We start from the raw sequence: 144,179 nt of genomic DNA on the forward strand, positions 1-144,179 counted from the left end.
TCTTTCAGCATAGTGGCAGTTCCAGAAGCAGCTCAGATTCAGACTGAAGAACTTTCACCCCAGCATGAGTACAGTTCTTCAGGAACTCTCATCAATCAAAAATATTTTAAAATTCTTCCATCCTTTTTACTGTATATTCTTATGTCCATGAATCATAAAACATGCAAGTTAGCTTATCCCAACTTGGTGAGCTCTAAATGTGTTGAACTTCAACGTAATTTATCCATCCAGCAGAGCTTTTGAATTAAAGCCAACATCTAGATTCACTATTGTGAAGAAGCCTGATATGATATATTGTTAAATTCATAACAATTCCTGGAAGAAATACTAATGAAAAATATTTTTGTATCAGCTATTCGATTTATCATTTACAGATAGTAGAATTATTGAGAGATTGTCATTTAGTCCAAAGGTGTAGACTAGATGTCCAAGTCTAAAAATTTACACAACTAAATAAAGTGGCAGTAGCAAAATATTTCCATATTTTTCTCATAATATCAATGAAATACATTCGTATAGTAACCAGTAACTGAGCTGCACTTGAGGGAAGAATTATACAAGAGCAAAGACTGTAGTATACTATTTTGTGTCAATTAAAAAAAAGGCTTTGAATTTAATAGGAAATTATGAATTAGAACTTATATTGCATAAACATTCGCTTTATATTCTTGTTTGATTATTAATTCTAATAATTAAAGAAATAATAAAACAAGCATATACAGTAAAAGAGTTATATTGCTTTTTCCAACTCTAAATTGCTATAAAATGAATGACATTAATATTAGGATATTGTGAAAAAAGTTTTTATTCATCAGGAGTGCAATTTTGGCTCAAGTTATTCCAGAAACAGTATATCAGGAATACATTGACATTGGGTATTCATTGCTTATCAATTAGTATGGCTTTGCACAGTGGCCCTTGGGATAGTTCACACTATATTTCAGAGAAAGTATAATCTATGATTTATGAAAGAGATTATTAGCAATTAGAAATAAAACCAAATATATATTTTCACTAGAAGATTGAAAGTATAAGGAAGGCTCTGTGGTGTGGAACAAAAAAAAAACCTCAAACAAACCACAAATTATTTGGAGTAGAAGTGTGCAAACCAGTAAAATGTTCTCCATGTTAATAGGGCAGAATTCTAAATTACAACCATGTTTGTAAAACCATGTTTTGGGTTTCATATGTTCATAATTTATGGAATTTTTATAGTTATCATCTTTGTTATGTAACACTTCAATTACCCTTCCCCCCCATCTCTTTAAATACGTAGTCATGCTTTCTTTCAATTTTACATGTACATTTGCAGGCTTTAAAAAAATTGGCTGTTATGCAATTTCCTTGATTGGGGAAAGCAATTTGATAGAACTATTTATTCTAATGAAGACCTAATAAAAGCAGAATGCTCAAATACAGTTCCAATAGACTCCTTTATGCACATAGTAGTACACTTTAAATTGGGATTTAGTTCAATAGTGCTTACCACGATTATTGTGAAAAATAAAATAAAAATGTTCTACTAAGTCAAGTCAGGGACATTCCAGATGTATACATGGAACATTGAAAGCTGATGGCACTTGGCTTCAATTAAATGTAGCAGGAAATCCAGAAGAGAATCCAGCAGAATTTCTTTACATTATAATGACATCCATTTTTAGTGAGACTCCTTCCTTGGGAGTAGAACAAAACTGGCACAGGAAGACTGGATGGCATATCTTATCAGTACAAGTAATCCTCCACTTATAATCAATCCATTAGTTACGACAGACCACCCCAAAATGACTTACGACCCAGTTTCAAAGTTCAGTCTCACCCCCTTCCCTGGTGCTTGACAACCAGTGTGCACTTATGGCTATTTGTAGTAATCTGCAATTTACATTTTTGCCAGAAATGGACTTTACTTCCAGTTTCCAACAAAAACTGCCTCATGGAGAACAAAGAGTTTGCTTAAAGACCATGGCAGTCACTTTATGACAGCTGTATTCACTTAATGGCTGCCATAAAAGGTAGTAAAAATGGGTGGATCATATAGTGAGTTGCTTTACAACCATGACTTGCCAGGCTCAATTACAGTCATAAATTGATGACTACCTGATTGGCAGGGGGTGTCAAACTCAATTTTATTGAGGGCCACAGCAAGATTGGGTTTGACTCGGAGGGCTGGGTGGGGGTGGCCATGGTAGGAATAGCCTTGGTGGGTGTGACACGGAGCTGCACCTCTATAGACATGGTTTTATAAACTTATAAAAATAGGGAGGCATACATTTCTGTGATTTTGTTTTTTAAATATGTACTTGACCTACTTGATCACTTTATGAGAGAGAGAGAAATCAGATCAAAAAACTGACTCCATAGGAAGACTAGAACTATAAATTGGCATAGGCCATGGTAGCAGAATATGCATACCTGAAAGGTAAAATATTTTACTTTTCCTCCCTTTTATAACCTTCTGAGACAGGACGGCTTACTGGACAACTCTGGAGGCCCTATTTTGGGCCTGGAAGACCCCCTGGAGCACTCTGAAGGCCAAAAGTGGTTGCTGGGGGCACCCCCCACCTACACCCAATTTTTGCTAGCAGACACACTGCAAGCCAGTCCTTTGTTATTTCCAGACTTGCCCCACAGGCCAGATAGAAGAACCCCCTGGGCTGGATTCAGTCTGTGGGCCTTGAGTTTGACACCCCTGCTGTATAGGAACAAAGCTTCTTTTCCTAGATCTTTCTAAGATGAAATAGCTACAGATATCTTTGTGAAGTCCATTTATTACATGCATCATCATACAGGAGGGAACATCCAATGTTGCAACCCTGTAGCAAGTACATGGAAAGAAAGCAAGGACGACTAGATGTTTACAAACGGAATAGACCAAGTGCAAGATTGAGCACTGATAAAAAAAAAATTTCCTGTTATTATTTCAACTGCAAAGTATCTCCTTGAAAAAAGAGGAAATGTTAGCATCACCATCAAGGCACAATGGAATTACCCGTCTACCAGTAAATAGATGAGTAGGAAATAATGAGAGAGGAGGTAAGATGGATCCTTGGGGCAACTGGAGATGATAGTTCTTTATGCTTTATGTTGAATGCAGGGTTCCTCTATTCAGCACCAAAAGTATTACAATATAAAGATCTTAAACAATGTTTTAAAGCGTGAAAAATGATACTGTGGTGTTCTGTAGCTTCCTATTATTTTGTTTTTAATTAGCACCATAAACATTTGAAATGAGCCTACCAGTTTTGAATATAAAAATAAATTCCCTTGAAAATTTGTGCCTGCTACCTTCTGGCAGCATACTTTAGTTAAAAAAACATGTAACAATATAGAAGTTTAAAAGCTTTGTCGTCTACCTCACAATTAACAGATCCACTTAACAAATCTATCAAAGAAGTCAGGCTGGGAGAGACTTAGGTAGTCCTTCTCCCGGAAAATGGCTGACCGGTCTCCTAGACTGATTTTTAGCAGGACATCCATGTCCACATCACTGCCTACAGCCACAGCTGTGGGCATAACATTCTGCTTCTTCATGGAATCAATTGCCTCTTCCAGGTTTTTGTTGCTTGTGATGCCATCTGTAATGAAGACAAAGGACAGCTCCGCATTACGCCGAGCCGCCTTCTGCCTGTTTTGTGTGTTGATGACAAGGTTGTTGACAGCGTATATGATGGCAGACCCAATATTGGAAGAGGAGTCCAAATATTTGATCTCAGCTAAACGATCTGTGATGTGAGTCATATTATATGTCAATGGGAAAACTATGTCATGTTCATCCTCATTTCCATATTGTAGCAGGGCAATGCGCGCATTCATATCGTCACTGTCACTTCTGGCCAGGGTAAGACGCTCAGCCACTGCTTCTATGAAACCATGGGCCCTGCGAAAGTTCTGGCTGCCAATTCTTTCAGAACCATCCAGGAGGAAGACAATGTCAACTGGACGCTGTGTGCACTGGGCAACAGAAAGCTCTATGAGTAGGGAAAGAAAACAAAACAATTAGGACTCTAGAATACATAACTCAAAAAGATCGGGAAAGGATTTCATTCGATTCTGAGATTCTAAGACTTGAGATCAGGTGGGGGAATGCTTGCTCTTTTCTCATCTTCTCCCCCCTATAACATAAACTCATTTCTGTAGCACCATAGGGACACTGAGACTTTAAACTCTGAGAATGGCAGTGTTTAAAAATCAATTGCTGTGTGGAGTGGAAATTCATGCAACCAAAAAGAAAAGTACAAACTGTTCTAGCTGGGAGAACGCAGATGGACAAACGGAAGTGAGCCAGGACTTCAGAAAGCTAACAGCTTGAATGCTAACAGGTTGCCAAATGCGGCACTTCACAATTCGCGCATCTCAGCTAACTGGCAACAGCTGAGCCCTGTTTGACAGCTCTTTATATATATCGGCTGTCAAACAGGTAACCAATCAGGAACGAGGACAGCACCCCTAGTAAACGGACCAGAGGGAAAACTATAGAACATAGCACTCCTTGACACCTAGAATATGCATGCGTAATCTTCCAAGTAGCCTGGGTGGCGCCGGACCCACTCTGATCTTCTCAGTGCGTCTCCGGCCGCCATAGTGGGAAGTGCACTCCCCGTGGCTGGTGAATCCGCCAATCTGGTCTCCGTCGACGCTGTGGAAGTCAGCAACGCTGGAATATCACTGGGAAGAACAGGTAAGTTTATGGTTGGTGTTTCTATAGTTCTATTGGACCACTTGGGGGAAAGAGACCGAGACTGTGGACTATGTTCCCCAGTCTCGGCTGGAGTTGACTGCGTATCTGGCAGGCGCTCTTGCTGATCTACCATGTTGGGGGATATTTGTCTAGCCCTTAACTGATTGATATGGCATTTCCATACCCTGCTGTCCCCTATCTCTACCAGATAAGAGCACGGTCCTATTATCTGTCTGACTATGCCCGGTAACCATAATGGGTGGCCAGAGTAATTCCTGGCATACACTGGTGTGCCCACCGTAAACCCCCTGAGCTGACTATGTGAGTCCAAAGGCCTTACAGGGGCATATTCGGGATGAAGCCTATCTAACGTAATCCTAATGCACCGACCAATTAACACCTCTGCCGGGCTTTTGTTGGTTGTGGTACATGGAGTGGCATGCTGCCACAATAAGTATTTGTCAATGTCCTCCTGCCAGTTGATGGGACTGAACCTCGCTAGCGCCTCTTTTGCCGTTTGGACTGCATGTGCCACCAAGCCATTAGCAGCGGGATTGAAAGGGGCTACAAATGTGTGGCGTATCCCTAACCGGGCAAAGAAATTGGCCAGTATGGCAGCAGTAAACTGTGGCCCATTGTCAGATACGACCAGATCTGGTAACCCATGGGTAGCAAATACCCAACTTAACACTCGGATTATCGCTGAGGCTGTGGTTGCAGACATTAAACACACTTCTACCCATTTTGAAAATGCATCAACAATTACAAGAAAAGTCTGGCCCTTAAAAGGGCCCGCTAAATCCATATGTACCCTGGACCACAGAGCCCTCGGTTGTTCCCAATTCTGGACCAGGGCCATGGGACAAGCTGGCTGGGATTCCTGGCACTGGGTGCAGCCAGAAACCCACCGCATAATGTCTTGGTCCATGCCCGACCATCAGGCATAGCTCCGGCCCAGTGACTTCATCTGGACTATGTCCAGGTAAAGGACTATGCCCTCGTAAAGCGTGTTAAGTACAGAGTCTTGAAGGGAGGTCGGAATGACCACTCTGCTCCCCCACAGGAGGCAACCTTGCTGGGAAGACAGTTCGTGTTGTTGGGTAGCAAATGGCCACAATTCGGCGCTGAGTGGGCCTGATGGCCAACCCCTTTCGGTCCACTCCAGAACCTTAGAGAATAGCTTGTCACGGCCCGTGTGCTTAGCCACATCAGCTGCGGTGATCGGCAGCTGCATGTCATCAATCAGCAAAACCGTGGAGGCTGGCACTGGGTCTTCCACTGCAATCGGTAACGGGCATCTGCTCAACGCATCCGTGTGGCTAATGTGCTTTCCCGGCCTGTAATACAAGGTATAGTTATATGCCGCCAGGAACACAGTCCATATGGAGAACCGGGGAGACAGAATTTGAGGCGTTTGTCGGTCTCCCGCGATGATGCCCAACAGCAGTTTGTGGTCAGTCACTAAGTGGAAATGACGGCCGTAAATATAGGAGTGAAAACATTTCACTCCTGCCACTATAGCCAACGCTTCTTGATCGAGCTGGCTATAGTTCCTTTCTGGCGAAGACAGGGTGCGAGAGAAAAACGCAACCGGAGCCTCAAGTCCTGATGGCAAACAGTGACTTAGGACTGCGCCGACCCATCACATGCCAACACTAAAGGAAGAGACTCATCGCATTGCAGGAGAACACTTTTGGACATGAGGAACTTCTGAGTTTTAAAAGCCTCAGCTTCTTTCACCCCCCCCCCCCCTGGCCACTTCGCCGATCTATCTAGCAATTGGTGGAGGGGTTCCATCAATGAAGCCTTGTGCGGTAGGAAAATGTTATAAAAGTTCAAAAGTCTTAGGAAAATTTGTAGTTCAGCTTTGGTGGTCGGTGTTGGGGCTTGATGAATAGCTTGTACCTTGTCAGGCAGGGCTAGGATGAATTCCTCTTGCATCAATCAAAAATCCCAGAAATTCGACCTGTGGCACTGCAATCTGGCACTTGGTTGTTTTAAGCTTCAACCCCATGTCTCGGAACCAGTGAAGGATGATAAGGAGGTGGGCCAGTAGATCGGGTAGGAAACGTGCCGAAACCAGGATGTCGTCAAAATAAGGGACGACGCCCGGTATTCCCTGCAATAGCCTTTCCATTAAATTTTGGAAAAATCAAGTTGCACTTGAACGCACCTCTATGCGTGACAATAGTCTGGGCTTCAGCAGTTGCTTCATCCATAGGCAACTGCTGATATGCCTGAGCTAGGTCTAATTTAGTGAAGATTGTCTCCTGCTGCCCCAGAGAATGCAGCAGGTGCTGCACCACGGGCACCAGATATGCGCTCTGCTGCAAGGCCCTATTCAAAGTGCATTTAAAATCAGCGCATATGCGCACAGACCCATTACTTTTAATTAGGGTCACAATAGGCATGATCAATGGGTTCTAACACCCCTTGGGCCAGTAATTTATCAATCTCCGCCTCTACTTTAGGCTTTAACGTGAAAGGCACCCTGTGCGGCTTAAGCCGCCACGGCAGGATCTGCGGATCTAAGTTGAAAGAAATTGGTGTACCTGTATACCTTTCCAACCCTTCCCCGAAAACTTCAGGGAATTCCTTAATCAGCATGTCTAAATATGGGGTACACTGTATCTGGTAAATTCCCGTTATTCTCAACCCCGGGGCCTCGAACCATTCCAGCCCTAACAGATTTGGCCAGGGACCTTTCACTACAATTAGCGGTAACTTCTTGCAAAATTGCTTAAACTGTACCTTACAAAAATATTTTCCTAAAACCGGAATGTAATTTCCTTGGAAATCCCTTAGAGGCATGGTTTCAATCTTGACTGAAGTAAACTAGGCACGAGCCTTTTAGCAAGAGATTATGGAGACAGCTGATCCTGTGTCTACCTCCATAGGGCAGGACCACCCTTCTAATTTGATCATGATAAAAATCTTTCCCCTCAGGCTATGGGTAATTTGGCCAACTTCAGTCTCTTCCCTGTCCTCATGGACAGCGAAACAGGACTCCCTTTTCCTAAATGTTGGGCCCCTGCCGAGTTTGGATGGCTTCTTATAATACTGACTACTGCAGAGTGAGTTGCCCTCTAACGCGCTAGCGCAGGGTGCAGCCACCCTGCAGGCCTTGGCTAAATGGCCCCACTTCCCACAACGGAGGCAGACTGTATTTTTAAAACGGCACTCCGCTCTATTGTGTCTACCTCCACACCTAGGGCAATTACTGGGAGTAATAGGGGGCTTACCCTGCCAACCTCTGGCCCGCTCCGCCTTCAACCGGTGGACTTTATCGTCCTTGGTAGTCAACTCATCATTGGTGATATTTTCAAGTGGTTTTCCTGTGGTTTGAGGTTTGGAAAATCTTTGAATTTCCTCCGTTGAGCTCGTTGACAGTTCCATCGCTCTGGCCTCATCTAGAGCCATCTGTAAATCTAGTTCAGGCTCTAACACCCCTGACAATCTGGTCCATAAGGACATCATCTAAATCCCTGAAGTTACAATGTAGAGCAGTGGCCCATAATGCAGCCACATACTCGTTAATTGTCTCTCCCTCACGCTGGCTCCTTCTGTAAAAAGCATGCCGGCGCGCCATGTAGGAAGGTGTTGGGGTGTAATGATTCCTTAGTTTCGCCATTAACATATCCCATGACACAGTGTGAATGGACTGCGGAGCCACTAGCGTACCTGCAACATTAAACATCTCAGTGCCACACAAATTAAGGAAACACGACTTTTTTCGCTGTTCTGATAGATCGGTATAATCGTTGGCTTCTAAAAAGCATTTAAATCGGGAAATATATGAGTCCCAAATTTCTGTGGCCCCGTTAAAAATGGCTAATGTATTCATTGAAGCCATTCTGAGGTAATGTTTTCTCGCTTCGTCAACTAATCAGAGGCAGTCTTCGTAGTGAATGTGACATGCTCGACCTCTCCTCGAGTGATTCCCCTGAGGGAATTCAGCTCTTGTGACTCAGCTCGTAGATTAGTGACTTTTATCAGCTCTGCCTGGGCTCCGCCTCAGCATCCCATCCTCGTCGCCAATGTTCTAGCTGGGAGAACGCGGGTGGACAAACGGAGGCGAGCCAGGACTTCAGAAAGCTAACAGCTTGAATGCTAACAGGTTGCCAAATGCAGCACTTCACAATTCGCGCATCTCAGCTAACTGGCAACAGCTGAGCCCTGTTTGACAGCTCTTTATATATACCAGCTGTCAAACAGGTAACCAATCAGGAATGAGGACAGTGCCCTCTAGTCAACGGACGAGAGGGAAAATTATAGAACATAGCACGAAAAAGTTGTATATTTAAAAAATTGAATGTCTTTGCTGGGCCATATGCCCTTAGCCCCTTAGTAGTTAGGGTTTTAACTGAAGAACATTTTGACCAGTATATTTGTTTGAAAAGTTGGTATTATTATGGCATGGAATATATAAAACAATCCAAGTGGTAAAAATGGTTAATTTTGATTAATTTTGTGGTGTGCTGCATTTATTTTAAAAAGCACTTAAAATAGAGGAGGCAGGAAGACAGATGTAAATACCATTCAGCCATTAGCTTCTTCACCAAAAACTCTGAACTCCCCTGGGTTTAAAGAGCAAAACATAGGAAAGGGGCATTGTTTATGAGGATGGTGACTATATTTTCCAAATTCTTTAGTGCAATGAATTTGAGGAACTTTGCAAGTTTCTCAAATTCTCAAATAAGAAAGGGGTGTATTGGGAAAGCACTACAGATAGGCCTTGTTTGCTGACTGTTTGCAGTTACAATGGTAATGAAAAAGTAATCTTGAGACCAAGTCTCACATTTATGATCATAAATGTGGTGGTACAGATCCGTAAAGCAGAGCAAAACTGAAGGAAGATCATAAGCATAGTCAGAGTTTCACTTAGTGACTACTTCAGTTAATGTGTTGCTGGTCCCAATTGTGGTTGCTAAACAAGAGTTATATTTACTTGGAATAATGCCTAAACCTAGCTAGATTTTTGTTTGAAAACTTATATTAAAGTTACAATAAATAATACTCTATTAGCCAAGATTTGCACTTTTTATTAAGATTTCATCTCTTTTGCTTTCACATATGAAAGCACATTGCACATATTGCTATTGGCATGATTAGCAAAAATGACAATAACAAAAACAGAAAACATATTATAAACCATTTTATGGAGAATAAAACTTTTACTGGCTAAATAAATTAGTTACAAACTTTTACCCAAAATAAAGCATTTTTGTACACTAATGTCTCCTTGGGAAGAGCACTGTAAAAAGTCCCTAAATCTTTCATTTGTTTTCTGTTACGTCACAACTAAAACAGATTTACACAGGGGATAGGGAGCTTTGTTGAGGTTCCTTACCACTGGCCATGAATTGCCAAAAATTGTTTCAAATTATTTCTAAGGTCATGTAAGAGTGTGACTGAAGCCTATGTTAGTGGAAGTAAACAGAATAAAACCAATGCATAACTCTACACACAATATGACGGTGATCAGGCAAGTTCCTGAGCATGAAAACTAGTTTCTGAGTGGAATTTTCTTCAGATTGAGCCAGTTTATAAGGAGGGTATCAACATTTAACCAATTGATGTAAACGATGGACAAACATTTACAAATTAATTAGATTATGTACTTCTCCCATTTTTTCCAATTATTACTATTTCTATGAATGCCAGGAAACATTATCAGGCATAGTCTGTACCAGCAAATTTATGCCAAAAGAGAGGTTCTATTATTTTTGTATATTTTGTTGTTCAACTGCCTGTGCCAAGTCTTTCTTTAAAGTCACTTTTGGCCTCCTTACCCATTACTCCGTGGCATTATTGCACATGTTGATTTGTAGCCTTTTTTGTTTTGGCCTGCTGGCTGAGTCAGATGTTATTTGAAAAATGCAGGTCCAGAGGTAAAAGGGAAAGCCTGTAACACATCTATCTCTAGGCTTTCCTCCAAAATAACTGTGAATTCATATTCTTTTCCTTGTATGTTTTGGTCCACTCACACAGATTTCTTAAAAGTTGTCACCTGTATTTTTAAGACTAGCAAGCAATAATAAATGCTATTAGCATAACATAAAATGTTAAAAGAAGAAGGATAACTGGGAGATAATAAGAAACTGAACAAATAAAAAACAGAGAAAGATTGAATTAATATAGATTTCTTTTTAGCTTCACCATCCTACAGTTCATGCCTTGAAACTAGAATCCAATCAATTTCAATTATCTTCGCTATGGTCTTTGACAACTCCAGACTATAAATAAGGTCATTATATTAGTACATGTTCTGGTGGACCACCACTTAATTACGAGCCAGAGTGTACAATTAAATAATAAAATAGCTTGTCTCTTGGGATTGTGAATGCTCTATCACTGGAGGTTTTCAAGAATAGACTGGACAACTGTTTAACTGCTTTTGTGTAAAGTTCCTGCCTTCAGCAGGATGTTGGACTAGAAGACCTTCGAGGTCCTTTCCAGCCCTATGATTCTATGTACCTTACACAATTGCTGAAGGCTGTGAGAGTTTTCTGAGTATATGCCATATGGGAACGGTCTTCTGAAGTGAGAAAGAAAACTCCAGAGCCAGAGGTTTAACGTAATATCTCTCAGTCTCTGAGTTAATCTACAATATATGGCAGGTGTCAGCAGCCATATAGACTGCCTCCAGCATATTATTGGAGGCCCTATATTTCTGGAATTTCTCAGAAAGGCAGTGAATCTTCAGTAGCTTCAGGTTTGGCGTGAAACTGCTTGGTATTTAATATAATTTTTTTAAAAAAATTGGGTCCCTAGCCTTACTTATTCTTAGCACAATTTTTTAACATGCTTAGAATAACTGCAGATAGTGACGTATGACCAGAATTAAGGTCATAAGTCATGGCGGTTGTTAAGCGAGGCTGTCGATCCTGATCTTCCCTTGCAGTCATTAAGTAACCACATGGATCATTGCCTGGAGTATGGGGTGCACTGCAGCACCTCCCAGCTTACACATTGCCTGCCCAAATTCTTTCAGGGATTCTCTCACCGCAAGGGAGCCTTTGCATAGTTTCCATTCCTGCTGGGTCACACACACTTTTGGGCCTCTTCCCCTCCATCATGCCTCACTCCACTTATTTTTTCCAAAAATTACCTTTGGGAAAGAGAAGCACCTGATCTGCTACATCCCCTTCCTATATAGAGTTGCATGGTGCTGTCCAGAAGCAGGTGCCATTTTGGTTGCCACTGCAATTATTGGGTCATTTGTGGATACTCCCAAAATGATATCTGCTTCTGAGGACCATCTGGATAAGAGGAAGGCCGAAGAGACCCAAAGGTTGCTTGACACAATTCAGCAAAGTATGGAAAGCATTGTATGGGATTACCTACTAAATTATCTACCAAAGCTCTTGGATGTAAAAGAAAGAGTCAGACAGATAGGCATTTACAGGTAATTAGTTGACAAAAGAATGGACACAAGATATTCACCAATTCTTAAAAAGCAGTTAGGGTTAGACATATGATGGTCATGTCATGGTTTCAGTAGAGAAAGAGACAAACATTGAACACTTAGAAACATTCCATATAGCAACTTAATTGTAAACATTGTGTTCTAAATACTATTTGGGAAGTCAAAGAGCAGAATGTTGTCACTCTTCTTAATCTGGATTTTTCAGAGTAAGGATGTTGAATGTTTTCTGGAGGGGAGCCACCATTGGTCTGGATTCCAAATATAGCAAGCATTTCATATACCATATTAATTAAAATATAGGTTGCCCTTGCTTGACTTTGGTAATTGGGACTGTTTTACATTTACAACCACATCATTTAGTGATGGTAATTGGGACTGGCAATTCCATTATTAAGTAATGTGGTTGTTAAGCATGACATCACATGTCTGTGCCAACATCTGATGGCAGTTGCAACTGTCCCAATTGCTGTTGAGCCAAATCCTGCACAGTTGCTTGATTGTCACTTGATTGTCATTTGCAATCTCCTGTCAGCTTTCCCATTGACTTTGCTTGTTGGAAACTGACAGTGAAGGTCACAAATGGAGAACTCATGGCTATGGGATGTTGTGACATCATAATTGTGAACCAGTTACCAAGTACCTGAATCACAATCATGTGGCTGTGGGAAACACTGTAATGGTCGTAACTATAAGAATCTGTTGTAAATCCCCTTTGCGGTCATTCAATGAGGACAACCTCTAAAAATTAATTTCTTTACTCTCTGGCCATCTCTTTAATGCTTCCCCTGTTTCTTACCAGTTGATAACAATCTCTTGGGATTGACAAGAAGATTTTTGCAGGTGTGTGTGTGTGTGTGTGTACACCATGTTCTTAAGAGTCTCTGCTTTAGCAAATATGCCAATCTTTCAGCCCAGACAGGTTTTAAGGTAAGGAATTAAAGGATTACACTCTCCTGCCTTCTGTGTGTTTTTTTCCTGGAGATGCAGTGGCTGGAAACATTTTTTGGCCAGGGGCAGGGCCAGGGCACTGGTTATTTAAGTAAAGCTGCATGTAAGCCTTAGCCACACCACAGCAGACATTTGAGAACATTCCTATTCTAAAAGCTTCTTTGTTATAATCTGGAATTAATAAAAAGTAAAGGAGAAATCCTTCAGCTAAAAGGGCGGTCCTTTTAAATATCTTTGAGTTCTGTAGGCCAAACCATAAATTTATTTTTGTCTTAGAGGCAAAATAATCATTTCAGCAAAGTCCTATTACAGTCTCTGGATCCCCCACAATTTCTCTGTGCACCATTTTAAAAGTATCAATGAACAAGTCCATCCACTCCTGCCGCTCATGTCCAGTGGCAAACTTGGCTTTTTCGGCGGTATAGGCCAAGGTGGCCACCAGTTGGGTATACATGCTGGGGTCCTGGATCTCCCTCGTGGAGTTCAGGAACTGGGCGATCATAGGTTTGGTGCTGGGCAAAGTTATCTCGACCTCCACAGGGCGGAAAGTAACTGCGTACCTCCCATCTGCAAGTGAGTGTCAAAAGAATATTTTCAGGGCTATGCTCTGATTTCAGATCCTGCTGGCTTTATATACTGATAATGGTGCTGAATTGCTGGCCAGTGAATTTGGTAGTGAATATGGTAGAGCCTAGACAATACCTTCCCCAGAGCCCCGTATGCTATAGTTTGTCAGGGCCATAAAAAGTCCTTTTATATCTTCCAAGGCATTTTAAAATAACCTTAGTGCTTTTAAAACTTCATATTGTTTATTCTGTTGCTGGTTTTAATCTGATCTTATGTGCTGCAGTTATGATTTCTTTGAGATAATGCAATTATTGGGACATTTAAAAGTTAATAAGCAAAAATAAACATTTTAAAGCAGCCAAAATTTCTACTACTATTTAAACATGAGCACTACATATAGATATTTAGCCAGAAATCCAAATAGCAGTAATGTTAGTCTGTCAAGCACAGACAATGAAGGATGTTCCTTAAATATTATCAAAAGAGTGGTGGAATTTTGTGGATCACAGTAAATGGACTCTAGCCCACCAGCACCCATGTCACAGGTAGGCAACAAGGTGCCTATTGGTGTCAGGCTGCCTATAAGACCCTTTAAGAGACCAGCAGACCCTGAATTTATAGTAAGTTCCAGAAAGTTCAGGTTCAATTCAGCTTGATTTGATTTTTATCATGAATATGTTAATATTGATTTGTTGTTACGTGTCTTTTTAGTTATTGTATATTACAGAGTGTAAATGTTTATGACAGGCATTAATATGATGAGTAAACAAGGCTGAAAATGTGGTTATTTGATCAGTCTAATATATTTGTCTCCTGCCCAGGCTGCTTTCTACTGAACCCATACTTGATTTTGCTCTACAGTGCTGAATCCCTTGATCCAGATGTGGAGCACCTTATGCTTCTCAATTGATGCCCCATCAGTCTTTTCTATTCATTACAAAGAGACGAGGAACTATCCTGCCATTTGGTTAGGACCAGAACGATGGCGACAGCATAAGAGGGAAGCGAACAGACAGAGAAGCAGTTAAAATCGGATCTTGTTACTATTGCTGACAACCCAAAGAGGAGAGCAACGCGAAACTGGCAGAGACGGTGAGCTGGAAAGAAGAAGGCGCCAGGAGGGAGGCTGTTTTTGCAGTTCAATTTTGCCGAAAAGAAATGGAGCAGAGATGCTGAGATGCTGAGTTGGAAGGGACAGCCGGAATAAGCTAAAGGAATTAACCACAGTGAGAACGAAAACCCAACATGGACAACAGGAGTGGAAAATAATATTTGCCGAAAAGATTTGAAAAGTTCAAAGAAGAGATTGTTTAACAGTCAGGTTGGTATACTGAGTTCCTTTTCCCCCCGCTCACTCTTCCTTCTGCTGCTTTGTTGAACTTATTGAGTACTTGATATTTATTTGCCTCAGAGCTTGGAACAGTGCCAGAGATGATAGATAGAGGACTGTCTTGGAAAGAGAACTTTGCTTCATGGATACTAACAGTGACACTGGGGAGAGGGTGACACCTAGTGGACTGTAAATCCGAACCGTGAAGTCTGACGCAAGAAAACCATTGGTGACATAAGCTGATACATATATATACATAGAGAGACTAATTACTAGAATTAAATACTCGTATAAGTGATAAAATTGAGAGACATTTATTGGTATAATAGTGTGATATATAAATCTATGATATATATTAATTAAAGACCAAAAATCAAATAATCAAAAGGATAGTATACTACATAGGAATGTTTAGGTATTGAAATGTGATATTAAGGAAAGTTAATTATTGTTGAATATTGAAATATACAACTATTTATATCATTGATATTACTGATAAAGTAGAAGTAAAGGTAAAATCTATATGCAATTGTGGGCAAGGATAAATAGGGGGATAAAAAAATGGCAACTTCAGTAAAATTAGTGAAAAAATTATACCCAATGTGATCTCAGCAACATCCCCCCTCCTCAAATCAAATCAAATAACAATTGAGAGTGCGTTGTGGTTGGAGAAAGATGAAAAGATGGCAGAAACAGTGGGACCAGCTCCAACGATGCAGAGTATGCAATCAATGCTCCAGATGATACAAGAGACATTGGTGAAAAGCCAAGAAGTGACAACTACTAATCATGAAGAAACAAAGAAGAATCATGAAGAAATGAAAAATGAAATGGGAGAATTGAAAGGAACTATCAAGAATGTAGATGATAAAATTGAAAAGATACAGAATGCCTTAGCAATCAATGAACAGAAAATCCAGTGTATGGAAGAAAAAATAGAACAATCAGACCATAAGATGGGAAAAATGGAATTGGAATATAAACAACTTAATAAAGAATTAGAACTATCAATAATCCGATTTGAAAATGAAAGAGCTGCATTCTACCTAAGATTCCAAAACATACCAGAAGAGAAGGAGGAAGACCTGAAAGGAAAAGTGATTAAAATCCTCACTGAATCTCTTCAAGAAAAAAGAACAAGAGTTGAGAGGAGACATTGATGAAGCTTATAGGGTGCATACTAATTATGCCAGAAGACATAGACTCCTGAAAGAAGTGCATGTAAGATTTGCTAAAAAAACAACGAGAGATGAAGTGTACAAAAAAACCAGAGAAGAGACTACAGGGAAAAGAGTTGATCATGCTCAAACAGATTCCATGAAGAATTCGGGAACAACGTAGGCAGTACCAATTTTTAACAAACCAGATAAATAAAAACAGAATAATGTACAGATGGTTGGTACCAGAAGGGGTTCTAGTATCTTGGCAAGGAAAAAGATATAAGATAGAGAATATAGAAGATGCACAGAAATTCTATGAAGAATACTGCAAGAGGGAAATAGAACAAAGAAGCAAAGAGGAAATAGAAAGTAGAGGTCAAGAGGAAGAAACATCAGAACATAATGAAAGAAACAGGAGAGAAGAACAGAGGCAAGAAAGAGAGAGAGCAGAGAAGGAACGTGCGAGAGGGAAAAGTCAGATACAAACTACAAGTAAAAAACAACAACCCCAGTTAAAGATGGATCAAGAAATAACAATTATCTCGATAAACTTGAATGGACTAAATGCACCAAAAAAAAAAAAAAGAGCCTAGATGTTTAATAAAATAAGAAGGTTAAGAATGGTGAAATCAATTCAGGACGATAGCTGGCATATAGACTGCAGAACGAAAGAGAAAAAAGGAAATGATATGAAACTATATGGGTTTGTGGAAATATCATCCCCAAGAAAATATAAATTAAGATTTGAAAGAGACGCCTATAACAATAGAAAAAGAAAGGGAGGGAAGAAGGAAGGAGAGGAGAGGAGGAAGGAAGTAGAGAAGGGAGGGAAGAAGGAAGGGAAAGGAGAGGAGGGTGGAAGGGAGAGAAGGAGAAGGAGAGATAGTAGGAAAGGAAGAGGAAGAGTGGAGGAGAGGTAAGGGAAGAAGAAAGAGGTAAGGAGAGGTGGGTAGAAGGGAGAGAAAGAGAAGGAGAGAAGGGAGGAAGGGAGAGAAAGAGAAGAAAAGAGGGTAGGAAGGGAAAGAGAGAGGGTAAGAGTAGGGGAGAGGTAAGGGAAGAAAGAAGTAGAAGGAGAGAAGGAAGGAAAGAAGTAGAAAGGAAGGGAGATAGAAAAGAAAAGAAAGAAAATAACAGGGGCTAGGGATGGTAAACAAAACAATCCAAACTGTACCTTATAACCTTTTAAATGGAATAACAATAGTATAAGAATGGCAAAGAAAAAGAATAACCACGTGAATGTATACCTATAATTATATGTAGGAGAATAAATGACAGTAAGAATATATAGCACAATATAGGTAAACAATATTTGGTTATAAATAGCTAAGTATAAATAAATATAGAATTGTACATAAAAATGGATAATGAATAAGGAGATCATGAATGCAAGATAGATACGTATAGAAGGGAAAACACTAACTGCAAAGAAACTGATACGGAACTGTTGTATGATATATGATGGAACTTATTGTTCCTATGTTGTCTTAAGTCATGTGTTTGTTTTTGTTGATGTTTTTATGTGTTTAAAATAAAAAATTATAAAAAATAAAAAAAGAGATGGAGAGCCAGTACTTTAGGACTAAGCTTACTACAATATGTACAATATGAAGACATGAAGGAAATTTGTGTTCTCTTATGGTCTTTGAAACAATTACTCTTGAACAAAGAAAAATAGCAAAGGAGCAATATTAATGATTTATGGTGTATTATTAAAGATTTCTGGCATACAAATTCCAACTTTGAATATTTAGGGAAATGGGAGCTAACAAAACGTACAGCAAAGTCAATGAAAGGTGGAACATTTTCAGAGGCAGCAATGCTAAGATTAGTCTCTGGAAAGATTAGGACAAATTCACTGGAATTCAGACAATAATGATATCATATCCCATTTTAAAGCAATAATTATAAGGGCAGTAATCAGGCATTGTTGAAGAGATAATGCAAAACTGGAACAATATCAGGTTGCATTGCCTGAGAATCCAATAACGTTGAAAATGTATTTTGAGCAGATACATAAGGTCTATACCATCTAACAAGACCAGAATTTGGAGGAGAATGTGAAAACAAAGTCATGGTCAGATTTATACGAAAAATACCCAGAATGGAAGTACAGTAAGAGACTTGTATCCCAGCTTTAAACTGGGACTATCAAAATTGATTTGATTGAGGGCTGCATCAGGGTTGTATTTCACCTCAGGGGGCTGGGTTGGCATGGCTGGGGTAGGGTGGCCAGAGCCACCCTACCCCAGCCATGGCCACTCAACATCACTTGTCAGGGGCACCTGTGATGGCCCGGGCGGAGCTGGGGGGATCAATTGTCTTCAGCTAGGAAAGCGAGACCAGGGAGATTGCTAAGCCCTTGTCCTCCAGAGGAGCCTTACTGTCCCTTTCAGGCCATGTGGAGAACCCCCGGAAGAGGATGCAGGCTGTCCAGAGCCTTAGGCAGCAGAGGGCAACACCCAGCCTGGCCCTCAAGCTCCGAGGACACCAGGACCCCACAGCCCAGCCCCACTTCCCTGAGGGGATGCCTGCCTGCATTTACCTTCTCCTCCTGCTGCTCTTCTCTCTCTCCTTGGCCAGGTTGTTCATAGTGTGTGCAGGAGGGCAAAGTGTGTGGGTCAGAGGGAGGCCAACTTCCTCTTCATACAAGGAGACTAGGCTTTGTAACCAAAGCATCCTTGGTGATAGGGTAGGAGACTACCAGGAGAGAAGGAGACAAGAGGATGGCAAAAGGGCAGCAGGGCTGCTGGTGGCCAAGTGCTAAGGCAGGACCTTCCTTCCTTTCTTCCTCCCTTCTTTTTCCTTCCCTCTTTCTTCTCCTTCCTTCCTGCCTCCCTCCCTTCCTTCCGAATGCAACCCCTCAAGCTCTGGTTTTTCTGGCAGAGGGCTGCAGGAGGCCATCACGGTCCAAAATGGAGCCTGGGAGGCCATGCGCGCCCCGCCCCCCAAGCTCCATTTTCTCTGGCAGAAGTACTTCTCTATTTCCAGGGTGGTCCTGTGGGCCAGATCTAAGCATTTCATGGGCCAGATCCAGCCCACGGGCTTTGAGTTTGACATCCCTGTCACGGAACATAAACTGCAGGATAGTAAGCAGAATAACTGTTTTAACTTGATTTTGGAAAAAATCACTGCTAAACACTGGAAAGCAATTCAAAGACATTTGTTCTAAACAGTGATATACAATTTGTGAGTGAAATTGGATTATCATTTTGAAGGGAAGATTTAAAGAGGTTGTACATCACTTCAGTATTAATATCTTTTTATTTAATTATTTGAAGTCTTGATTATTTTTATTCTAATTTGTTGATAGCTGTGTAATTTTTATATATACATATATATATATATATATATATATATATATATATATATATATATATATATATATATATATATATATATATATATATATATATGAATGATAGATAGATAGATAAGAAACTATTTTACCAAACTTAAAAAAGAACCAAATCACATACATTTGAGAGAAGCTATGCAATTTCTAAATCAACACTCGGAGGTTTCTTCCATATTAATGTTGTTGAGAAAGAGAGACAGAGGAAGAATGACATTGAAATAGAGACTCCTGTGCTGTTACCCAGCAGTGGAAAGGTGAACTCAATCAAGGTATCCTGCTGAGTGGATCTCACAGGGCATTAATTAATTAGGAGGCAATTTTTCGAGGAATGGAAGGATGGATGGATGGTCAGATGGATGGATGTAGCAAGTTAAAACTGAATTCACATTAGAAATGCTTCAAATAAAGAGATCAATCAAAACTTTTCATACATATGGTAGCATTCTCTCTAACACACACAATTTACAAATTGGGAGCCCTTATGATTTAGAAAAGATAAATGGCAACATTTTACCAATATAGATTAGTGTGTCACCTATCTGGAAAGAATAGATTTAAGTCACCCATGCACTAGCGATATCCAAGTCAGAATCTGTAGCTTTTGCATGAAGGCATCATAGAGATATTGCTGGGAATTAGAAAGTTACTCATATGATACATACATTGCCAAGTTGCAATGGTTAACAATGTATCTCTGAATACAAATTATAATGCATTTTTCACTTAGAAGTAATGAATGCTTCAGTTGAATTGATAGCCTCAGCATTACAGCTGCATCACTTTACTACCTGCAGTGGAGGTACTTCTGTTTCTGACAGCAGTCAGAATGGTGAGTTGTGAGAGAAAGAGCCTTTTCTGCACATTTCTACAACATAATACCAATTGAAGTTATTAAGCCCCATCATTATCCTCATCCCTTAGGAGCTGCATTTTATGGAACAGCAAGTATTAAGTTGAAATGATATTTTATTATTAATTACTTTTACTGATTGTAGTATTTAATGTTTCTATATTTTACTTTATAAGCCATTTTGGACTTTCTATCTTGGAAGATGACATGTTTATGTAAACTAATTTAGCTAATCACGTAGTAAGACAAAAGAAGATGGCATATTTCATGTACCAACAAGGGAGAAATGAAGAACCTAATGTAAAAGTTATTGAGGAAATTCCTGAAATATCAGAAATTTGTCCTCAACTTTAGATCCCAGAGTTACTTTATATGCATTGATCAAGAGTTCAGTTTCTGCATTAGGGTTACTGATTAGAATTGTCAGCATTAGGATTTAACCAGTTTTAAATGTGTCAAAACATAAACCAGCATTTGATCACTGATGATTAATGGCAAGTGCACTTCCCCAAGTGCTTCTATTAAGACCTTTGCTTTCTTATGGTTAGTCTCTGCGCCAAGATTAGGTTGCTATTCTCAAAAGGGGCCTGTCAGAAGAGGTTTTTATGCTTTGAGAAACTAGTGTTTGAGAAAACGGGATATTTACAACATATCCGTAAAGCAGAATAGCTATAATACAAGAATGTACCTACCTGCAGAATTAAACATTAAGAAGGAATAACATTTAGAAATGATGTAAAATATGAGTTAGAACACCTATTCTTTGTTTAGCTCAGAATTATTTTACATACTACAGTTAAATTGGAGTAGAAGGGGAAAGAGGATCATAGTTCAAATCATTTTTGTTTTACCTGTTTGGCAGGGCAGTTCAGGGCAGACAATCTGAGGATCTGAAAAAAGAGTAAAAAAATACTTGATGGACATCATTCAGATCACATTTAGCTTACAACTACAACAGTATGCTATGTATACATATCAACAATTAGGCAGGATATTGAAAATATTAAGTTTTAAACTAGTGCAACAAAGAGAAGCTAATTAATCCTTTTTTCTTGGGCCATTTATGGTTCAAAATGATCTTCCATGGAGGGATAATGACATGTCAGCCTAGGAACCTTTCCCCCTTTGGCATGAAAGTGAAACAAAGGGACTAAGAGAATACTCCATTGTTAACAACAAACCAATTGAACCTCATTTTCATTAAGGATGATAGCCTAATCGTGTAGAATTGGTATTCAGACTCACTCTAAGATTGGCAATGACTACATTGAGCAATCTTTGAAAACTGTCCTTTAAGACTTTACTAGTGGGTACAAAATATGGTGAGTCTGTGCTTTGTGCTGCACAGGCCTTCTTAATTAAACTGCATTAGCAAATGCAGTTTTCTTCATAGTGAACTATGAATGCAGTTGGGTATGAACATTATCTTATTGAAACAATGCAATTTTCTCCCACACAAACTATGATTTAAACTTTCAGTCAATATTTGAAAGCGAAAGCCTCAGTGCTGGACCAGAGCAATCCCTACTGGCCATTCCTTCCAATTCTGAATTGGATTCTGAATATCACTAGAGCAGTGATGGCGAACGTTTTTTGGCTCGCGTGCCAAAAGCGGGGGGAGCGCAGGGAGGTTGTGCGAGGGTGTGCCACACCCATAATACAAGGCATGCATGTGTGCATGACCAGCGCTCCTCCCATTTTTTACATGCTCTTTTCACTTTCCCCAGGCTACAGAGGCTTTATAGGAGCCTGGGGAGGGTGAAAACAGCCCCCCCGGAGGCCCTCCGGAAGCTCCTGAAGCCTCCAGAGGGCAAAAAATGACCCTATGAGCAAACTGGAAGTCCTGGTTTGTCCATAAGGCCATTTGTAGTCCTCCAGAGCTTTCAGGGAAGCCTCCAGAAGGCCCCTGAAGGCTCCGGAGGGCCAAAATCAGCCCTACGAGCAAACCAGGTCTGTTCCTGAATAGAGCAGGTTTTTTGTCCTCCGGAAGCTTCAGGGAGGCGTTTTTTACCCTTCCCAGGCCTCTGGAGCCTGGGGGGGTGGGTGAAAAATGGCTTCAAAAAAAAAAAAGGCTGAAGTCAGCTGGCCAGCTGACAGGGCAACGTCTCACATGCCCTGACAAATGGCTCTGCGTGCCACCTGTGGCATGCGTGCCATAAGTTCGCCATCCAAGTAGTAGCCCTTGCTACTTTTTAAAATGGAGATGCCATGAACATAATACTTAGCCCAAATATATGAAAACTACAACATGCCATATTACTTTCTTGCAATTAGCTTTAGCGAAGCTTGCATTGACTGACCTGGACAGAGTTCAATCTCTATTTTGTCAAGGAACTCTTCAGCCACTAAATCAGTGAATACTTTCATTCTTTGGACTCTGCCTTGGTCATTACAAGCAATTGCTTTCAGAGTCTCCGATTCTTCATCTACATTGAACATGTCTCCAATCCCAATGGCATTGACCACAACATTTCCATCACAGAGGGCTTGTAAGTTTGAATCATTATCTCGAGGGTCATGACGTCCATCAGTCACCACCACAGCAAACACTCGGGCTTTATCTCTCCGGCTTTCTTTGATGAGTGTTTCATAGGCAAACTGAAGTGCAGAGGGAGTCCAGGTGCCCCCTGCAATCCATTCCAATTTTTTCACTGCTTCTTTGAAACTAGAGAGTGAGTCAATGCGCTTATCATTGAGCTGGATGGCTTCAAAGGTTCCCTTATGACTGTACTGTACCACTCCAACACGGGCACCTGCCAGGAAAATAAGCTCAGTTATAATTCCTAGATTTTGATATTCTATTTCCCCTTCATCACAGTGATCTCTAACCCCCAGCCTGTTTGAATGCAGATTCACATACGTACTGGGCCAATGATTTGAAATCATTTTTAGAGACCATTAATACAGTTACTGTAAAATAATGCTCAGAAAAAGTATCATTTTTCATCTTTAGGGAAAGGGATGGTTCCCAAGTCAAATAACAATTGACACTGACATAATCTCATATCTCATATGGCGACCACAAAGACATCAGTTGCCATTGATATTGCCCTCTAGAACAGACCTAAAAGGACATTTTGGATCTTCTTTGTATTGATGACACCACTGGAAGCTCTTCTATTGTATCATCCTTCCCTTAAGAGCAGCACTAAGTAGAAAACCAACTACTCCAATGAAGTTTCCAATGCACATAGAGGTTGATCAGAAAGGTCTGTGGATATGTTAGAGAAAACTGAGTCCAAATACAGATTTTTCTATATATCTTTTTTTAAAATTAGACCAGTGTGGAATACTGGTGGGACAAGATAGCAAATATTTGTAATAGTGACATGGGTCAGATATTGCTTCCTATGTTGCAATTAATTAGCGAGTAAAAAAGTATATGTCATCATACACGTATCGGAGATCATTGCAGCTATGGAGAATATTCAGCTGTAAGAAGAAATCGTCAGTTACTGACCTGTCTCAGATTTTGGATCTTTGGCAATGGACCCTAGCCTGCTCACCACATTGATAACAAAATTTTTCTCCAGGGAAAAGTTGGTGTAGCCGATACTCTCTGAACTGTCTATGACGAAGACAATGTCCAATGGACCACACCGCTTCTCACAATCTATGAAAAAGGAAGACAAAATAGTAACGAGTACCACCATAAAATGAGTCCAGAACTATAACAACAATGCACTGCAAATAACTGAGAAGTATTTTAAAGTATGGAGCCTCCTGAAGCCTATTTGAATACTGCACATGTGAACAAACCAGGAGCTAACATTTTGAGTGGTTGCTAAACTAGCTTTCCCCAACCTGGTATTCTCTAAATATGTTGTCCTGTTCCCCCTAGTCCCCCCAGTCAACATGGCTAATAAGAATGGTGAGAGATAGTGATGCAAGGGCACTAGAATACAAAATGCAGAAAGTCAGGCAATACCATAGATTATCCAGGCCATGTGTCCCCAGGCAAAGCTGTGCTTCTAAACTGTCCCTTCCAACATAGTCTAAAGCTTGGCATTTGGAAGCTTAAGCTCCTGGTACAGCTAAATGCTGGATCGCATTAATTAAGTAGCTTGGTCAGTCATTGTTAGTTCAGAGTGAATAATGATGTCAGTTCAGATCCCAGAAAAAAAAGTAAAAGTATATTCTTTCACTTCCAAATGCATCCTTTCTAAGTTAATGGCCAATAATTTTAAAGTAACAACAAAACAAATAAATAATATCCTTCTGGGTTATTTCCTACATTAGGCACATATCCATGGAACTGTGACTATTTCTGCCTATTTGCAATGAATTAAAAACAAATCTACTGCTTAGAGTCATCTACAGATCTGCAAATTCTTTTGATGTAAGGGCTATTAGTCCTATCCTAAACTGTCAAAAATTAGCCTAGCCATTAAATAACTGAAGAACACTATTATATGATGGCAACTTTCCCCTATCAAAATGGTATAATTTCTCCCTTCTCAGAGAACCCTTCTGCTCTAAATGAAGATCATGCAAAGACTCTCAACAAACCACAGCAGCCACAGGTCTCTCTGATGTAGGTCATCACATCGCAGTCCTATCAATGACAACAACAGCAATTATTATGCATGCAAGAGATACATGGACATCAGCAGATTATTATAAATATTATACTGTAATGTGCATTCCAATGTTCCATTATTGTAAGACTATAAGTCCACAAATATCTGCCTATCTTCAACAAAACATGATAAGAGAGTACATGCATTAAGATGTATATCAAACAAAATCAGCTTCTGATTATAATTTATATTATGCCAAATAGTGTGAAGCAGCATTTGCTGTGCTTTTTCATAGCTCACAACAAATTATCACTGATACAATAAAGGCAGCAAAGTGACCAAAGTGAGCATGCAGTATAAAAAATGTTCTTGACTTACAGTTAGGCCAGGATCTCCAGGAGGACCAGGATCACCCTAGAAAAGAAGATGATGGAATCCACCTTTCAGAGATTTCAGGATGTAAGAAAAATAATATATCCACTTGCAATATATTTTAATATTCACTAGCTTTTGGAAATATAAGTGTTGCTTTAAATAAGTAGAATTAAGGCAGGAGAGCATAGAAAATGTATCATGGCATGTATAAAAATTCATCATTCAGAGGCTTAAGAATGATTGTGAATGATGTCACAGTTTTGCTGATAAGTAACTTAGGAAAAGGTTTATTTGCTTTGAACACGAACATGCGGTTTAAGCATAAATCTATTTCTGTGTATACATAGCAAACAGATAGATTTAAAAGTCTCACTGATTTGATTATTTTTTATACAAAGGCCTGAATGAGAGACAGTAGCAGATATGAGAGTAATGAGATGGTTTTGATTGAGGGACTGAATGTGTTTTGGTAGAGGCAAAAATAGTTGTTGGGAATAAATTAGATATAAATAGGAACAGAGCAATAGAAATATGACAAAATGTCAGAGTGCTTCTGATGCAACTTTGTGTTCAAAGGACAAGGAAATGGGGGAGGGGGGCTCAGCATACAAATTCTTCTCCTTGAAATCCTGAGGTAAGCACTAAATAAAAGGGGAAAGGACATCTCTACCTGGTCTGCTTTTTTTTTACAGCCTACAGTAAGTAATGGATGTTACTTGCAGTGCTGGCAGCACCATTACCAACCTCTCTGCAGACATAAAGTAAATGGACTGCTGTCAGAGCTTAGAAAGTGACATACTTTCTTCCCATCTTAGGGACAAAGGCACATTACTGGGGATATCAAGGTAGTCATTTCTTTTGCCTCCTGCTTCTCTGGTTTGGGATTGCTCAAATGCCTCACCCCAAGGGAAGGGAGCCATGCACAACTGATGCACAACTATAATACCTCGGGTCCAGGTTCACCATCTGTTCCTCTGGATCCAGGCGGACCTGGAAGGCCAACACCTCCCTAGAGAGACAGAGGAATGCAGTTAAAGGAGTGAATGAAGAAGGTTTTACTGAAGAATACAGAAAATGAATGACAGCTCTTTGGATACAGATTATATTGTTTCAAAGAGGGTTTAAAGGGGATTTATAACTCTCTGGGTATATAATTATTTCTCTCTCTGCCACTCCCCCCTCATTCTCTCTCTCACACATACACATCATTTGCAGTGTTTTTAAAAACCCTTGTAAGATCATTTCAGCCCTAAGCAGAAATGGAGCCAAGAGGCAAACAGTTCCCAACCAGTACAACATTTAAATTAGGTTTCTAATCTATAATTCATTAAAGAATTCTGAGAAAATCCAACAGGCTTCAAATATTATAACCATTGCAGGAAACATACATAGTACCCCAGTAAAATTTGCAACTGTATTTTAACCAAAGGCCTGAGAAATCTGGAACCACAAGCTCTCTGGTGTTTAAATCTCCTTGTCATAAGTATATGATATACATATTATCTACATACAATACAATAATTATAAGGGTATATTCAATTATATATGAGATATAAGGGATGTTCTAATTCTTAAGATTACGTGGGCAACAGTATAATTTAAAGCCTAGGAGAGAAGCCTGTAAGTTTATAAAAGATATGAGTTTACTATTATGAAATATCAGCTTATCATTAGCTAAACCCATGATAAGCCAAAGAGCAGTGGAAGAGCACACAGCAAATGCTTTTTAAATCAGAATATTAAATTAGTCTTCAAATGGTGAAAGTTATTAAACAGTTTAGAGAATGTAAGATCAAGAGTCTACTTACATCATCACCTGGATCTCCTTTTTTCCCTTTAAGTCCTTTTGGTCCAAGGTCACCTCTTGCACCCTGTCTCAAAAATGGTATAAAGAAGAGTTTGTTTTGTATTTTCCTCTACAGCTCACTATTTTCTTCTCAATACCTCATTTTCCTCTATTATTCCTTCAGAAAGAGGGTTCTGCCTGATTCAGTTAAGGGCTTAAGCTAAATGGAAATAAAAAGAAGTTTGTGAGAAGAACATCTCAGCAGGAGGTGGTTGCTGAAAGGTGAAGTCCACACCTCTTAAAGTTGCTGGGCAGAGAAATACTGGTATTAATCTTGTGGCTTGAGTTGCTACTGGCAACTCAAGAGACCCCAGAGCAATTCCACTATGGACGCTACCTATACCTTCCTCCTGCCAGTTCTCATAGCTGCTTCTGGGATCAGTTCCTCAACAAATGAAGGAAAATAACATGACATCACCTAATGTCCAATTTATTAGCAAAAGCAAGTACATAAGTGTACAATACCTCTGGGCCTGGATGACCCTTTTCACCTTTGTCACCCTAGAAAGAGAGAAAAGTGTCCCAGTTTTCATTTTGTCTTGCCATAGATTTGTTCAAATATAAGAAAGTATAGCATAAAATTTCATATGGTGATCAATAAATTAAATCATTAGATTAGTTAACAGAGAAATGAAGAATGAGAGTAATAAAATCTGATGAACAATATTTCAAAAAACTGAATCCATCACAACATATTAAATCATAGTTAATAATCATTGAATAAGACACAATTTGCTTGGTTCACATAACATACAATGTACCTATTATGGCTAAATATGGTCTGTCGATGTTTTCTCTGTCAATGGACATTGAATTGAATGTATATGGCTTAAACATTCAAAAATATATTCTGTACCTCACAATAAAAGTTTAAAGTATACAGTATGCTAGTTGTATATAAAACATTTTCTTAATTGCTCTTTCATTTAAGTATTAATTTTTTTGCATTTTTTAAAATGGATCTGCATTTAAAATAATCTGTTGCAAAGATAATTCTTTCATCTACTTGTAAAGGAAAATCATTGTAAAACTGCTTAATTAGAAAATTATTTTCTGTTGTATGTTTTTAATCAATGCTTTGCTATATTTTTCACATCATTTCTTTCACTTATCCATGACGTGAGCAAAAGAGATGGGAAAAGGAGATTAATTTCTTTAGAAAATATTGGAAGGCAGCGGGGGAGGGGTGGCTCTGTTTATTTTAGTAAATGTTAAAAGAAGGATAAGGCCTCTCTTGTGTTTTTATCTTTTACAATAAATATGCACACAAGGATATTGTTTTTACAGCTTTAAATTTGGCAGCATTTCCTGAAACTGTCAGAAAACCGTGCTCCTGCATGTTTGCAGGAACATTCTAAGAAGTTCAAAAGAGGAGGATGTAAATGTAAATGACTCTGCCTTTCCAAAGAGAGAGATTTTTGGTTCCTAAACCAGCGAGGAAACCGCTGTTCTTGGAAGGATTAAAAATATAAGTAGGTGAATAAAAGACAGAGAAGAGACTTTCTCATGGATTTTTCCACAAATGAACTTTTCTAATAGTGCTTCTGCTTTGTTCTGGGAAGCTCTTTATGTTAAGAATTAATATAAATATACCACACCATAAAAACATACCCGGGCTCCCCTGGGACCAGGTGCACTTAATCCAGGTCTTCCCCTATCACCCTATGATTAAAACAAGAAAATAAAGATACAATTCAAACATTTCATATAAAAGATTCCAGAAGTTTGCTTCTGACTAATTTGAATGACAATTGAGCTTAGCTCTTATTATTTATATATTACAATTAATTGTATACCACCAAGTTTAATGACTCTGGCAGATTACATAGATTTAATTATATTGCAACATGCATAATATCACCAATTCCATAAAATTAACTCCAAGCTTTCTTTTATAATCTGGAAGAAAGTTAGTACCAAATTTTTTATACTTGGTATACAACACCCTCAATAATTTCCACGATAAAGAAAACATACAATAATAGACAATTGAAATGCCTGGAAACAGAAGAAAAAATTACCAAAAGTGGTAGACACATTTTAAAAAAATCAAAAGTACTGGAAAGATATGCATGGTACAATGCAGAAAACTTAAATTCAAAATGAAATAACAACCTTCTTACTAGGTATAATCTCAAAAAAACCTCAATAAGAAATATAAAATCTAATCAACTTTATGTTTATCAACATTAATATTTTAGAAATCATAGTTAATGTTGATTTAAACTTTTTTACAACTAAATCTGTTCATGACCGCCATTAAAAAATAATTTCCTGACCTTTGTCTGTGTGTGTGTGTGTGTGCGCGTGCGTGCCCTGGACAAGTCCCTGCAGGTTTCTTGGCAAGGTTTTTGAGAAGTGGTTTGCTATTGCCATTGCTTCTCATTCCGAAGGCTAGGAGAGAGTGACTACCCCAAAGCTCTCAGATGACTTCATGCCTAAGACAGTACTGGAATTCACAGTCTCTTGTTTCTATCCTCAATCATTATATCAAACTGACTTTCCTTTTTAAGTTTAATAGGTCTTTAACAGTGGTGGGTTTCAAAAATTGTTCGAACCTACTCTGTGGGTGTGGCCTCCTTTGTGGGAGTGGCTTGCCGCCCATGTGACCGATATGAAATTATGAATTAGTACTTAGGTCGGTCCAAGTAGCTATTCAGAAACTCTGGCATTGAAGCATGCAAGTCTTAAAACTGTCAAGTTACAAGATCCTTGCACCCCTAACCCTTTAGAAAAAAAAACTAGGGGTCTTCAAACCTGACAGCTTTAAGACTTGTGGACTTCAACTCCCAGAATTAATCCTCCAGTCACGTTGGCTCAGGAACTCTGGCATTGAAGCATGCAAGTCTTAAAGCTGTCAAGTTACAAGATCCTTGCACCCCTAACCCTTTAGCAGTGGTGGGTTTCAAAATTTTTTGGAACCTCTTCTGTAGATGTGGCCTGCTTTTCGGGTCCACTGGTGGAACCTCTTCTAACCGGTCCGGTAGATTTGACGAACCAGTTCTACCGAATAGGTGCAAACTGGTAGGAACCCATTTCTGGCTTTTAATGAGCAAGCAGTATAGAAGAACCCAATTCAGTTGGCAAGAAACACCGACTGAAAGATAATGAACAATTTATTAAAAATGCTATGAATCTGAATGTTCAAGAAAGACATGGTGAATGACAAAACATCCCCTCTGTCTTGAACATGGGCTTAAAACAAGGCTGTCTTAGCTGATTAAATCAAGTTGATATTACAAAACAAACAAGAGCAAACCTAAGTCTGTTCCTGGTAGCTACAGGCCTTACCTTGGGTCCTTTAGGCCCCATATCGCCCCTTTCACCTTCTCTCCCAGGACCTCCAGGTGAGCCCTGCAAACAGAAAGTGGAGAGAAAACAAAGAGATGGAACATAGAAATGAATGATCAGGTGTAGCATGCTAAAATCTCTGGCTTAATCATTGATCTTTTCTGATTGTTTCAATCCCTTGCTATCTGCATCATTTTTTCTAGTGAAGACTGCATTACTTATTATAATACTATGTAATAATTAAAATTATAATCGAATTATACTCAAATCCTAAGCGAGACAGAAAAATACACATTAACAAAAATTCAAAAAAACACTTTTCCCAAAGTTGAAATGCAGATACAACACATCATTTGAAGTGCTATTAGTGTTTATTCTCTTGGGCTACTAGGGACAATTCTAATAAATAATAAAAGAAGAGTAATAGATTTTGGATCCTCCCAGAGATGTTGTGAACTGGGAAAACAGGGAAAACCGGACAAGTGAAATCTATAGCAAGAAGCAAAGAATAAGGCTTTTAATTTTGACTGAAATAATTTGTACGGGGAAGAAAATGTATTTTTTTTTATTTGCTGTTTGTTGGAACAACACAGGGAGCAAGTTAATAGCTGTATCCTGTAAATATGCTTAGATAAACTTACAGGGTTGCCTTTTTCTCCCAGTGAACCTGGTGAACCACGCTGGCCTGGTGGTCCTTGATCTCCCTGTGAAACAAAATGTGAGATGAACAGTCAGAGCTATCCCATACATCAGATGCACATATAGACTGGGTGAAACCAGGCTTAATACCAGTAACTGTGAGAGGGATCTTGGAGTTTTGGTGGACAGCCAGTTAAATATGAGCTAGCAGTGTGCAGCAGCAGCCATAAAAGTCAATGCAATCCTAAATTGCATTAACAAAGGGATACAATCAAGATCAAGTAAGGTACTAATGCCACCCTATAAAGCCCTAATAAGACCATACCTAGAATACTGGATCCAGTTTTGGTCACCACACTATAAAAAGATGTTGAGACTCTAGAAAGAGTCCAAAGCAATTAAGCAACCGGGAGTGGAAATCATGGGTGGGCCTGTCCACCCGCCCTGGCTCTATGCCGTCCTAGTTAGGCATGTTTTTGAGGCCGGGCTCAGTTGTGGAAGGCACGTGTGCGAGCAAAGCACATGCAACGGAAGGGCAGATACATACTTGGAAGGGGCACTTGCGCTGGCGAAGGGGGTGTACATGCAGCGAATTGGTGGTAACAAAGTGTGAAGTGCATCGCTGGTCATAACAAGTGAAAATGAGCCTATTTATTTATTATATATAGGCAGTCCTTACAACCACAGTCCTTACAACCACAATGGAGCCCCAAATTTTTGTTACTAAGCAAATGAGTTGTGCTCCATTTTACAACCTTTTTTGCCACAGTGAATGTGAAGTGAATCACTGCAATTAAGTGAAACGTAAGTGAATTGCTAAGTCAATCTGGCTTTCCCATTGACTTTGAATGTTGGAAACCAGTTGGGAAGGTTGCAAATTGTGATCTCAGGAATCCGGATCAGTGCAACTGTCATAAATACATGCCAGATGTCAAGTGCTTGAATTTTGATCACATGACCATGGGGATGCTATAATGGTCATAAGTTTAAGACTGATCATAATTTACTCTTTTCAGTACCGCTGTAACTTTGAATGGTCACTAAATTTCATTGCAACAACAAATAAGGAAGAACAATTTCTATTAGATAACGTTGCAGTCTTTAGACTATATTTCCGTAAATACATACTACGAAAGATGTGTTAACAGCTAGCAAAGACTATCAGGATTCTTGATTTTGAGGTTCCTTAATCATATGGAATGCATACCTCACAATGAAGTATATTGTTTCTTTTAATTGTGTTAAAAGATAGTTTCTTTTAAAGCTAACTCTTAAACTGTAAACTACTTAGAGCCTCAAAATTGAAATATTAAACATTAATATTAACCCAGTTGGAAAGGAGACCCAGTGTCAGAAAGTTGTGTGAACAAGGAGGCAAGACATTCAGGGTGAAAGTGAAGAATCCATAGAGGACAATTTTTAGAACACAGAAGTTATCCAGACAATTAAAAATTAAACGTTATCCATAAAATTTTAGAGGACAAAAGTTATTCAGAGAAAGCTCCAGATTTTTGTTTCCCATCAACTCTATTAAATAGTATAATTAATAGTGGATAGTTGTGACTGGACTTCTTGTCTTCTTTCCCCTACCCTACCATCTTTATTTTCTTCTGTCAGGAATTGAGCATCAAAGTTTTTTACATTTAACACAATAAAGTGCCATTTTGCCAGGATATTTTAGTGGTCGCACACATTCTAGTAAACCAATAATATGTAAATATCTATAATAATAGGGAAACCTTTTTCAATCTACTTTTAAAGTAGTGACTAGAGAAGTCTAAATGGGGTGCGGAGTGGCATTGACTGATATTCTATCATACATTTCTTCCTTTCTCTCCAACTTCTCCTGGTAGACCCCTTTGTCCTTCAGAACCAGGATCTCCCTATGAATAAAGAAATAATTCATATTAGTTATTGCTTTCAACTCTATTGTAGCTTACTATGTATAATAACTGAGAGAAAACTCCAGAAAGACATCCATCCACCCATAAATTAAATATTTAAACCTTAATGTAAGGTAAACATTGGGGACCTGGATTAATATTTCGCTACTTTCTTATTGATCTCTAAATCTGTTTATTGCCCTATTTATTGCAACAGGTAATCATAACTAAAAATAGCAATAGCAATAGCACTTAGACATACACCATTTCACAATGCTTTACAGCCTTCTCTAAGTGGTTTACAGAATCTGCATATTGCCCCCAACAATCTGGATCCTTATTTTACCGACCTCGGAAGGATGGAAGGCTGAGTCAACTTTGAGTCAGTGAGACTCAAACTGTCAGCCTCTACTTTGCTTGCTTGCTATTGGCTGCCATAGAAACGGGGAGGGTGGGGGCTTGTGGTATTTGGGGAGGAGAATTGCTGGTACTGGAGAAGTTAGCATGAAGGAAGTTTTGTTCTCACTACCTTCTGCGCATGCTGATGGCTCATGTTTGGCCTTGGTCAAGGTCAACCATCTCTGCATACCAACTGAATGAGGCCTTTTGAAGATGCACCACACATGACCCCTCTGGGAGTTGCAGATTGGATATTGGGTTGGGGTAATTGGGGGGAGGGTCCTGGGTAAACATTTGATATGTTCACGTCCGTGCCTTTTTGACTCAGATCTTGCTTTTCTTTCGCTGCTTTCATTTCATATCCAGTAAGAGTACTTTTATCTCTACTCAAATGGAGTTGGGGGTTTTCTTTCTTGGTTATTGAAGGAGGCACACCTGACACAAACTGCCAAACTGCTGGCAGCCAGCAGTCAGCAGAAGTAGTTTGCAGTACTGCTTTCTAACCACTGCACCACCATGGCTCTTAAAAATAAAGACAAAAGCCTCAAAAGGGCTTACAGACATTTGAGTCAATGGATGTCCTTAAAACTTTCAGAAGATATAATGGGCCTTGTGAAACACAGTGGGCATGGCCAAGTATAAAATGCTAATTTGCCAGGAGGAAAAAGATGCTACCTCTTTCTCCTGTCCCCCATTGGCTTCTCCTTATCTATCCTTTTCTTGTTTTGTGGACCAGCTGCCACTATGCTCCATTTTTATTTTCAAAGAATGCTCACGGAAGTCAGATAATTCTGGAGGCTGGAACTTTGCTTTGCAGAATGTCACTTTCCCAATATTATTTTGTTAAATTTTAAAAGTCAAATCAAGCAGGCAGCTGCCAAGAAATATACTGGTGAACTGACTGAAGTCTATCAGCACCATGTTAAAAACTCCAGCTAAGAAATAAAATTCACCAATGTGTCCTGGAAAATTAATAAAGGCAAAATATCATAAGTAACAGCTCCCTTTATCTTCCTAGAATCACAGTTGGGACACCCAGCAAGGACTGGGAATCAAACAAGTCTCTTTAGGAAGCAAGGAAAAACTTTTCTCATACAACCTTTGGTTCTTTTTTTTAAATAGCTTATTCATTTCCACTAGAAATCTACATGTATCATTCCCTTTCCCAAGATATATTTTTTTAAGCACTAGTGTTGAAAAGGTTTATATCAGTTGTTTTGGATACTTGTTGAATTTACTTTTTCCCCCTTGGATCCTTGGTTTCCAGGTGTTCCTATGTCTCCAGGATCACCACGACGACCCTAAGCAAAACAGAGTAAAATTATTTTTAAAAAATCAAAATTCAAATGTGGATTACTTCACTGAAATGCTAAACAGCTGCACAAAGAGTACCTACTCCATTTTAAGACATGAAGATACTACCAGGAAAGGAAAGACAAATAAAAGCATTTGCTTATTAATGAACTAGAGCAAAATTCAGACCAATGCAACCTTTCAAATTTAAGATTTCTGCACTTAATATATAGCTTTTGGTGGATCAGTTCTCAAAGAGGAAGAAGAAGACAATGTGTTTATTTTAAAATTAAAACAATTCCTATTTGTTTTTTCTGTGCATTTCATCCATTAATATGTGCCAAGAGGAGACATTTTATTAAAATTTAAATATTAAGGCAGAAAACTAAGGATCAGACACTATAGTACATTTTTACATGATTACATTTGAATGTCATAAAAAGAAAGAAATTGGAAACTCCAAATTTTCTATGATTGATACCATGAATTGTTTCACAAGGTATTATATAAAGAAAACTGACCCCCAAAGTCTGGCACCAGCATCTAGATACTACATGCAGCTCTGAAGTATTACCCTTCTGAGTATCTTTTAAGACTTGTAATGCAGGCTGCCTCTGAAAAGCATTAAAAAAAGCAAAGCTAGAAAGCATCAATGGTCTTACAGCTTCTCCTCTTGGTCCCACAAGTCCTTTGCCACCTGTACTTCCCTTGGCACCCGGAAGACCAGGTTCTCCTTTGTATCCTTTTGGTCCCTTTGAAAATAAAATAAAAACAATAGAAACAAAACCTGTTAGAAAAGACTTTTGCACAACAAAAGGTAGTGCTCCAGAGGATTATCTGATTTGATCACACTGACCCACACTTCCAAATGTTCGGTTTTTGCAAAATTGTTTCCTGTCTCTTGTAATACAGATCATTAATTAATTTTCATCTGGATGGAAGGACCACATTTTAAGGGGTCTATCTAGATTTCTTTAACCAGTTGTTTATTTTTCTTTTTAGTCCTGCTAAATGCAGCTCTGAAAACAGCGGGTTAGAAGAAAGTCTCTCCAAGAAAAGCATTGCTGGAAAATGCTTACCTTCAGACCATCTGCCTGCAGATAGTTTCAAGCACAATGTTAGAGAGTTGAATCAATAATGGAGATTGTGAAATTTGTACTGGAGAGAGTGCAAATGTTGCAGTTTGGAAGCACATACTCTCTTAGGTACTTCATTTCAATCATACTTCCAATAAGTAGTTGTCCCCAATACAAATATAAATGAATGTTCCCCTTAACATTTGGGGGTTTACTACAGGAGATAAGTTTAGGTTTAGTTCAGTCTAATCAAGGCTTCTATTTTCCTAACTTTTTACAGTTGCTATAAAAGGAGCATAGATAGATATATCATATCCGTATTTTAAAATCATGTACTGATGCACTACAGTCTGCGAGTGGCTCTGTAGTGCAAAGAATTTAATTATTTCAGAAAAGTCACAATGTTACATACAGAACCTCCGACTTCCCCATTGGGACCAGGTGGGCCATGTTTGCCAGGCCGGCCAGGATCTCCCTGAAACAAGATGTACATAAGTTAGAATTTAATTATAATTGTTACAGTTACAGTTGTTATAGTTATAGTTGTTTTAGTTACATATGCATGCATGCATGCATACACATATACTGGAATCAAAATGAAATTATTTCCAATCAAACATTGCTATGGTCACCGTCACACCCAGCAGAAGGATGTATGTTGAAAACTGAGAAGGAAATTGCAAGTGCGGAGAAAAGGGAAGTTAAGTCAAAAGTTAGATGGAAGAGAAGAGAGAGAGAGGAGCAGAGGGGGCTGGCACGGGACACACCAGATTCAGAGGTCCAGGAGCAGGCAAAGGAGCACCAGATGGGAAGAGATGGTTAGGAAAGGGGCAACTAGCAAGGAACAAATGATTGGAACCTGGACCAGCAGCCAGTGAAACCCAGCAGTAAAAGAGATGCTCCAGCATGACTTGGTCAGAAGGAAGCGAAGATGTAATAAGTAACTCCTACCTAAAATTGATACAGTAAAGGTTAATCCATCTAGCCTGATCTGAGGAAAGTGGCTGGAGCAGCAGTGTACTTTGAAGGGGGCAAAACTGTCTCTAAAAACTAGGCTGAAAGGGAAGCAACTGTAACTTGATCCTCTCAAATAGACAAGGACTGTACAAGTTAGTGGAACTATATTTACCAAAAAGGTAAGGAGGTATGGCAAAGGCAGTGTTATTCTGGAATAAATATGTTTTTCAGAAGAAGGCCTCCCAGGAAAACCTATTCATCCTGGAAGTCATAAATTAGGGGTGGGGAAAAACCTTTTAACTTTACTTTTAAGCTACAAAAGAGAGAACAAAAAGAAGAATTTGCAATTGATCAACCAGAATAGTTTGGTTTATAGTGAGCCCAAATTTTACCAGTCAATGCAATTTTCTCCAAGTCATAATCTATGGCCTGAGACATCCATCATAAAATTAGCAATTATCAACAGAGGAACATAGAGATAGAAGACCACAGAGATAAGAAAAAAATAGAGCAGAATTAGGATTAGGCTAAGAGAGATATACATAAGTATAGAAACAAAATAGGTAATAAGATTCCTCTCCCACTTCAGATTCTGGAAAACTTAATTTTGTGCAATAAAACATTTCCTGATAGGAAAAAAAATGAGCCAAACTTTGTGCCTTGGCTCATGCCACCCTCAAGGAACTCATTAGAGATGTTTAGTGGAAGCCTGTTTTATTTCTCTTGCCTCTTTCCTAAGCAGCCAGAATTACTGAGATGCATCTAAAGCAGCTTTCCCCAATTTCAGGTCATGCAGAGGGCCAGGGGAGTGGAAAAATTGCAGGCTTTGTGCAGCAACATTCAGATCCAGCTTTGCTTACAGTGCAACCCTTTGACTTTAGTAAAAGTGAACCTTTCATTTCAAACATGTGGAGTTGAGGGTACCCTAATCCTAACCCTAAATGCTCAAATCAGGACAAGTCTGACATTAAGATGGATTTGAATTCCCAATTAAACAGTTCACCCATGGGAAAATTAGCAACTGGGAAATGGAAAGAGGCATGCAAGAAAAAATGTTCTCTAATTGGCTCTTAGCTCTCTTCCTATTGATAACAGCATTTTTGTTACCTTACTGTTCAGAATTTCCAGCTCCTTTTACATATTAAAACTCATCATAAGATTTGTTTTAATATAAAGGTAAAATCAATTGAACAGAGCAAACATGTAAGTTACTTTGTGACGCTGCAGAGAAGCTGCCTGTCTTCTCACCAGACTTGCCCTCTGAAGGTGCTCTGCAGTCGAAGAAAAGTATAGAGCTCTTTTAAGAGGCTGCAAAAGGACCATTGGTATTCCCACACTTTGAGAAGCACCTTTTGGAGGTCCATTCCAAATCTCAGCAGAGCCCTAGGATTCCCTGAGTGAAGAGCAACATCCTTTTGTTTTCCTACTTTGTAACCCAAAGTTCTAAAAAATATTTTTTAAACAAATCTCTACCATGTTCATTTCCTTTCACTATCCTTTTTCTAAATTAAATAACTTGAGAAAGTTTTTCAACTGAGAAATTACCCAGATTCATTACTGCCCTTGTTTGAATTTACTCTTCCTGACTCTGTCATGCTGACTTTAGTCTCTGCCAGTATGGAATAGTACAGACCTTTATTCCTTCCTCTCCTGGTAGTCCTTGATCACCAGGTTTTCCTGGGTAGCCATCAGGACCCTTAAAGAAAGAGCGGGGGGTGGGTGGGTGCGGGAGGACTTAGTCAGAAGCTATTTCATTTAGGAAAGTAGAATATAAACAACAGGAAAATGTTCTGTGACTGTAGATATCATAACGGTGAAAACATCTCACAATATTCATCCTGATGCTTATTTTTTTTCCATGCTTTAAATAGATGGCATTTTAGAAATGCATCTGAGGGAATTTAGATAAGATCTAAATGGAATTATTTGGTGGCAGTATAATAGAAAAATATGTAAAAAGTCTCTGCACAGATATTTAGAGGTACTGTAGATTTCATCCTTCTCAGAATTATATGGTGTAAATCTGAATGCTGAGGATGGAATCCAGCGTAGTAGTAAACATGATGGCTTTGCTCACATATCAGTTCTGCCAACAACCCAAACTATGTTAAACCTTTTACTTTCCAAACTAAAACTAGTTCCCGTGTCTTCTGTACAAAAGGTAAGCAAAAGTTTAATACGTTTTATGAACTTTAATGAAATTCAGGGTTTCTATTCAGCATAATGATGTAAATCACATTCTGAACTTAAAAAGAATGCTGAGAACTGGACACATTCATAATAGATCATTATTTTAAAGTAAAAATGGAAAAGATGGTAATATTTGTGAACTTTGAGAAGAACAGACTTAGGACCCAGCAATTGCTAATACTGCCTACCATTCTGCAATTAGTCACATACCAGAGGTGCCGATATGTAATACTTATTGTTGTTATTTTTACACTTATAATCTGCATCATCCTAAACATATCCCAGTCAGCTAATACTAAAGCAAAAAGCAGAAAAATATTATCAAATCATGTCAAAACGAAGTAAGTTGTGCACATTGCCTCTAAAAAGAGAAGACAAGTTTTATCTCACCCATGGATACATACTTGAATTTGCACTGTTATGGTACAAGCAGTTTGACTAATGTTACTAAGTGTGCTGTATACAGATGTGATTGTTGGTAGATGTTAAAGTATTATGATTGAATGATTACAGGCAACTGGAAAGAAGCATAAACTATATATCCATGGTGCATTAAATATTATTGAATACTTTTTCCTAAAGGATTTCTATTGGTTAGTCTTTTTTCCTCTGTCTGCTATTAATTCATTGACTAATTCGCTTGTACACTCTGAAAGCGCTCTTTCAAAACACTTTGCATCACTGTACTTTATTATTCACCTTGAAGAGCTGTACAGAATTTGTTAATAAAAGTCACCTTCTTGTTTCAGGTTTTTATTTGTTTTATTGATAAACAAACCAATGACATTTGTTTAATTTATTTTCAAGGTAAGCTTTTATAAAGTTCTCTCTCTCTCTCTCTCTTTCTCTCCCTCTCTCTCATCTATCTATCTATCATCTATCTATCTATCATCTATCTATCATCTATCTATCTTCGTAGATTTTCATGGGTGTAGGTATGCTGGTCTTATTGTATTCGGGTATTTTCCCGTGTAAGATTGAGATTTTCTTGGCAACGTTTCGGCAAGGTCTCACTCGTCATCTTCAGACTGGTGTTTTCAGCTTAAAGCATGGTCGGAGCTGCCATCTTTCTATAAAACTTGGTGGGGATGTGTGGAGTGCTGGCTTTGTTTCCGTAAGTGGATTGATTGGTTGTGTGGTTGTATTATGATTGGTAGATTGGTGCTGATTGGTGCTGGCTGTGTGTCCGTTGTTGTTTTGTGTTGTAACAGCCTGGGTGGTGGGTGGGGCTTGTTTGTCATGTTTATTCATGTTGTGTGGGTGTTTCTCTATTTTGATAGCTTCCATAATTATTCTCTTGTTGAAGTGTTCAGTTTTGGAGATTAATTTGGTTTCTTCAAAATTAATTTCATGTCCTGTAGCTTTAAGGTACTGGAAAAGGGAGGAAGTTTTTTCTTTTTTTCTGACTGCGTTCTTGTATTCTGCAATGCGTGCATTTATTCTCCTGTTCGTTTGTCCTATGTATGTTGCAGGGCAGATTTTGCATGGTATTTCATAGACTCCTTGGTTTTTTAGCTGGATCTTCTCTTTGGGGTTTCTTAAGATGTTGGCTATTTTTGGGTCAGTGTTGAAGGCTGTCTTGATATTGTGTTTGTGGATAATTTTGCTGATTTTATCTGTAGTGCCTTTGATGTAAGGGAGGAGGGCGATGCCGTTGTCCTGTTCTGCGTCTCGGTTCTTGGGAGGAGTTTCCCTTTGGATTAGGTTAGTAATTGTTTTTCTTTGGAATGTGTTGGAGATTAATACATTTGTGAGAGTGTGTAATTCAGTTTTCAGGTGGTCTTTGTCGGCTAGGCATTTGGTTCTGGAGATGAGGGTCTTGGCTACAGAGTTGATCTGTGCAGGATGGTGATGGGATTGTGCATTTAAGTAGTGGTTGGTGTGTGTTTTTTTCTGGTAGATGGTGTGTCCTAGGGAGCCATTGGGTTTTTTGTAGATTAGGACGTCTTGAAAGGGAAGTTGGTTGTTTGCTTCTATTTCCATAGTGAATTGTATTTTGGGGTGTAGGCTGTTGAGATGTGTGAGGAAGTTGTCCAGTTTTTCTTTCCCCTTGTGGCCAAATCACAAAAGTGTCATCAACATATCTAAGCCAGAGTTTGCGCTGTGTGCGTGTATGTTCCAGCATAACTCTGGAACGCCTCAAGCAATTTCAATCAAACTTGGTACACAGATGACTTACTTTCTGGAAACAAATACTGTGGGAATAACCCCTAACACCCCTCAAGGGCAGGTGTTCTGTTAAGATACAGCCTGTTGTGCCTTAAAATGACTTCTACCATACTGCTGTAAAATGACTTCTACTGTACAGAGCAGTGGAGTTGCCATGGTATCAGCTTCACAGTACTCCACAAGGGGGTTCCCTCTGGTAAGGGGGAAAAATCCAACATTAAAAATTACATTTGGTCCAAACATTTTCAACAAGGCTTTGATTATTTTGAGGACAAATATATGGCCATGATCAATAAAACATTACTGCAACTCAGCCTGCCTGCACCACTGTGAGATTGATACGACATACTTCACACAGATTACATACAAGAAAAGAACTACAACATCAAACAGCTTAGTGCAAATATCATGGACAAGAAGCCACTTCTAAATCAAGATCAGAAAAAAGCATGCCAAATGATCATGGATCAGCTAGCAAAACAACAAGGTGGTATCACTTTCCTTGACGCTTCTGGGGGCACAGGGAAAACATTTGTAACTAATTTAATTGTTGCCGAAATGAGGGCTTTTCCTGTGTAATACAGGATTAGGATAAATAAATATCCAGACAACGCCGGGTTATCAGATAGTCATCCATAAAATTTCCAAGACACTTTGAGTATAATAATCTCCTTTGCATAAATTTTATAAGAGTATGAAAAAAGAGTTGACATAGTTAGAGAAAGCACTCCTACCCTTTCACCTGGGTCACCCTTACAGCCAGGAGGTCCAATCCGCCCCATCTTGCCCTGAAAGCATTAGATATAAAAGGAGAGATTGTGAGGTACATTAAACAGGAGTGGGGTGGAAGAATCTAGTCCAACTCTCTTTGCATGGCAGGAGACCGTATATCAGCATTTCTATTTTTTCATCCTCCCAGGGGTTACATAAGTATAAAACATCTATATTAAATCTTAATTCATTTTAAGAGGGTTTTTTAAAAAAAAAAGTCATTGTAATAGAATTTGTCAGTTGTCCACTGAATGTTAATAGCGTTATCCTGGTAAGCTGCAAAAAGTAAGGCTGAGAAGTTGTCTGAAGCCTGTTTTCCAGGAAATGCCCTACTTTGATTTACAATAGCAGCAAATGATTACAGGCCAAATGCCAAGAGAAGAGCAGTAACTCAAGTCTAAAAAAGTTGTGGGTAATAAGGTGATAACTCATGGGGCTCCACTAATTTTGGATGCATCTCAACTATTCGGGATTAATACACAACATGGCGTTGACAAATTTTCAGACAGATCAAATGACTGTTTCTATAAATTAAATAGTTATTTTCTTCCAATTAAATTAAATGAAATGAGGATGTGGATATTAGGGAACTTCAGGAATGAGACAGAAGAACTTGGCAACAAGCAATGAATTACAAAAAGTTACAAAATGAAAGGGAAAACTAATGATCTGTCTGGGCCACTCTCCTGTTTTAGATTGCTAATTAAAGCTTATATTTAGGGAGCCCATTCTCCTTTAAAAAGGCATTTTATCAATATAAACAAAAGACTAACATTATAGTGCTAAAAACAACACTACCTTTTGTCCATCAGTGCCATTTCTTCCAGCAGCACCACTAGCTCCCTGAAATCAAAGACCAAATGCATTAGAGACAGCTTCTTCCATAAGACCAATAGTGAAATAGTGTCTTAAGTTCCTCTGTCAAACCTTACCTTTCGTCCATCTGTTCCAAACTCTCCCTACAAAGGATGTAAGAAAACAAGATGAATCAAGCCCTGCTTCCTTTAAAAAAAGCAACAACAGAATTATTATATTATCAGAAATAATTTGGGACAGAGTGAAATAATTCTGTGTCACTAAATATTATCCTAGAATAAATGACATGGAAGGTCTTCCCCACTCCTATGCCCACCACAAGACTTCTGTTGCAATGTTAAGTCCTGTCTGGCCAATTGGGTGAAAAAGAATTTTTTTAGGGATAGAAGTTTTACCAAGGTGGCTCACAATAAGGAAGTCACAAATGATAATATAAGTAACATCCCAGCAATTAGCCAGACAATTGTAGGAAGTTATCACCCAGCCGTCTCCCAGAAAAATGAAATACCCTAGGAAATATTGAAAAGGCAGAATATTTCTCTGGATGTGAAAAGGAAGAAACATATTTCAAAAAGACAAAGTAACTCTCCCTGCAGCTTCCTGCCCACACCCACTTTGTCCATGAGCCATTAAAGCATGATCTAGTCCCTTTACATTATAAAGAGTTGTCCCCTTCAGCTCCAGGGGGATGGGATTAAGGTATGATAATATTGGCCCTTTACTCAACTGACCACATGGCATTTGAGAATTCAACCAAACCTGGACTCAGCCTAGAGAGTTGCCCCTGCATGGCCCCATGTGAGTCTGACAACCAATCAGAATACATTTCTTGCACAGGAGCAGGAGGCAGATAGGTGGGGCCAAACAGATTATAAAAAGACCTGCAAACCACTCCCTCAGCCCTTCTTCTTCTTCACCCAACACCTGGAAGCATGGGATCACCTTTTCCCCCAAGACTTCAAGCCATGCGGTCCTGTCCACCATTAAAACATCTTTCTAAGCAGCCTCCATGCCTCCAGTGTCTTTTTCCCCACTTGGAGCCGAACCCAGGAGGACATATTAAAGACACAATATTAAAAACACAATATTAAAAGCAAAACACAACTGCAGTTTAAGAGCATTTCAGTAAAGCACAGGACCATTGCTTATTGGGTAGTGAGTAGGACTGAACATGGGGGACACGGTGGCTCAGTGGCTAAGATGAGATAAGCTTGTCAATTAGAAAGGTCGGCAGTTCAGTGGTTCGAATCCCTAGTGCCGTGTAATGGAGTGAGCTCCTGTTACTTGTCCCAGCTTCTGCCAATCTAGCAGTTTGAAAGCATTTAAAAATGCAAGTAGAAAAACAGAAACCACCTTTGGTGGGAAGGTAATAGCGTTCTGTGTGCCTTCGGCGTTCAGTCATGCCGGCCACATGACCACAGAGACATCTTTGGACAGCACTGGCTCTTCGGCTTTGAAATGGAAGTGAGCACCGTCCCCTAGAGTTGGGAACGACTAGCACATACGTATGTGCGAGGGGAACTTTTATCTTTTACCTTTAGGATAGAACACTTCCAATATGAAAACCAAAAGTGCTTCAGGCATATGGGGGGATCTTCAGAGCACCTCTTTGCCACTGCTTCAGTAGCTACTTCTTTTCCTAGGAGCTCCATAGCTGAGTAACAGCTCAACCCAGAAAAAGCTGCTTTGGGTTGAAAGAGCTGTAGAGAATATATTTCTGCTTCCCATCCAAAGCATTGCTCTGTCCTAGTAGCAGAGGTTCCCCTGCATTGCAGGAGCTTGTTTCAGCCCAACCCAGGATTGCAGGTTCTGCATGCAGCCGAAGGCCTTTTGCCTCTATCTCCAGGAAAGGTGACAGGGGACCCATTGCACAGGGCTCTCCTTGAAATGCAGAATTATAATAAATAAAGCATTCCGATTATAAAGCACACTTCCCAAAGTTTTCTGAATGTGTAACACTACCTTACCTTTTCTCCTTTTACACCAGCAATACCCTGGAAAAGAAACAAAAAGTGTTTATGGATATAGTATAGTCTTAGTTCTGATATGCTATTCTGACTAGAGTGAATTGACTTAGATTTGTTAAGTAGTTCATTTAAATAAATACATTTAAGTAAATGATTAGTTTGGAATTTATGCTCCCCCAACATGCCTCAATGTATCTTCTCCCATGTCTTGCCCTCCTGTTTGGTCCCTGGCTTAGATTATACACTTAAGGCTGTTACTGTGGAAGAGTCATGCTTTGCAAGCGATTCCCATCTGATTTCCAGCAGGTTTTCACATTTTCATTTTTTGTTTCAGTGCTCAGAAAATCTTTTCTAATTTCTCTACTGAATTCACACAACTTTTCATTTTCTTTCTATCATTCAGTATTTCAGTTGACGCTTTTTGGGACATAGTTCATGTCTTTCATCAATGCCATTGGGAGGGAAGTTCCCAGTGACGTGCAGTCAGGGGAGGCAGGGCCTCACCACTGTCACGATGAAAAGAAAAATTAAAAGGAAAAAGGCTAAGGTAGTTGCTGCCAGAGTCACAGTGGATGACTCTGCTTAGTGCTTAATTGTTTAAAAAAGCCTCTAAAAAGTGCCCTCTACAGGAGGAGGCGGGAGAACCATGTGCCTCATTTAGTCTATCTTTATGATCACTCGAGCAGAGTTAAGCAAGGGTTAAAAGCCGAAAAATTCCTTATATAAATGAGGCACTTGGTTCTCTCGCCTCCTCCTGTAGAGGGCACTTTTTAAAGAGGCTTTTTTAAACAGTTAAGCAAAGTCATCCATTGGGGACACTGGCAGCAGCTAATCCAGCCTGACCTCAGCAGCTCTTGCCTTTTTCCTTTTATATTTTTACATTTTCATCATGGCAGACAAGAACAGAGTTGAAATCCTCTGTGAAACAGCTGGAAAAGGTATGTGGGTCAGAGGGAGGGGGAGGAATTCAAAATTAATGTAATTTGTAAGTAATTGTATTATTGTAAGTAATTTGTGTGTGTCTGTGTGTGTGTGTGTTTTACCCGCCTCTGCTGGTGTGCAGGCTGGCATTTTTTTTATGTCGGACATAGCAGCAGGGCTTTTGGACATAGCGGCAGGGTGACTTTTGCCTCTAGCGCAGGGCGGCTTTGGTTCCATCCAGCATTGATTCTTTGAAGCTTTCCATAGGTCCTCCATTGGTTCCATCCAGCATTGATTCTTTGAAGCTTTCCATAGGTCCTCTATGCTTTTAAAGTCTTCTGTTGGTCTAAGGAAGTTTTTCCTCTATGGCAGACACAGCGTCGGGGCGTCCAAAAGCCTCTATGGTGGACACAGCGCCGGGGCTTTTGGACAGCCCAAAGCCCTGCCGCTGTGTCTGCCATAGAGGCGGGACGTGGCCTGTCTCTATGGCGGACACAGCGCCGGGGCGTTCAAAGGCTCTATGGCAGACATAGAGGCTGGGGCTTTGGGACGCTCCGCAGGGCAAAAGCTGAAAGAAAGCACCCCGCCGCTTCTGTCTGACATAGAGGCATCCCGCGCCCCACAGCTGGGTCGGACATAGCTGTGGGGCACGGGACGCCTCTATGTCAGACAGAAGTGGTGGGGGGCTTTCTTTTGGCTTTTTCCTGCCCCGCAGGACAGAAGCGGCGGGGCGGTTGCTTTTGGCTTTTGCCCACCCCGCAGGACAGAAGCTGCGGGGCGCTTGCTTTCGGCTTTTGCCCACCCTGCAGGGCAAAAGCCGAAAGAAAGTGCCCCACCGCTTCTGTCTGACATAGAGGTCCCACCTCTATGTCAGACATAGCTGCGGGGCAGGCAAAAGCCGCTTTCTTTCTTTTTGTCTCACCAGTCATAAACCTCATCGCACGTCACTGGAAGTTCCACATCTGGGAACCTAGAGTGGGATGGAGCCCATTAAATGAATCGTGTGATATGCTGGGTGGGAGGTGATTTTATTATATTAATTTATTGGGATTCTTTTATTCTTTTATTGTTTTTAATGTGGTTTTAAATTATGTAAGGCGGCAATATACATTTAATAAATAAATTTAATATACAAATTTAATGAATAAATTTAATATACAAATTTAATGAATACATTTAATATACAAATTTAATGAATACATTTAATATACAAATTTAATGAATACATTTAATATACAAATTTAATGAATACATTTAATAAATAAATTTAAATAAAATAAATCTTTTTCTTCTCACTAAGATGAATTAATTGTTTCTAATTCAGGATTTTTTAGATATTGAACAGTATAAAGGAATGGATATCTCATCAGCCCAGCAACCATTTTCTTGAGTTAAATATCTGTCCTATTTTGAAACTCAAAATAAATTTGGTTTCTGCAGCTTTAATGATTACTGGTTACTACCAAGATCTCTCTCACACACTCCCTCCCTCCCTCTCTCTCTCTCCCTCCCTCCCTCTTCCCTCCCCCTGTCTCTTCCCCTGCCCCGCTCCTTCTCTCCCGCTCTCTGGAAACCTCTTATTTGGTCAAGTTCTAAGTACAAGAACAAATGCTTATAAGTGAGACCCAAAATTATTTACCTTAGGTCCAGGGTGTCCAATTGGACCTTCAATTCCTGGATCACCCTATATGTAAAAAGAAAATGCCATTATTAGTTGACGTAATCTGCAAAATATGTTCATTTACCCTAGGCAGGCAATAATACGTATTGCTTACATTAATTTGAAAAAGGCAATAATTGCATTATGCAATATTATTAATTACACCAATTTTATCAATTTACATTATGGTTGCAATACTATATATATTTACCTGTGAATTTAATATGATTAACATACGGCAGCTACATTTGGAATAGCAATGTATTAGTGATTGTTTCTGCTTCTAGACTGAATAAACATATATGACAAACATATTTTAAAAGAGTTGAAAGAATTGTGTTATAGTTTTTAGATGCATCAATGAATATATTTCTTTTATCCTATCATTGCATTCAACTACATCAAAGGTTTTGTTTATTAGAGGTCAGTGTGGAATGAAAGCAAGCAGCATGAACAAACTATAAAAACTGCTTTCACACATTGTAAAAAAGACTGCTTGGTTCTGGTGTATTGTTAAGCTGTGCTTAACATTAGCAAGTTGGAGAGTCAAATATACACTTTCTCCTCATCTTCCCTTTCCATTCAAAAGTTCTGATTGCCAGAATTATCAACCAATGTATGATAAACTGCATGAGACTGAAGTTTATTCAAGGAAAGTCACATCACATTACAGCATAACATCTGGGTCAAACCTATTCTCCATTTTGGTGAAGGGGCGGGGTTTCGGGAGGCAAAAAAATGCTGCATTCAGTGTATAAGATGGACCCAAATTTTCAGCCTCTTGTTTGATAATAAAGACATACATATCTTCAGTATCCGTACTAACATTGCCCTATATAGGACAGGCATATTTTTGCATTGAGTGGAAATGTTCTGTTAGCGCACACAGACTATAGGCTGACATCAATATAACAACATGTCTATCTCACTATTGAAGTGATTCTGGAAGGCTTACAAAATGATAAACAGAAAATATTAAAAAATTAAAATTCAACAAAGATTAAATAGAGACTAAAAGCCAAGAGGCTATATGACATAGGGTTGTGGATTTTCTCTCTACTCCTTCAGCCACTCTCAGCATAGACCATTCCCAGCAAGGTTTTTAACAACAATGGTATGAATCTTATTTAAAGTACGTATTTAGGTGTGGGAAATCCTAATCTGGAAAGCGCCCTACCCAGTATGGCTAAAATGGGTTTTAATTCTTTGACCCCTAATCAGGATCTAATCTGTATTTAGAAATCTGATGCATTACACTTAAACTTCTATAATTATTAAAGGAAAAAAGGAAAGAGAGAATCTGTATCATGATCTAAAAGAAAAATTAAATGGAAGCTTTTGATTTTCTTTATGAAGGGGATTAGAGCAGCGTGATAAATGAATGTACACAGATTATTTAAATAAGTAAATTCTCATTAAAGAGAGTTGAAAATCCTATGACCAAAATAATATACTGACTGAACATTCTCAAACGAATTCAGATACTGATTATCACAGCCTAATTTTAGAATTAAATGCCATCCAAAAATTGGTGTGTAGGTGAGAGTCTGATTCAATATGACCTTGTGTACTCCATGTTCAAAGAAACAGCAATTGTATAGTACTTATTAGAATTCTCCCTTTTTCCGGTTACTTACTTGTCGTCCTTTTTGCCCAAGAAAGCCTGGAATCCCCATGTTCCCTTTTGCACCCTAAAAGTAAAAAAAGAAAATAATTAATTCAGAGATTTCCCATAAAACAAAAAGCTGAATGAACTCTTACGCTCACACATCATTTCATGGTGCTTGTTGGCTCAGGCTTTTCATATTGCATTCAATGCCGTGCTTCTTGTCCTACCTACAAATCTGGAAGAAATCCCATCCAAATCTAAAAGCTGTTCACTAAGCACTGATTGTATACAAAAGTGTGTGTGTGTGTCTATGTGTAGAAACTAGGAGTGTACTGTATATTATATATATATATATATATATATATATATATATGTATATGTATATGTATATGTATATGTATATGTATATGTATATGTATATGTATATGTATATGTATATGTATATGTATATGTATATGGTATATGGTATATGGTATATGGTATATGGTATATGGTATATGGTATATGGTATATGGTATATGGTATATGGTATATGGTATATGGTATATGGTATATGGTATATTGTATATTGTATATTGTATATTGTATATTGTATATGTATACGTATTGTGTCACAACCCCTGGTATGCCCAAATATGGGAGGGAGCATACTGCTTCCCTTTTCTGTCTATCAGCTCACTCTGGGAGCCATCCAGGCAGAAAACCATTTTTTATGTTGCCCACTACATTTGTGTTGTATATGTGCTTTATTTATTTATTTATTTATTTATTTATTTATTTATTTATTTATTTATGTATGTATGTATGTATGTATGTATGTATCTATCTATCTATCTATCTATCTATCTATCTATCTATCTATCTATGTGTGTGTGTATATGTGTGTGTGTGTGTGTGTGTGTGTGTGTTGTATTTGTGCTGATAAATACCAGGGGTTGTAACTCTAAATACATGTATGTATGTATGTACGTACATACGTATGTATGTATGTATGTATTTGTGTATTTATGTATTTATGTATTTATGTATGTATATATGTATAGGACCCATAATACTAAGGTTCCATGTGCCTGCTGTTATTTTGTAAGTGAGTCCAAAGTTTTCTGGCCAATTTCCTAAGCTTCTTGAAATGTCTCAGCAGATTGATCCTGCAAGAGCATTTCTAATTTTTTATTTTAAAAATGCCAAAGAACATTGATGTCAGCCTTTGGAAGCAAAGTTCAAGGTCACTTGTTCCAGAAAAGAGAATATAGGATTTTAGGCTAGAAAACTTACTTTTGCTTCTTTACATACTTCTCTTTGCAAATATGTAAGAAGCTGAATTGCCAATGAAGTGCTTATATTCTAAATACAGCAAACATGTCTTCAAATACTACAGAACCATGTAGCTGTATAGTTCTCAACTATGCAGATTTATAGGGTATAGACTGCAATTCTCAGTTATGCAACTGTCTAAATCATGAATGTAAACATCTGGTACAATCATAGCAAAAGTTGACTCATCAATTATGGCATTAAGTCTATTGTACTTTGCTCAATAATTTCATGTAAAACTTATGGAACAACATAGACAGTACTACAGAAAGTTGTATATTAGAAGAATGATCATTATATAAATTTGTCTACTAATCCTTTCCCTACAACCCAAAAAGGAAAAATTAATATCGGAAGTAGTAGTATTAAATGAAATATAATCAGGAAAAGTTTATACAGAATCGTACATCTTTGTGTCATATATCAGATTCATAAAAAGGCTGATGTTAAGGGAATATATATTTTAAAAAACCAAATGTATTTTTCTCTGCAATTTTTAGGAAACACAATTCAGGTTAATCTGTATATACATGGTCTAAAGATAAGTGACTGTGCTGAATTATTAATGAAATGTGATTACTGTGTAGACTGAAGCATTACATCACTTCGTTTCCCCAAAGCTACAACCCATGGATGCATGATAGTCACACTTTTGAAATTGAATCTTTGGTATTTTTGAGCCATTAATGTGGGATTTCTGTTGAAAACCTTGTATTGTATAATACACAATCTGTTCTGTCTTCTTACATATTTATTGTCCCCTTTGCCCTTATATCTTTACCTTTTGTCCTTGAAATCCCTTTGGACCACGTGGACCTTGAATTTCAAGGCAGCTCATTTTATAGCACTAAAAGAAAAAGAAAATATAAGTGAAGATTTCATAATGAATTATATGCTTTCTGTCCCTCCTCTTCAATGATATCTTGGAGTTGTGGGGAAAAGTGGGGCAAAGTTATATTTACAAGGAGGACCACCAAGTTTAATCAGCCTCACTAAATAATTCCATAATTCCATAAAAGCATCTTTTCTACTCCCCTTTTATAATATTTCTTGAAGGAAGGCTGTCTAATCCGATGTCATGCACTTGTGAGTCTGGATATGTGAATTGCACATCCTGTTCTAACGATTTTGCAATAGAAAAATAATTCAATTTCTGCATATTTTGTACTCTATCCCTTTGTTAGTATTTCTGAAGACAAATCCATAAAAGAATTAAGCTGGATTGGATAGATTTCTATGACACTTCAAATCAGCGCAGAATTTATTTTCGGAGAAAGAAGTCTCACTGCACCAGAAGGGGTCTTCTTCTAAACCAGTGGTTCTCAACCTTCCTAATGCCGTGACCCTTTAATACAGTTCCTCATGTTGTGATGACCCTCAACCATAAAATTATTTTCATTGCTACTATGTAACTGTAATTTTGCTACTGTTATGAATCGTAATGTAAATATCTGATATGCAGGATGTATTTTTATTGTTATAAATTGAACATAATTAAAGCAGTGATTAATCACAAAAATAATATGTAATTATATATTTTAAAATATTTATTTCTAATTACAAATAAATGAAATTTTGTCTTGAAGCACAGGGATCGGCAATCTTAAACACTCGAAGAGGCATTTGGATCCGTTTCCCACAGAAAAGAAAACACCGGGAGCCACAAAACCTGGGTGGGTGTGGCCAACTCAACATCACCCAGTCACATGACATCCCCCCCCCCCAGACATGCCTACCTAGGTTTCATGGCTCAGTATTTTCTGTGGGAATAGGGTCTCTCTCTCTTTTCTCCCCTCCCTCACATTTCTGTTTTTCTCTATTTTTCCTCTCCCTTTCTCTTCTCCTTTTCTTTCTCTCTTTCCTTCCCTTTCCCTCTTTCTTTTTCTTTCTTTCTCATTGAATACGATAGCAAATCCAAAATAAAATTATTAATTGTGGGAAATTGCTTCTCTGTAATCTTTTCATAGTGAACTCTAAGTTGATAGAAGCTGGCAAGATTATACTAATAGCAATAGGATATATATTTTGATTTCTTTTGAGTTTGACAATATAATACGTTATCCAAAATTATAAATGATCTTATTTTCAGATGCATTTTTTGCCATCTCTGTTATTTTCTTTAAAAAATATCAGATCCAATTTGTGCCTTTTGCAGTTTTCTTGGCAAGAGATTTAGCTTGCCATTGCTTTCATCATAGGTCTGAGAAAGTTAGTTTCTTTCTTTCTTTTTTCTTTTTCTTTCTTTCTTTCTCCTTTCTTTCCCCCTGATTTGTTTTCCTCTCTTTTCTCTCTCTCTCATTCTCTCCCTGCAGCTCTCTTTCATTTATTTCTCCCTCTCCCCCTTCTCCCTCTAATTTGTTTCCATTTTCCCTCTCTCCCATTCTCTCCTTCCAGCTCTCTTTCATTTCTCTCTCTCTCTTTCTCCCCTTTTTTCTTTCATCTCTTTCTTGCACATGCAAGCAAAATACCTTCCTGGGCCAGAATCACAGCAGCAGGGACAGCGACTCCTTCCACTGCCACCACTGAGAAGTGAGTAGCTGGCTGCGCTACGCAGGAGAGCCACGCTGCACAGGAGACTCATTGCCAGACTCAGGTCAGTGTCAGCCGCTGTCCCCTTTGTGTTGGCTCAGGAAAGAGCCGGAGCAGCCATCTCTGGATGCAGAGAGGGAAGAGTTCCAGAGCCCTGCACAAGGAGAGCCCTGTGCAGCACAGGAGAACTGGAGCTCTTCCCTCCCTGCACCCAACCAGCTGCTGCTGCTGCTCCCCATTCCCCTCCTTCCTGGGCCAACATAAAGGGGTCCGCGGCTCACACTGACCTGAGTCTGGCGCTGACGAGTCTCCTGCACAGCGTGGTTCCCCTGCGCTGCATACCCAGTTACTCACCTCATTGTGCAGTGACTCCCTGCTGATTGGGTCAGCAGGGAGCCACAGGAGAGGGGCCAAAGAGGGGCCCTCATGAGCCGCGGTTTGCTGACCACTGTAGCATGGGTAGGAAATCTCAGAGTATGCGCATCCCACATTCCTTTATTTTATTTTATTTTATTTTCCCTGCCTTGTTTTATGCCTCAATGGTACCTCTTGGCTTCTGTAGCTCTGCTCATCAACATTCATCACTCAGAGCAACCTGCTTTCCCAGCGTCCTCTGTGCTGCGCATGTCTCTCTTTTCCCCCTCCTTGCCGCCATTCCGGCTCCTACTTTCCCCCCACCCCCCACTCTCACATATATACACACACACATGCACACTCTGATCTTGGTTGCTCGGCCACCTTCAGCGAGAAGAGCAGCAGAAGCCCCTACTTACTGGCGCAAGGTTTTGTTCTTTCCACCTCCGGCCGCATGCGTGGTGATCCCACCTCACAGACTTCCAACCAGTAACCCCCTCCTCCCCCTCCCACGTCCCCAGTCTGGTCTCCCTTCCCTTCTTCTCTGTTAAGTTTCCAGTTAACAGTCTCCCCCTCAGATCCTGGTGGAACTAAGCAGAGCCGGCTCGGGGGGGGGGGGGAAGCAATGCAGCTCAACTCCAGTGAAGGCATGCGCCCCGTAGGAGCTCCCAGGCAGGAACAGTCGCTGAAAAAGCGCCCGCATGGGAGGCTGGCCAGACTGGCCTGCTGGGAAGCCCATCAGTCTTCTGGCACTTCTCCTTCCGCTGCGTGGGGAACCCGAGCTGCTCCTTCCCTTTGGGCCGACTTCTTGCCAGCCTCTCCACGGGAGGCTCCTCGGCGACCCCTGTGAAAAAGTCATTCGACCCCCAAAGGTGTCGTGACCCACAGGTTGAGAACTGCTGTTCTAAACAGAATGCACAGTTGGCACTGATTCGAAACCTGCAGCTGAGTATAGCTTCCAAAAGTCCCTATTCATAATATTGTTGTATGGACACAAATTGTACACTTACCTTTGCAAAGGCATCATGTTTCTGTCAGGGAATGAACAAAAATAAAAGAAAATTATAAAACTGAAAAAAGAAACCAGCATAGCTCTTTCTTTTGAATCTGTCTGGTTAAGCATGTTCCACCAATATACTCCATGCAAAGTTTGGTTTTTCTCATCCCATTTTAAGGGAGATATGCAGATTTTATGGCTTGTGAGAATTCCTGAATTATCAAACAAAACAGATGGAGTAGGGCTATTTTAGCAATAATGACTGGTATTCTGCTTAACTTTGTTTTTCCTGCTTGATCCTACTTGCGATCAAACCTCAGGCTTCAGATTTTTCATTTTGCCGTTGACATGGAAATCCTAATGCTTTCAAAACTGGATTTTAGAAGCAGACATAATTTTGTGAAAGAAGTCCAAGATTTGATCCTGGACTTTTAGTCTGTGGCAGACTTTGCAGGGCAATACTAAAGGGCTCAAAATACCTGTACAGCGGTGTGCAGAGCATGGGAACAAACAGAGAGAAATTAAAATCCTGGTACAAAGCAGGAGGAAAATATGACATTGCTAGTATTACTTATTCTTGGTGGGATGGGACTTAGGAATGGAAGGTTATGATTTGTTCAAACGAAGCAGATCCAATGAAAGGGAGGATAGAAGTCACATTATTCATAAAGAATTACTATATCTATATGGAAATTTATGACACCAAGGTAAAAATCCTTCTGAAAGCATCTAAGTTAATACTAAGGAGAAAAGAAACAATGATACTGGAACAGGCCAACCCATCAGGCAGAAGCTATAGATAAAATGCCAAACAAATAGCTAAGATGCCCAGGAAACACACTACAGTACTACGATAATTGGGAATGTTATGGGTATAATATACCATACTTAAATTGTAAGTAAGGCACTTACTTAATGTTGACCACAAATTCCTACTTGATAAAATGAACAATGTCACAAGGATGGTCCCACTACCAGATGGTTTTGCAATTGGTTGAACAACTCTCTTCAATTCCTAGTCCTTAATGGGTCTATTTCTATACAAGGGAGGGAGGAATGAGGGAAATAATTCAGTGTTCTGTCTTAGGCCAAGTACTCTTCAACATTTGGAGTACTGTCCAGTTTTGGTCAACATAATGCAAGAAAGAGGCTGAGGATGTGGAAAGAGTACAGAGAACAGCAAGAAAGGTGGTGAGAGGCTTAGGAGCTAAATTTATGAAGAATTTAGAAGAACTGTGTATGATTAGCCTAAATAAGGGAAGGCTAAGGAAAGGCATAATAACAGTGTTTCAATAGTTGAAGGGCTCTCACAGAGAAAAGTTGGTAGATTTGTTCTTTGCAACATCCCAAGGACCAAAGGATGTAAACTTTACAAAGAGAGAGCCAAACTTGAAATAAAGAGGAATTTCCTGCCAGTGAGAACTATTGAGGAGCGGAGTAGCCTGACTTTTAGAACTGCAGGTGTACCATCAAACTAAGGTCGGGCAGCTAATTTTCTGGGATGGTTTGAGGATTCTTGCCCTGGGTAGGAGGTTGGCCTAGAAGACCTCCAGAGTTCCTTCCAATCTTATGTGTTTATGCTTAAATCCTATCAGGTGCTTTTGCTTGATTTGTATTGTTCCCATGATAGACATAATTGGTTGTATCAAATTAAGCATATTCATACATGGTGTTAAGTATAAATTGATTATATTATTTATATTATTTTAACTTTGTACAGGTTTATAGTAATATCTAGTATTATTCCATGACATTTATTTAAATATTAAAAAATGAAATTTTTAGATCTGTGTGAGGCAGGGGTGGGTTCCAGCAGAGACTACTGCCTGTTCGCTCAGGGACGCGGTGTGTGAGCTTATGCTTGATGCATGCTTGCGCACATGCATAGTACAACCTGGGTCTCTGCCCGTTCCAGTGACCCAGGCTGCCAAGCTACTGCCGGTTTGGCCGAACCAGTCCAAACCGGTAGAAACCCACCACTGGTGTGAGGCTAACTATCCCTCTGATAGCGCTCTCGCTCTCTCTCCATCCCCCCTCTAGTGCGAGTGCTGTGAAGAACCTTTCCCTAATTATATGCTTTTATCTTATATTAGAAGGGGGCATCACATCCAGCTATAAAAGGATACAAAGGATAAAAAGATAAATACTAAGGAGTATATGATTGGCTTCTATTCCATAATTTTTAAACAATTGAATACTAGAGTCTGAGAAATGTGATTTCAGTGCAGAAAAGATGCTTTGAACTTTTTCCAATCTATTGATAAGTTCTGGTTCTGGTTCCAATTGAACTGCCCAACTTGGATCACCTTCAATAGGAAGTGAGGTCTCTCTTCATGAAATGTATTTGCAGTAAAATTAATCCACAATATTAGAAATATTCCTAACAGAAAAAGAGGAAAGCCCACATTTTACTCCATTTGGCAGAACCTGGCCACATGACTTAGTTCTCGTAAGAGAACAAAGCTGATGGCCTTAGAAGGCTTCTAAGGTACGACTTTGTAAAGATAGAAAGAACCCATTTTTTAAGCAAAATATTTCCTACAGTGCTTGAGGCAGTAGGTTTATGGGGAAGAAAAGAGAAATGGGAAGACATCAATACACATGGCAACAGTGTAAATCCATATATGATGCTTTCAAGACAGATTAAAAAATCCACTGGAAAAATCTATTGGAAACTAAAGCAACCAAGTGTTCTCTCTCTATACCATTATATGGTGTACATATAAGATTGCTGGAAGTGATGCACAACAATCGGACAATAAATCTTTATTTTGGTCAAAAATCTGCACAATATTCCACCTATTGGTTGCAATCATTTGTAAACAGCCTAGAAACAACAGACACTACTATTAGAATCACAGATCTGGAAAGAACCAGAACGAACATGTTGAAACCATGATAGCCAATGGCTTTCCTTCAACAATTATAAAGATATTTGAAATGCCATTTCTTCTACTTCTGAGAAGTAGGGAGAGCTACCTGCTCATTTTCCTCAAGGAGATTATAGTCAGAGTTTGGAAAAACAAAAGGAATTTTGGGCAGAGTTTATGCACAAAATCTGGGGTGGCCACTTCATTTTTTTTTGGGGGGGGGGATTATCTAAGAACAAAGTCAAGCATCATTTTGAATGCTGGAGCAGGACCTGGAATCCTTCATAGGAAATGCCTCCTTAGAGATCTTTCCAGGTAGCAGGAATAGGAATAATGTCCTTTGGGATTATTCGTGTTCATTTCTTCTCTATAATATTTTGTTTCTAATGATGGCCTGAAATATTTTCATGCAAATTAAGCCAACTAGTGCTTGGTTTTTAGAAAACCACACCATGCAACTCCCACCTTATTAGACAGTCAAGCTACCCAATGATCCAGTAAAACAATGTTCTAACACAATTCTTAGGTATCAATTCTTACCATAACTTGGATGATTTTATCCATGGTCTCAGTATCTTCATCAACACTGCCTTTCTTTAGAGTGGCATAGTTGTTCCTAAAAAGTTCATGTGGAAGGCTGGCAATTTCCTGGAGACCTTGCTCATAGATTTTCTGGCTGGGGGCCACTGCAAAGAGCTTGATCTCTGCATCTCGTGCTCGATCAGCTTGCTGCTTCATCCCTCCACAGGGACTCCCTGTCACATGGCCATCAGTGATCACAATGGCATAATTTGTCCCTTGCGGATTGAGAGGCATCTGAGCTGTCATGTTGGAGAGAGCACAATCTGTGAAAGTGCCCCGACCAATGTAACGGATTTTTGCCAACCTATCATTGAATAGCACCTTGTCTTGGGTTATAGAACTAAAGATTACCACTATATCTGAAAAATGAAGTCCCCCAATTTGCCAATTTATGGATATTTGTTGTTGGTAGACCTCATTGGCCAGCTTATTAACGAATTGAGCAACAAACTTCTTGCTATGGTTCACTAAACTCTCAATAGGGTCAGTCTGAAGGGCAATGCTCTCAGATGTGTCAATGACAAAGTACACCGTGATAGGACACTCAGTTTTATCTGTAAAAAAAGAAAAAGAGAAAGAATGTGGTAAGAAGACTAGATACACACCCATCTAGAGGCTTTTGGGGAATGAAACCCTTGGAGTTTGTGTAGTTTTTCATTCCCATGGTGCAGTAGCTGAGTTAAGGATCAGTTCCTGAATTGACTCTTATAGCTTCATAAAGACATGAGGTATCTCCTGCCCTTTTTCCCAAACCACTTTCCCCCAGAAGAGATTATCATTCTGATCTCCATTACAGGGTAGCATCAATATATAACATATAGAATATTGCATGAGCCTTATTTATTTCCATTTAGAACATGCATCCCTTAAACCAATGTGGCTAATCTAAATTTACAGACAGTGAGTACCATAAATGACAGCTTTGGTCAATATAGTTTCCCAGCCTAACGTAATCACATAAATAAACCTCGGGAATTAACAGAATTATCAGAAACATAGTCATCCTTAAGCAAATATTTACTGTATTTATTAAACCAAAATTCCTAGATGTGATGCCCCCCTTTTTAAGCAGGGATCCACAGTGTCTGAAGCATACTCAAACTGCATTAATATGACATTCAGCCACATCATGATGCAAATCCTGCCCTTTTGCCATTGTATCAAACATGCGATGCACCAATCTCTTATTAAAAACTTCCAGTGTTGGAGTATCCACAACTTCTGAAGACAAGTTGTTCCACTGATTAATTGTTCTAACTGTCAAGAAATTTCTCCTTAGTTCTAAGTTGGTTGTCTCCTTGATTAGTTTCCACCCATTGATTCTTGTCCTGCCTTCAGGTGATTTGGAGAATAGGTTGACCCCGTCTTCCTTATGGCAGCACCTCCAATATTGGAACAATGATATTTTTTTGGTAGTGCTTTTCTGCATTTTCCCCACCTTTTAAAACTGAGAGATAACACAAATGCATAAGCTCCAGCCGAAGTATGTGTATGTGTGTCTGTATGTGTGTGAGTCTGTACCATTTTCACTGGGGTTTTATGGCTGCTGCAGATGACAGTCACAGAATTCTAGAAAAAAATGTAGCTACTTTAAAGAATTAGAGATATATGAGTACACTGTATTATTGATAACACCACTTTGCCTTCAGACTCAAAGTACTGCAGAATCCTAGATATTCAAATATATGATTTTGGACATGGATTGTAATAATAGAACATCTTCACTATAAGATTTTTAATTATTTCTTATATTAAACTTACGTCTTTACATATTTTCAGAAGGAAAAACCACAAAGAAAGAACTAAAGTAAATTGAGAAAGTATGTTTTTTACCTGCACAGGAAGTTCCTTCATCATTTTGAGCATTGAGGGGGACGACAGTTGTGCAGAGCAGAACAGCTAAAAAGGCTTGTGAGAACATCCCCACAATTCTCCCGTCTGCTTCACCTGCTGCTAGAATAGAGTCAGGACAAAAGTTTTAAAAAATTAATTGACTAAGACACAAAGTATTGGATGCTGAGAAAGTGCCCCTTACACAGAGTGAAATTTTTAGTCCACCTAGTCCAGCAGAATTCATATGACAACAAAAGCTGGACAGACAAAAGCTGAATAGAGCTGGAAGGAACCTTGGGATCTTCTAGTTCAACCCCCTGCTCAAGCAGGAGAGACTCCTCAGTAACCTATAAGCTCAGCCACCAGCTCTTTAGATCCATGCTGCTCTCAGCTAGTTAAAGCAGTTAAGGGAGATGTTGTATGAGTGGGTTCTTGCAATGATTAATTCTTCTTTGAAGAAGGGGGTTGTTCTTTACCTCTTGGAGAGGTCGTTTCCCCCTCCTCAAGAAGCCATCACTGGATACCAGCATACTGGACAATTTCATTCAGGATCTAACCTCTCTTTTCAGGGAAAGGTGGTAGGAAAAATGGTTGTGCAACGCTTTAGAGGGCCTTAGAGGAAGCAGATTATCTGGACCCTCTTCAGTCAGGATTCAGATCTGGTTATAAGATGGAAAACACATTGCTCATGCTTTTGGATGACCTCTGGCATGTGTGGGATGGAGATAGTGTAATTTATCTTTGCCTTATTTGACTTCTCAAGCTTTTGACACCTTCAATCACGATGTCCTTCTGGAAGAGCTCAGAGGATTGAGGGTGGGTAGCAGAGTGTTGTGTTGCTTGTCCTTCTTCCTTTGGGGTCTGCTCTAATCAGTGATGTTGGAGAAGAGAGGTCTGGCCCTCAGCCCCTACTATGTAAGGTGCCACAGAGTTCAATCCTTTCTTTTCTCTTTTTTAACATCTACATGAGGGTGGGTGGGTGAACTCATCTGTCATCTTGGGGTAAGGTATTATCAGTACACTGATGATACCCAATTATATATCTCCATCTCTGGTAAATTAAGCAATGATGATGTGGATATCTTATCCCTCTGTCTAGAGAATATGGGAAACAAAAGGCTTCAGATGAACTCTGGCAAGATTGAGTGCCCTTGAATTTTGGAGCCCACAGATTCCTTCTTTGATGCTAGATGGGACTGCACTGCTCCAGACAGAATCAGTGCACAATCTGAGGGTCCTCTTAGACTCATAACTCCTGCTTGATGAGTAAGCGATAGCTATGACTAGGAGGTCTTTCACATAGCTTTGTTTTGCATGGCAGTTTTACCCATTCTTGGATCTACAGCCCTGCTGACAGTCATTCGTGTCCTAGTCACCTCCAAATTGGACTATTGTGATACACTCTACACGGCTTACTCTGAAGAGAGTATCTAGAAACTTCAACTGGTACAGAATGCAGTAGATCAGCAGAGGTTACATCTCTGTTCTGCCAACTGCATGGGCTGCCAGTTTACTTCTGAGTCCAATTCAAGTTACTGGTTTTGACCTTTAAAGTCTTTCATGGCATTGGATCAAGCTATCTGAGAGACCAACTCAGCCTGCCCTACTAGATCTGATAAAGAAGGTATGCTGTTGGGATCAGTTAGAGATCTACATTTGGTGGGTCACAGGAGTCAAGTTTTTTCTGCTGTGGCACCACCTTATGGAATCCCCTTCATTTTAAATCTCCTACCATAGAGATTTTTCTCTTTCCCCCATTCTTGATTGACCTTGTTCCATAAATTTAAATACACTTTTAATGGGAAATCATAATTAAATGAGAAAAGAAACATTCATTGAATGAATATGGAGGAAGGGATGCCTTATTATTAACCTAAAATTTAAATCAGGATATTTATTTCATCAGTCTTGGGAATACCTTGGTTTTAGTGGAAGTTCTCTGGTACAAATCCAGTATGAATGTGGCCTGATGGAAGGACTATTTTATTTATACTTATTTATTTAGTGAACATTTACAAGCTACACATTGCCGAGAGATTTCTGGATGGTGACAGAAATAAAAATATTAACCAAACTACACAAATCCATAAAAAAAGTGGGCCAAGGTTCTAAAAATCCCACCATATCTAATACAACTATATCCATGCCAGAATTCCATCAACACCCTGGCCCTGGTGCCTAGGGGAAGAGACAAGTTTTCACAACCTTCCAGAGTACTAGCATGATTGGGCTATCCGTATCTTACTTAATCCTAAATTAAACTAAGTTTGCTTCTAGTCTATATCTAATAAAATAAATAAAATGAGGATGCCCTCATTCAAAATATGCTTTGCATGAAACATTGGGGTGCACACAAAATGGCTGAATACATAATGGCAGATTTTGTGTGATGACATCATGGTACGGATTTCACCATTTTGGTGTCTCTGGTTTGTTACAGATGCTGAGAAAAAAACGTATAATCACTACAGAGTAGCGTTAGTTCTCTCAACAGCAGTTGGGAGAAGGGAAATTTTCTGTGATATAGCAGATATGGATAGTTGGGCAAAGTATCCAAAGTCCTATATTAAGATGATGCTTTTGTACCTTTTCTGAGAGAGACCACAGCAGAAGTTTAAAGATCTACATTTGTGGGACTCTGTAGGTCTATAAAGGTATTTTTCATCCCAGCTGTCGTGTTTTCAGTGTACAAACAATAACAACGGCACTTAGACTTATACGTATACCACTCCATAGCACTTTACCACACTTTCTAAACAGTTTACAGAGTCAGCATATTGCCCCCAACAATCCGGGTCATACTACCTACACAAAACATGTAAAAGGTTAAATCATGGCAACTGGACCAATATTTATTAAACTGAGATGTCTTGTTACTCATCCAAGTAACATCTTCAGTCAAAATGACAATTTTTGGTTAGGCATAGAGTCAGAGAGTCGTTGGAATGAACTAACTCTTGCAGGGGGCTCTCCCCAAAATGAAATGCAATATGTAAATGTAGACTAAATCATTCAGGCCAAAAGCACGTAAAAGGTTAAATCGTGGCAACTGAACCAAAGTTTATTAAATGTATATGTTCTGTTACTCATCCAAGTAACTTCTTTAGTCAAAATGACCTTTTACATGCTTTTGGTCTGGATGATTGAGTCTACATTTACCTACCTCCACAAAAGTTCTACATGGCAGTGAGAGAATCTGACCTGATTCACTGACATTGTAATATACTCATTGGCATTGGCATGTGTACCATCTCAGCATGCAGGGCTTATTTCCATGAGTAGTATTAAACAAAGTCCCGCCTCCCCAAAGAGCAATGCCCTTTGTATGTTAATGGAGGAATGGCATTGGTTTGGAAGAGCATCCCATCATGCAAGCAATCTCCCTGCTCACACTGAAACACAACCAGGGATTTCCCCAACTCCCCTGTGGCCCCAGCCTCATCAAAAATCAGCCCAATGACTTGCCCCAGACCATCAATGAACTCTGGAGATGAGCAGAACCTTCCAACGGCACAACCCCTGCATCACTGCCCAGGCCGCATCCTGTTTAAGAACAACCTCATAAGGTTGTTTTAAAAGAGGAGTAGATACCCAGGATAGAGGAGGTGGAACCACATATTTTCCAGGAGGCTTAAAAATGCAGTTTTCATCAGTTATTAGGCATTTCACAGGTTGATTAGGCTTCCACCCAGTCAGTTACGTTAAAGAAAAAATAACTTTAGAATCTATATCTGGATTTCTAAAAGCACTGAATGTTCCTGAAGTATTTTATGTAACAAAAATAATGAGGTCATAAATGAGTGTTTACTAAGGTGACCAGATTTTCAGATTGGTAAAGAGGGACACCTTTGACCGGGGGGAGGGCGGCTTGATTAAAAATTTTATATGGAGCAACAAAAATTCTCATACAAAGGAAAAATAGTATTGTAATATTTTTTTTTATTTCAACATAACTACAATTTACAAATATAAATTGTAACTGTTGCCAAACATCAAAATTTTGACCACGTGACCATGAGGATGCTGCAATGGTCGCTAAGTGTGAAAATGGTCGCTAAGTGTGAAAAATGGTCATCAGTCACTTTTTTCAATGCCATTGTAACTTTGGTCACTACACCACCTTTCTTGCCACAGTTCTTAAGTGAATAACTGCAGCTGATAAATTAGTAACATAAGTGAATCTGGTTTCCCCATTTGACTTTGTCAAAAGGTCACAAAAGGCAATTACATGACCCCAGGACACTGAAACCATCATAAATACGAATCTGTTGCCAAACATCAAAATTTTGATCGCGTGACCATGAGGATGCTGCAACGGTCGCTAAGTGTGAAAAATGGTCATCATTCACTTTTTTCAATGCCATTGTAACTTTGGTCACTACACCACCTTTCTTACCACAGTTCTTAAGTGAATAACTGCAGCTGATAAATTAGTAACATAAGTGAATCTGGTTTCCCCATTTGACTTTGTCAAAAAGTCACAAAAGGAAATTACATGACCCCAGAATCTATTGCCAAACATCAAAATTTTGATCGCGTGACCATGAGGATGCTGCAACGGTCGCTAAATGTGAAAATGGTCGCTAAGTGTGAAAAATGGTCATCAGTCACTTTTTCAATACCATTGTAACTTTGGTCACTATACCACCTTTCTTGCCATAGTTCTTAAGTGAATAACTGCAGCTGGTATTTTGTATTTTGGATAGAATCTTTTTTTAAATAGTCTAAGACAATTTAAAAAAAGAATCCACACAGAATAAATTGAAGTAAAGCATTTCAAACTATTCCACACAGAATAAATTGAAGTAAAACTATTTTTTAAAAATTCTATGCACAATATATTTCAAAGTATTATGCATAGAATTTTTAAAAATGATTTCACTTCAATTTATTTTGGATAGAATCTTTCTTTAAATAGTCTAAGACAATTTAAAAAAAGAATCCACACAGAATAAAACTATTTTTAAAAATCCTATGCACAATAAATAAAATATTATTTTAAAATACATTAAAAAATAAAAGAAAAAACCCCAGCTCACTTACCAGCAGGCAGGCACTCCAAGTCAATCCAGAATGATGTAGATGTTAATACAAAGAACTGAGCAAATTAAAATGGTGAAAATGGTCCCAGGGAAATATTTTTCCACCATATTTCACCATTTTTCCCACATGAGCCAACCTCCAACCTCTGTGCCCCTCCCCTCTGGAAAATCCAGGAAGGAACTCTCGCTACTTCTTTAGCCAAACTATTTCCTGGAGCTCTATGGTACTGGGTCATCTTTTCTTATAAAAGTAAGTAAAATGGGCGGAGGGGTCTGTTTTCTTGCTTTAACGTTTTATCTTCAATGAAAGTACTGAGGCAGAGAGAGAGAGTCTTTTGTCTTGCCCCGGTTAGGATTTCTTAAACAAATCCACTGGGCTTTCAACATGAAGCCAGAAAATTGGGACTTTTTAAAAACACCCCGGGACATGGGACAAATTGTTATAAATCGTGGCTGTCCTGCCAAAATTGGGACATCTGGTCACCTTAGTGTTTACCTGTTAGAAACTCGGGTTTGGTCTATATCAATGCCATAGGTTCTGATGGTGAACTTATGGCATGCGTGCCACAGGTGGCACGCGGAGCCATTTCTGAGGGCACGCGAGGTGTTGCCCTGTCAGCTCCAGTGCACATGTGTGCGCTGGCCAGCTAATTTTTGGCCTTGATTTTCGACTATTTTTCTCCCTCCGGGGGCTTCAGGGAAACCTCTGGAGGGAGAAAAACAACCCAACGGACAACCTGGAAGTCCGTTCCTGAATTTCCAGTTTGCGTGTTGGGCTGTTTTTCACCCTCCCCAGGCTCCTAGAAAGCCTCTGGAGCCTGGGGAGGGTGAAAAACAGATCTACCGGGCCCACCGGAAGTTGGAAAACAGGCCGTTCTTGGCCTCTGAATGGGCAGCGGAGGCTGTTTTCACCCTCCCCAGACTCCTAGAAAGCCCCTGGAGCCAGGGCAGGGTGAAAAATGGACCTACTGGAAGTTGGAAAACGGGCCGTTTCTGGCCTCCATTTTCACCCTACCCAAGCAAGCCATGTGCGCATGCGCGGGACAGTGGGGGATGTGCATTAAATTATGGGGGTGAGCATGGGAGCACACATGATAGCACACATGATAGCACCCATGCATGTGCTTTTGGCACCCAAGTCAAAAAAGGTTTGCCATCACTGATCTATAATATTCACACATTATAAATACAATCTTCTACAGTTCAATAATCAATAATATTTTGCAGAGACATTTTAAAAGAAAGGAAAATAATCAAGATTGCAAATAAAAATTCTTTCCCAACACTGATACTAAAAAAATGCAACGGACAAAAACTGAAGTCTTTTTCAAACAGAAATAAATACTAAGATGCATACTGAGCTGTGGCTTCTCCCCATAATTTAGGTCTCATAAACCTTAGAACTGAGCAATATAAGCTGATAATGAAAGTAATATTTTACCCTTACAAATCTGATCTAATCTGCAGCCATTTTAATAAAGTCACTACACTCTCGGTTTAAAGTGCTTATATTTACGATTAAACAAATCAGGCAAATCAAGGATTTCCAGCTGTAGTTTGGGTCTCTAAATTGCATTGTGTGGAAAACAGTTTGTATAGGACAGTTAGCTCTCCTCTATGTTTAATAGTGAGGCCCACAACATTTCAGAAATGTGTAGAACTTCAAACAACCTTTCCCAGTATGCTATAGTAGATTACATTTCTTTGCAGATCAAAAAGCATAGTAATTACGTATCAACAAGCTGTTATAGGTGCCCAGAGCTGAGATATTTTAAAGTTTTCATATTAACAGCTGGTCTTGATTTTGTTTTCTTAACAAAAGGAGACATTGAATAGTTCCTCTAACATTGACCATTGTTATAAAAAATATTCTTTTCTTCCTTTCTCTTTTCTCTTCTCTTCTATCCTGATTGCCTTGCTTGCATTTTCTCACTATACTTCATGTTGTTGTAGTAATGCTCTCTTGAACCATATGACATTCAACCTTAACTAAAAACTGGATATAACTTTCCTTGCAGCGTCCAGATCATTCTGCAGAGTAGCATTTTCCAATCCAATCCAATCCAATCCAAGACATTGATCTGATCAGAGTCCCTTCTAAAGAACCATGAAAGACTGGGCCTCTCCTGGCACTATGGCTGCTTGTGGTGATACCTTTGTGAAAGGAGCTGGTTTGGGACAGAAACATGTTCTCAACTAATAGCTGAAGAGAAATTCTTGATATGTAACTGTTCAGAATGTTCTTCCTCCCTGCATTAAGTTCTGCTATGCATTCACCTCCTTCCACAAAGCAAAAGGCTGGGCTGGGCTAACTTCTGTAAGCTTAGGAGACCAAGGTCTGAACTCTAAAGCAGCAAAACCAAGAACCAAGCATGTTATTTGCTAAAGATGCTACTACTTTTGTGTCAAATGATACAAAACAGGCAGACAAACAGTGTTGGTAAGAAAATTATTGTTCTATCAAGTTCTAGATACATACACACACAGAAATTTCAATTTGCCAATCAAACTCACTAGTGAGTATAACTCGTAAATCTGGAATTAAGACATAATTTAAAATAGTGAATTTTGCATTTTACTTTGTGACACAGTGAAAGAAATATATCCAGAATGGCAGGATTAAAGGAGAGTAAACTAGCCAGCTTTTAAAAGTTAAAATCATTGCAGCATCTAACTGTATTCCTAGATTATTAGAAGATGAAAAGTCCTCACAAATAGTACAGACCAAATATTCTACTGTTTCTTAAGCAGAGTTAAACCAGAGATAAGTTTTAAAAAATCCAGAAGTGTTTAAAAACAACCCAATGATAATTTGTGCTGATATGACCCCACAAACAATACATATTCTGATTAATTACCACTCTATGTTACACTCCCACCCCCCAGCTTTGGTGGCTAAAAGAAGAGTACAATTGTTTTCTGAAGTCATTTTCCTGCAGGGATAAGAACACCTTTTGCTAAGAAAAAGGCTTTGTGAAAGCAACGAGGGTCCACAGAGGATTAGCTTTGCCTCCCTATAACTGAACATCCAAGCAAAATTTTCCATCTGTTTGTGCTGAAATAAAATTTGCTTCTCTTGATAAACAACAGTGTTTCTAAACTTGCTTGTCCTCTGATAATTATTAAGATAAAATCACAAAATGGGCAGGAATACAAAGTTGTATTGAGCTTACCTGCAAAACACAGAGATCAATACACTTTTAGAGTGAAAAGGGTAAAATGAAGATTGTTATCCTTTGGTTTCAAGAGAGAGTCTGCATCTTCAGGGAGAAAGGGTTTCTTTCTGTTTCTCCGTTTTTGAGTGAAGGGAAGGAGGCGCTTTTTTCAGCTCTATACTGTAACTTTTCTGATGGAAAGTAACAGCCTACTTCTTAATTCTCCTCCTTCGAGTCTTCCCTTGAAAGAAAGCTCCGAGCAGCGTAGTCACTTATCGGTTATCCACCAGGTGGCGCTGTGGGTCCATCAATCGGGAAAGGGCGGGGTGCGCAGTTCCTGGATCTCCCTTCTTCAGAGCAGGAGTTGGTGGGACGGGAATGAAGGCAGGCGGGGGTGGAGGGGGGCTGAATTTTTGAGTGAGTTACAAAGCCACGACAGGAGGAGTGACCGCCTTTGGATGACAGAGGCTTGTGAAAGAGTCGGTTATGTTGCTCTCGTTAACGTGCTTGCTTCCTGCTATGTCTGTACTGTACAGAATTCCGACCCCCCCGACTCCCTCCCCCGTTGAACTTACGGGGGGAGGGGGAGAGATTTTGTAAAATTGCTCAAAACGAAGCCTCAGACTTAAAACAGCAGCCTAACTGCTATTTTCAAATCAATTCTTCTGATACTTTCTGATTCCAGAGTTTAACTGGTGTAAAAGGGGCACGAGACAAGCAAAATAAAAATTAACATCATCAACAATAAAGAATAATAAGTGCAGGAAAAATGAACGGTTCTTTGCAGGCATAACCTTAGACAATGAATCCAATCCAATAAGGCGGAAACCAAGCCTCTGTTTCAAATTAGTGAAATGGTTGGCAATCGACCCTCATCTTCTCCATTTCCCTGCCATAAATTCTGTGGAGCAATTGTTGTTTCCCAAATGGATCCTTGCACTCTGTTCAATTCCACTATTTGATATCCTATCTCTAAAATATACCATCCACTTCTTTTCAATTTCAACTGAAATTATTTCAGTCTTTAATTTGTTTTGCTGGAGTCTCTTTAGCGCTCTTCAACCACTGTCAAAACAATGCAATAGTTTAACAGAATAACAAGAATTGGAAGGGACCTTGGAGGTCTTCTAGTTCAACCTGCCTGTTCAAGCAGGAGACCCTCTATCGGGGGTGTGAAACTGAATTTCTTCAAGGGCTGGATCAACATTGTAGTTCTCTGCAGGCGTGGGGGCGGGGAAGAGCGGGTAGAGACAGGACAGACGCCTCCTGCAGCGCTTTACTGGCCAAAATGGGGCATGGGGGCGCAATGCACCTCCCACCTCATTTTTGTCCTCCATGACGTCCTGCAACACTGTCGGCTGAAAATGAGCCACACTGAGGCCTCCGGAGGCTCCCTGCGACCTGTTTTTGGCCTCCCTGGCCTCCAGGAGTATTTGGATGGCTAAAAACGAGGGGGCCTCTGGGGTTTTTGGCTGGCAGAGTGCTGCAGGAGGCTGTGGAGGCCAAAAATGGGCCGCCGAAGCCCCTCATGCGGTCCGTTTTGGTCAGCAGAGGGACCCCTGGATGTATATTTTAGAGATAGGATATCAAATAGTGGAATTGAACAAAGAGTGCAAGGATCCAGGCCAGCTCCATGGGCTGGATTTAAGCACCCCGCAGGCCGGATCTGGCCCACGGGTCTTGAGTTTGACATCCCTGCCCTATATCATTTCAGACAAATGGCTCTCCAGTCTCTTCTTAAAAACCTCAAGCGATGGGGCGCCCACAACTTCTGAAGGCAAGTCATTCCTGGTTAATTGTTCTCACTATTAGGAAAACAATTTCATTAAAAGCACTCTGCATTGTCTCTGCCTTTTAACATCTTAGCCATTTCTTTTGCTATTGACCACATTCCTTTTTCTGACTAAGTATTTTATACAGAATCTATGTTTCAGACTTTTTTTTGCAACAGTCACTCTGTCCTATCCAAAAAGTAAAGATAGGGACAAAGGTGTGATCAAAATTCTATGTTTGTCAGATCACAAAGGCATACTTTCTACCTTGGCTTTTTGCCTGCTCCCTGAAAATGCCCTTGATACACAGGTGCAATGCTAACACTAAGTATCATCAAATAGCAATACACTTGGGCGTCTTGAGAAGTTTGCGCAGAGATGACAGTCTCTTTGTACAATACCAACCTCTGCAAATGGATCCTTCAACAGACAATAGATGTCAAAAGCACTGTACATTTTTACCATAACCAACTCTGTCCTGTTCCTTACTAAAAATTGCTCACAGCCATTTATACATTACTAAAACTCTTGTAGATGTTTGTCTGCTTGTAATCTTCAATTGGATGAAACGGTGCATCACAAAGCAACAATTTTTGAATGAAGATAAATGGGCTAACCCCCATTTATGGGAAGAGTGCATAGGGTGCATGAGAGGTGCTTGTGGGTCAGAAGGTGTGCAGGGATGCTAGGTGGTATGTGGTATACTGCTTTATGAGAGACACTGTATGGGTCAGGGAAAGTACATGAGGGGTAACTTGGGATGGAGCTGCCCTACATATGAATTACAGCAGAGGCAGCTTGTCTGCATTTTGACACTTCACCACATTTTAGCAAACATCTAAGAAATGCAATCTTATCTAAATTTTATTGAGGTACTAAATTGTATAAATTGTATTTTCTTTGGTTGACAAACAAGGGATTAAGAAGTTGATAATGTTTCCCTGCAAACATATATTTTAAAAAATAGTGTTTATACTAAGGTCATTCCATTGGGACACAAAAGCAACTGAATCCTTTAGGAGTGACCTAACAGGCAATATAAAGTCATGGGGATTCTTTTGAAATAGTTTTGAATAACCTTGCTTGGAAATTTATACTTTTAAATATGAAATCTTTAAGCCATTAATGGACAATTTATTAATTAAAATAAGCAAACATGTTCTGCACAGATGATACCACTGTAGACACATTTTGAGACTTGCAATATTTATATGAAGACAGTTAACATCTATGTGTACTGTTCACTTAGATATCTCTCATTTTGTAGAATTCTTTATTGCCTGGAATCCCATTTAGATTATTTTTTTAATTTTTCAGGCCAGAGTGAACACCTGAATTTCTCTACAAGCTGGGTTTCAAACTCGATTGCATCACGTGACATCACGTGATGTATCCCAACTTTTGTCTTTGTACAGCTGAGTGGGCATAGCCTGTGCATGATGCATCCATTCCGTGGGCCCCCAGTTTGACACCCCTGCTCTACAGGCTTATTTAAGTAGTTAGGTCTTTGTTTCCTCCCCTACTTACTGTATTGCTCCCCTCAGTGTTCTGTGCACCTTCGGCATTTAGTCGTACCAGCCACATGACCATGGAGACGTCTTCGGACAGCGCTGGCTCTTCAGCTTTGAAACGGAGATGAGCACTGCCCCGTAGAGTCAGGAATGACTAGCACATATGTGCCAGGGGAACCTTTACCTTTACTTTATCTGCCACTTTGCCAATGTTGTTAATCAGGTGGGATTATTCAGGTGTCAAGCCTTGTGATATCCTGCAGGTCAAGGACTTTTAAGTTGATTTCTCCTCTTACCTTAATACTGACTGGAAACTCACATAATGCTACATAGTACACCCACTCCCATTCTCCTTAGTCAGACCACGATAATGGTATCGAAGGCCACTAAGAATTCAAAGAAAACCATTCAAAGATTGCACCCTGGCTCCGTCAGACAATATTTTGCAGAGATGTTTCAAAAGAAAGGAAAATAATCAAGATTGCAACAGAATTAAAAAGGAGAAAAAAGATTGGAAAGAAGAAACATCGAAATTTTAAGTTTAAAAAAAACTTGGTAAATGGGTGGAGAGAATATGAGAGAAGTGAAGTTCCTGAGAAACTAAAATAAAGTGGTTGAAAGGAGGAAAGAAAGAAAAGGATTTACTAGTTGAATAGAATGAAATTTGGTAAATATAGACAGCAGTATATATTCAATATGATGGGAGGGAAATAGATTAATAGTATTACTTGTGAATAATTAATAAAATGAAATGTTACTACATAAAATTAAATTTGAGGATATATGTTATTAAGAGTAAAACAGAATAATAGATGAAAATGATATGTTAAATTTGATTAATTTAGAGAGGCAAGTAATGATATTGTTTATATATTAAGAAGAAATTAAAACTAAGCTGAAGAATGTGGATTGAAAATAAGATGACTGAAATGTAAAATGAAAATATGATGTAAAATGAAATATACATAAAAGAAAATGTAAAGAGGGGGAAAACTGGACAACACTTTGTTTATAAAATAAGTTAAAATATGTAACAAAAAATCTTTGTTTTTTAAAAGAACCATGACCATGAAGGCAGAAAGGACTTCTTGAACATAACAGAGACAAAGGTTTGTTTCCAACTTGTGAAAGTTGGTATGGCATTTTCTTTTCAAGGACTGGGTGATGGCTGCTCAGACTATATACCAGGAAGTAATGGGCTGTGCCTTAGCAGAACAAAGAGGCAGAAACATCTGAAGGAATCTGATAACAACCCAGAAATATCAGGGATTAAAAATGAAGTGAAGATTAAAAATCCCAAAATCTGCTACCGCTTAATTTAAATTTTATTGCTGCCTTTGAACTGAGTTTTGGTTCAGATAAAGCCTTAGAAACATTTTTTTCTTTTATCTTAAGAGAATCAGTTTTATCATGCAGAATTGATTATTGGTCTGGTCCTAGAATAAGATAAGAAGGCTAATTATTTTTCCAAAATGGGAAATTCTTTTTTTATTCTTGTTTGAAAAACTTTCCATAAAAATATATATTTAAAAAAAACCAGAATGGTTAACACTGATACTCTTTCTACCTTTTCCATTGCCATGCAGTAAAAAAAAGAGCAGAGAAAATTAATACAAGCTATACGTTTAATACATTCTTGTGCTTTTCCACATAATATTAATATGGTTTGTGGGATGTGGTGAGGAGTCAGCACTGGAAAATCCAGCTGTATTTGCTTATTGTTTTCTAGTCACCAGAGTAACCAGAAGGGACTAGTCTCTCAAGCAATCCAGATGAGTGAAAGCAGCAAACATGGATTCTCCTTATGCCTTGTTCAAAGATGCCCTGACACAGGAACGTTTTCCTTAAATAGCCTCTTTGGGCCACTCAGACTTGGTGCATCACCCTTTCAAAATATACTTTTTACACATTTTGCATATTTTCCCCTTATCCAAACATCTTATTTTGTTCTGCATGACTCAAATAATATTCCCTGGAAAAAACTTCTTGGCAAAGAAAAGGCAGTTATGTTCTCTGTTAAACTTTATTGGTTGAATGAGTAATGTTACTTTAGTACACAGTAGTCTCTGGCATGCATTTATTTATTTATTTTATATTTCATGTTTCTTAACTGCCTCAGAGAGAGCTCTGGAGAGTCTGTATGTGTGTCTGTGTGTTGGGTGACCTCGCAATGAACAAATTATCATAGATCAAGGAATATCTCTCTCACACACACACAAACAACACACACAGACACAGACACACACACAGACACACAAACACACGGGGTCTGTGTGTGTCTGTGTCTGTATTCATAGATCAAGGAATATGACATAGAGTGACCAAGAACCAATGGTCACTCTGACTCAGCTCCACAATCTTGTGTGGAGATGGACAGAATGTCAACTGTCCGACTAGTGAACCCAAAATAAGGAAACACTCTCGGAACCTTTGAATTCTCAAAAGTAAAACTTTATTGGATACATCATATTGATACTGAAGAAACAAAACTAGCTCTGGTTTTCCCATGCAAATGCTTGCCTAGTTAAACAATAACTTCCTCTTCTCCCCACACCTGGGTGATCACATTGTCCAATTATGAGACTAATGTCTCACCATATCTGCATATATTTTCTTCAGCATTCCATGTGCCCCTTCCCTCCCTCGAGTTCATTGGCAAGTTGAAAAGCATTAAGGTTTGAAAGAAGCAAAGCGGTTCAATCTTGACATGCTGGCCCACTAAAGGAAAAGGACACCTGGAAAATATTGAGCATAGTGTCAAGGCTCTGACTAATGAACCCAAGCAAATCTGAGACTTGGCTCCTTCTCAAAGGTATTCTTTATTGAGTACATCATATCGGCACAGCTTCAATGGAAAACTAATTTTAAAACTTTGCCGCAGTTTCAGTATAATTAAACTAGGAAATAACCTCTTCCCTAAGTGTCACAGATCACGTTGGCCAATTGGGGTAATTGGCGAGCTCTTACAGCACTCCTCCCCCAACCTTATCTGTTGCTAGTAGAGATGATCTTGGTTCTCACAAGAAAGCTCTTTGTTGTGTCTAGTAATGCACTCCAACCTCCTTTCACCCTTCCTCCTCTGTGGCAACTGAGGAAGAGAAATATGGCTATGGCCAAGGTTTGGTTCAAAGTTAACACATAGATTAATATTGTTATTTAGGTAGTCTTAGCCTTCACAAATCTCTTCGGTCGCTGAGGGTATTTTATATAGAACCTTTTTACTAACTTTCCTGCACTAACATTGTGGGCCCTACCCACTTGGCATCAGCTGTGGGATATCCTTTCCACTGCACTAAGTATTGTAATTTCCCCTTAAAGTACATTGAGTCCAGTATCTCTTTTAACTTATAGTGTTTCTCCCCACCCCCCAAATGGCAGATGGCCTTCGACTGGCCTTAACTTGAAGCTTCAGAAGTGTTTCAATAAGCTACAGTGGAACACCGGGTGGACTCATATGAATACCTGGGTAACTGTAATTTCACTGTAACTGAGTTTATAATTTGAACAATTGGGAATGGACCTATATACTTGGGACTCAGTTTCTTACAAAGTTGGTTCAGCAAGTATTTAGTAGACAGGTATATTTTCTTCCCAATCCTGAACTCCTTCTGGAGGGCTCTTTTCAGATCTGCCCTGTTTCTTTTTTGACTCCCTGTTTTATTCAAATGTGCTTTCTGTAATGACTTCTCTCCCAACTTGAGAAAGTAAAGACTCTTGAAACGGATTATTTCAAAAGGAACCTTTAATCAGGCAGGATGGAAACCATTAGAGGCAAAGCAGCATCTGAAAACCTTTAGGCCATGCAAATGGGATTAAGCTGATAATGACCCCTCTCCTTTGTCCTGACCAATACACAAATATGAAGATGCTTCCTTAACTCTTCTGCTCTGGGAGTTCCCATGGCTATCTCTAGTTAGACATTAAAGTAAGATATCCCACATGGCTATCATAAACATCCCTCCAGAGATGTTGGGACCTTCAGTCTCCCGGTGACGGGAAACCAGTTGTAAAGTTGTAAAACTCAGTTGTTACAGATGTAGCTAATGATTTAACTCCGAGGCTCCCCTCCTCCCAATTGAATGGCAGTATCACATTTATAGTGTGGATAGCTGTGGAAGAAAAGAAGAATGTCTTCTCCCTTTTTTTCCTTTATTTTAGCTGAACTGGAATATTGGAGCTTGATCAGAATTGGAAAATAAGAAGAAACTATGGAACTTAAATTATAATTAACTGTAACGTTTGAACAGGACACTATGGAAAGTTGGGAATTTGAAGAAATACGTGATATTATAAAAAATATGCATGAGTCATTAAAATTAAATAGAATTTTGAAGTTAGAAATTAAGGTGAAACAAGAAGCGTGGGAAGAAGAAGGGAAAGGAAGTGGAATTACAGAAAAAGCACTGGAAAATAAAAAAAACAGGCAAAAGATTTCACTGGGTTTGACAGTGGCACAGGGAAAATTGAAAAGGGTGGATATGTACCAACAAAGAAAGGGAAAAGGATTATAGAAGAAAGGAAAGGAAATGACCAGACAGCCATAGAGAAGAAACAAAGGAGTGATAAGAGAAAAGAGGAAGAGAAAACAGGGAGAAAGAGGATACGTCAAATGACACAGCAAAGAGGAATGGAAAAGTCAGGGAATGAAGAATATATACCCAGTAGAAACAAAAAGCAGGTGGTTAGAATTTGGAATAAAAGGCTCATTAGGAAGAAATGGAAAGGATAAGACAAAAAAAGTGAAAATTGACAGGAGAGAGGAAGAAGGAAAGCATACAAACACACACACACACACACACACAAGCATATATATTAATATGAATGACTAGCTAATTGGATATTTAGAATTATCATGTGGAGAATATAAATGAGAGGTATGTGATCTGCTCTTTTATGTGATAGTTAAACTGAGTTGCTAATTGATTGAATAACAAAGATGATAATGAAAAGATAATTAAATATAAGTTAAAATATTTGGAATATGGATACATATAGAATTTTTAAGAAGATGAATATAAGTGAGGTGCATATTGCTTGTCATGTTATATAGCAGATTAATGGAATTGTAATAAGCATTGAATAGCAAGGATTGTAATTAAAAGATAATTAAATGTAAGTTAAGTAAAGATATGGAAAAATGGAAGGGGAACTTGAAATATATTTGTAATGGAAAAATACTGAGATTGTAAAGAGAAAACTAAAAACTTGGGGCATGTAATGATGTATGACCAGTGACGTGCGGTGAAGGATACCGTTGGTGAGGCAAGAGCGGTGAGTCCCTCCCCAGCCAGCCAGCCAGCCAGCCACCCCCACCCGACCTGCTCCCTGCCTGGCCGGCCAGCCGGCACAAACACAAACCGCTCTTCTCCTCCTAGCCAGCCAGCCACCCTACCTGCTCCCAAGAATGTCAGCGGGGACGGAGGAGGCGGGGGGCGAGGCGGCAGAGCGCGGCAGCGGCGAGAAGCAACGTCCCCGCCGCTGTGTCCGACAGGCGAGACAGCGGCGGGGACGTTGCTTCTCGCCGCTGCCGCGCTCTCCCGCCTTGCCCCCCACCTCCTCCGTCCCCGCTGACATTCTTGGGAGCAGGTTGTGTGGCTGGCTGGCTGGGAGGAGAAGAGCGGTTTGTCTTTGTGCCGGCTGGCCGGCCAGGCAGGGAGCAGGTCGGGTGGGGGTGGCTGGCTGGCTGGCTGGGAGGAGAAGAGCAGTGAGTCTTTGTGCTGGCCAGCCGGCCGGCCAAGCAGGGAGCAGGTCGGGTGGGGGTGAGTGCTGGCTGGCTGGGGAGGGACTCACCGCTCTTCTCCCAGCCAGACAGCCAGCCACCCCCACCCGACAAGGGCTCACCGCTCTTCTCCTCCTCCTCCTCGTCGTCCTCCCCTCTCGGTGCTGGGCTGGCTGCTGAAGAAATGGCGGCTAGTGGTCAAAGAAAAACCTCTCCAGAATCACCCTTGCACTTGCGCAGTCGCTCAAGTGCAAGACATGATTCGCTGCTCCCAGATCAGGAGGCGGGAGAATCAGTGCCTCTTTTGCATATTAAATCTTTTGCTTTTTAACTCCGCCTTAACTTTTAAAAGGTGAAAAATTCCTTAAGCAAAAGAGGCTCCGAATTCTCTCGCCTCCTCCTAGTTAACACTGAGAGCAGACACCAAGCCACTGTGACTTGAAATCTGGTAGCAACTATCCTGGCTTTAATTCATTAAAAAAATTTTAAAACTCCTTTCTCTCAGGAGACTGGGGAGGCTCCGCCTCCCTTGCCTCTAGTGACTGCACGTCCCTGTGTATGACTATACAATATTATGATGAGAATAGCTGGAAATTGTAACCAGGTCCACACTTTGGCCAAAAAATAACTTGAGGGGAGGTTAAAATATAATTGCTATATGTGTACTTTTTTTTTTTTTTAAAAGGAGGATATATGTTAAAATTGTTAATATGAAAAATGTTTATTGAAAGGAAATTACTAACACCATCAACATTAAATGGAGCCCGCTCAGATGCTGAAATGCACTGTGCAAATGAGATGAAGAGTGTGGAAGAGAGACAAGAGGAGGAAGAGAGGGGTTAGGAGAAAGGGTAGAGGGGGAAGAGGAGGAGAGAAAGAAGGAAAGAAGGAAAGAGGAAAGAGGAGAAGGAGAGAGGAAGGGGAAGTAGAAAAGAGAAGGATGACAGAGGGAAGAAAGGAGGTAGGGAGGAGGAGAGGTAAGAAAATGATAGATAGGGTATAAATATGGTGTACAGAGAGCAGAATAGCAATAGCATTAGTTAGACTTATATACCGCTTCATAGGGCTTTCAGCCCTCTCTAAGCGGTTTACAGAGTCAGCATATTGCCCCCAACAACAATCCGGGTCCTCATTTTACCCACCTCGGAAGGATGGAAGGCTGAGTCAACCTTGAGCCGGTGAGATTTGAACAGCCGAACTGCTGAACTGCAGTCAGCTGAAGTAGCCTGCAGTGCTGCATTTAACCACTGCACCACCTCGGCTCTTATGATAGTTATGACAGCCAATGATAGTTTTGGGGGGTTGATGGTAAGACAAATTGACATAATATTGAATAATATAAAATAGTGTTTGTTATGTAACGGTATACGTGTGGTTATTTGTATGAAAATAAAAAATAAAAAACTTTTAAAAAAATCTTCTAAGTCCACCCTTTGAACAGAATCTTCTAGGAATTGCCTCCAAGTCAGCAGCTCCCATCGAATGGCACAGACCTCCTTTTTCTAGAGCCGAGGTGGCGCAGTGGTTAGAGTGCTGTACTGCAGCCACTTCAGCTGACTGTTATCTGCAGTTCGGCGGTTCAAATCTCACCCGCTCAGGGTTGACTCAGTCTTCCATCCTTCCGAGGTGGGTAAAATGAGGACCCAGACTGTGGGGGCAATATGCTGACTCTGTAAACCGCTTAGAGAGGGCTGAAAGCCCTATGAAGCGGTATATAAGTCTAACTGCTATTGCTATTGCTATCTACACTGCCCAATGTCTTTCTGTTTTGGTCAATTTCCAGGAAGTGTAGGCACAGGGTTGCAGCGTCCACTTTGCATTTCTTTGGAGTAGAATGGCCCCCACTGCCACATCACTAGCATTAGCTTGTATTACAAATGGTTCCTCTGGGTTCAGATGTTTAAGGGTTGGCTCCACTGCAAAAGGCCTTTGAGCTTTTTGAAAGTCACTTGGCAATCCAAAGTCCAATTGGCTGGCAGCCTCGGTTTGGGTTTCATCTCCCCTCTGCCCGTTTTTAATAGTTCAGTGATAGGGTTAGGGTTAGGCAGGGCTATCTGTGCAAATGTGGGGATGAATTGGTGGTAGAAGTTGGAGAAGCCCAAGAAACTGCAGTTGCTTTCTGGTCCAGGGAGACTTCCCACTCTAGAATGGCTTTTACCATTTTGGGGACCATTTCCACTCCCTCACTGGACATGCAGTATTCCAATAGTCAAAACTGGTTTTGTGGAAGTCACACTTGGATAGTTTAGTGTAGAGCTTGGCTTTCAATAGCTTTCCTAGCACTTCCACACACTAACTTTATGTGGTCTTCCATTGTCTCAGAATAAATGAGGATGTCATTCAGGTACACCCCCCTCCTTTATACAGGTGCTTATGTAGTACTTCATTTATTTGTTGCATGAACACCACAGGTGCTCCTTACACTCTAAGAGATAATTGAAAGTGGTTTTCCACTCATCACCCTCTTTTATTCTCACTCAGTAATATGCTTCTTTCAAGTCCACTTGGTGAACACTCTTCCCTTGGCCAGGTATCCCAGCATGTCCTTCATGAGGGGGAGACGGTATATGTTTTCCATTGATCCCCTTAAAATCCATGCATAATCTCAAAGACCCATCTTTCTTTTTTTTTTAATTTGAAGAGCACTCGAACTGCCACCATAGATTTTGCCAGTTGGATGAAGACCCTAGCTAGACTTTTATCCACAAAGCTTCTGAGCTCCTCCATCTCCCTTGGGATCATTGAATACATCTTTGGTTTGGGTAATTTTGCCCCAGGCATTATTTCAATGGCATAGTCAGTGGGGCAATGGGGAGGGAGTACATCTGATTCCCATTTGCTGAATGCTTCAGCTAGGTCCTGGTATTCTCTCTCAGAACATAATTGATCATCCATTAGGACTCCAAGCTCCCTCTCACAGTTGCTGATTTTGTACTTATACCTTTGATTTTTCCTGTCTAAATGTGAAACTTCGCTTTTCTCCACATTAAAATTCATTTTGTTGATAGGGCCCATTGTTCAAGTTTGTCATGATGTTGTGGATCCTGAGCTTGTCTTCTGAGGTGTTAGCTATTCCTGCCAGTTTAGTATCATCTTCAAATTGTGTGAGTTCCTCTTCTATTCCCTCATCTAAGTCATTTGAAGATATTGAAGAGTACCGGGCCTAAGACGGAGTCTTGTGGTACTCCACTGCTTACTTCTCTCTGTGTAGATGTAGTACGTTAAAGAGTACTCATCGAATATGGTTTATCAGCCAGCTAAAAATCCATCTGGTGGTGATGTTGTCTATTCCACATTTTCCTAACATTGATTGATTGATTGAGAGTTTATTTATATGCCGCCCTTTTCCCTGGGGGGACTCAGGGCGGCTTACAACTCGAAGGGGGGGGGGAAACAAACATTTAACACGTAAAACAGTACATAATTAAAAGCACAACATTCATACCATTCGGGTGGGTTACAGTCTTTAGCCCCAGGCCTGACGGGATAGCCAGATTTTAAGGGCTGTGCGGAAAGTCTGGAGGGTGGTGAGGGTACAAATCTCCACGGGCAGATCGTTCCATAGGGTCGGAGCTGCCACCGAGAAGGCTCTCCTCCGCGTAGTTGCCAGTCGGCATTGACCGGCAGATGGAACTCGGAGGAGGCCTAATCTATGGGATCTAATTGGTCGCGTGGCGGTGATTGGCAGTAGGCGGTCTCTCAAGTACCCAGATCCACTACCATGAAGGGCTTTATGGGTGACAAGTAGCACCTTGAAGCGTATCCGGAGATCGACAGGTAGCCAGTGCAGCTCGCGGAGGATGGGTGTTATGTGGGTGAAGCGAGGTGCACCCACAATTGCTCGCGCGGCCGCATTCTGGACTAGCTGAAGTCGCCGAATACTCTTCAAGGGCAGCCCCATGTAGAGCACATTGCAGTATTCCAGCCTAGAGGTCACAAGGGCACGAGTGACTGTTGTGAGAGCCTCCCGGTTCAGGTAGGGGCGCAACTGGTGCACCAGGTGAACATGGGCAAATGCCCCCCTGGTCACAGCTGACAAATGGTATTCAAAAGTCAGCTGTGGGTCCAGGAGGACTCCCAAGTTGCGGACCCTGTCTGAGGGGTGTAGTGTTTGACCCCACAGCCTGAGAGATGGAACACTTGCCAAATTAGTGGGAGGGAAACACAACAGCCACTCGGTCTTATCTGGGTTGAGCACAAGTTTGTTAGCCCTCATCCAGTCCCTAACAGCTTCAAGGCCCTGGCTCATCACGTCCACCGCTTCATTGAGTTGGCACGGGGCGGACAGATACAACTGAGTATCGTCCGCATACTGGTGGTATTTTATCCCGTGCCGCCGAATGATCTCGCCCAGCGGTTTCATGTAGATGTTGAAAAGTAGGGGGGACAAGATCGAACCCTGCGGCACCCCATATGTTAGGGGCCTAGGGGTCGATCTCTGCCCTCCAACTAACACCGACTGTGACCTGTCCGAGAGGTAAGAGGAGAACCACCGCAAAACAGTGCCTCCCACCCCCACCTCCCGCAGTCGTCGCAGAAGGATACCATGGTCGATGGTATCGAAAGCCGCTGAGAGGTCAAGGAGAACCAGGATGGAGGCGTGGCCTCCGTCCCTGGCTCTCTAGAGGTCATGGGTCAATGCGACCAAAGCGGTTTCTGTGCTGTAGCCAGGCCTGAAGCCGGACTGGAATGGGTCAAGATAACTAGCTTCCTCCAAGGACCGCTGGAGCTGAAAGGCCACCACCTTCTCAACAACCTTCCCCACAAAGGGGAGGTTGGAGACTGGACGATAATTGTTAAGAACGGCTGGATCCAAAGATGGTTTTTTCAGGAGGGGTCTCACCACTGCCGCTTTAAGTGCGGGGGGAAAGACCCCCTCCCAAAGGGAGGCGGTAACAACCGCCTGGATCCAGCCCCGTGTCACCTCCCTGCTGTTAGCAACCAGCCAGGAGGGGCACGGGTCCAGTACACATGTGGAGGCACTCACAGCTCTCATGGCCTTGTCCACATCCTCAGGGGCAACATCCTGAAACTCAACCCAGCGATGGTCTACCAGATTATCCCCTTGTGCCTCGGCTGGATCTGAAGTAGATTGTGGTCTACTTTGTCAAATGCCTTACTGAAATCCAGGTATACTATGTCCACAGCATTTCGCTGGTCTACTAATTTAATCACTTTATGATATAAGAATGATATAAGATTGGTTTCTCCTGATCTGTTTTTAACAAACCTGTTGTCAGGGTTCCAAATAGCATCTTCCATAAAAGGCAAACGTTGGCTTCCAGGCCTGACACCCATGCTGGCCACTAGTTATAACTTTATTTGCATTCTAGTTGTTCGCAGATCTGTTTTTTTGATGATCTTTTCCAGGCTCTTCCCAGGTATTGATGTTAGGCTGATTGGTCTGTAGTTTCCTGAGTCTGTCCTCCCCCTTTCTTGAAGATGGGAACAACATCAGCCCTTTCCCAATCTTCAGGTACTTCCCTGGTGCTCCAGGATGAGCATGATAAAGGACCAAAATGGCAGGGACCTAACAGAGGCAGAAGAGATTAAAAAGAAATGGCAAAATTACACAGAAGAACTATACAAGAACAAGCTTAGGGTCCCTGGTAACCATGATGAGGTGGTCACTGACCTCAAGTCAGACATCCTGAAATGTGAAATCAAATGGGGCTTAGAGGTCTGAGCAGCAACAAAGCTAGTGCAGATGATATTATTCCAGCTGAGATATTCAAAATCTTAAAAGATGATGAAGTAAAGTGCTATATTCAATTTTCACATGCTAGCAAAGTTTTGCTCAAAATCCTATAAACAAGGCTCCAGCAGTATGTAGACCACGAAATACCAGAAGTACAGGCAGGATTCCAAGAGGCAGAGGAATTAGAGATCGAATTACCAACAAACACTGGATCATGGAGAAAGCTAGGGAGTTCCAGAAAAAACATCTACCTCTGCTTCACTGACTATGCTAAAACCTTTGATTGTGGCAAATTGTGGCAAGTTCTTAAAGAGATGGGAGTACCAGACCATCTTATTTATCTCTTGAGAGATCTATATGTGGGTCAAGAAGCAAGAGTGAGAACTGGACACGGAACCACAGATTGGTTCAAAATTGAAAAAGGAGTCTGGCAAGACTGTATACTGTCACCCTGCCTATTAAACTTATATACAGAGCACATCATGAGAAAGACAGGCCTAGATGGATCAAAAGTAGGAATTAAGATTGCCGGTAGAAATACCAACAACCTCAGATATGCAGACAATACCACTCTGATGGCAGACGGTGAAGAGGAACTAAAGAGCCTCTTGATGTGGGTGAAGGAGGAGAATGCAAAAGTTGAAACTCAACATTAAGAAAACTAAGATCATGGCATCTGGCCCTCTCAATTCCTGGCAAATAGATGGTGTGGGGGGGAAATTGAGGTAGTAAGAGATTTTGTTTTCCTGGGTTCTAAGATCAGTGCAGATGGGGACTACAGCCAAGAAATTAAAAGACTCTTGCTCCTGGGGAGGAAAGCTATGGCAAATCTAGACAGTATACTAAAAAGCAGAGACTGCTAACCAAAGTGCATATAGTCAAGGTTATGGTTTTCCCAATGCCTATGTATGGCTGTGAAAGTTGGACCATAAGAAAGGCTGACACCAAAGAATTGAGGCTTTTGAACTATGGTGCTGGAGAAGACTCCTGTGAGTCCCTTGGACAGCAAGGCGATCAAACTGGTCAGTCCTAGAGGAGACTTCTAGAGGAGATCAATCCTGACTGCTCTTTGGAAGGCCAGATCCTGAAGATGAAACTTAAATACTTTGGCCACCTATTGAGAAGGAAGGACTCACTGGAGAAGAGCCTCATGCTGGGAAAGATTGAGAGCAAAAGAAGAAGGGGATGATAGAGAATGAGGTGATTGGATGGAGTCACCGAAGCAGTGGACGTGAGCTTAAATGGACTCCAGGGGATGGTAGAGGACAGGAAGGCCTGGAGGAACATTGTCCATGGGGTTGCGATGGGTTGGACACGACTTCGCAACTAACAACAATTTATTTTTTGCCTATTTATGTATCTTTTATTTTCTGTCCTGTATTTATTTTTATTCTCCACCAGGGTCTTCGTCCTTGCCTATTGGGAGGGATCTCAGGCTTAATTTGTTGCCTTCTCTTCTGTCATTCGCTGCTCCGACTTCTTGTCGTTTTCTCTGCCAGCTCCATTCTCTCTTTCAGTGCTCAGGTCTTTTCAGCCCTGTCTCTGCTCTGGTCAGCTCTCTCAGCCTGCTGTTCAGTTTTCTGGTTGGCTCGACTTCACTGTCTGGTCTGCTCTGATCAGCCTGCCATTCAACTTTAGAGATCAGAGCTTTCTAACTCAATGGGCCTCTGCTGCTATGCTGCCCATCTCTGTTGCTACGATCTCCCCTCCACCAATTCTGCATTCTGAGCACTTCCCTTTCATCCAGGACACATGTGCTTGCCACCTCCTGTTTGCACGCCCATGGGAGCAGGGCTGAGAAGGCAGGGTAGTCTCTTGCTGGCTTCAGGGCAGCTGCATGGGTCAGATCTAAGGCTGACCATGTTGCAGCCTGGATGGCTGTACCAAGTTGTAGGTCAGTGCCACACTCACATCAGCACCTATTATAAATATGCCCTGCTCACCGACCTGGTCTCGCAGCCCCCTTTCACTGGGACTCTGCCTCCATGTGGGAAAGCCACAGCCAGTGGTGGCACAACCACTGGCAGTGCTGCCAATCTCTCCCCCTCCCCTCGTCCCTTCCTGAGTGCAGAGGAAGGAAGAAGATGGGAATGAGATGGAATGAGACCTTTAGGACCATGGCACTCCTGTCTGCCAACCTGGGATGGGCAATAGGCAATTGCAGGGGCTGTGGGGGGAATGGAGCAGGTGAACGGTGGTATGTGCAGCTTCTAGCATTGTGGAGTGAGAGGGGGGGGGGAAGCAGAACTGCCCTTTCGACATCAAGCATAGAGTCAGTCCAGACATGGAGGCAATGGAGGGGATGGTGGAAGAAAAGGGAAGCCGTTGCTCTGCAGGGTATTTTTTAGCTGCCAGAGGCTCCGTGCAGAGGCTTCCCATTTTGATCCCTCCCCCATCATTGCCTCCGCACCTGATGAGGCAATGAAGGGAACATTTAAGGCATTTACCGTGCAGGGTCATCCTTCTTGAGAATCCCTACCACCTTCTAGAGAATATTTTCTTTAAAATCAGAGGAGGGGGAGGGGGCAAAATGGGGAAGGAGGGAAAGTTACACCCTAGGGCAACTGTAACTGTGTTTGGGTTCTGCAGAGAAGTTGTCAGAAGGAATTAACTCAGAAGGAGGGATGTTGCAACTGTAAATATGACTTTTTTTTTTCTGGAGTAAAATTGTACCTGCTCATTACATGCTGGCTGGACTAAAGAAATGTACTCTCCAAGAAGGAAAGGCTCTCTTCTGATGACTAAGTCATTGTGTGACTTTTCAACACTTTTGGAGAAACTTTCCATCATCCCACATGGGGGGGAAAAAAACCCGTCTTTGAGTTCTTGATTCTCATTTTTGCAGGCTGCCTTGCTCCTCTGAATTAAGGTTCTTAGTGAACCGAATTTGGCAGATGGCAAAGGAGATCCTATTCGACAGGCACTCTCTCTTTTCCCAGGGGCAGGACCACTCAACACTCAGCAGGGAATACGTGTATTAGAAGAAGAAAGACTGTGGTGCAAAAATTCCTCAGTCAAGGTCTCCATTACAAGAACAAAAAGTGTTATGAGATCTTATAATTCTTTTTATATTGCACAGGAAGGTGACTCATGCCCTACCCACCCCACCCCCAATAATTATGTGTGATTAGGGGAGCAATAAGGAAGGAGAATGTGAACTGTACTTGCATGTTCTGATGGGTTTCTCTGTATGAAGGCAGTTGGTAAGTATGAACAGATAATGGTTTATAGATGCAGATGCAGATTCATTTGTTGGTGGGGATCCTTATTTTATAGGCAATTAACAAGTAGTCATTAATTTAGATTTATTTTTGTCCTGGCCCTGGAATGTGAGTTTGACACATGTACACCCAGCAAGTGTGTGCAAACGTAGACTTTTATAGAAGGAATATCCTACTTTTCAACTTTCTAACAATATAACTGAGCATGTTAGTTGAAAAGGGTTTAAATTTATTTAGTCAAGAAATTATCTTATTTTAAATAATAATATACAAGCATAATCCCTTTAAGTATACTGTATGAAACATTCTCTCTTTCTTTAAGTAAACTATTTATCCAGTTGAAAACATTGTTTATCTTGGGAGTTCTTTTTCTGGCAATGAAAATGTAATATTTCTCTCAATTGATTTAAAAATAAAGAGCTACTTTTGTGACCGCCTTTTCTCCTATTAAAAATACAACTGTTAGCCCTTTATCAAACTTGCTGACAATCTATTGTGTGGTTTGATGTGATTTGCACAAATTGGAAACTGTATACATATGAGTGTGTGTGTAGATTATTGTGATTTTGGTAGAAAAACAATCATTAATAGACTGGGAATAAGCCAAGTGATCACTTGTACCCATCCCTCTCCTTGTTCCTTTCTTTGGCCAAGTATAAAGCAGGAGAACACAGTAGATTCCCAAAGTACCTAGAGATTCTGTAGTGCTGATGTAAGAGAGGGCAACTTGAAGGGGAATCTGGAAAGACAGCTATAAACAGGGCAGGCTATGTTGTAATCTCCTGAACTCATATTTAGTCATAATTTTCACCAACAGGAATACTACACATGCTAAGTATGTTTGAATTGGACTTTTCCACAATTGCATTCAGGCTATGAAAGGGGCACTATATATCTTCAAGAGAGATAAAAAATAATATTTGCATTGAATACCAAATTTGATGAATTTCAAAGCAGTTGAGTACCAAGGTACCACTGTATTTTCTTGGGCTGCAAGATCATTGCAGACAGTGACTGCAGCCATGAAATTAAAAGATGCTTGCTCCTTGTGAGGAAAGCTGTGGCAAACCTAGATAACATATTAAAAAGCAGAGACACCACCTATCTGACAAAGGTCCATATAGTCAAAGCTATAGTTTCCCCAGTAGTAATATATGGCTGTGAGAGTTGGACCATAATGAATGCTGAGCGCCGAAGAACTGATGCTTTGAAATTGTGGTGTCGGAGCAGATTCTTGAGAGTCCCTTGGACTGCAAGGAGATCAAATCAGCTAATCCAAAAGAAATTAACCCTGTTTTTCTGGAAGATATTGAAATTGAAGTATGTGTCCTTCCAAAGTGTCAAAATGAGGATTCATTCGAAAAATCATGGTTGGGAAAGATTTAAGGCAAAAGAAGGGGACGGCAGAGGATGAGATGGCTGGATAGTGTCACTGAAGCAATGAACATTAATTTGGGCAACTCTGGGAGACAGTGGAGAAAAGGGGAGCCTGGCATGCTGTGATCATGGGGTCAGATATGACCTCAGTCTGATGAAGAGTCAGATATGACCTAGTGACAACAAATTATTTGTCGGATGCCAATGTCTTAAGTTTTATCAAGTGCTGCAGCTGAGTATCAAAAAAGTATTACGGTATAGACCTCAAGAACGACTGTTGACTTACCTGAATGGTCCTTCTATGTGCGCTGCGAGGGGAATCCAAGCATGGTTAACTTTGTCCATTAGCCTAGAGACTGAGTTATGTAAATTGCTGGCCATGCCTCCTCTGACTGGACTTGTTCAGTTTGGTAGGAAGGTTCAGCCCATTTCAGAGATGCAAAAGGAAGCATAGATGTCAAGGTAAGTCAGATAGGTAATTGGAGAAAGATAAGTCCAGGCCCAGAACAGCCGAAGCCGAGGGCGGGTTTGGATTCTCCTTGCAGCGCACATGGAAGGACTGTTCAGGTAAGTCAACGCTCTTTCTCCTGTGCGCTGCTTGGAGAATCCAAGCATGGGACATGCCAAAGCAATAAACTTCAGGGGCGGGAGCGAGGCTGGTCGGGTGTCGTAGCCGAAGAAACTACCCTTTGCAGCACGCACCATCCAGAAGACACCTCAGCCAAGGCATAAACGTCCACTTTGTAATGGCGGATAAAGGGCAACGGCGATGACCAGGTCGCTGCCCTGCATATGTCCTCCACCAAGGCTTGCGTTGCCCAGGCAGCATCGTGGGAGCACTTCTGGTGGAATGGGGAGTGATGTGACTGGGAACCAGTCAGGACTGACAGTCATAGGCGAGGGCAATACACGCCTTCAACCAGTGGCCAATAGTATGAGAGCATGCCTTCTGGCCCATGGTGGCTGGTTGGAAAGACATGAATAGGGCCTCTGTCCTTCTGAACGATGCAGTGCATCACAAATAGCGGCAAAGTGAACGACGGATGTTGAGATGATGCCAATGTCATTCCCTGGAGTAAGTTGGATGTGGGCAGAAATCCGGGAAAGTGAGCTCTTGTGACTTGTGGAAACACGAGTTGACTTTTGGAAGGAATGTTGAGTCAGTGAGTATCAACACATGGTTGGACGTCACCAGGTCTCGAAACTCGCAGAGGGCTAGGCAGATACTCGTAGCTCCAGCCAATTGATGCTGTTCCTCAGCTCCCAGGCAGTCCAACGACCTTGTGCCACTCGATCCAGGGCATGGGCTCCCCACCCGAACTGGCTCACATCTGTGATCCGCTCCGGTTCCTTGAAGAGGCATCCCTTGAGGATGCTGGCCGACATCCACCAATGGAGTGATAGGGACACCTTGGTCGGTAAGCAAGTCCTGGTCTAAGAGTGACTGGTATGAGCCCTTTGAAAGGGGAGGAGAAACCACTGGAGAGGTCACGCGTGGAACCTCACCCAAGGGACAATGTCTATGCAAGATATTATCTTCCCTAGAAGCTGGGACAATACTGCGAGGGAAGGTGACTTCTGATTGAGCCCTTGACTCACCAGGGAGTGCAGGCTCTGTTGCCTCTCTCAAGAGAGGAACACAATACATGTTTCCGAATTGATGACCATCCCAAGATGCAGACGAGACGTGGTCGGGTTCAGATGTCTCTTTGGGAAGTTCAGTACAAAGCCGTGATCTTGCAAGGTGTTGATCGTCAACTGTAGGTAGTGACAAGCCTGGTCCTGGGAAGACGATAAGACCAAAATGTCATCTAGATAACAATTGACCCTTAAGGGAACTGTCCTCAGCGAGGCTGTGATCACTGCCAGCAATTTGGCGAAGGTTTGCGGGGCGATGATAGGCCTAATGACAGGGCGCGGTACTGGAAATGACGCCCTACAAAGTGGAAGCGCAGGAACCTTCGATAGGCTGGATGTATCGGCATGTGTAAGTATGCCTCCTTGATGTCGATGGAGGTGAGGAGATCGCCTTGGTGAATGCATGCTAGAATGTTTTTGAGTGATTGCATTTTGAATTTTTGATACTTTAGATAGAAGTTGAGCCATTTCAAGTCTAGGATGGCCTGCCATCCTCCTGAGTTCTTGGGAACTAGGAAGAGTATGGAGTAAAATCCTAGACCCTCCTGCCCTCTTGGCACCTGTTCTATGACGTTGATGGAAATGAGGTGCTGAATTTCTGTTTCCATCAGGCACCTTTTTACCTGGCACCTAGGAACTGGGCATCTGATGAAATGTCTCGGGGGGATGGCCAGGAATTCCAGAGTGAGGCTTAGCCTCACGGTCTGAAGAGCCCAGGCATCCGAGGTTGTTGCTTCCCATTGGTGGGCGAATGTAGTCAAGCGCCCGCCAATAGGGCCAACCTTGAATGATTCACCGGTAACTACGAAAGGACCAGTTGCTCGTTCCACAAAAGGGCCGCTGGGCCTGAGTCTGCTGTTGGTGCTGGTGCCTACCTCTGTCCCTAGTATTGGCTCTGTCCTGAAACCTGTCCTGAGACTGAGAAAATGATCTATTAGATAGAGGGGTATAGGGAAAGAGAGAATACTCCGAATCCCCAACACGAAAGGGCTTCAAGGATAAGGCTGTTGCCTCCTATCTGTGTGCCTTTTGCTTGTCCCACATCTCAATCAATATAGGATCTAGTGCTGCTCCAAAGAGGGAACCACCCTTGAAGGGGGTGGAAGCAAGGCACCATTTAGAGCGTACGTCCGCCTGCCTGTGGCATAGCCATAAGAGGCAACGAGACACTGTGTTGGATGCCACAGCTCGGGATGCGAACTTGGCTGCATTGAGCGTGGCATCAGAGGAGAATAAGGCCGCTACCAGTTTGACAACATCCTAATGAAGGCACAAATCCTCTGGAGTTAACCTCTCCTGTAGCTGTCTTAACCAGACCAAAGAAGTTCTATTGAAAAACGAGGCTGCCACAATGGCACGCAATGCCCAGGCAGCCACATGGTGCATTTTGCGAATAACTAGCTCTGCCTTGCGGTCCTCAGCCTTCAGATGGGATCTCAGATGGAATGAGAGCTGAGGAAGCCAAAGCCACTATTGGAGGATTGACAGTGAGAAACTGTAAGATGGTGTCTAATTCCGGCGTGGAAGCGTAAAGCTTCCTGTCTCCGTTGCTAGGAGGTGAGACCACAATGGGCTGGGACCATTGTTTTTGGATCACATCCAAAAACAATTTGGGCGATGGAATAGCCTCCTGCTCTTCTACTTGTTCAGCGAACAAGCATTCTGTGGGGTCAAGCCCCACTTCAGTGCTGGCTTGGGTGGATGCTCCCCCCAAATTGGAGATGGCCTTGGCCCTTATAAAGTAGGGATTTAAATAAGGCCGGCCTGAAGACGCCCGAGAAGGGAACTTTATCCTGGACCAGATCTTCATCATCCGATAACTCTAGATCCAAAATTTCCCCTTCCTCCCCCAGAACAGATCCCACGCTGTAGATGGAAGGCAAGGGAGAAGGGGGATCAGTCTGAGAGGTGGCTAAATCTTTGGCAGAAATCAAGTTTCTGGATCGTTGACTCCTATGCTGTAATTCTATGTCTACTCCCCTAGATATGGCTGTGGCAATCATGTCCCTGAGCCCAGGGGAGAGGTCAAATTCAGAATTGTCCTCCGGTCTGATGCCAGCAGCAGTGGGGGTAAAGGTATCTGAGGCCCCTGATCGGGAAGGATCTGGGCCTGGGCTGGACTCAGAAGGATTAGATGAGCCCTGAAGGCCTGATTCAGGCCCTTCAGTGGTTAAATCCTGAGGGATAGGGCGGTCTGGGGACCAACCCTGAATCCAAGTTAAGCTGGAGGTAGAAGGCCCATCAGGCAGTAGGATTGGAGGCAGCCTGGGGGTTGTGAGATTTTTTGACACATTCTTAGTCTTACTGGCGCACTTAGTGGCCCTAGCAGGAGCCACTGAGGTGGCGTGGGATCTGTGACTGTCAGCCCTGGTGGTGCTCCTACCCACTCTGGAAGAAGCACCAGTGGCATCGGAGGACAACTGAGGGGAGGTGGAAGCCCCAGCACTGCCCCCAGTAGTAGAGCGATCCACCATGGCTATACTAGGTTGAAAAAGGCTCACACTCACATTCAATGATAGGCCAAATGCTGATCGCATTCGAAGCAGAAAAGCTGCAAGAGATCAAGTCCGTGGTCCAGTATAATGGTGGCGAACCGACCTCCGTGGAGCAAGATAGCTGGTGATTTTACATCACTGTGGGTGGGAAACAGAAACCGCGCCCAGTCCGCCTGTTTTCGGTGTGAAAATGACTGCCGCAACTTGCAACGGGGTGGGAAATTCAAATTGGCCAGGAAAAAATGGCCGCTGACAGAATGGAGAAAGCCAGTCCCGTAATTATCTAGCGACCACAGCCGCAGCTCTTGGAGCCACTCGATGGCCAAGGTAAAGGCAGCGATTCCAGCTATATGATGACGGGGCGTCCAGACTCCGTGCATTGCAAAGGCAAGCCCTGGGAGATGGCGGACAGCGGGTAGAGTGTCTGGCACAGGGTGGCGAACCGACCCCCAACTGTGGCAAGACAATTGAAGGCGGCGAACCGACCTTCCCAATAAAAATCACTGAAGCAGCGATGCTTCAAAGGCTCCAGGAACGCCAACGATCCAATTGCCACCATAAACGAAATGGGACGGACCTATATGCAGAGATGGCCGATGCTCCGTGGAAGAAACTCAGAAGCTATTATACAAACGGAGTTCCAAGGGAATCCAAGCTGAATAATAATGATGATGATTAATTTTGTCTAATAACCTAGAAATATTTTTGTGTCTCTTTAGGCTGGACTGAGTTAAAAAACTGAACCAGTCCAGTCAGAGGAGGCGTGGCCAACAATTTACATAACTCAGTCTCTAAGCTAATGGGCAAAGTTAACCCACGCTTGGATTCCCCAAGCAGCGCACAGGAGAATGTCAATGCCTTATCAATGTCATTGGAAAAGAGGAAATAAAGATCACATTTGTGGAAGCCAGACAATACAAAGTGTCTGGCTTTTCCCCAGGCTAGTTTGGGAAAAATTTTGATAGGAACACAAGAAATGAAACATACCAATTCTGGAAAGGTTTAAAATTAACTTTATTGTAATGCACTTACACTGCAATCCTTCAAGGATGCAGCAAAAACTGACTCCGCTCTCACCACCATCAAAAGATCAAAACTGATTATTTGGATTGATTTGATTGTTCCTCTTTGTGGAAAGGTTGTTAATATTTGGTATTTTTAAATAGTAACTTTAGCCTAATTTTGATAATGTTTCAATGAATTCTTATGGTTTTACAGCCAGCCAGATGTTTAGACTGGATTTGCATTTTTATCCACCTATCCAGTTCTTTCCAAGAACCTGGGAGAGAGGCAAATGTTGTTTTGATACTGTTAAAAGGTATCATCTCAAGATGTAAGCTGTTCCAAGTAAAGTTGCCTTTTGCAATTGACTGAGTGATTTTGTCAATGTTGATAGTGTTCAAGTAGTGCTCTAGTTGTTTTGGGATTACATTTTTTCTCTGCTCTGTATTAATTGTGGTTACTTTTTATACTTTTTATAAAACTTTTAATAAACTTTAATATATAAAGAATTTAAATCTGTTTTCTTGTCATATATGTATAAAAAGCCAAATGAACAAAACCTTCCACTAGTTACCATCACTTTTATAATTTAAGATTGATGTAGAATCACTTTCCCTTCCATCAAGGAGGAGAGTTGTATTAGGCAATGGTGGGGGGAAAAATCAAGAGGCCCCCTTTCCAAACAACAGAAGGCACTGAAACTATGGAACAAAATTTATTTGCAAAAAAATTTCAAAAGTGAACATTTGTCAGTAAAACAAAGGAATAAAATAAAACAAAGTGGTAAAATGAATATTGATTACAAAACCATACAAGCTGTAATTCTGAAATTGCCAGAAAAAACATACTGACAAAACAATACTGAATTCATAGCAACAGCACCATTGGAAATACTACATGAAACCTGTCCAAACCAAGTTTGAATATGTAAACATATCAATAACGTAAAGCTCAATTTGTGAAGTGAGTGTAGCACCTTATCATAATATCATATTGAAAAAACTAAGATCCTCTGACAACAAGAGTTCTGCTTCCAGACAATTTCATTTAAAAAGAATTTAGATAATGCCAAACAATCTTCGCTGGATTAAAAATCTTCATTGCTGGAGAGTTTAAGAAGTTACTGGACAGCCATTTGTCTCAAGTAGCATCAGGTCATTTGCTTGAGCAGGGGTTGGACTAGAAGACTTCCAAGGTCCCTTCTGATTCTTTCAATCACATTTTTGAGTTCATTGTATCTAAATAATATCATGGTTGATTAAATGGCTTGTACCCTTCTTCTCCAGTTCTAGACTGGGATAGATATTGTGAGCTTATTATTGCCAAATCATCATCATCATTACCACCACCACCATCACCACCACGTTTTGAACCAGATTATTCACCCCATGTACCCTCCCTCAAGTGACAATGGAAGGCAATAAATATTCTTTGGAATTTCTCTTGTACCTAAGAGCAGAATAACTTTCCTGGAGCTGCCTAGCTCAGGAAATGCTTACTGTACTGTATTATATCTTTTTAGTTACAAAATTGAAAAAATGCAATGAAGTCATGTGACATTTTATTCTGAAAATATATTTATATTCATGTGAGGAGTACTAATAGAGATAAAGACAGTGCAATTTATATTCCCAGTTAGCCTGGTTTATCGCTTGTCAAATATGAAACGAAATTATTTTCTTGGTTACAGTTATGAACTAGAGTGACAATAAATCAATTTGTATTTCTTCCTGTAGACTGGAGGAATTCATGGACAATAAAGAAAAGAGGAATGAACAGGGATAAACATAGCAAGCCTGAAAGCAAGGACAAAAGATTATGGCTCTGTATAAAAACATGGGTTCCATGGGAGGTTAACAATTTATTCCTGAAATCATAGAATATGCACTAACTTGCTTCTCTAGGAATCACCTCCTCAGATTATAGCTAGTTTTCTGGAGACAGTTTGATAGAATACACCTTTCAGCAAAGATTGATAATCTGGTACTCTGAAAAGGTGGCGCGCTCTGTAGGCTACAACATCCTGAGCAGCTTTTTGGGAGACAAGCAAACGTAGGTTGGGCTCATTGACTTGGGGGCCAACAGCAAGTACAAATATTTCAATGTCCAGCTGTTGAGCATTCTGGACTGCTCTCTCGATGGCATTTTCAGTGATACCTTGAGAATTGCCATCTGAGAAGATCAGCACCCTCTTCTTAGCAGGACGAGAGGATGTCCGAAACAGGTTGTTGACAAAGTTCAAGGCTGCAACAACATCTGTGCCATCATTTATAAATTCCATTTTGTCAATTATATCAGCTATCACTGTGTAGTTCCGTTGAAAGTCCACCTCCCGTTTTTGCTGTTTGTTGCCACTGTACTGGACAACAGAAATGCGCACAGAAGCCCCTGGACTTTTACCAGCTGATGTGAATCGTTCTGCAAGACGTTTCACAAACTTCTTGGTGATATTGAAGTTATGGGCCCCAACACTGGCAGAGCTATCCACGAGAAGTGTGATATCAGCTGAGTCAGCAAAAGTAACTAAAAAGAGAAAAGGTTATTTTGGGATATCCCTGCTACATATGTTTCAACAATTTGCTTTCAGTAGTTGCCTGAGTGCAAACCAGCTTCCATCCGTACTTTCCCTCCCCCTCTTTGCATATCCCTGAAAAAGTTTCTAAAGACAGCTTAGACTAGACCTCCTCAGCATAGGAGACTGAGTCATACTGGGCTGAACTGGAAAGAAGTTCCCTTCCAACACTGAGCAAAAACATGAAAACACCTTGTGTTACTAAGCAGCGTTTTCATTGAAGAACCATTCTTGCTGATCTGGAGCAATTTTCTCTTCCCCGCAACTCTCTGAGGCCCATACCCGGGAGGTTGGGTGGGGTGGGGGGAATGCTGCCTTCCCCTGGGCACTCATTGTATAAAAAGAGAAGCAGAATAACATCAGGGATTAGGGGCTTTTCTGTTGTTACACAACACAGAGGCACATTGACGCTATCTAATATTCTAAAATTCAAGCTATTTGGGAATTAACTGATAGATGTTGCATATGGCTAATACCAACAAGAGACTTTTAGCATTTGATTCATAGAGTTACAATTATAATTATGTTTCTTTAATAGCATTTTTACATTCTTATTAGGAAGGCTGAAGCAGCTGCAAATGAAGCAATTGCAAAGCATGTCTTGTGCTTTTGTGATTTTCTTCTCCATCATGTAAAGGAAATGAAATTGGGACACTAAGAGCTTTCTTTTATCCTGCTCATAATGGTGTTGGGCAGAATTTTAACAGAAACCTTTAAAAAAAGGTCAGGAAGTATTGGCTGGGCAGACATCACTCTGATGACAAGAATACTACTCAAAATAGCTGATAAAGAACAAATTGCAAATGACCACAATTTACAATATTGTATTGCTGCAGCTGGCTGAAATAACTTATCCATTTTGGCTGGACATGCACAGATAAAAACAATCCAGTCAGGCCCCTTGAAGCAACCCAGCAAAACATTTCATTAAATAAGGCAATATTAAGTTTATGCACGGAGCAGAGAAATCAAAATAAGGTACATACAATAGTATGGGATACTCACTTGGGCAGGTATAGTCAGGACATTGTTTTTCTATAAAACAAAACCAAACAAAAAACCTATTAAAGCACTCCTGAATACCGATGAAATAGGTGTTTTGTAAATCTTCACCAGTCTAAATTTCTTCATTGTAGTTAGAATTGTACAACTTAGACTGCCACTATAACCAAATGGCAACTAGCCTGGCTGTTTCTTTTTATTGATTTTATACATGGCTTTTCCTGCAGAGAGGTGAATACAGCACATAGTTTCCCATGCTATCTTTGATTAAAAATGCAAACACAATTAATAATTGGTAACTTCATTAAAAGTGTTTTGCACTTTTAGCACACAGTGAACTATTTAAGAAGATCTTTCTTCTGCGTCAATATGAACTTAATTTAAAATAGTGCTAAGGTAACCACGTGCATCCCATAATTGTCATCTCCTTATTTTAAGTAGTCAGTGGTCCTTTAACAAGAGTTGAAGGGCCAAGAAAATAACAGGTTTGGGGCTACCACAGGTGGGCTTCAAAACTCCAGACAATCATTAGAGGGCAGAAACAAACAACTCTTAACTTTTTGCACCCATCTATGCAGCACAGAGCAGTAAAGATCAAAGGCAGAAGTCTGGAAGAGGAGCATGGAGGGTTATAGAAAGCAATGGGAAGTCTGGGACAAACCTAGGACGGTGGGGGGGGGGGGAAGAAGGGGCATTGCAGGGTTCATTGGACACTCTAGAAGGCTGTGCTATTTCATTCCTTTTAGCTAAACCAAATTAGCAGCAAATCAATTTATTCACTCACCTCGACAAACATAAGAGGTAACATTCTGAATGAAGGTGTCATCCAGCAAGGCAATATACTCTGGTTGGGTAAATGTGAGGCCTCCACAGGATATTTCACTTAATTTTTCAGAATCTGGAGGATCTTTGAAGATATCACTAGAACCCACAGGGACAACCTAAAGAATAATAGATATTATCATGAAGGCAAATAATAACAGATATGATCACGCTTACATTTAGATAAATGAGTGTTATAAAGGTTCTCTGGTGCTCCCAAAATGGGAATTAAACTTACTCTTCACTTGAAACATTTATGGGACAATTGCAGCAATATTCCTAAAACAGTAATACTACAGCACAAACATTTGTAGATTTTAGGTAAAAACATCACCATAATGTGCTCTGTCTGTAAAGCCAAAAAAGCAGCCCCTTGTAGAGTCCAACATCAATCAAGTCTTATCAAAATTCCAGAGCACTAAGCATATATACAGATTCTTCAAAGAACATGAAAGGGACTTGACAGTCGACACTTCTCATTAATCCTCATCATATCTAGATGGTTTCTAGTAATTTACTTACAGAAATGTTGTTCTTATATTTGTTATCCTTATTACAAAGACATATAGCAATAGCACTTAGATTTATACACCGCTTCATAAGGCTGTAAAAAGCCTTCTCTAAGCAGTTTACAGAGTCAGCATATCAGCAGAATCAACCTTGAACCGGTGAGATTTGAACTGCCAAACTGCAGCTAACAGTAAGCTGAAGTAGCCTGCAGTGCTGCATTCTAACAACTGCGCCACCTCGGCTCTCATATGGTATCATGAGCTTTTGTTTTCTATCATCTGTCTGTCTGTCTGTCTGTCTGTCATGTGCTTGTGTGCGATACTACTGTGCATGCGCAGAAGCGTCTGATCAGGTATGCAGAGGCTCCCGCCGCCACTACTGGTTTGGCCGATCTAGGAGCTACTCACCTATCTAACTACCCACCTACCTACTTATCAATCATCTACCTACCTATCATCATCCATCCCATCTTTATTCCTTTTTTAAATAAATAACTTAAATCAGCAAACATACAGTATATAATATTCCTTTCTCCTCCCACATCAACCCTGTGAGATGGGTTGTACTAAGAGAGAGCAACTGGCCCAAAATCACTCAGCCAGCTTTCATACATAAGGCAGGACTAGAACTCACAGTGTTCTGGTTTTTAGGTTACCACTCCCACCATGTCCCCAAACTTATATTGATTTCACCTTATCATTATTTCTTTCACAAAGTACGTTGATGGGTGTTGGATCGTGTAATACGTCAGTCCGTCCATCGGTGATGACAATGACAACTCTTTTGTGAGTGAAAGACGGAGCCAGACGTCTTTTGGTGTAGTCAAGAGCCTCTCCAGTAAAGGTGCCACCAGCAATCCAGTGAAGGTTCTTCACAGCCCTTGCAATAAAGCATCAAAGGAATCACTCAGCTTTATACTTTATAGGAAGATTTTTGCATTCTTTCTTTCGGAAAGTCTAACTTTTGTTTTCATTCCAGAAATTTGAAACTGAATAATACAATAATAGCAATAAATTAGTCTAATCTATTGTATGAAGCTCAAAATCTTTATGATAGGTACCTCATCCGTTAACAAAGTAATACTTCTAACTTGCCAAGACTCAACCACAAATATTTCATTGGCTATTTCTTTTTAAATCAGAGAATATCTGAGCAGGATATTTTTCAGCTCCAGATCGGTGGGTGGTAATGGTATGGAATTAGGAAAGGCTCTAGAATAAACTATCCAACAAAACAGATTTTGTTTTCTGGAATGAAACCAACAAACTGGAGGAAATCACAAATGTTTGTCCAGAGAAAGAAAGTGGTGTCTTTCCAGAAAAAAAAAGTTGTTGTAAATATTTACATGAACGCCAGATGCATATAATGAGAGAACCCAAAGGATGCATCTTTGTCTATGTGAGCCAAATAACATTAACCAGCTAGTTCTTATTATCATTTTGCTAATATATACTTAAATGTCAGATTTAACACTTATTTACATTATTCATCTTTGGCAGATGACATGTGAGTATTACTGGCACAAACATTACTCTATTCTCTCAATTATTTTGCATAAAATGAACTGGAGAAGCTATGTTTGTTAGTGCACACATTTTTTTAAAGTATGGATTTTGCAAACAACTTACCTGTACACAATACTCCTAACACTTCTATTTTTAAAAACTGTCCATATTCTAATCTTCTTAAGAATGCATTTCTAGCATGCTGTGATATATGTATGTAAAGACATTCAACCTCCTCAGACCTTTGAATGGAGTTTTGGTGGAATCCATGCAGCGCTGATTGTTTATTTTATATTGGTTCCATCTTGTTGGCTGATGGCCTTTCAGACTCATAGAAATACATATAAACTTTCTTTTGCATCCCTATCAGCTTTTTACTGATGCAATCAATCTGTTGTGGCCCACTGACAATCAATTGTGATCCACTGTAGTAGCTGGATCTTTTCATAGCTTTAAGACATTGAAATGTTGCCTCCAATATACTGTATGCTTCCATCAAATCCAGTTCTTTTCCTTTCTTTCTACTAAAGAGCAAGACAAACCCACAAAGTGTCCAAGTGCAATTCAAAAACGCTTTTAGATTGGCTGCTAATCATGACATATAATTTGACAATCCCACCAAAAGGCTTAATTGTGTCTCATCCACAGAAGCATTCGATGGAATCCTAGCAAGCAGCTTTTTGCAAGTAGTGGCTATTAATATTTGAAAATATTTTTAGAAAGTTAAATAAATACACCACAATACACCACGAAGAAGGCAAAAAACCCAAGAATTCTTTCATATGTTATGAACTCACTCCTTGAAACCTTGAACGTCTCCGTCTTTCATGAGCACCAATTCCTCAGTTCCACCATGACTATACTGCACAATAGCAAGATTAGAGTCTTCTTTGGAAAACTGTCAAAAAAAATATTATCCAAGGAATAGTTGTAACTAAAGCCAAAAATCAGAGATTACACTATCTGGACTATGGTAGCTCCAGAGAAACCTGTCTAAGAAGTTTCATGTATTACAGTACAGTGCATTACTGCATGCTATTCAACAGTTGTTACTAACTATTAGCCTTATTCATAGAGATTCCATTAGGGAAAAACTTGGGGATAGAAACCAAGGTACTGCTCAGCAGAATGGGCAGGAGAACCCAGCTGATAACACTGAGCCCAGAATTAGGATCATAGGTTGATGTAGTTGTAAATCAAGGCATCATATGACTGAATTTGAAGTTGCAACCATATTTTAGGATAGCCATTAAGCAAATGTTGGTAACTAGCAAAAATGGTCGTAAGTTATGGTCACATGCCCATGGGAGACTACAATCAACTATAAAAGATGACCTGGTTACCAAGTACTCAAAATACAACCATGTGACTGCAGGGCCATGTGTAGCCATAGTAGCTCTAAAAACAGGTTGTATGTAGTTCTGGGGAGATCTGTTATAACTTTGACTAGCTGTTAAACAACTGGTTGTAAATCAAGGAATAATTGTACTAAGACTTACTGTTACATGTTCTTCTGTGCGCAGCCTGTCAATAACTTTAATTATAAAATCCTTTGCAATACCAAAATTCATTTCTCCAATGCTCTCAGAACTGTCTAGTACGAATATAATATCAATGGGACCACACTTACATTCTGTAACAAAACATAAGATACTGTAGAAATATACACAGAAGCGTGAAAATCAATAGCATTATTCAACCAATAGTATTTATAGCATCAAGAGTCAATAAAAGGTCTCCTTGATGATTTAAGGCTGAATTCAGGTATGTCAAACGGCTTCTGGAAGGAAATGGCAGCCTGACAATGTCCAAAGCTCTCCAAAGTGAGAAGAGCCACTGCAGCTTTGAAAGCTGCCAAAGAGGGGATCTCTGGCCAGTGTTTATTTCCCTAGGTCAAAGGGAGATCAAGAAATTAACTACATCAGATTTGAACATCAGATACTGTAGTGCCTTTTGATTAACCTGCAGAAAAGTTGTTGCAGCCAGATCAGGAATTTTGTTCCTGGGACCCTGGATTTATGCTCCAACTGCAGTAGAGTCCTTATGAGGTTTACAGATTTGTTTTCCCCATTCCTTAATCAATTTAAGAAGTAATCAATTACAGCTGCAGATTTCTTTTGCAGCAAAGAAAAGACTCCTTACTGTGAATTAAACTTTCTTTTGAGACTACAGAAATACAAGATAAACTTTGGTTTAAAGATTTAAAATGTATTGGCAAGTAGCTCAATTAAGAGAGGACCTCTGAATGGGTTCAGCAACTAAGGGGACAATGTTCATATTTTAATCTGCTATTTTTTTTATTTTTACAAGTAGTCCTCAACTTGCTACCACAATTGAGCCCAAAGTTTCTGTTGTTAAGTGAGACATTTGTTAACTTAATTTTGCCCCATTTTATTACCTTTCTTGCCACAGTTGTTAAATGGATCACTACAGTTGATAAGTTAATAACCTGGTTGTTAAGTGTATCTGGCTTCCCCATTGATTTTGCTTGTCGGAAAGTCGCAAAAGTTTATTACATGACCTTGGGACATAGCAACAGTCCTAAATATGAACCAGTTGCCAAATATCTGAATTTTGATCACATGATCATTGGAATGCTGCAAAGGTTGTGAAAAATGGTGTTAAGTCATATTTTTCAGTGCTGACATAATTTTGAATGGTCACTAAACGGTAAGTGGAGGACTATCTGTACTATTTTTACTTTTGACGAAAGTGCTTTGATACAAATTATTACTAAGTTAGTGAAAGAGAATAGTTTAGCATGGGAATGTCTGTCAATTATCTTTAATTTCTGCATAACAAAAGATAAGGCACCTCTCATCTTATGACTAGAGACCTGATGTCTCGACCTAATGTTTGTATCCAGTTTGTATTTTATGCTTTTTAGGATGAGGTATTTACAAAAATAAATGTATATGTTTGTAGGTGCATGTGTGTGCATGGTTGTATGTACATATGTAAATAAAATCAGAGTTGCTGTTTTATTTGGGGGGGTTGCTTCTGTTTTATTCTGGAGGTTTTTGCCAATCAATTGCAAGTACAGTAACTAAGCTAATTTAAGATTTCTTGTCCATATTAAGGGGCAATTTAGAAAAAGATTACAAACTATTTAGAATGAACCCATTCAAGAGTTGGGAGCAGGTAAACTAATTCTAAATCAGGGCTTAACATACTTTAATTATATGAAAATTAATAAATATTTCTATATAAACTTGTAAAGAACTAAAGTGTAACAAAAAGCATTTGAAAGAATAATTGTCTTCCAATATTTGTCAAATCTCAATCATCGCATACAAGTGGACATTTGCTTATGATATGCATACAAATCTCAAAATAAGTGACAATAGTGGATAAGTAATGCTGAATAAGCAGTGTAATATTTAAACCAATATTTTGATTCAGTTGGTCACCTGGGAATTTCTGAATATATATTTTAATAAATGTATCATTAAAATATCCTTCTCATGACTAATACTGAGAATGAACACGTCTTGTCTGGTTCTCTTTTAATCTAATGTTTTAATTAGATAATAAACCTAATCATGAATCTTTGGGACACTATAGCCCCGTGATGGCGAACCTTTTTCTTATGGCATGCTACAATTGTGCCCGTGTGCTACCGCGCGTGCATGCCCACTCAATCTCCCTGCCCAACTGTGCATGCATGCGTGACCAATTGTGCATTTGCATGCTACCCCTCCCCAGGCTCCAGAGGCTTTCCTGAAGCCTGGGGAGGGTGAAAACAGCCTCCCCCGGAGGTCCTGTGGAAGCTGGAAACGTATCGTTCCTGAACTTCTGTTTGGCTCATTGGAGCCCTTTTTTGCCCTCCCCCACCTCTGGAGTCTTTCCTGAAGCTTGGGGAGAGTGAAAAACGGCCCCAATGGCCCGAACGGAAGTTCGGGAACAAAGTTCCAGTTGACCCGTTGGGACTGTTTTTCCCCTCCCCACCCTCCGGAGGCTTTCCTGAAGCCTAGGGAGGGTGAAAATAGCCTTCCTTGGCCTTCCGGAAATGTGAAAAATCAGCTGGCCAGCATGCACATGGACGCTGGAGCTGACAATAACACCAAATATAGCTCCATGTGCCACCTGTGGCACCCATGCCATAGGTTTGCCATCACAGTTATAGCTAAACAGATCTGGTGATTAATTTTAAATTCTTGCAGCAGGTAACTATAACAATAGATTGAAAAAGTGATGACGGCAGCAGGCACTCTTACAGAAATGAATTCTAGGACTGCCCGTGACTGAAGAATGGGCTAAAGAGTTAATTTCCAACTAAATCTTTATACATGTGATGAAAGAACGATAAAGAAATTGCAAATAGGAAACTTACCACAGCAAGCTGAAGTGGTGGTTTTTGTGGGGGGATGGGAGGAGAGGAATAAAATGTATTGAGAAACATAAACTTGGCAAATACAAAAAATGCTGAAATACATTCATACTTCTGCTAGGGACACCATTTAAACAGATTGGAAATGTTTCGGTTCATATTGGTTATATTTTATAATGTTTCTCACATTCCAGTTGTTTAACATACTACTTACATTAAACAAATGAGAATATGGGGAATATAATAAAAATGCCTGATACCTTTTTTAATGTGTGCACCTGTATTTTACCTGCATGATATTTATTACTGCATTTGTCACAAATAATTAAGCTAATTTCTAGTGAATTTCCAAACAAGGATGTTTAAGAAAAGAATATGCACACAAAAACTTCATTTTCACTGGTATATAACCAATGTAAACATTGCTCAAGAAATTAAAAGTGGAATGCAAGCAGCACATGAAGTCCTTTTCCTAAGAACCCATTTTTAGTTTATGAAGTGTAATAATTACGGTAATTTGTATCATACAGTAGTACAGCAATAGCATATTTTTCAAAACACAAGAATAAAAACAAATTGATAGCATAATTGCATATTTGTTTTTTCAAACAGCATTTCAAGGAAGCATATTCTAGATTGCTTTTTCTTGTGTACATTGAGAAAATAAATAAACAAGTAAATAATTTAATAAAGTACTGACATATTAATAATTTTGGCTTATGCCAATTTCTTTTTGGCTTTCAGATAAATTTGATTTTGATATACATCATGCATTATTGTTATCCTAACTTGAGGAGTTTTGATTCTTGAGCTATCAACATTAATTCTAGGCACCACTTTTTGCCATCAAAGCTATAGGAGGAAAACCAAAAATGGTTACATAATTTGAAATGCCTCTTTTTCAAGTAATGAATATTATTAAATGGTGTAGGATTTATTAAAAACACGAGGCATCTGATTTTCCAGGAATATAAGCAAGCAAAACCTGGGTAACATTAGGAAACAGAAAGGCACTAAACAGTAAATACAGAATACAATAACAGAGTTGGAAGGGACCTTAAAGGTCTTTTAGTCCAACCCCCTGCTTAGGCAGCAAACCCGTCAGGAAATTTCTCCTTAGTTCTAGGTTGCTTCTCTCCTTGATTAGCTTCTACCTACTTCTTGTTCTGCCCTGAGGAGTTTTGGAGAATAGCGTGACTCCCTCTTCTTTGTGGCAGCCCTTGAGATACAGTATTGGAACACTGCTATCATGTCGCCTCTAGCCCATCATCATCAATTGGATATGTCTAATTCATCAAACGAGACATATCCAATTCCAGCAGCTATTCTTTATATGTTTTAGCCTCCAGTCCCACAGCACTTTCTCCCAGCAATGGACCAATTGTTTCCTTGACTTTTTTCTTGTTTTTAACATGCTGGAAGAAGCTTTTTTTATTTTTTACTTTTGTTGCAACCCTTTGTTCATTATGAGCCTTAGCTTTCCTGATTTCATCTTTGCAGGCCAGGGCTATTTGCTGAAATCTGCCTTAGTTATGTGCCCATCTTTCCATTTTTTACACTTGTCCTTTTTGTCTTTCAATTTATCAGAGTTCTTTATGCAGCCATGCTGGTTTCTTCGGAGAGCTGTTATTTTTCTTCTTCATTGGTAGTTTGCTAGACTGGGCTTTTATAACCTCACTTTTCAAAATTTACCAAGCTTCTTGAGTTGTTTCCCTCTTCAGGATTCTCATCCATGGAATCCTTCCCAAGCTCTAAGTTTATTGAAATTAGCTTTCTTAAAGTCCAAGACACTAATTTGACTTTGTTCTATTGATTGCGCTTGCATAATGTTAAATTCCAATATTGCATGGTCACTTGCCCCCAGGGTTCCTATGGCTTCAACACCTTCTATCATTTCCTCTCTGTTAGTGAGAATGAAGTCTAGTGTGGCTGATCTTCGTGTTCCCTTCTCTATTTTTGGGGAAACAATGTCGTCAGGAACCTGTTTGATCTTTCACTTGATGCAGAGTTTGTCTCCCAGTTGATGTCAAGGTAGTTAAAATCCCCCATTGTGATGTGCTTCCTACATACCTTAGTTAACTGACTAGCAAAAAGTTCATCTATTTCTTTTTTTGGTTGGGTGGTCTATAATATACATCTATGGCAATGTCATCCCCCCGTTTTATATTGACCCAAATGCATTCAAGGCAGTTTCCATTGCTCTTGAGTAATGCTGATTGGAGGAGTTTTTGAGGAAAATAATCAAGCATGTGTGTGTATCTATATGAATTCATATACACATACAAAGACCGTAAAAAGAAAGCTCAAGACCGTATTGGTTGGAAAGATGAAGAAGAGGCCTTCATCCTGCAATGGATACACAAAGGCTAGAATAATGATAAATTCAATAAGTAGGAAATTGTACTCTAAGCAGTGAATGTTGCATTGAAGGGGGTAGTTGCAAGGACCTTTCTGAATTTGAAAGATAGATGTACATCTGTAGAATTTTGGAGTTTCTGCTTGTTGTGAATACATGGATGCATGATTTGTATGTCTGAATAATATGTGAGGGGAGGAATTATTTGAGTCTTCCTTTGTATGTTTTATGACTTTACTGTCATTCCTTTACAATATATGAAGACAATTTTTTGATATATTACCTAAAATATCCAAACAAATGCATAATGGAACTTGGCTTTAAAATGTGTCACTTTGCTGGCAATTCAACAGCAAAAATAAGTGAAAAGCAAGATCTGGTTCCAATCAATTTGTTACAAGTGGTTTGTCATGGTAGTTATAAAAACACATTTTTACTTGAGGTGTTTCAACTAAAGCAACTTCATAATTTCTATATTCCTATTGAATTATAAGGAATGCAATGTTAATTTGGGAAAAGTTGTATTAATCACATACACTGTATTTGGGATGCAGTAGTTGAAAACCTGAAGACTTATTGAATAGTTTGTGGTGGTGATTTGGTAAAACCAGTAAGCTGCCAATTTTCATTATGATAACACTTGTTAATCAATGATACTCCTATTAACTATGCATGAGCTGAAATCAAATACTTACAACACATTTTCATGATGATATCTAAAATTTCACATTCCTGAAAAAAAGGAAGAAAAGTTGGTCTCATTGAGACTTTGGAAATGTAGAATGAACTGGGTCCTTCCCTGCAATCTTGAAGAAAATTTCCTTTGATATCCTTTCAGTTAATTTAGCAAAGAGTTCAGGAAATTTACAGACTACAACTGAACTTCAGATTCTTCCTTTCAACATCCTAGTTTAGGGCTGCCATCTGTATCTATTTACACACAGGCACAGGCACACATACAGACTTTTAAGATTGGCTTTTTATTGTTTAAAGACTGCTGGAAGTTGCTGTGTCAATTTTTAGCAAACGAATTGCCAAAATTTGCTGCCATTATCAAATGAGTAGGGGAACTGGAAAGCATGGATTATCTATTCCTGACATCAAACTTAATATGTTTACTAATAAAGGAGAATATTTGTAGCTCAGGGTTAAAATATAAATGTATTATGAGGGGTCCTTGGTGCTCTCTGAGTGAGTTGTTTTCTTGCAGATGTTTCATTAGGTAACATGATCAATGCTAGTATATAATCAGCATTGATGATATTACCTAGTTTGGGTAATGAAACATCTGCAAGAAAACAACCCACTCAGAGAGGATCAAGGACCCCTCATAATATATTTACATAAGCTTCATTAGAGAGGATGTAGCATTTATAGAGAATGATTTGGTATGCAGGAAACAGTGAAAAGATATCTGACATTTTAATCTGTAATTGAAGCTAAATCTTGATTTCTGTGAAAACGAAATCTACTCATCTGAAAGTGTGTCTGTACTGAAATAATATCAAAAGCAAAGCAGATCAATATAGTACAGCATTAAAAACTATTTCCATGTTTTAATATTGCCTTTATTGTTTTTATAAATAATTCAAGGTTGCAAACAAACCTATCCTACTTCCTTTCCCGTCAATGGCAACCCTGAAATGAGTTGGGCTGAGAGAAAGTGACTGGTCCAAAGTCACCCAGCCAAGTTTCTTGCCTTAGGCAGCGCTAGGACTCAGTCTCCTGGTTTCTAGTCTGGTGTCCTAACCACTAGAGAAAACTGCTCTCTCATTTATTGGTAAAGGATTTTAATCCACTAATTCTTTAAAAGGGGTGCTCATCTCCATTTCCTTAAACCATTGAGCCAGTGCTATTTGAAGACATTTCTGCAGACATGTGGTCAGCATGACATCACACTACAAAGAAGATGACGAAACACGGAACACTTTACCTTCCCACCAAAGTAATACTTATTTATCTACCTGCATTTACAACCTTTCAAACTGCTAGATTGGCAGGACCTGTGTAAGTGACAGGAAATCTTTGCTGGTGTTTTTCAAGCTATTTGGTATATTTCACAAATTGGAATGAAGGCCAAGGAACAGGTAAAGCTTGGGAATCCATGAATGAAAAAAGTAATAATCTAAGAAGGCTTACTAAAAAAAAAAGGCTCTAAATAATATTGAGAATGTTATTTTTAGGACTTAAAGAGAGAAGCCACTGACTATGGAACTAACCTTCCTCCAAGCAGCTGAATGTTATATAGCTAAAATCGTTCCAAATCTCTCATATCTGCAGTGCTTGCTGTGCTGAGCAGTTTACTCAACTTTTCATGAAAACACTTGAATAGTGCTTTGTTGTGTAGAGAAGATAAAACACATTAATTTCAGTCCTACTCACATCTGGCCCAGGGAGTCCTGGAGATCCTGGAGGTCCCTAGGATATAAAATCATGGTAAAGGCTATGACAAAAATTCTCAGTTGCATACAGAAATTCCAAAGGAATAGAAAGGTGGCTGTGACCTATGGTTGCTTTTGGTGAAGTTCAGTTCCCAAACTAGACTGAAAAAGAAATGAAAATATGCTAAAGAATTATGGCTGCTAGCTATTGATGATCCCAGGTTGCTCTCTTCCCCATTGCCCTGGACTATGTAACTGCTAGCACATTATTTAAAATATAGCCGTTCTCTAGAATACATGAGATAAAATGACAAAGCAAACATTATTTTTCATCATGCTGTAGTCTTACTTTTTGACCAGCTGAAAGGACTGCAGCCTTCAATGATTCTAATGATACCAAAACTTGATGTTCTAGTGAACTGAAGATAATTTTTCCTGCAGGTGACGTCTTTCCAAAAAACCCTCTTTTTCTTATAGAAGCCTTAAAAAATAGTGGTCATTTGTACCAGTCTGAGGCTAGGTTTGGGAAACCTTATCCTTTCTGATAATATCATGGTAGCATAGCCTGTTACTTTCTTTAAGAACTAAAATGGAAGGACGGATGAGATATTCTATATTCTTTATAATATTGGAATTAATAAGAAGCTTATTTTGCTACTTACTGGTGCTCCTTCTGATCCCCTGTAACCTTTGGCACCTTTCCTGCCTTTGATCCCAGGTTCAGTTATCTGGAAGGGGGGAAAAAAAGAACAAGGCAGATTTTCTAAGTAGATGGTGCTGCTATCAGCTCTTTTCTAGTAGAAAACAGGTAAAAGGCTCCTTTGCTTTCTTTTGTTCAAATTTCTAATTACAACAATAGAATTGAAAATTTTGAAAATGACTTATCTAATAGATAATTTGGTGTTAGTACAAACCTCACAAGAGCCTGGGAAGGCCCTGAAACAGCTATGAGAAGTGCTTATCATTTTTTTCTTAAACTAAAATAAATATCACATCTGATGTTCAATCGGTATCCACCGTGATTATCATCCTGTGTCCAGCCTCATCCACTGCTTTCATGACTTGATGACCAAAGACTTGAATCTTCCCTTAGCTGATGATCCCAAAGACAGACTATATAGATGAGTATTTCTCAACCTCAGCAATTTGACTTCTGTGAAACTCAATTTACTCCCAAATAATTGACACAGGATTTTAGGCTGAATCACAATTGAGTTCCCCCTTTCATCTTCTAAATTTGCTATAGTTAAACAATTCCCCCATCCATTCATGTCATTTCTAAACTATAATGCATGGGTCTTTTCAGAATAATACAATCCATCTAATAATAATCTACATAATTCTCATTTCAAATAAATAGTTAGAATAGGATGAAAAACATGGATTGCATTATCTAAAAGGGTTGATTCTTGACAAATATGCTCTATCCCATTTTTTACTTACTTGTTTACCAGGCTCTCCAATTTCACCATCATCGCCTTTGGGCCCCGTGTAGCCTTTGGTGCCCTAAAGAAGAAAAGGCAACATTTAGGAAAAGCATATAAAGAATGTGGGACTGACTCCTGCAACTAACAGTAGATAAGAGTACATAACTAAGCCTTCTTTAGAAAAGTATGTGGTGTGCGGGCTTCTTCCAACAGCTGAATCCTCTGCTCCTGACCTGTTCTTTCCTTGGCTGTTGGAAGAAGCCTGCGCAGGCTTCCTTCTCTTTGACAGCCACCTGGTTTCCAATGGGCGGGGGGAGAAATCCATGCATTAGAGGGAAGAGAAGCCCGAGCTTCTGCTAGGGACTGCCTTTCCTCCCTCTCTAACACATGGATTTCTCCCTATCTCATTAGAAACCAGGCGGCTGTCAAAGAGAAGGAAGCGTACATGGGCTTCTTCCAACAGCGTCCTCCGCTCCAACAAAGGAAGTGGGTGGACAGGCAGGGTGAGAGAGAGAGCATGAGTGGCAACCGAGCGGGCAGGCGGGGGGGGGGGGGAAGAGGTGGGGCAGGACAGAGGAGGGATCATACCGGTACCATACCAGCCTGCTGTAGAAGTGAAGAGGAGGATGACTTTTTCTTGCTTCTTTACAAAACAAATACTGGTTTGTCAGGAAAGAAACAAGGGGTTTTAATTTCACCTGTTCAGTAAGATAAAGAGGAGAATGATACTTACATTAACTCCACGTTCACCTCTAGTTCCAGGATCTCCCTGGAAAAGTAAAAGAAGAATGGAAAGTAAAATTGAAACAGCATAAAGAGAATTAATTCTGTTTAAACTTTTGCAGTATGAAATGAAACTTACTGGAGCACCAGGATAGCCAATGGTCCCATTTCCTGGTGAGCCATCATCTCCCTAAGAGGAAATTGCGAGATTAATAGAAGTCAGAGTTTGAACATTTTGGCAATTAGCTGTTATAACCCACATTTACGAAAAAGTGAAAAATGGATAAAAGGAACAGTGGATAAAATATAAAATGAAAAAAAAAGAAAGAAAAAAGAGCAAGCTGAACCGACGTCTTGACCAGTATGTGATTTGAAACTCAAGAGTTAAGAATCTGGAGGCTCGAGTGATCAGATTCATTCTTTCCAGTTCACAGACAATGACAATAATGGTGGGGGGCAGGTTTGGGGGGGGGGGAGAGAAAGCTTAAAATGAATGATTGGCTAAACAAATGAAATGTAGGTCCATTAGGTTCAGGTTATTTGGATTGACAATCTGCTGGCATAACATTTTTTTCACCTTAGAAGGGCTGGTAAAAATGTGATTTTTGCACATGGCAAAGGTGGCTTGAAACTGAATTCTTGAAAATATTGGAAACAATCGCCTTGGAAAATCCATTTTTTATAAATGTTTCTGCAGTGTAGAAGGAGAACAAACATTTTTCTTTAATTGTGTCCATTAAATTCCATTCAGTAAAAATAAAAAACACCCCACCTCTACCCCCAAACAGGTTGGTTCAAGTTAAGACATTGGTTGTCTATAAATTAATGCTTAGATTATGGCAATTGATTCAAAGGCACTTGAAGTACAGGAAGCAATATACAATAATTGAATGAATGGAATGGAGAGTTGGTGGAATGATTCCCATGATTACAGCTTAGTTATATTTGTTCAATAGGAGGAAAAAGAGCAATTGCTCTACTGTTTGTTAGAATTATTCATCCCTGCTCAGAAATCGAAATCCTGATTGCATAAATAATTTCTGGCTTAAAATAAATAAAGGAACAAATATTGGTTATTGGTGTCTACTACTACCCAACCAGCCTACAAAAATGGCATAGGGTCTCCTGCTTGGGCAGGGGGTTGGACTAGATAATCTACAAGGTCACTTCCAACTCTGTTAATCTGTAAATATATAAAATATAGGTATTTCCCAACATCAAACCATTGTTCTTTCAAAGAAGTTTGAAGCAGGAATGATTGTGGACTTAGATAACCCTAGAACATACTATTCCAAAAGAAAGGACATGGAAGACAGTTCAGGAGTCAAATTGGAAGCACAAAAAGCTTAGTTAAGATCTGAAAATTACAGAATATTGTAGAATCTGAGGATAATAAATCAACCTTATTTAGTTACATTAAAAATAAAAGAGAAAATAATTAATATTTCAGCTGCAAGATGCCTCTGACAACAAAAAAAGACAGCAACTGCATTCTTCTTTTGGCACAATTGTGTGGTATGAAGTCTACTAAGCAATTGTGAAGAACAGAAGGGGAAGTTAAGACTGAAGTTTAATCAGAACAGGGAATAGGAATTTGGATTGTTTTAGATCTTTAATATGCTTAGCTCACTTGAAAATCATCTATTAAAAATATGCAGATGCAAGATGATTCTTGGCTTTGTTCTTATCTGTGCTCCTGAAAAATACTGAAATAGTAGTTGATTGCAATTGGATATGAATTAGTAATGGAATAATTCTTTAAAAATACAATTTTAGGCTGCATCAAGAGAAGTATAGTTTCCAAATCACAGGAATGGATGAATTACTTTTTACTCTACATTGGCCATACCCTATTTTAAACATTGTATCTAGTGTCCAGGCAGTGCATTTTAAGACTGTGTTAGACAAACAGGAATAAATTGGAGAAGGACAATGAGGATAACCAGATGCTTAAAACTAAGCCCTCTGAATAGAGAATTAAAGAACGAAAGAAATACATTCTAGATACAATGAAGATCAAAAAATGGAGGGTTTTTATGATAAAATGACTGAATTAGATAAAATCTTAACAGGTACTGATGAAAAAGTAATTAAAAAACTTTATAGCTACCTATTAGAAGTGAAGCTACAGGAAGAACAAGTTAAAGAAACTATGTTAGCTTGGGGGGGAAATTTTGGGCATGGGATCGACTTAGAGAAATGGCAAAAACTGTGGACTCAAAACTATAAAATGACAATGTCAACGGCATATAAAGAGAATTTGTATAAGATGTTTTACAGGTGGCATTTATCCCCAACGAGAATAACAAGAATGTCTAAGAATAAATCCGAAAAATGCTGGAAATGTCATCAGACGCCGGGCTCATACTACCACGTGTGGTGGACTTGTACTGAAGCTAAAAGATATTGGACTAAAATTCACATGGTTGGAGAAAATGATACATAAACACATAGACTTAAAACCAGAACTTTTCTTATTCGGAATCATACCAGAAGCATACAATAAAGACTTGAAATATTTGATTGTAAATGTTTTAACAGCTGCTAGAATTGTATTTGCAAAAAAATTGGAAAAATGAGAACGCACCAACACAGGAGGAAACTATTCGGAAGATAATGGAATGTGCCGAAATGAGTAGACTTACATTTGAAATTAGAGAACAGGAGGATGAGCAATTTTATAAGGTATGGGATTTGTTTTACCAATGGTTGGATAAAAAAAACTGGAAATGAAATTGTTCATTAATGTACTACCAGAAAGTTATAGTCATTGTTATGAAAGTTTTTTTTTTGCTATGAAATAGTGTGATCATATGATATATAAAGGACAATAATGTATTCAATGTATAAGAGTGGGATGATTTGAATCATATGTATAATTGTAAGTATTGACCATGTTGTACTGAAAAGATTTTTATATGTTAAATGGACTAATGTAATGAATAATTGATACATATATGAATTGAAATGTTCAATAACTACTTGGATTACCAATGGAAAACTCTTTCTGGAGTTGACTATGCCACACTATAAGTATTGTATGCTCTATGGATGATTAATATTAGCGGTAACTTGAACACATAATGCTCAATGATAATGATGTATTTAGTTATGTTTGATGGATAACCAGTGATCTTATTTTTAATTGTAAAAACTGATGCACAAAAGTTTGTAACCAAATGACATGCTTGATGAAATTGACACAACACATTTGTGTTTATTTGGGTTGTTTTGTTTTTGTTGGTTTTTTTAAAAAATATTTTTTAAAAAAAGAACGAAAGAAATGTTAGCCTTGCAAAGACTGTGTGAGTAGTGGGTGGGGAAACAATGCCATTCTTCAAAGACGTAGAAAAATGTCAGATGGAAGATCATTACTTATTTCTTTCATTCCAGAGCACTGAATGAAAGCATCTGTCAGGATGCTTTAATTTGCATTTGTGCACTAAGCAGGGGATTGGAAATGCTGGGCTCAGTGCCTTCTTTCAACTCTAGAATTCTATGATAATGAGGAGAAGGTAGCTATAAGCCTATGAGATTTAAAGACTGGCTTGAGGTTTAAATGACTCCTTTGACCTCCAGTTTTCAGGAAGCTCAACCATTTATGAATATGGCCAGGACTTCTTCTCTGGAAGTAAACATAATTGGAACACCAGCCAAATTAAAATTTAGCATTCCCAGGTATTGTATCACTCACTCTATCGCCCATCAAGCCAGGGTTTCCAGTTATTCCAGGTGGTCCAACCTGCCCTTTAGGACCCTGAAAAGTAAAAAGGGAAAAAGTTACAGTAATATTTAGTGTTAATTTAAACCAAATGACAGACAATCACAATTCATTTTCAGAAGAATAGTTATACAAAATCTATACTGTAGTATCAGAGTGTAACAAAATATCACCTTATCTTTAAGATGCTGCAGACTCTTACAATTAATGTTTTGTAGATTTATGTTATATTGCCTTCCTCTTTTTAAATGAGCCTGCTATTTTGAAGGATAGTAGAAATTTTGGGAGCCAACTTTTTTATTCTTATTTATTCTTTGCAAAGTTTATCACTTGTTTTCCAGGCGTCACAATATGAACATCATATGACACCAACCAGCAATAAAATCTCTTAAATATTCTAAATTAAAATGCCCAATGTTTCCTTGTTTTAGTTCACATCTGTATATATCCTTTAGTTGACATCTGTATGCATCTTACAACACTGTTGATCTGAGAAATGTGTATGAGAAATTCAGTGAGATACAGGATTCTCCCCATCCATAGACACTAACCTCTGGTCCAGCAGGTCCTTCATCGCCCCTAAAACCCTTAGGTCCAGGTGCACCTACTTTACCCTAGAAGAAAAATGTTAGTTTAGTGGTTTCATCCTTTGTAATACATGGCCAGAACCAACTAGTTTTGCAGAAATTACAAATCTTTGTACATAATGATCTGAAGGGAGTTTCTTGAAGTTGTTCTTCACTCACTCCTTCCTTCCTTCCTTTCTTCCTTCCTTTCTTCCTTCCTTCCTTCCTTCCTTCCCTACCTACCTAATTTGGGGTGGGAAGACTTAGGAAGAAGTTTGATTTAGAGGCCTCAGGTTGTTTATACTTTTTTAGTAGCAATATTCTGCTACATTATGTGTAAACTTTGCCTACAAATGTTTGCCAACAGTCTTTGATGGTAGGGATTAGCTTTGCTGTTTTTTTTAATTGCACTGAACATATTTTAATTGGTCAATGACTGAAATAAAATTTCTCTGGGTTTGTTTGTATATTAAGGAGGAAGAGAATTTTTATATATTATTCTTTTTTGAAAATATTTTGCAAGCAAGTAAACCTTTATAATCCTTTATACAGTTTAGCTGTTGCTGTTAACTCCTATCAACATTTTAGCTTTGGAAACCCAGAGGTAGATCACAGGCTGCCTGATTTCTCCCACATATAGGTCCACATATAGAGGCTAACAATGTGTTACATAAGTTAAGAAAGTGTGTTCTCTGATATTGCTCATATTTTATATGGGCAATTTCAATAGTTTAGATTTTTTTTAGATAATTTCTGCAAATGAGATATTACTTCATTTTGTTTTGTCAATTGATTTATCAAATGGTGAGTGTTTCTATTTGCAAGCAGCACTGATTACATATTTTACCAGTCTGGATCAACAATAGGATTTGAAAAGTGTCCCTCTATCTATCATACAAAATAAACAGCTGTAACTTTTTAGACTTTTATTGGAAAAGGATGTTATTTCTAAATGTGGATTTGCTTCTAAATATTCACCCTGAACATAGATGTGTTAGGGGCTAAATCCAATTACCGGTACTCATTCCTTTTCTTTCTCTACCACTGGGTTGTTGCAATGAGAAATTTCCTTACAGTGAGAATAATTAATTAGTGGAGCGGCTTGCCTTCAGAGGTTGTGGGTGCTTCACAGGAAGTTTTAAAGAGAGACTTGGCAGGCACTTGTCTGGAGTGGTAAAGGGTTTCCTGCCTGAGAAAGGGTCGCAGTAGAAGACTTCCAAGGTCCCTTCCAATTCTGTTATTGAATTAAACATTTTTTTCTGGCATGGCTCTCCAGCGGAGCTGTTTGCTGAATGCTGGAGCTCTGGGGGTATCAGACCAGGAATAAAACTTTACAAAACAATAAGTTCAGATCCAACCTCTTTGCCTTTGGTAAAGGAACATCATTCAGATTACCTGAAGCGGCTGTGGAACTGAGCTTTTACCAGGTCCAGTACAAACACTGTGCAAATGCTAGGAGTTATATACATGTACGTATACATATATTTGGCAGATGAGATTTCAAAACTTTAATTGCATTTTAAAAAGGAGAATACATTAGCATGGGCTTCAAATATACTTACATCAAGTATAGATGCAAGTCTGAACCATATGTAAGTAGTCCTCTACTTAAGAACACAATTGAGCCCAAAATTTCTGCTATTAAGCAAGACATTTATTAAGTGAATTTTATCCCATTTTACAACCTTTCTGGTCCCAGTTTTAAGTGAATCACTGCAGTTGTTAAGTTAGTAACATGGTTAAGTGAATCTGACTTCCATATTGACTTTGCTTGTCAGAAGGTCACAAAAGGTGAACGCATGAGCCCAGGACACTGCATAAATATGAGTCAGTTGTCAAGAATCTGAATTTTGGTCATGTGACCATGGGGCTGCTGCAACGTTTGTAAGTATGCACAACACTTAAAAGTTTGTAAAACGGTCATAAGTCACTTTTCAGTCCAGTTATAACTTTGAACAGTCACTAAGCGAACTGTTGAAAATTGAGGACTGTCTCTACTTGCAAAGCAGAGGGGATGCAGAAGCCTGATCTTTCAATATTTTAGAAATGGAGGTTACCCATGAACTTTTCAGAATATTTTATGGGAAAAGTTAAACTTTCCCCATAGAAAGAATAGCGTTAGGATGAGTAAGACTTATTTCTTTATTTAAAGCACATTTTCATCCTTGTCAGTTAGAACAAACTACAAAGAATAATCACCAGGGAAACTGTAGAATTTAAATTTTAGTTCTATGCAACTGTACTGTCTAGGGCAGTGTTTCTCAACCATGGCAACTTGAAGATGACTGGACTTCAACTCCCAGAATTCCCCAGCCAGCGAATGCTGGCTGGGGAATTCTGGGAGTTGAAGTCCAGACATCTTCAAGTTGCCAAGGTTGAGAAACACTGGTCTAGGGCATGCAGTATTATCAGTTAATTTGTCAGACTTTAGCTTTCTCTTGATCCAAGAAAAACCCTGTACTGGCTTAAGAACCAAAATAAATAGCTTTAAAAACTTCCTATTCCCCCTCGTTATAGCCCTTTCTTGTTTATTTTTCCTAAAAAAGGTATCAATTTTCATTCTTCTACTGATGCCAATTTATTTGACAGTTTGGTTTTTTTGAAATTTCATTTACTTGAATCCTGAGTTCTAAAATGTTATTGATGGCCATTTTGAATCCTCCTTAGAACAAATAATTGTGGTCTCCTTTTTTCTCTTTTTAAGAAGTCTGTTGCTTTAAATGTCTTGAGGAACTCTTGCTTGGTCATCTTGATGCAACATGTTCAATTTTATATAGAAAAACACAGATGGCTCGTATAGTAGGGAAGGTTCTAAATGGGATTTATGTCAGCTTTTATACTAGCTGCTGTTTTCAATTTGCCATTTTGGTGCAAAACATCTGCATTTCATTTTAACAATACGTGTTGTTTTACAACTACAAACTGGACTAATAGAACAGAGCAAAGGCCTCACTTTGGAGCATTAAGGGATGGAAATGTTCTGGATCTGTTGAAGGACAATTTTCCTCTATAGCTGGGATATGCAGGCCAGTAGAAATATTATGCAGAGATAATAAGTGGAAAATATGAAAGCAAAAGGAACAATAAATAGTATCTACTGCAACCTATATATATGGTCTTATATTAGAAAATATTATTCAGTTGTCTTATTCTTAGCAATGTTATTGATGTTAATGATACAAGGATAGGAGATCCCCACATTATGAGCCGGAATCTAGTCCTTTTGGGCTGTCCTAATTGCTTATAGGGCTCTTTGCACTACTCCTATCAACGCTAATTACACTGATCCTTGCTGCGAAAAAAAATTACTTGATACTCAAATTAATACAGAGCCAGGGCCTCATCTAATGTTTTCTTTCTTCCCACTCATTGGTTTACATTCTCCCTCTGCTCAAGTGAGCGACCAAGGAGGCAGAAGAATTGAGAGATCTTACTGGGTCTCCTGGTGGTCCAAAAAGTCCCTCACGGCCTTGTTCTCCTGGTGGACCTGGCTCACCCTAAAAAAAAGAGGAAAATAAATGAAGCAATATTTGCACAATAGAATAAGTAGAAAAGCAGAAGAGACAATATAACATCTGCAGAGTTGAATCATATGTGTTCTATACGTATATTAAATATACTAAATTATACCATATTTTGCTTATAATCGACACAGGAAAACAATATCAAGCAAACACTATCAAAGGCCCCAATAATCTTAAAATCCATGGATTATCTACTCTGTTAATCTGTTAAATCTGTTAAAAAGCTCATTGAAAGAAAAATCATATCTTGCCCAGAATCCGCCAGGGATTGGAGGATTTTTGGCATAATTATACTGTATGTAGGATCCATTGCATCATATTGTCAGAAAGCCAACTATTTCCAACGTTCTTGCCAATTTGCTTGTAGAATAAAGAGTACTGAGAAGTTAATGCCTCAAATGGGACTAAGGCAAAGCAACTATGGGAGTGGCCAGAAGAAAAGACTTGTTCACATATACCCTCTTTTGCCTCATGAGTTGATGAAGTATCGATGGTCTGGCAGGAATACCCAAAGGCTACATAGAACTGAAACTGACTGCTGGGTTGTGGCACTTGTAGCATTTCTGTCTGCTTGGTCCCCTCTCGGTGGCTTGAGTTCTTGTCATCCTCTGTCAGGGACACTACTCACTCTTTGAGGCTTGACTACATCATGGCAAATGAACAGCACTGACTCAAAGAAACAGTAGTGAGCAATATCCTTGTGTTTCAAATATTATCACTGGGCAACAATTTCTTTCTGGAGAATGCCAAAATATTCTGTACTCATGGGACAGTAGCACAACAGAAGAGCAAGAAGCCAAAACAGTGAGATGTCTAACACAGCAGCATACCAAGGGGTATTACACATTACCCAATCTTAATTAAAAGGTCTTGGGAAACACAGGGAGTCTATGGGATGCTAGACTGTGAGAACATTAGTGAAGGGAGCAGTGGAGAGGGGGCAACAGGAGAAACTGCTGCTTGTCATCCCATTTTCTGAGAAGTAGAAATATAAGAGTAATCAGAGCCAGATTGAGGGACTTCTGGAGAAAAATGTTTTATTCGTTTGAAAAATAAATATAGTAGGGAGGGATATACCACAATCTCTTATGTGGCAGCACTCCTTCTTCCTCTGTGCCAAAACTTTATATAAACAGAATACTTGGTTCATGTGAAGAATTAGGATATGTCTCTGCTTTATGAATTTGGAATGAGGTAGATCAAGAATCCCGTTTCTGAAAATGCCTGCTGAACTCACAGCTGAAGATTTGGACTTGAACTGAGCAAAGAACAATTCTAACAGGGACTTTTTCTATAGTATAATAATGCAAATTATATAATAATGATGATTAAATCTTCATTATTTTATCATCTGAGTTTGAAAGATATACTGTCTTCCCAGAATGTCAGCATGTTTGTTTCTTTTTTTCTCTCTCACGTTTTGGGCATGTTTGTTTCATTGTAGATACAAAACCCACATTTTAATTATTTGTTAGACTTTCCCTATTGACAGTAGCATGTTTTTAACTGAAAGCCAGCAGCAATCGGCAGCTAGAATATCAACGTAAGCCTGGTTTCAAGTTCTCATTAACTCATGAATATTATATTACCATGTTTTATAGATAATGACATTTTTTGTTTGATTGAATTTCCAGGATTATTCTCTAGAGAAAACAGGAAGGAAGTGGTTGAGCATTCCACCATGGATAAAAGGGTAGAATATGCTGTAACTAGGTCTAATGAGTAATTTGAACTATATCCCTACTTAGATTGGATATTTTGTTAATAGAAGCTCCAACCTTTTTTTCTTGTAGCAACGTTCACACAAAGAAATGACAATTTTTGATACAATGATGCAAAACTGCCAAGGTTTATTTGCAAAATATTTGTCTCTGTTTTGATTTCTCCTAAAGCATGCTTCCTATAAGACAAGAACTTCCTTTTCCTTTGTTTCCACCATAAGGACAGAAAACTCAGTTGCAGAATTTTGATCAACACGTTACTTCCTCCATAATCCTTATTTGGTCTTTGGAACCACAAATACCTACCCTTTAGGCCTGCTGCATTTGAGCTGAAGAACTCCAGAAAATCACTAGATGGCAACAAAATCAGAAGATCACTAGATTTTAGACAGCTTAAGCTGTAGACAGCTTAAGCTTGCAATAAATCTTTATACCCATTTGAATTTTCTGGATTCCCTCATGCTTGACACTAGATATGTCTAGCCTAATAAAGAGAAGGATTAGGAGTGACATGATAACTGTCTTCCAATACCTGATAGTCACAGAGAAAAGGGAGTCAACTTGTTCTCCAAAGCACTTGAGGATAGAAGAAGAAACAATGGGTGGAACCTTGTTAAAGAGAGATCCAATCTGGAACTAAAGAAATTTTTTCTGATAGAAAGAACAATTAATACATGGAACAGCTTGCTACCAGAGTTGTGAGTGTTCCATCACTGGAGGTTTTTAGAAAGAGCAACTTGGGGTGGTTTACAAACTAATCTGATCCACAATTGTAAAATGATAATTCTCTTCAGAAGCATATTTTTGAATTTTGTGAACAAATTTCTGCCTAAACAAAGCAAAATGTGTTCAGAATGTTATTTTATGAAAAGTGATTTTTAGTCTTCGGAGATAAAATATATAAATGTCCTTGTTACCCATGAATAGACTCATGAGAGGGAAGCTGAAATTCAATACATTATTTTGGTATAATCCTCAAACTCACGAACCCTGCAGCACTAACTTTTCTCAATATATCAGAGCATTAAAAAAATCTTCCTTCCTTGTTACCCAATTGGCCTTGGTCAACTGAATTCTTCTAGCTGCCCAATTTTACATATGCATTTTTTGTTTGAGACAGTAGATTTTTCCCTACTCTCCCAACTTTCTCATGAAAACAGGCATTGTTTTCCTTTCCTGATCAACTAGCTCATCAGAGGGAGATCCAACCTGGAAATAAGAAATTGCTTGACAGTGAGAACAATTAATCAATGGAACAGCTTGCCATCCCACCCCCCGAGTTGTGGTGCTCTATGAATGGAGGTTTTCAAAAATAGATTGGACAACCATTTGTCTGGGATGGTATAAAGCCTCTTGCTTTGGGCAGAGAGTTGGACTAGAAGATCTACAAGGTCCCTTCCAATTCTATGATTTTATTCTGTTACGTTCTGCTCCTCTCCTCTCCTCATTCTATTCTATGCCTTTCTTAATTGATAAACTCAGCCCATTCTACATTGAGTCATGTGTATCCTCCAAGTTTCAGCTACAAGAAATTCACCACAAAAACAAGTTTTAGCAGAACCAGTTAAGAGTGCAGAATGTCTTTTCCCACATGTTGAGACATTATTAGAAGTATTTAAAACTCTTAAACTTGACCATTTCTCTAAAAAGATCATCAGGCCTTCATGGCTTGAGTTTTCACTTAAAACAGTAAAGTCTTTCTTCTTCTTCTAAACTATTTGTGGATATTGTTAATGAAAATTTACCTTTTCTCCTTTTGACCCACGAGTCCCAGGGACACCTCGTAAGCCTTCAGATCCAGGGCTACCCTGTATGCAAAAGGATGATGATATTTTATATACTAGATTCAATAACAAGCCTGCTGAAAGTGTGGCAGAGATCTTTTAAACATATTTCTCTTCACGAAGAAGCTAAAGGGGAATTTTGAATTAGAACTTGTTCTGAGAATCCAGTTAGGAAGGATTCTGAAGGCTTGCTAAGAACTGAAGGAATTCCTAAACATTTTTGTAGGTTTCACTGTGTTTACAGTTGAGAAAAGCTCTTTGCTGATTGTATCCCAGCCCATATGAATATTAGAAAAACAGCTTTGAATAAATCCATTGAATTTCAGTTCCAGAAGCTGAATGAAGACCATTTTCTTGGTTCCCAATTTTGCTACCAATTACAGAAAACATCGTTGAAAAGAGTAACCTTACCTTTGGTCCAGGGCCACCATCAGAGCCAGGACTTCCCTACAAGAGAAAGAAGAGACAGCGAAATGAATTGTCATGTACTTAAACTTGCTCCTTCAGGCCCATAAAATTTTTAAACATGTACCTCATCTCCCCATTCTCCTTTTTCTCCTTTGGCTCCCACTTCTCCAGGCAGACCCTAAAAGATACGAAAAAGTAAATATTTTTACCATGAGCTTTTGAGTATTCATACAGCAGCTGTGAATCACATAGTGATCTAAACTTAAATGGATAGAGATGTCAGAGCAATGTTATTATTGCCCTTCAAAATCAAAATCAACTAACTTGCCTTTCATAGACAAATGACTTTATATAAAGATTGTCTGCCAATTTAAAAACAACTCTGACTTTCTCTGATCTCATGACATCAACTGCACTGAGGGGCTGAGATGATTCAGTTTTGGCTTGGCTTTGGTATAGCTGCAACAAAACCAACATTTTAATTCATAATATTCTAAAATATGGTAACTCTTTAGAGCTAGCTGGCAGTCATTTTCCCATCAGAAAGATCTCTTAACTTATTCCCAAATGCTGGCACCTGAGCTTGGGTTCCCCTAAAAGGTCCTTGAGGGGAAATAATGTCTTAGAAGCTTCCAAGTCTTCATATTTTTTAAAGCAACTAAATAAAGGCAATGTGAATTGAGGACACGGATTGGGGTGTATGGAATAGCAATTTATTTTACTCAACTATGACATGGGATAAAACATATCCTGCAGCTGGACGAGAGCAGTAAATTTTTTTGCTCCTTATCATCAGTATACTAAAATTGGGTGATGATCATATGACAATGTGAAACTTTCTGATGGTTTGGGGAACAAAAGAAGTGGAAATATAGAAGAGGCCAAAGTGTCGAAAAATCATGATTATTTCGTATACCACTTCTATGATGAAGGAATGTTATTCTTAGCTTATTCCAGCTTAGAGATTACAGTTGCAATTGCAAAGCAAAACATCACATGACTGATAGAAACTTCTGTTTTGGTTGTTAAGCAAATCATTGAAGTTATTATATGACTTGCATTTTCATATCTGCACTCTCCATTAATTGTGCTTGTTGAAAGCAGGTTGTGAAGTGTGCAAATTATGATCATGTGACTGTGGGACAATACAACTGTTGTCAATGCATACTGGTTGAAAAGCACCCAAATGGCAATCATGTGACCATGGGACACTGTGATAATCCTAAATATAAGGTTTGGTGGCAAAGCTATTTTTTTCCAATTCAACTTCAAACAATTGCTAAATGAAGAAGTCAATAAGTGAGGAGTATCTGTACAGTTGTTTATAAAGAACATTTCGTGACCCGTCAAAACCGCGCTCGACAAAACCGCGTTCGACAAAACCGCGCTTGACGAAAGCGCGTACCTGACGTCATCAGCAGCGCGACGAAAAAAATTAAAAAATAAATTAAATTAAAATTAAAATAAAATTAAAGCAAGCCGATTCACATAAAGGTAAGGGTTAGGTTTAGGGTTAGGGTTAGGTTAAGGGTTAGGGTTAGGTTTAGGGTTACGTTAAGCGTTAGGGTTAGGTTTAGCCTTAGGTTAAGGGTTACCGTTAGGTTTAGCGTTAGGTTAAGGGTTAGGGTTAGGGTTAGGGTTAGGGTTAGGTTAGGGTAAGGTTTTCGCTTTAATTTTAAATTTACTGCTCACAGCGCGATGTTTTTGTCGCGCTGTGATGTCACGTACGCGCTTTTGTCGAGCGCGCTTTTGTCTACCGCAGTTTTGTGGTGGAACCGAACATTTACCCTCTCCATCTAGGTTGCATGGAATACATGTACAAGAGTACAGATGTGTAAAATTCAGGAAAAATCCAAGAGGAGCTGCAGTATCTAGTCAATTTCATGTTTTGTGTCTGATCAACTAACCAGTATTCCTAATCTGGAAAATTACCTACAGTCAATTTTGAAATCAGGAAAGCTCAATTGAGGTTAGGGTTAGTCTCCACCTGGTAAAGTGAGGGAGGGGTGAAAAATCAGTGATACCCGTCTATCTCTTCCTTTGCCAGCTTATCTTCCGGCTGTTTACCATCCTCTAATGCAGTGCTTTTTCCCCTTAGTTCCCCTTTTCATTACCCAAAACTGCTTATCAGAAAGTCCTTTTACCACTTATCAGAAATTCCTTATTTAAATGTCCCTGCGGTCATTTGGGGCAATTTACTTAGAATAGGGAAGTTTAGGGAAGCCCAGCTCTAATGGATCCACTAGCAAGTTATGGGGAACCTTCACTCAGTCCTGTTATATATTTCCCTGAATAAATACCCAATTCTGCTGACTTCCTTTATCAAACAGTATGCAAACAAACAAAAATAAAACAGGCCAAATTAATCAACTTAGAGTAATATCTAGAGTAAAAGATCCACCCAGTGCTTATAGCTGGCTCATCAGAAAGAGTGTGAATGTGCTGGCTATTGCCTCTTTCCCCCTAACCTGGTGGTGTTATGTTGCGGGAGGGAGCCGCCGAACATGGATCTATGATCCATGTTTGGCTGTCCCTGTCTGAGATGTGAGAAAGGAAGTGGGGAGAAACAGAGTATATAGTCAGGGACTCTCCTCCAGGCAGTTAACAGCAGTGATAAAAGGGGGAGGCTAAGCAATGCTGTAAATTCACAATTACAACTATACCTTGTTGCCAGGACGTCCATCTTTTCCTTGTGGGCCTGGACCTCCTTTGGGCCCAGGCTCTCCCTTGAAGTAAAGAACACAGAGACACATGTAAGTTTATGGAGGAAAACAGGAATCCCATTTCAACATCCTAAATGACATGACATACAAGTGGGGATTTGTCTTTGATCACCCTATCCCTGGTGAAGAGAATCACTTGTTGTCAAAATAGAGAAATCTAGAGTTTATCGTCGTGATAGGACCATGCATGCCAGCGCAAATGAGAAACATAAAAGCAGAATTTCCAATTCTTTCAAAAACAGACCACTTTTTATATTTAAGAATCCTATTATGGGTGTGTGTTTGTGCGTGCGCCATATGTACCATGTTTGTGTATGTATGTATGTATGTATGTATGCATGTACGTATTTATATATATGTATGTATGTATATGTATGTATATATAATTATAAGTAATATAAATTTTGAACATTACAACATTGAAAAAACAATGTTGCTAAGATCAACATCCTAACCTAATATTACTTATTGAGAGTTAGTACATTACTGATTTGGCTTACCCTCACTTCAACTTACTACTACAATAACTTACTACAATTGGTTCCTTGGACTGTTTGGATTTGCATGTATGAAAATGTTTTGTAAAATGAATGTAATGCCATATTTAACTACTTTACTAGTATTTACTAAATATTAGATAAATTTATCATGGTATTTATATGCTGACATCACAAAAGTGTATTATCCAAGTCATAATGAGAAAACAATGAATTATGGCTAACCTTTATCCCTTTGGGTCCATAAGAACCAGCATCCCCTTTTTGTCCAGGAGGTCCTTGTAAGCCCTAGAATCAAGCAGTTATCAATTAACTAATGCCAATGTGTTATATGTTTTGGTATATTACAATAATCTCAATCAGGCTGGGCTGAATTTCTCCATACTGTTTTCCACCTATTTCTAATCTGTATTTTATCTTTCAGATTCTGCACTTTGTAACTACCTATATTTACAGATTTGGTTCCACCACTGCACCCTGAGATTGCCTGAGATTGTTAGCAACTGGAATGGATAGATGTGAAATCTCTTGCACTGACATACATCAAATCCAGGAGATCCTTTGCATCCTGATAGTCCATGATATCCTTGTTCACCCTGTGAAGAAATTTTTTTTTACATGATTATTATGAATCATTGGAAATTATTTTCTTTTCTCACTAGAAGATAGCAACAGCACTTAGATTTATACAGTATATCCACTTCACAGTGCTTCACAGTCCTCTCTAAGCAGTTTAGAGAGTCAGCATATTGCCCACAACAATCTGGGTCCTCATTTTATCGACCTTGGGATGATGGAAGGCTGAGTCAACTTGAGCCTCTCAGAATCAAACTCCTGGAGTGAGCAATGAGTTAGCCTGCAGTATTGCATTCTAATCGCTTTCTTCAATCACTTCTTTACAGTCAATGCTTTATTCAATTGCAACCCTTTAATGCAGATTTTCTTTTAAGGCATAAGGAGAAACTACCTTCTGCACACAAATATCAACCATACCTTCTGGCCATCAGCGCCATCTATGCCATGCTTGCCCTTCTCTCCCTGTAATAGAAAAAAAGTCAGGTATATAATACATCATTCAATTCACGTTCAAAAAGATAATGTGTGTGTGTTTTAACCCATGTATTGTTTTGTGTCGTTTTTAATTTTGTCTGTATCCCCCCTTCCCTGGTTTTGAGTTGTGAGCCGCCCTGAGTCCCCTTCGGGGGAAAAGGGCGGCATATAAATAAAATCAACATTCAACATTCAACATAATGGCATCACCCCCAAACAAAACTTAAAGACCCACCTTGCCTCCTTTTGCACCTCTTGAGCCCTGTAGATGAAAGAAGATGATTTATAATGATGTACAAGTGCTTACTGGAGCTATATGGAAAAGGGCAGGGGAAGTGGATGCTTTTAGTCCTCTTTTTAGAGCCTACTATGTAATTTAAGGTGTTATATGATCTTCCAGATAATCACTGAGCACTGATGTTTATATCAGTAAAATACAGTGGCTGCATCATGCCCTAATACAATATCCTGAAGAAACTGTATGTCCTTTTGAACTGAACAGAATTAGCCTTTTCATTTAAAAAAAGCATATATACAATTTTGCAAAATATCTTAAACCTTATCTGAACCATTCCCTGTCCTTGCTCTGATTGTTTAACTTTCTAGTGGTCACAGAATTACTGTCCCCATGATAGTAGGATAAATAATCATAACTACAATAGCCCTTGGAGCAATACCCGAAGAGTTTCCTGGATACATGGAAATTGTGAACTCATCAGTCCTGAATATTGTGACTTAGCAAAAACCGCCTTACTCAGAACTGCCTACATACTCAGACCTTACCTTAAAAGCTCTTAGGTCCTTGGTTAGAACATGAACTGTTAAGTTTTTACCAGTCCCAGACTATGAATTGAACTGAAGATTAAATCAATAACAACAACAGTAAATTGAAGATTAACACCACCACCACCACCACCACCACCACCACCACTACTACTACTACTACTAGAGAAACGGCTAGAAAAATAACAAAATATTGATTTTCAAATTGAACTTGAGTGACTATGGAGGAAGAAATCAATGGTTGCACCAACAGTAATAGGAGTCCTTGGAGCAGTACATTGAAAATTTGAACTTAGACCTGAATATTCTGACTTTGCAAAAAACCACCTTACTCAGAACTGCCTATATACTCAGATGCTACCTTAACAGCTCTTAGGTCCTTGGTTAGGACTTGAACTGTAAAGTTTTTACCAGTCCCAGATTGCGAATTGAAGATTAACCATAGTAATAGTTTTTAAATATTTTTTTATTATTTAGATGGGTGGCCATATAAATTTGATAAACAAATAAATAAACGTGCAAAATAGAATCCAAGATTTGCCCAACAGTTCTAGTGGGAATCTCAGATCCAAACAATTCCAAGTAGAACCAAATTAATTTAAATTTCTTATGTCCTTTTCTCCTTCTGGAAAATAGACATTTAGAAGCAATTTTAACATATTTGCATTTCAAACGGATTGTAGGACATGCTTATTTTAATTTGATCCAAAGAAATGAGATCTCAGGAAGAAGGAAGGCTTTAATTAAATACTACAGGAAATTTCCTGAAGTGCTACATAGCAGGCAGGCCGATAGGCAACTATTAGAGTGCTACAGTAGATTCCCTAAAGGGAGTTAGCAGCAGAATGTGCGTGTGTGTGTGTGTGTGTGTGTGTGTGTGTGTGTGTGTGTGTGTGTATAAATGTTTTTTTTTTTTAGGTATTTGCAGTTACAAACCAGATTCATGCTATATATTAAATCAGAATGCTGTTGTTTTTGGCTTGATGTGTAAATCCACTCAATTGTGATTTATTTATGTGGTTTAAAATGAGATGAGATAAGATGAGACCCTAGAGTATATAGACTTCACAGTTTCAATCACAAGCCAGCTTTCTTCCCCATCCCCTATTTGGTTTATAGCATACATCTAGATGAAGGCTAATTATTGTGATATTTTGAGAGGTCCTAAAAATGGCATACACTGAATTTTGGACTCCCCCCCCCCCAATAGTTCAACACAGATTCATTTGCTTTAATCAACGGTTAATCAACACAGCTCACCTTGTCTCCTCGGCTGCCCTTGTCTCCCTAAAAATGAGAAGGAGGGGGAAATGTCAGATATATTATAAATAAAATGATGAGGAAAAAAATCAAGAAAGCAAGAAGTGAAATTATACTTGCCTTCATCCCTTGGTAACCAATAGGTCCTGGGTCACCTTGCTTTCCCTAGGTAAATAACAACATTCAAACAATAAATCCCATTGCAGTCAAATCCGATGCTTATTTAGGAAATTCTCTCAAGACTGTAGGGAAAAGAATTTCATTCAGAATTTTGTGTTAATTGGGATTTTGACAATTTCTTACAATATGTTTCAGCCATTTTGACTTGAAATCCATCCTTGTTTTCCCATAAAGAGACGTGAAAGCATATTTGTGCATATATTTTAACAGATTGATATACAGTTGGATTAAGACATACAAGTAGAATGGACTCATGGCTGGATCTAACCTTGTTTCTTTAATAATGCAATTTTAGATGTGTCTATTCAGTAGTAATCTCCTTTGAATTCACACTAGCTCAGGGCTTCCAGAATTTCAGATTAAAACTTTTCTATGTTATCAACAACACTTCACTGACATCTGCCTATCAGATGTGATCTCCTGACTTACATAAGGGTCTTTTTGAAGACTACAGAATATTGAAGATTACAGTTATTTGTAAAAATACAGAAGTGTCCCCCAGTTTTATTACATTGTGGTGGTGCTATTATATATGTAGAAGCGGCAGTAATGACTGAGGTGAACCGCTGCTTTAACAGAAGCCTTTTATTGGCAAGCTAACAATAACGCAAACAGCAACTCCAGAACTTGGCAACAGAACAGTTCCCGCTTTGACAGCTTTTTATACCCCGAGCTGTCAAAGAGGCAGCCAATCGCTGTGCGCTAATCTTCCCGCTCTGGCTTCACGTCTTAGCCAATCGGGAACAATGATGCATGGACACATTTCTTGAAACAGGGACATAACAGGTGCATTAAAATCTACCAAAACTGGACATACTACTAATGATCTGAGAAAGAATCACGAGATACTTCAAAAGAATGGATGGGTAAAATCAGGCTGAATCTCAACCCTTCTGTAACTTCATTGGCAATTCATAATTTCAGGAAGAGGCTGGCGTACAGATGGTGTATCTACAAAATTGATTAATGTTATCTCACAAGTCTTCATATACAAAAATATCCCTTGGGAGGAATGCAGCCCTCCAACTAAAAGAAATACTCCATATTTATTCAGAATATACATTAAAATAATCCAGTATTACATAAGATTCAACTTCATTTTGAGTATCTTCCATGCAAGGTCAAATGTATTTTCCACTTACATGATCTCCAGTTTCTCCTTTTTCTCCTGGCATGCCAGGTCTCCCTCTTTCTCCCTGAAACAAAATATCAGCATTAGATTCCATTTCCAATTTTTATTTAACTTTACATTTCAAGTAAAGTTTAGCTTTTAAGAACCATTGAAGAAAAGGGGTCATGTTATGAAGGACAATTTCAAGGCTGCCCTTTAATGATGGGCAAATGCCAAATATTGCAATACACATAACATTAATTTTTAACTTATCTTTTCACTTTTCACAATTGTTTCGGAAGTAACAACAGTAAACAGTTACAAAAGTCTCACAAAACTCTACAAAATGCTAAAGTACTATTCCCCCCCCACCCCAGACTATTCTATACATATGAGTTTGCAGGTACATAAACAAGACAAAAGTAGCAATGGGAACCGAAGAGCCTTTAAAGAAAGGACTTCCTGAATCTGGAATGGAAAGGTTTTCATGGCTGTGTCTATAGGCAGAGAAGAATGAGTACTGTACAGCTGCTGAGGTGTGTGTCAATAGGAGGATGGATAGGAAAAGGCTTGGAATGAAATATTACTATTGACAGAAGTGCACACCGTAGGTGTCAAGTTAGTCATTTCACGGAGAGGAAAACTGGCTGGCTTCACTTCTTTTCAGGTTGCAATCTAGCAAATATGTTAAAATGAAAGAAATATGCTTTTTAATCAAAGGTCCTATTCTTAAATACAAGGCCATTTGCCCATAAGGCAACTCTTAAATGAAATTTTGAATGAACATATTGGTCTAGTTCAGATAACAGAGATCTATATGATCACATGACTGCCCCCTCAGTTGAGGACTCAAATGGGCTGAGCTTAACTGTACATTAGCCAGATTATATCAGGCTGGTTCATACATTCAGAATTAAATCCTGAATGGCAACAATTATCATTCTTGATCTGGGTTTGATCATCAGCAGAGCAACAATTCAAAGGGCTGCTCACATGAAACCATGTTAGGATGGCTGTGAGCAGCTTGCAAATGTCTGTTCTTCTTGCCTCCATAAATCACCTCCTTCCACTGTATGACTAGTTTTTAGGTGACAATAAATTCTATCAGATACTTGGCAATCAATCTAAATGTAGCCTTACAGAACTGATGTGGTGAGGAAAATACCCACCTCTTCTCCTGGGTCCCCAATATGCCCTGGAGGTCCTCGAGGAGGCTAAGAAACAACAATCAAAAATTGGTATTAGAGCACAGGAATGTAAAAAGCAAGATTTTATATACTGCTGGGGCTGTCAGGATAATAACACTCACCTGGCATTCATAGGAACAACACTGTTGACAGAACAAAAAGACACCATTAAAAGAGTTACCAAGTTTACACTTTTATAGAATGAGTACATTTCTCTTTTGCTCTAACTTAAAAGCATCCTTTCATCCCTTCATTTGTAAAAAGCTAGAAAAATTGAGAAGCCGTTTCCCACACAATACTGGTGAGTTCTAGCAGGAACTGAGGCTATCACATGACATAATGCAATTGGTTGGAGCTTCTAGATTAGTTTCCTGTCCATGAACAGTCATCAACAAAAACCAACAAAGTTATGTCGCTTGGATATGCTTAAATATGTTAAGTTAAAAAATGGTAAGAAAAGAGGAAAGATATTCTCAAGAAGTTCAGCTATATTTCCATTATTCTCTGCTTTAAGATGAAAACATCTGATCACTTGTGACAAAAGGGAATGCATCAAACTGGGCCAAGTGCCAATGTAAATGAGACACTTTAGAGCAAAATGCAAACTAGAGATTTATCATTCAGCCCCCTGGCTCAGCTCCAGGATGGCATACTTTGGAGTTACTGAGCACATGCTGGAGCCTTCATTTTGAGACCAGTCTACTGCTTTAGAAGGTTGAAGCTGGATCAGGTTGACAAACAGCCAAATAAATGTTTTTAGTAGAAAACTCTTTGGCCTGAATCTTGCGACCTAAGATTATTTATGCTTAATGACTACACTTAGAATACTCCCCCCCCAAAAAAACCCTAGATATAAATCTAAATACTGACTTGCTGATAATTCCAGTTTTTATAAAATAAGTTTTTAAAAACTATTTAAATTCTCAAATTCTCAAATATTTACATTTTTGCAGAGCTTACATTAGTTCTAAATTTTAAATAGGAGACTAAGATTTTGAATCTTCCTTTGTGATCTGAGCAGAGGGCTGTAAATTTGGTGCAAGATATGGTTCTTCCTTCTACTCGTTGGGACAAAAACATTTTGCTGTTTCCTTCTTACTAAATCATAGGCAACAGGAGTGAATCTTGGCATTTAGATTAACATTGGCATGATTAGCTCAAGGTTTACTAGGAAAGAAACCGTGGCAATAAATTAGAAAATGTACAAGATAAAAATGATTCTTGAACGAACAAAAGGGCACTGAAAAAACTTACCACATGCTCCACATTATTTTTCTGAAAGAAAGAATAAGGAAGATAATGATCAGAAATAATAAGATAGCATATCTAATGCATGATACATTTATCCAACAGGAAAATACCTCTAACTTTAAAATTATTTCTGTAGAAAAGCAAATTAGACCAAAACTCATCTACTTGAGTCTCTATTACTGTATTTTTGTATTTTCCTTTCAAGTAGATCTAATAAATAGGAAAGAAACACTAAGACTTACAATCATTTCAATGATGGTGTCAATTGTTCTAGGAATATCACTTTGTGGTACAGTTGCTGTGAAATTGCGACGATAGTCATGGTCTGTAGCAATCACATTTAATCTGGATTCCTAGGATAAAATAAATCAAATCAAAATTATATTTTCACTCCAATGTCATCGTGTAAATTTAGCAGTGAGCTTGGTCTAATTGCTGCGCAGACTGTTGGTACTCTAATCTTCCCATGAAGATCCAAATATAATTCCTCTAATCTGTGTTGATGTAGGTTTGGTTATAGTTGTCTATGTAATATGCCAGAAATGTACTGACCTCCTCCTGCAGGGGAGGAGAGGCACTTGGGCAGTTAACTTTAGATCCTAACTTATGTGCACTCACTGTAATACCTGAAAAGATTTCTTTACACACACATTTATTTGTTTATACACACGCCTTTGCATGTTTTCTGCAATTTTCTGTACCTACTGCCCCTTTCTGCCAAATGAAACATACGTCAGTTGAAAGAATGCATGCAAAAGTTTTCTTAATGATTAGCCCACAGCTATCAACTATTTTTTTGTGAAGATTTGCTACTCACTGAAATATCTGAGCAGTAAGAATTGCCAATGATTCTTTTTAAAGATTACCCAATGTTTTATTCATTTTAGCACGTGCACCTTATCTGACTTGGCATAATTAGGCATATGATATATTGCACCTTTAAAATCAGCAAATTTGACCCAGCTTAAATCAGAACCAATAGAGTTTTTAAGAAATGCTGCACAAAGAGGACAGCATCTCTGATTATTACAATCAAGAATTAGAGCAAAGGGTGCCACCTTTGGCCACAGTGTGCAAAATCATAGGAACAAGCACATCTCCCAAGCTAGAGCTGTCTCTGGATTGATCTCTATTTATTTATTGACGGTAATTGCTCTAATATCATTCATGTGTACACATTTCATACCAGATGGTCTGGAGATACAGCAACAGCAAACACTTTGATCCCCTGGTGCTTTGCTTCATTGGCTGCATCTTCCAGTCCCCCACAGGGCTCTTTGTAACCGTCTAAGGGATGTCCATCTGTCACCACAATAAGATACTTATTTTCCCTATGATAAGATCCGCTGAAAGAATCAAAACCAGCCAATGAAAAACAAACCATATTACATAATTGTGTACTCTCATCACATCACAATCCTAAATGGTTCTGTGGGGTTTTATCTTTTCTGCCCGTGTATTATGCTGCCCTGAGTTGAGAGACAAAGACAGACACAGAAACATAGAGTCAGAGAAGGCAAAACTGGGGTAAACATATCATCATCATCAAACAACAATGATAATGATAATATCTGCTTAAGAAAAGGCTAAAAGGGCTTCTCCTTATAAATAAAAAAAACTAGTACAGGTAGTTGAGGGATGGCAGCCATAACAGGTACCAATGGAGACAAAGAAAGGACTACCTGGGAAAGGCAAGGCTCAAATCCATGGATTGAAGTGGATCCTTAAAAGGACTATAACTTTGTTTGCCTTGGAGAATAAAACCTTCAGAATTCATGCGATGCTCAGTACAGAGGTGGAAGTCTCAATGAAACATTTTAAGTAATTTTGAAAGACACAGTAGAATTCATATTTAAAAGTCTATCTGAATGCTATCTTAATCTGATTTTGCAGAATGAGGAAATATATACTACTGTGTTTCCCTGAAAATAAGATCTGGTCTTATATTTTTGGGGTTCCAAAATAAGCACTAGGGCTTATTTTTGGGAAAACACACTTTCAGGGTGATCAGCACGGCTGGGCACCCCACCCCTCAGCGTGCGCATAAGAGGTGGTAAGTGCACCAGTATCTGGCGGCAGCTGCAGCCTACTGGTCCCTGCATCTGCACAGATCATGCAGCACAGGTGAGTTATTCTCTATCCAAGCAGCAGATGGAGGCAGAGGAGCAGAGGGGGAGGCAGGCATTCGGAATGCACCACGCGGGCTGCAGGAATGCCAAGAGTCAGGTGGCTGGCTACAGAAAGCTTGTCTTCGTGCAGCAGCACTGGAAGATGGAGATGAGCTTCCCGTGGCTGCCCACCTGCTCCAAGCCACCGACTCTCGGTTTTCCCATGGCTCATGCGGCGGACACATCTGGATCACCTGTCTTTCCCCCCATATCTGCCTCCTTCTGCTGCCAGTATCACCGGTGAAGGTGAGTCTTCCACAGCTGCCCGCTACTCAGGCTTACTGACTCTCCACTTTTCCATGGCCCATGCAGCGCATCCAGATCATGGGTCTTCCCCCTCCACACCTCTGCCTCCACTTGCTGCTTGGACAGGTAAATCACCTGTGCTTCACAGGCTGCAGTTGCTGCCAGACATCATCGGCCCGTGCACATTTGTTGCCTCCTGTTCTGGCCATGCCCACCCCCTTCACTAGGGATTATTTTGTGGTAGGGCTTATATTAGGTGCATGCATAAAAAATTAAGCCAGGGCTTATTTTTGGGATAGATCTTATTTTCGGGGAAACACGGTAGTACTCTGTTACAAAAGTACATGCAGTTACTTAATATTGATAGTTCTTCATTCATTGTAATCTCAGTTACTACTGTTTTGTAGTACTATTACAGATAAGTCTAGTTCCATAGTCACCTAATAAATGATAATCATTTTTTCCAGTCTTAAAATTAATAGAGATATTTTAAGTTTTCTCCTCCAATTTTCCATGTAATAAACACACACACACACACACTTGTAACTTTAACAGTTTTATTCACTCCTGATACTTCTACAACTTTCAGAAAATAATGTTTTGTTAAATTATGCACAATTTTGTTGTAGTTTAAACAGAAAACAAAGGACAACTCTCCCTGAAATAAAAGAAAGTCAAATCACTAAGATAAATAATATTATATCAAGGACAAATATTTAATATTTAAATAGATAAACACATACATGCAGAGATGAACAAATTCCAGCTCAATATTTCACCCAGGAAATGAATGTTTTCTTTTTTAACAGAGAAAAAGTCCATTTCACTCATTGACTCACATATAAAAGCTAACATGAGAACTGCTTCCTCCATGAAAGACTACCTGAGTTTTCCATATAAAACATCATTCTGCTGGGAAGGAGAATACAGGTTTGATGGAAAATATGTATATGATTATTTCTATTTATGGTTGTATGCATTCATCTTAACAATGAAAAATTATTTTCATCTTGCTACAGATGAGATTTATGGATACAGAGACATCCTGCTGCTTACCTTGAAAAATGATATATTATTATAAACACTTCAATGTAAACACTGAATTTCTTGGTTTCAGCTCCTGCAAAGGTTTGTGGAAATGTGCAAAACATCTGCCCCTCCTATATTTTAAAATATTTATGTATTACATCTGTTTATTTCCCATCTTTCCCCCTCCCCCTCCAAAAGAGCCAATTTCAGCATAGGTTGTGCTTGCCCAGGCCTGGCCCCAATGATCTTTCAGTGGACATCCATTTAGAATCATCTAGGGTCAAATAATTTTGACATTTCCAAGGGATGTGTACTTATCTATAGTGTGTAAGAGTGAAGGGGATGGAAGTACATTAAAACATGAAATCTGGTACTGATAAAAACTAAAGTTTTGTAAAACAAATACTATGTAAATTATCCTAAGCTTTTCCTCATACAACAAAATAACAGCTGGAAGGAACTTTGGAGTCCAACCTAATCCTGCTCAAGCAGGAGACTCTATATCATTCTTGGCAAATGGCAGTTTTGTACAATCCTTTTTAAAAAACCTCCTGTAATGGAGCACTCAAACACATTCAAACACTATGGGTTGTTGTTATTTTTTTGCAAGAATATACTGTAGTTGGAATTCTATCTTAAGTCACTTGTTTACTATAGTTGCTGGGCCTCTAGGGTAAGAATGATGGTATCAATGCCTAAGGCCTCTGTTTTCTAAAGGTATGCAGACTTCCAAACACATTTTTCCTTCTCTCTATTGGTGCAATGAGAAACTATGGTTCCGACTTACCCAATGAGTAGTTCTTCAAGCCCTGCCTTAATGGCACAGTCAGTATAGGTGCCTTTCCCAATAGACTCTACTGAGGACACACGGTTCTTTAAGTCCGCTCGCCCACTGGGCATCCGGGTAAGTTTCTTAATCAGTTCCACCTCATCACTGTAATGTAAGGCACCTGCATTCCACACTAGATTTCGGTCACATCGATAATATCTATTTAAAAAAAAAGAGGCAGGGGATGAGTGGGAAGAATGTATGTATCCCTTTTTTCCTAAACATGTTTTTTGCCTCAGTAATAGTAAAGTATTATTTGTTTTAGCAGATTCCTGGTAAACAGGACAGTGAATATGGATGAATAATATGGATGTAAAATTATAAAACTAGACCAGTTCATTCCACAGGCACCCTCTCCTCAGTTTAAATCAGATGATATTGTGTATTGGCTAGAATCTGTTGGTTATCCAACATAAGCCTATATTTTCAGTTCTACAGAGAAATGGCTTCCAGCAATCATTCTTCAAGTAGATAAACTTTTCTTAGCTTTTGAGGATCCTTAAAATGAGGCAGAACTTCAGCAATGATGTGATATTCCCAGGGAACATGCATCCCATCTTCAGCATGAGCAATGACAAAAACAGATAATAGCCTATTTTATTTCTACCATTGTGAGGCAAGGCTCTCAACCATTCCATACATGATTCTGTCCCACTGCAGCTAAACCCATACAGGAAGCATCTGCTGACATTGGTCAATAGTTACTTCAGGACTACAATACAGGCTCCATCAAATGTTAGCAGCATCTAATCATTGTGGCTGATGTCCTGTAGTGGCATTTAGATTGCTATTTTGTGACCTCTGCTTCCTGAATGGGAAAAATAAGGCTTTGCTTGATGTTTGTAGTCTTAGCTTTTGTAACAGAGAACCAATCTGATGGTAGTAGAGTGATTCATTTGCTTGAACCTATTCAGAAGTTTTCTTCACACCAGTAGAAAGGATAATTCATCTTCTTCATCTGAAAATGGTCCCCTAAAATGTTTTGTCTCTTCTTTTGTCAAAGCTTTAGGTCTCTTCCACAGCCACCAGAGAAGCAGATAGTTATCTTATGGGTATCTACCACCATCTTTGCCTCTGGTTGCTCCATCTGGGTGCTCCCCAGAACTGGTCTACCTCTTTTAGTTGTTTATCTCTTTTCTTTCTTCCCCTGACACTCACAAAGTAAACATGAAAACACAGGAGCAATGACAAACTGCCTTTATTCAGCCCAATAAAGCATCCAAAGTGTCCATAAATTTGTGGAAGGTCCAAATACAATTTGGAAAGAGATTACTTCTTCTCATGATGCAGTATTTTTTTTTTTATTATGAGCTAGTTTCTTGCATTTCAATACTATGTGGGCCACCCAGATAGTGAAAAAATAAGTAATAAGCTAGTTAGGATTGTGGGGTCAGGATCTGGCCAAATCCAAAACAGGGTTCTGTTTTCAAATATACTAATATACAAAATTGGATTTTCTACAACTGCCTTTTAAAAAATATTTCTATTGCTGCCTCCTGGCTTTAAAATGCAGTTTCCTTGAACATTTTTGAGCACAACATCCAATTCAGAAAAGAACTGCATGAGTAAAAAGATTGGCCCAGAAATATATGGGGAAAAAAAGTTTCCTTGGGTGTGCGTTTTTATGAATCTGTGGAAACAACAAACTGTAACATAAATATAAACTAATGACTAGGGAACTTTTTGAAGAAACATTTTTAGAAGGAACACTATCACCATTATTTGCTAATTAGAGTGTAAAAATGAATGCAAAAGTACTGCTTATTTTAATTCTTAGGAAAATGTCAGATCCTTTTACAATTATCCAAAAATATTAACATCCATCCAAAAGCGTCTCTGTAGTTCTGTGCAGGCTTCAGCAGTCTGACTGCCCAGACATTGTAGGCCCATTTTGATTTTCAAGATGGCCTCTCTAGAAATCACCATTTCTTCTTCCTGTGCATGTCTAGTCGTGTTAGAGATGTGAGACAGAAGGAGAGAGAGGGCAGAGTGGCCAAGAGAAAGAGCTTTCCAAATTAGTATAATGCTTTTTTTACAATAACTTCCACATTCAAGAAACATGAGAATATAAAGTACCTGTCATTTAATTTATCAATGAATTGATTAGTGAATGCTTTGATCTTGTCAACGTTGGCTCTACCAAAAGGCTTTTCCCTTAAGGAAACGCTCTCAGAGGTATCCAGGACAAAAAACAAATCCACCGGGCAATCTGTTAAAATTCAGAAATGGGCAATTTAGAAATAAAATGTTTACATGTTTACATTAAAAGATTCATCAGAAAGTTTTCAATGCATCAGGTTATATGGAAGGAAGCTGTAGTCACAAAACGCACTGCAGATTTATTCAAAATTAAGACCTCCTCAGTTGCCTGTGGCTTACTCACCAATGCAACCTCAGCAACAAATTATATAGGCTTGTTTTTGCTCTGAGGTCAATTGGTGGCCTAGACAAACCAGGGTCTCTTAGACTCATTCCACTCTTAGAAAACTAGTAGGAAAATAATCACTACATAATCTAGAAATAAATTTTCAAGGGAATGCATCTAGGTATGCAGGCAATAATACAAGGAGTTTTGGAAACACAGGGAAAAGAAAAAAAACCCATTTGAAGGAATTTATATAATGTAAGAGAATATAATTTCATCTCCAGCATCAAACATAATTGACAGACCCACTAGAATTATGGGGATGTTAATATGGGTAGAGACCTACCAACCCTCTCAGCATGGCAAAATCCTAGGCATTTAAGATTATGTTTGCATACATGGGTGGCCTATTACAATCTGATCACAAAATTCACAACCTTCAAAATCAGCAGGTAAAAATCAAATATTCCAGCTGTATACTTTGATTTCTGAAATGAAAATTTGCAGTAGTTACTCAAATATGATAAATTACACATTGACTATATTAAATGTACTTTTTAAACATACTTTAAAAAATATATTTACAGAAAAATGTTCTTCATTATTTCTTCTTTAACTCCTTTGACTTTATATTTGGGACATTTTAATTTCCAACAAGAATGGAAATATTTTCTTTCCTTCTTCTTTTTGCTTTACTATCCATACTTCAAAACCTGTCACTTTTCTGCATTGTTTTTCAAGGCACTTTCAAAGAGATGTTTTTTTTTTTGTTCTATAAAATAATGCTGTTTATTTTGCTTATCACTTCTACCCATTTCTTCAGCATAAAGTATCATTAAAATTACCTGCCGTGGCTGTTCAGTTGATCACTGAAATAAAAATCTTGCAAGGCATGCATATTGCAGCACATATTTTGGAATGCCTACCAAACACATATTCTTTATGTATAGCTCCCATTTCTATTATAGTGGGACACAGAAAGTTCTTTCTCTTTCTCCAAAAACTGCACCACGTATATTCTTTACTTATATTGGTGAGATGCATATTGCTGCCCTGCACCTAATTTTCTGTTTGTCAAATTCATATGTAAGTAAAGGTTTAAACAAAATATCACGATCAAAAATCTGTAATGAAAGAGTAGGGCAAAGGTGGAGCTGGGTTACGATTAACAACTTCATCCTTTCAGTCCATTAAAGCAGGCACATCTGGAGAAACCAGAAACATGGAAACACATTCTTACCTTGGAAAGCTATTACTCTGTTGGATAGTTCTGATCCCTGAGCGAGAACTCTCTTTATTAAAAAACAGTCCTGAAATAGGAAAATAAGGAAGATGCAGGCTAACTTCATCTTGCAAGGAGCAGAGTTAACATTCGGCGAGATCTGAAAATGCAAAAGAAGCGCAACGAGAGAAAGCTCAAACCCAGTTTCTTTTAGTTGGTAATTTTTGTGAAGTTTCTATCCCGTCCCTGAGTTTCGAAAAGTCTAGGAAGGAAAAGAAAGAGACGGAGACGGCAGCGGCCGTGGATGTCGAAAGAGCCAGAGCAATCCTTCCAGAGGGGAGGGAAGAGGCGGCCTCTGCTGCAGCTGAACTCTCAGCACCAGCTGGTGAGTCATGAAACACCCAGTCTCCTTGAAAATGGCTCTTTTTAATGTAGCTGTTCTTCTACTTTTCTCAAGTAGAGAAGCATGTTTCTATAGGCTCTGAATTTGCATTGAAGCATCTCCCTTTAATTGCAAAATTATTTCTTATCTGCCTTTCTCTATTGGCAGGGAGACATAAGACTTGGTGCCCACACTTTCAGCTAGGCTTTTTAGATCACAACCCATTCTAGGAATGTGAACTCTGCAATGATGTGTTTTTCAACATGCAATGTAATGTAAAGGTAATGTTGTATCAAAACAATGTGGAAAATGAAAAAGTCGAACAATTGCAAACCTGTGTAATAACAAACTATTAAATTTGAATAGTACAAACGTAGCTCTCCCTCCATTTGCAGAGTAGCTGTACAACATTTTGTAATGACTTAAAGACCAGTATTTGATAGATGTTTACTGAGTTCATATGTTGGACTTCCATAGTTTAATATATAAGCCATGGTGGCTGAATTCACAGAACATATTAAGAGAGCATCAAGATTTACAAACTACAGTGGCTGGATTCAGATGCCAAAATCAAATTGACCATTCTATAGTTTCATTTTGCACATGAATTTACTCTTTTGCTTTTTTAAAAGAAGATAAGATAAAGAAAATAGTAATAATGGGGAAAGTCCATTTTTTCCTGCCATCTACTAGGCTTCCAGAGGTTTGCAAGCCAGATGTGGTAGGCATAAATTAGTAACAAAGTAAGATACAAACAGATTTTTCTGCAACGTATTCTGACACTGTGGGGTCTTGTTTTCCATAATTATGGAAGAACTACAGAACAGGATTAAAGTCAGAGCAGAAAACTTTTGTTTCAGCATTCAGATATAGCTTTATTTTGATTTTCTTGTAGTCGATAGGTGATACAAACTCTGAGTTTCTATGCATCAGGATCAAATGGAGAGTGGAGAGACTGGAAGGTGAAGACGTTATAGCTTAGAAAAATTCCACCTGCACTTAAATGTTCATGGGTTGTGGTTATCCTAACCTAGCTATTAATTCTTTGGTCACATTTGTATGCCTGGGTGAACACTGGCTGGGGAATTCTGATACTTAAGTCCATACATCTTAAAGTTGCTGAGGTTGAGAAACAATGTCTTAGAACAGGGGTGTCAAACTCGTGGCCTGTGCTGGGCACCCCCACCCCCATTTTAGAAAAGGGACAACAGAATTTCAACAGAGTTGGAAGGTGGCGCAGTGGTTAAATGCAGCACTGCAGGCTATTTCAGCTGACTGCAGTTCTGCAGTTCGGCTGTTCAAACCTCACCAGCTCAGGGTTGACTCAGCCTTCCATCCTTCCGAGGTGGGTAAAATGAGGACCCGGATTGTTGTTGGGGGCAATATGCTGACTCTGTAAACCGCTTAGAGAGGGCTGAAAGCCCTATGTAGCGGTATATAAGTCTAACTGCTATTGCTATTGCTATTGCTAACTTTGGATGTCTTCTAGTCTGACCCCTTGCTCAAGTAGGAGACACTACACCAATGGTTAACCTTTTCAGCACCAAGTGCTGAAACTGGAGCACACGTGCGTGTGTGTATGTGTGCCGGAGCACCGGAACCCGGAAGAGAGCAGCTGGCCAATGTGCATGTGTGTGCCGGCCAGTTGCTCTTCCGGGTTCCATCATGCACATATGCGCTGGGCAGCTACTCCAATGTGTCTTTACATGAAGTCCAGCTGGCCGGCACACATGCACGCTTGAACCCGTAAGAGCAGCTGGCGATGGCACGCGTGCTCACAGAGAGGGCTCTGCGTGCCACTCTGGCATGCCTGCCATAGGTTCACCATCACAGCCCTACACCATTTCAGACAAATAGCTGTCCAGTCTCTTTTTAAAATCCTCCAGTGATGGAGCACTCATAACTTTTAAAGGCCAGTTGTTCCACTGGTTTATTGTTCTCACTGTCAGGAAATTTCTCCTTAGTTCTAGGTTGTTTTTCTCCTTGGTTAGTTTTCAAACATTGTTTCTTGTCTTGCCTTTAGGTGCTTTGGAAAACAGGTTGACCCCCTCTTCTTTTTGGCAGTCCCTCAAACATCAGAACACTGCTATCATGTCGCCCCTAGGCCTTCTTTTTACTAGACTAGACATACCCAATTCCTGCAACTGTTCTTAATATGTTTTAGCCTCCAGCCTCTTTATCATTTTTTCACTTTTCAAGTCCTTGACTTACGACTTGTACATTGTAGTCATAAGTCAAGGGTCACCTGTATTGCTTCAAACTATCCGAAATTATCGTAGAACCATAGAATGTAAGGATTGGAAAAAGACCTGGGGAAATTATTTCTTTATTTGAATTTATTAGAAAAGCTGAATTCTAATGGACTCATCTGGTCCAACCCTTGGATAATGAAGGAACCCGCTGTTATAGTATCCCTAACAGATGGCTATCTAGTTTCTGCTTAAATATAAGGATAGTTCACCTCTACTTCCCCCCCCCCAATCTGTTTGTTGAGCATACATACTAGTAGGACATTTTTTAGATATCAAAATCTGCTTCCCTGCAATTTAGACCCCTGTGCCTAAAAGAACAAGCTATGATGTCTCTCCGCAGTCTGCTCTTCTCCAGACTAAATATAGTCAAAGCTTCCAGCTGCACCTCTCACTAACCTTCCAGATTCCTTACCAACTTGCATGCTGTCTCCTAGATACATTCCACTCTGATAGCATCCTCTTCAAAATGCACTGAACACAATATTCTAAGTGTGGTTAACTATGCAGAATAGAAAGGGGCTGTGACTTGACTTAGCATTATAATTCTACTGATGCAATCCAGGATTGTGTAGTTAGTCCTTGATTTACAACCATAATTTAACACATAATTTCTGTTGCTAAGCAAGGTAGATGTTAAATGACTTTTGCTACATTTTATGACCTTTCTTGCTGCAGTTAAGTGCAGTTGTTAAATATAGTTGTTAAGTGAATCTGGTTTCCCCACTGACTGCTGGTCGGAAGGTCACAAAAGGTAATCATATTACTCTGGGACACTGCAACCATCATAAATCCATGCCAGTTGTCAAGCATCCAAATTTGATCATGTGACCATGCAATGGTCGGAATTATGAAAATGGTGTTCGGTCATTTTTTTCATGTCATTGTAACTTCAAATCGTCACTAAATGAATGGTTATAAGTCGAGGGCTACCTATAATGCTTTTTTTTGTAGCTGAATATACTGTCAGTTCACATCCAGCCTTTAACTCCTCTGCACTCTTTTTACTTGTATTGTATGCCTTGACATTGTTGAAATTCATCTTGCTGATTTCTGCCTATTATTCTAGCTTATCAAGATCTTGCTGAATCTTGATATAATTCCTACTGCATTTACTATCCTCCTTGTCTTTGGTTGGTGGTGAACAGAATGTGTGTATGCAGTTAATAAAATAATATATAAATACTTAGAAACCCATGAATTAATTAATTATTATTATTATTTTATTTTATTATTATTTTCAATGTATATTCTTACCAAGCTGGCAATTGCCGTCACAAAACATTTGATTAAATTTTAAGATATGCTATATAAACAATTAAGATCTGTGCCTTTTTAATGTGCTTTCACAGAATTCGTTCTTGTTAATAAGTACACTATATCCTTTTTAATGTTTATTCCAAACACAAATTAAAACAGGGGCTTTTGACTGAATATAGAAGCTCCTTGCTTCACCCCTTCTCTCCAGTGTGTGGAGTAGGTCAAGCAAGAGCAAGATCTGCTCCTCAGATAAAAGATATTGCAGGAGGAGTCTTAATACCTCTGTGGTTTGGGGCAAATCTTATCCCATGTCAACTCTGTTTTAATAAAAAGGAATTGAATTTGGACATGAGTAACTCTTGTTAGCTATTGTATATGTTGGTAGACTGAGATAGGGCAATAGGGAATGGCCAATACACATACTGTATGTTAAGCCATGCTTGCTTATAACCATAACTGATTACATATGGTATTGCATTCTGGTATATACAGTGCCTTCAGAAAGTATTCACACCTCTGTCAATTTTGTTATGCTGCGGCCTGATTCTATAGTGGTTGAAATTCATTTTTTTCTCATTAATTCAGTACTCCATAATGACAAAGTTCCAGGACAACCATCACTGCAGCTATCCACTGATCTCCACTGATCAAACTCCAAGTGAAAGCTCACTTGAAGTTTGCAAAAAAGCACTGAAGGACTCTGAGATTGTGAGTAACAAACTCCTTAGAGGGCTTTCATGTGTTTTGCATTGAGGAGAGGCTTCCATCTAGCTACTCTTCCATAAAGCCCAGATTGGTGGATGGCTGTAGTGATGGTTGTCCTTCTGGAACTTTGTCCCACAGTGTTAGATAGGCTCCTTGTTGGGAGAGCGAGTGCGTTCAGAGAAGCGTTGTGAGAGTTGTGTTGGAAAACACACAAACCAGCATACAGAGACACTGCAGTTTAAATAGGCTTTTACTTTCATGGAAATAGAGGTATCATAGTCCATCAAACAGTCCAAGTCATACATGGATAAGACATTCAGTCATCAATGTCTTTCAATTAAAGGATAATCCAAATAACATAGTCCATAATTATACAAACAGTCTGGTACTCAAAGTTTGCTAGCAGTTGCAAAACTTACAATAGCTCATGGCACTTTCTAACAGTCAGCTTCCAAAACACTCAGATCAGATCAGCCCACCATCTAACAAACAGAGAGCTAACAGTCATTCTGGCTGCCTCTTATG

General features: G+C 39.4%; 2 protein-coding genes across 4 annotated transcripts; both read right to left on the bottom strand.

Annotated features, from left to right (window-relative positions):
• Window positions 1–787: 787 nt before the first annotated feature.
• On the bottom strand, window positions 788–67,574 carry COL6A2 (collagen type VI alpha 2 chain). 3 transcript variants are annotated; one of them, XM_032212880.1, is made up of 28 exons: window positions 67,391–67,573; window positions 59,176–59,292; window positions 57,301–57,896; window positions 53,904–53,924; window positions 50,792–50,857; window positions 48,725–48,778; window positions 47,067–47,111; window positions 44,507–44,533; window positions 42,656–42,682; window positions 42,522–42,566; window positions 41,687–41,740; window positions 38,227–38,289; window positions 36,049–36,111; window positions 35,223–35,312; window positions 34,506–34,568; window positions 32,806–32,868; window positions 30,988–31,050; window positions 30,347–30,409; window positions 28,667–28,717; window positions 27,521–27,556; window positions 27,018–27,080; window positions 26,156–26,218; window positions 25,213–25,248; window positions 24,824–24,869; window positions 23,775–23,927; window positions 22,615–23,067; window positions 21,166–21,204; window positions 788–3,965 (listed from the first exon to the last, which is right to left on the bottom strand). In XM_032212880.1, exons 2-28 carry the CDS (start codon window positions 59,261–59,263, stop codon window positions 3,358–3,360), a joined length of 3,039 nt encoding a protein of 1,012 aa, XP_032068771.1. In that variant the 5' UTR covers window positions 59,264–59,292; window positions 67,391–67,573; the 3' UTR covers window positions 788–3,357. The 3 variants fall into 3 exon arrangements, with proteins under 3 accessions (XP_032068771.1, XP_032068770.1, XP_032068772.1); XM_032212879.1 differs by having other exon boundaries at window positions 59,176–59,295; XM_032212881.1 differs by lacking the exon at window positions 788–3,965 and adding an exon at window positions 11,467–13,619 and having other exon boundaries at window positions 59,176–59,295; window positions 67,391–67,574.
• A 25,918-nt stretch (window positions 67,575–93,492) lies between these two features.
• On the bottom strand, window positions 93,493–139,398 carry COL6A1 (collagen type VI alpha 1 chain). The gene is made up of 35 exons (XM_032213703.1): window positions 139,077–139,398; window positions 137,548–137,680; window positions 135,430–135,630; window positions 132,386–132,545; window positions 131,442–131,552; window positions 131,203–131,223; window positions 130,071–130,091; window positions 129,931–129,975; window positions 128,793–128,846; window positions 127,591–127,635; window positions 127,471–127,497; window positions 125,663–125,689; window positions 125,371–125,415; window positions 124,920–124,973; window positions 124,603–124,665; window positions 123,821–123,883; window positions 121,282–121,335; window positions 121,161–121,196; window positions 120,711–120,773; window positions 117,155–117,217; window positions 113,706–113,768; window positions 113,128–113,190; window positions 109,573–109,623; window positions 109,444–109,479; window positions 108,727–108,789; window positions 107,946–108,011; window positions 107,285–107,320; window positions 105,598–105,634; window positions 102,550–102,558; window positions 99,716–99,849; window positions 99,014–99,114; window positions 97,404–97,590; window positions 96,164–96,320; window positions 95,383–95,412; window positions 93,493–94,328 (listed from the first exon to the last, which is right to left on the bottom strand). Exons 1-35 carry the CDS (start codon window positions 139,183–139,185, stop codon window positions 93,721–93,723), a joined length of 3,036 nt encoding a protein of 1,011 aa, XP_032069594.1. The 5' UTR covers window positions 139,186–139,398; the 3' UTR covers window positions 93,493–93,720.
• Window positions 139,399–144,179: the final 4,781 nt, after the last annotated feature.

This window comes from Thamnophis elegans, chromosome 3 (genome assembly GCF_009769535.1).
Source record: "Thamnophis elegans isolate rThaEle1 chromosome 3, rThaEle1.pri, whole genome shotgun sequence".
Lineage (NCBI taxonomy): Eukaryota > Metazoa > Chordata > Lepidosauria > Squamata > Colubridae > Thamnophis > Thamnophis elegans.

Coding starts and splice junctions, on each gene's coding strand:
- COL6A2 (XM_032212880.1), bottom strand. CDS start 59,263: ATGTTCTCACAAGCCTTTTTAGCTGTTCTGCTCTGCACAACTGTCGTC. Junction 41,741..42,521: donor ATGGCACTGATGGACAAAAG/GTAGTGTTGTTT, acceptor TAATGCTTTCAG/GGCAAGATGGGGCGGATTGG. Junction 24,870..25,212: donor CTGGAGATCCTGGCCTAACT/GTAAGTCAAGAA, acceptor TGTCATTGATAG/GACTGCGATGTGATGACCTA.
- COL6A1 (XM_032213703.1), bottom strand. CDS start 139,185: ATGAAGTTAGCCTGCATCTTCCTTATTTTCCTATTTCAGGACTGTTTT. Junction 131,553..132,385: donor CTGTATCTCCAGACCATCTG/GTATGAAATGTG, acceptor ATTTTATCCTAG/GAATCCAGATTAAATGTGAT. Junction 97,591..99,013: donor GACGTTCAAGGTTTCAAGGA/GTGAGTTCATAA, acceptor CTTTATTGCAAG/GGCTGTGAAGAACCTTCACT.